The 104724-nt window shown below is 46.7% G+C and overlaps 4 protein-coding genes and 1 long non-coding RNA gene across 12 annotated transcripts; 4 read left to right on the top strand and 1 right to left on the bottom strand.

The window, feature by feature from the left end:
* Window positions 1–7536: 7536 nt before the first annotated feature.
* On the top strand, window positions 7537–37269 carry SEC11A (SEC11 homolog A, signal peptidase complex subunit). Of its 2 annotated transcripts, XM_059678043.1 has the most exons (6): window positions 7554–7917; window positions 18444–18553; window positions 23673–23822; window positions 29232–29351; window positions 36221–36278; window positions 36749–37269. In XM_059678043.1, the coding sequence occupies exons 1-6, from the start codon at window positions 7867–7869 to the stop codon at window positions 36797–36799; spliced, it is 540 nt and encodes a 179-aa protein (XP_059534026.1). In that variant the 5' UTR covers window positions 7554–7866; the 3' UTR covers window positions 36800–37269. The 2 variants fall into 2 exon arrangements, with proteins under 2 accessions (XP_059534027.1, XP_059534026.1); XM_059678044.1 differs by lacking the exons at window positions 29232–29351; window positions 36221–36278; window positions 36749–37269 and adding exons at window positions 26086–26120; window positions 27581–27735 and having other exon boundaries at window positions 7537–7917.
* A 1550-nt stretch (window positions 37270–38819) lies between these two features.
* On the top strand, window positions 38820–41591 carry LOC132222815 (uncharacterized). Its single transcript, XR_009450306.1, has 2 exons — window positions 38820–39727; window positions 39966–41591. It is a non-coding gene; the product is annotated as an uncharacterized LOC132222815 (long non-coding RNA).
* An 8324-nt stretch (window positions 41592–49915) lies between these two features.
* Window positions 49916–53516, top strand: NMB (neuromedin B). Of its 2 annotated transcripts, none has more exons than XM_059678045.1 (3): window positions 49916–50160; window positions 50743–50915; window positions 53251–53516. In XM_059678045.1, the coding sequence occupies exons 1-3, from the start codon at window positions 50004–50006 to the stop codon at window positions 53410–53412; spliced, it is 492 nt and encodes a 163-aa protein (XP_059534028.1). In that variant the 5' UTR covers window positions 49916–50003; the 3' UTR covers window positions 53413–53516. The 2 variants fall into 2 exon arrangements, with proteins under 2 accessions (XP_059534028.1, XP_059534029.1); XM_059678046.1 differs by having other exon boundaries at window positions 49920–50160; window positions 53246–53516.
* An 859-nt stretch (window positions 53517–54375) lies between these two features.
* Window positions 54376–78473, top strand: WDR73 (WD repeat domain 73). Of its 3 annotated transcripts, none has more exons than XM_059678037.1 (10): window positions 54376–54474; window positions 55646–55713; window positions 55955–56043; window positions 58914–59002; window positions 59617–59681; window positions 65052–65216; window positions 65761–66120; window positions 67869–71383; window positions 74201–74286; window positions 77302–78473. In XM_059678037.1, exons 1-8 carry the CDS (start codon window positions 54434–54436, stop codon window positions 68102–68104), a joined length of 1113 nt encoding a protein of 370 aa, XP_059534020.1. In that variant the 5' UTR covers window positions 54376–54433; the 3' UTR covers window positions 68105–71383; window positions 74201–74286; window positions 77302–78473. The 3 variants fall into 3 exon arrangements, with proteins under 3 accessions (XP_059534020.1, XP_059534018.1, XP_059534019.1); XM_059678035.1 differs by having other exon boundaries at window positions 54419–54507; XM_059678036.1 differs by having other exon boundaries at window positions 54419–54507; window positions 77789–78473.
* On the bottom strand, window positions 77120–93768 carry ZSCAN2 (zinc finger and SCAN domain containing 2). 4 transcript variants are annotated; one of them, XM_059678017.1, is made up of 3 exons: window positions 93616–93767; window positions 90896–91409; window positions 77120–79890 (listed from the first exon to the last, which is right to left on the bottom strand). In XM_059678017.1, the coding sequence occupies exons 2-3, from the start codon at window positions 91296–91298 to the stop codon at window positions 78449–78451; spliced, it is 1845 nt and encodes a 614-aa protein (XP_059534000.1). In that variant the 5' UTR covers window positions 91299–91409; window positions 93616–93767; the 3' UTR covers window positions 77120–78448. The 4 variants fall into 4 exon arrangements, with proteins under 4 accessions (XP_059534000.1, XP_059534001.1, XP_059534004.1 ...); XM_059678021.1 differs by having other exon boundaries at window positions 79776–79890; window positions 90868–91409; window positions 93616–93768; XM_059678020.1 differs by lacking the exon at window positions 77120–79890 and adding an exon at window positions 86546–86661 and having other exon boundaries at window positions 93616–93768.
* Between the last annotated feature and the right edge of the window lie 10956 nt (window positions 93769–104724).

Consider the following 104724-nt stretch of genomic DNA (forward strand, 5'->3'; position numbering starts at 1 on the left):
ATTACAATGAAATGTAGTAAGTGTGATTGGGGCAGAATGAGGGGCTAAGTGGCTACCTAGGAGAATAATACCACCATTTTGGGAGATGAGAAAAGGCTTGGGGGGAGGAGGGGAAGGGAGAAGAGAATGAAGATTGAATTAAAAATGGCTAAGAGCCAGAACTGGTTTGGCTCAGTGGATAGAGTGTCGGCCTGTGGACTCAAGGGTCCCGGGTTCGACTCCGGTCAAGGGCATGTACCTTGGTTACGGGCACATCCCCAGTGGGGGGCATGCAGGAGGTAGCTGATCGATGTTTCTCTCTCATCGATGTTTCTGGCTCTCTATCCCTCTCCCTTCCTGTCTGTAAAAAAATCAATAAAATATATATTTTTTTAAATGGCTAAGAAAGGAGGAATCATCATAGTGGAATGAACAGTGTTGGCCACACTGATGAAAATGCAGATATGACTGCCAATTAAATCTGGAATTGTGGAGATCCCAGCACAGGAACCATGACCCCTGTGAGCACCACTGTCTGGGAGAAAGCAGGAACCCTGATGCCAAACAGTGCAGTTCCTCCCTGTATGTCCCTGGATTCTCCCAAAGCTGCTGCTGGGCACTGGAGTTCCGAGGAAGTAGTCCTGTATTTCTGAAATGGACCCCCAGCTGCTCTTCCTGTCTTCATGCTGGCCTCCCCAATCTGTTCCTGTTGTAGCCAGAGCGGTCTTCTAAAACGCAAATCCAGTTGCCAGACTGCTCCTCCTCAATCCTCCAGTGGCTTCTCTTTGTCCCCAGGATCATTTCAAAACTCATTGATGGCGGTGATGGTGGGTGGGTGGACGCGGAAGAGGGCATCGAGAGGATAAATGGTGATGGGAATAAAATCCTATATAATAATAATTTTTTTAAAATATATTTTATTGATTTTTTACAGAGAGGAAGGGAGAGAGAGAGAGAGAGTTAGAAACATCGATGAGAGAGAAACATCGATCAGCTGCCTCCTGCACATCTCCTAGTGGGGATGTGCCCACAACCCAGGTACATGCCCTTGACCGGAATCGAACCTGGGACCTTTCAGTCCGCAGGCCGAGGCTCTATCCACTGAGCCAAACCGGTTTCGGCTAATAATAATTTTTTAAAAATGGCTAAGAAAGGGAGAAGGGAGGACTGGAACAATGCTCTAGAGGCAGAGAGAGCAGCTTAGGGGAGGCCCAGACGCCTTTGGGGCCCCCAGGGTGAGAGGCAAGGCTGACCTGCGTTATTCTCTGGCAGCCTACTTAACAGTGGGAGCTGGAAGGCAGGATGTTGACAAATCTGGAATAGGCAGGCGCAGCACAGGAAGTGCTCCACCCCAAAAATAGTCCCTCACCAGTTCAGTGCAAGTTTACCAGGTGACTAGTTACAGACTCACACCGGTTAGTGAGCTGCTCTTCATCCAAGCGAGCATCTCGCAGAGTGAGAATTCTCTTTTCGGATCATGTCAAGCCTTGATGTCTTAGTATTGGATTCAGAAAATGGGGCATGATTGAAATCCCATGTAATAAAGGACTTACAGGAGTAGAACAAATGGAAGGGTAATAACTCTGCCCAGGGGAGGTCTGGGTGGGCGTCACACAGAAGACGGCACCCAAGCAGGGTCTGAAAGAAGAGGTTAGAGTTGCCAGGCCTCCAGGCGGAAGCGTTAGCAGCGATGTGGGCTCTCCGATCTGGACTTCAGGCAGAAAAGATTTCAGAACACGAGTCCAGGTGACTTTGAGAGCACGTCTATTAACGCTGGAGACGCTGGGGACGGGGAGACCAAGGAAGGACTTCAGATAGAAGAGGCAAGATCACAGCCACAGGAGTGAGCCTAGGCATGGATGGCTGCCTTGGCCCCTTAGAAAGGAAGTCACAGCGGCAGAAGAAGTGAGCCAGCTGGGCTGCGTGGGCTCAGGACACAAGTTACAGAGGCAAAAGAAAGGCCCTTGGAGAAAGGAAGCAAAGATATGCAACTAAGGAAAGACGGAGGGGAAAGGGGCTGGCCTGCCCTAGAGCAGTGATGGCGAACCTATGACACGTGTGTCAGAGGTGACGCGCGCGCTCATTTTTTTGGTTGATTTTTCTTTGCTAAATGGCATTTAAATATATAAAATAAATATCAAAAAGATAAGTCTTTGTTTTACTATGGTTGCAAATATCAAAAAAAATTCTATATGTGACACGGCACCAGAGTTAAGTTAGGGTTTTTCAAAATGCTGACAGGCCGAGCTCAAAAGGTTCGCCATCACTGCTTTAGAGAGAGCACAGGGTGAGCGCACTGGGTCCTTCGCCTTAAGGATTTTTTATCTGTTTTCTTTCTTTTTTTTTTTTTTAATACATATTTTATTGATTTTTTACAGAGTGGAAGGGAGAGGGATAGAGAGTTAGAAACATCGATCAGCTGCCTCCTGCACACCTCCCACTGGGGATGTGGCCGCAACGAAGGTACATGCCCTTGACGGGAATCGAACCTGGGACCTTTCAGTCCGCAGGCCGACGCGCTATCCACCGAGCCAAACCAGTCACGGCTTTATCTGTTTTCCAAAGGCAGGAATTTTAGGGGAGGTCTCCGAGGAGGTTCTCCATAGAATACTCGTCAGCTTTCCTGGTGTGTCCTTTCAGGGCTGTGGTCTCTACCGATTGTTCACGCTCGGGGAGGGAGTCATTGGTCATTGCATCTGGTCCTGCTGTCAGCCCGCAGTGCACTTGCTTCATCTGGTTTTGTTGCTTTTCTGGGCCTGGAGCTGAAACACAACTGGGGCCTAGATTTTATCTCTAGTGTGACCAAAACTGTGTCTGTGTGGTCAATATACCCAAGGCTTTGCTCCTAAGATTATTTGATCCTGATCAAAACCTCATTGTCCTGAGGGCTTAGTGCTTAAGGGAGTGACTGTGCAAGGGAGGAGGAGGAAGGTGAGTCAGGATGCCTGATGGGGCCAGTTTGAATCACTCCGTCTCAATTTCACCATTCCCTTGATTCAGAAGGACATTCTGATAATAATAACCATTATTTAGTACTAGAAGCTGATGCACAAAATTCGTGCAAGGTGGCTCAGCCCTTGTGGCCCCGGCTGCCTCCCGGGCCCACCCCCTGCCCACTGGTCATTCCAGAAGGTCGTTCTGGAAGGTCGTTCCACCATCCAGTCTAATTAGCATATTAGCTCTTTATTATATAGGAAGTGTCAGGCTTTATTCTAGTGGTTTACAGTCTTACCTCACTTGATCTCCATAAAAACCCCTAGATACCACAATCCCTGTGTTTACAGATAAAGAAACTGAGGTACAGAAAGGAGATGTAACTTGTCTAGTGTCACAGTCTGTAAGGGGTAGAGCATTTTGGCTTCAGAGCTCACTTCATTAACCCCTCTGTCTTATCTTGGGACTGTGTTTGCCCAGGATTGGAGGGTGAGGGGTTGGCTAAGAATTTCAGGATCGCCCTAGCCGGCTTGGCTCAGTGGATAGAGCGTCAGCCTGTGGACTGAAGGGTCCCAGGTTCGATTCCAGCCAAGGGCACATGCCTGGGTTTCAGGCTCGATCCCCAGTAGGGGGTGTGCAGGAGGCAGCCGATCCATGATTCTCTCATCATTGATGTTTCTATCTCTCTCTCCTTCTCCCTTCCTCTCTGAAATCAATAAAGAAATATAAAGAAGAAGAAAAAAAGAATTTCAGGATCAAAGTCAGTGGCCAAATCATGCATGTCAACGCAAGCACCAGCATCCTGTAGGTAAATGTTTTTTATTCCTTGACTGCATATATAAATGATTGCTAATGATATCTTTGAATGTGGTTTCGTTAAGAGAACATTATATTCAAATCCAGATTTATACAAGCCACATTTCCTGCAGGGATTCACTTCCTCAACAAATTCCCATAGGATCCCTTAAGCCAGCGGTTCTCAACCTGTGGGCCGCGACCCCTTTGGCGGTCGAACGACCCTTTCACAGGGGTCGCCTAAGACCATCCTGCATATCAGATATTTACATGACGATTCATCACAGTAGCAACATGACAGTTATGAAGCAGCCACGAAAATAATGTTATGGTTGGGTCACAACATGAGCAACTGTATTTAAAGGGCCAGAAGGTTGAGAACCACTGCCTTAAGCTATCAAGAAGAGCCAATCCCCTGTCATTAAACTCTAAGAGGCAAAATCCCAAAAGGCAAGTAACCAGTGACAGGAGGTGGAAGCCCAGGTTACAGGGAGAGGCTAAGGTTGCCTCCACTCTTGGCCCTTCACCCACAGGACCCCCAGATTCACAGCGCAGCCCTCTCCTCTGTAAGAGCTTATACAACAAACAGCAAGGCCCCTGTTAGCCAAGTCAGAATGGCCAAGCAGGAAACTGGCAGCTCCCACCCCCCACCACAGTAGACACACATACCAACCCAGAAGGCTGGTGCTTCCTTCCCCAGCTGTCTCTGCAGCTGTCCAGGCCTTTTTAAAGAGAGCGCTCCAAAAATCTTCCAGAGAGGCTTGAGTGACTCTAGTAATCTCTGTGCGCAGAAGGCGCTTTTGATTGGAGGAATGAGATTTTTTTCCCTGACACCCCATGTTATACAGAGCTGCTGCATAAAAAAACTAAAAAACAAACAAACAAAAAGGTCTCTGATGGGTTGGCAGGCAGACAGAAAGCCCCATTTCTTTAGTCCCTGGCCTGTTGATGGGGAGGCTGGGTGGGTGGGTCCTCCCTTTGGGGAGATGGTGCCAGGAGGAGCTAAGTTCCCGATATGGCTTGCCCTAATATACCCGGGCCACTTCCTTTCCCAGAAGGGTCAGAGCGGACCTTCTCCTTCCATCCACTACTTCCTTCATGCAGAAGGACAAGGAGAAACTGGTGAGGTCATGGTTATTTTGAGTAACCTTTTAAAAAATCGAGTCTAGCCCTGACCAGTTTGGCTCAGTGGATAGAGCATCAGCCTGCAGACTGAAGGGTCCCAAGGTTCGATTCCAGTCAAGGGCATGTACCTTGGTTGCGGGCACATCCCCAGTAGGGAGTGTGCAGGAGGCAGCTAATTGATGTTTCTCTCATCAATATTTCTAAGTCTCTATCTCTCTCCATTCCTCTCTGTAAAAAATCAATAAAATATATTTTTAAAATAAATAAAAATAAAAAATAAAAAGTGGAGTCTACTTTGCTTCTGCTGGTAGACACCCTTAATTTGTACAGAAATGATTAGCCCGGGCTCAACTCTAATTGACAGACTTCCTTAGCCCTGAGCATTTGGACATCAGGTGGAAGCCACTTCTTGTTTTAATAATAACTACTAACATTTATCATACACTCACCATTTGTCATCCATTGTGTCAACAGCTGTATTCACGTGTACTATCTTGTTTAATCTTCCAACGATATAAATGATTTTTTTATTCCCACTTTACACACCAGAAAACGGAGGATAAAAAAGAGTTAACTGATAGGCCCAAGATCACACAGCTAGTGAGTGGTTGATCTGTGATTCAAAGTCAAGTGGGTCTGACTTAATCTCTATAATAAGGTGCCTCCTTTAGGCAGGCCAGCAGTCTATATATGAAGGAAAATACCAGACATGCCATTGTGATTGATGGAGTCCAAAAGACTTATGTGTTGGGAAAATTGGCAGCACAGTGGGCAGAGAAAATAGCATGTCAGAGTCCCACATTTGGAAAATTTAATTCCTTTGGCTTATGACTTTATCTAGTCTGGGATCACCTGTCCTAAATATCTGAATTATTTTCATAAGAGACAGTGTTTTCTCCCCAGCACTACAGGGAAACTTCATTAAGCCTCACCAGATCTACCCAGTTTATATTAATCCCGTCCAGTCCTATTCCTTCCTAATGCATTCTTTTTAAAAAATATATATATATTATTGATTTTTTACAGAGAGGAAGGGAGAGGGACAGAGTTAGAAACATCGATGAGAGAGAAGCATCGATCAGCTGCTTCCTGCACACCACCCACTGGGGATGTGCCCGCAACCCAGGTACATGCCCTTTGACCGGAATCGAACCTGGGACCCTTCAGTCCGCAGGCCGACGCTCTATCCACTGAGCCAAACTGGCTAGGGCCCTAATGCACTCTTTTCACTCCAATTATTTCTCACTCAGTCTGTCCTCGAGACTATAAGCGCCCAGAAAGGAAGCCTGAGTGTTAGCCACCTCCCCACACCTAACCCCATTTCTAATCTGTGCTTGACAGACTAGGCTTCCTCTTTTATAATGCAAAGCTGGCCCAACCATACCCAGCTTCCCTCAGAAGTCTGCTTTGACCAAGGCCATGCCAGGAATATTCCTTTTCTTCTCTGTGTTTCTAGAGAATGTAGAGGCTAGCAGTTATACCTTAACTTGTCTCTTTTCGTGACACTTTTTTTTTTTCTTCTTGCTGCAAATGATACTGAAAGCTCTCTGAGGACTAGGGCTATGACTTCCGATTTTTAATTTGATAAATCCTCTTTCAGCCCGGAGCAAGCACTGCCAGGCCACCCTCCTCATTGAGTTGAGTGAGGATAATCCCATCCTTAGAGTTTTGCTGGATGCATCTGTCGGGGAGGGTTGGGCCTGCTGGGTTTTAAGACCTCCCGTTCATTCATTTGACTATACAATTTTTTGAGTGTTTATTTCATGTAAGATGCTGGGGGTGAAAAGGTAAGAAGGGCCGTGTCCCCCAAGGTGAGGCAAACAGTATCTTCTTTCTTTTCTTTTCTTTTATTCTACAAACAGTATTTTCAAAAAGATAGAAATAATAGCAAGAGACCAGCTCTGGTCCTTTTTGCCCTAGATCAGCGGTTCTCAACCTGTGGATCGCGACCCCTTTGGGGGTTGAACGACCCTCTCACAGGGGGTCACCTAAGACCATCGGAAAACACATATATAATTACATATTGTTTTTGTGATGAATCACTATGCTTTAATTATGTTCAATTTGTAACAATGAAATTGGGGGTCACCACAACAACATAAGGAACTGTATTAAAGGGTCGCGGCATTAGGAAGGTTGAGAACCACTGCCCTAGATGCATATTAGGAGCTTCAGCTACTCAAAGCAAAGGCTGTTTATAGTGCAGCGTGACAGAAGGCAGCGAGGGAAGGGTCACATCAAGGTGCAGGAGGTAGAGGTCAAGGAGGTAGTCAGATTCCATTATCGAAGTCAAGTTCAGGGAGAAAGAGGCTCCCTGATTACCCGTACCCCTCGTTTTCTCATCACGCTCTTACACGGTTTGGTTACTTTCTAATCGACAGGGTTGTTTTCTCGCCAACCAAGGGTTTCTAAAATTTGAGAGATCCAGGTGTGCTTTCAAAGTCTCTCGCATCCTCCACCTTTACGGGAAAAGCACTTACTGAAACCATCTCAGCTGTCAGTTTCCCGGAGGACCTCCCCCCACACCCCGCCCCCACTGGAGACCGCACGGCGGGGCCACACGTCTAGTGCCACACCCGGACCCGGGGCGGGCTTAACCGCGCCAGCCACTCAGGGGCCGCTTCTGGCCTCAGACGCCGGAGACGCGGCTTCCCATTGGCCAGACATGCACGAGCGCCCGCCCCCCGGAAGTTGCAAGGCGGCTTCCCTTCTAACCCCGGGTGAGGGGGCCTCCGCGACGGGCCGCGGGGCCGAGCGCGGAAGTGGGCCCCGGTCGGTTCTCAGCCGGCGACGTCCGGAGGGGGAGAGCCCTCCTACAGCGAGGCCAGGCCGGAAGGCCGGATCAGGCAGGTCGCGAGCCCCTTTGTCCACTCCGGGCAGCGAAGGGGCGGGCCGCGCCGGTTGCCGCCCCGGAAGCGGAAGTGAGGGCGCCGCGGGTCCTGTCCAGTGTGAGCTCAGCCCGGCGTCGGTCGTTCCGCCCGCCGGTCACATCGCGCCCTCTCTTCTGCCGGTGTCCTCCTCACCGGCCCCACCATGCTGTCTCTAGATTTTCTGGACGATGTGCGGCGGATGAACAAGCGGCAGGTGAGGTTGGCCGCCCGCTGTTTCCCCGGGCTCCTCTTGTCCCTTGGGCGCTGCCACTGCGGGTCCTGCGGGCCTCTGGGCCCCTGAGCCCCTGAGCCCCTGAGCCGGGCTGACGCCTAGACCATCTCTTTGTGGAGTCTGAGGCCAGAGGTCGCTTGGTCCGCCCCCCATACTATTATTATTAATTATTATTATTATTATTAGCCCCTAGTTAATCTGGGGCCTGCTGGGGGTGGCGCGGGAAGCCGGTCTTCACCTTCCCTTCCTCCCAACGAGGCTGAGGAGCAAATGGAAACCCAAGCGCGCTTTGCGAGTGGGAGTTAGGGTTGCTCATCGTTTCAGACTTCGCCAGGCGGCAAACTCGGGGTTCCTCCCATCGCAGCGACTCCCATGCAACCCGGAGGCTAGATTGAGCAGCCCCCTGCACCCGGGGTGCTCGGGGAGGCGGTTGTAGGCCCCACAAACGCCGCTTTGCTGCTTTCAGCAGGTCACCAGCCCTCCTCGGTCTGTTGGCCCCAGGGGCCTGCACTGCCTTTTCCTTGGACCACGTCTGACTTGGAGTCGGAACGGTTACTATACTTGCCCTCGAGAGTCCGTTTAGCATGAAGGTGGCAGCCCTCCGATTCCTCGGGTATACCAAAACGCCCAGTGTTAGTGGCACAGGGATCTGGGATATTTAGATCTCCTCATTTTGTCCTTAAATCTTACTCCGTCTTGAGCTTCTATCTAGAATTTATCTAGATCGGATGTCAGATGGTATTGGGAATGCTGTTGGGATTGTGCAGTCGTTAGGAAAAGTTGCTCCTTTTCATCTTCTGCATCGAGTGCCTGTCTCTAGAGCCTCGTTTGCTTGCCTTTTTTTACAGTATTTGACTATTAAGACTTATCCTGGTGTCACTATTAAAGATTTTCCTGGTGGACTTGCATTTTGCAGTGTTTACAAATACCGGTTAGGGAAGTAGATGTGCAACCTCCCCTTAGTCCCCTTCAGATTTTAGCGACCTCAGTGTGTCACCTTCTCTTAGAGATGCTTCTTAATTCCTTCAGTCATCGCTGATCATTCTTTTCAAATTGCACAGAACATTTATGTCTTGAAGGTAACTCTTCAGATTCTCCCTGATGTTGCGTGGTGTTGTCTTTTCCATCCATATCTGAATTTCTGGGTACTACAGACATTTCTCTGAAGAAGTACTTATTTGGGGGGCTATATTGTACCTTCTGCTAAATACAGTGAGAGAAATGCAGAGATACATAAGACAGACTCTGCTTTCCATGAGCATAAATGTGTAGAAAATAGTTAAGGCTAATTTGCTATGTGTCAAGTGTTATATGTGCAGATGAGGTAGGTAACGTTCTTCCCATTACTGAGATGAAGAAAATGAACACCCTCCCAGTGGTGGTGAGGAGGAAATGGGAGGAGTTGGATAGTGTGGGAATGGGGTGAGGGAAAATAATGAAATGAGGTTTGGCCTGTACATAACTTCTGGGGGAAGGAATTGATAGTGTTCATAGATACTGAGCTCATCACATGAAAAGAGGAAACTATGAGTTTGGTTTTTGCTTCTCTAAAACTGCTGTCATTGCATAACTTCTTCATTCACACCTAAATACATATCAAATGTCTGGTTAATATATTTAAGCTGTAACTGTGTTTTTCCCCTTAGGTTCATAGAGGAATGCTTGAGTACAATGAACCCCATCCATTTAAGTGTTTTATTTGATCAGTTCCTACAGCTACATACACCCATCACAATCAAGATAATAGAGCATTTCTATCACATACAAGATCCCTGTGCCCCTTTGTAGTTCGTCTCTCCCCTAGCACTTGGCAACCACGGATTTGCTTTTGGTCGGTATAGATGGGTTTGCACTTTATATAAATGGAATCACAGAGTATGTATTCTTTGGAGCTTTGAGTTATAATGGATTTTTAATGCCTTACTCAAGACTTATTATATGTAATATAATTTTTTAGGGTCTGCTTCACAGTTTTCAAAAATAAAGTGTTTCATTACCTTCCCTGCATCCTATACACCAGGGGTCCTCAAACTACGGCCCGCGGGCCACATGCAAATACAAATGTTGTATTTGTTCCCATTTTGTTTTTTTACTTCAAAATAAGATATGTGCAGTGTGCATAGGAATTTGTTCATAGTTTTTTTTTAAACTATAGTCCGGCCCTCCAACGGTCTGAGGCTCAGTGAACTGGCCCCCTGTTTAAAAAGTTTGAGGACCCCTGCTATACACTATTGCCTCACCTTCAGTAGCTCCCCATTGTCTTAGAAAGGCCTTTGCTGTAAGTCCCAGTCATTTTACAGCCTGCCGTTTCTCACTGTTTCAGTCTTGTTCCAGTCTACCTTTCCTACCTGTTTCGTATCAATGTCTCTATGAACATTGTTCTATTCAAACCTTGTGTATTTAACTATCTTTAGAACCCCCCTGGCATTCTTTCTGATCACCATTTTCCTGAAACTTTCCTTAATCTATGAAATCCAGATTTGTAGAGTTTGCCTATTTCTGTGGTGTAAATACTATTAATGGCTAATTTCAAGCTACTAACGTGACATCATTGAATGTAGAATTAGGAAGAAATGTGGTAGCATGCAACTGTAATTTCCACCTATGGATACAATAGAGGAAAAAATATGACCTCAAGAACATAGGTTAATAATAAAATGCAGTGAAATAATTAGGAACTCGTGACTTGAGAGTATTTATTACCTTTATTTTTAATGTAAAAATATATATATATATAAATAAATTTTGAGTTTAGAGAGGGAGGAAGAGAGAGAACCATCGATCAGTTGCCTCCTGTATATGCCTGACCGAGAATTGAACCTGCCACCTTTGTGGTGTATGGAACAGCACTCCAGCCAACTGAACTACCCGGCCAGGGCCAACATGTCATTTTTTAGTTAGTATATTTTTTTCTTCATCATATCCTCTCCATGGTCATAGAGACAAGCATGATCACTCATTTCCATGGCTAGATGGCACAGACCTACAACAACAAAAATGAGCTCCTCATAAGCAGAAATTGTGATTATAACTTCTCTCCCAAAAGTTCTCTTTTCTGACTTGAAGGAAGGAGGTGAGCTATAGTATCCAAACAGAAGATGTCCACAGGGGCAGAAAGTGTTGTCTGGAAAACATGGTTTATTGGTCAGGGTTTAGTCTGGGAAACAGAACCACTATAAATATTATTGGGGAATTAAGGGATTTATTATAGGACTAAGATCTTAACACAATTGTGGGAGAAGCTGGATGAGTAAGAGTCTAAAACTGAGAGGTGGAGAATCAGAAAAATATCACCAGCTACCTCTTCCGAAGCACTGTTAGGGGTAGACATATCCATGCTTGCTGTGGAGTTGGTCAGAATTTCAAATCTTCCTGATGGAGTGGGACCACACCAAAGGGCAGTAGATGAAGCATAAGGCTGTTGTCTCTACACTGGTCTCTATTAGTCGGATGCGCTGGCCATGGGGCAGGGGAGAGAGAGGACAAGCCAGGCCCTTAATGATGTCTCTTACCATCTCTAACCACAGTTAACTTCAACAAAATAGCAGTTGGTTCCCTTTTCACTTTCCAGATCTTGGGCAGATTTCTCCTTTTGGCCAACCAACCCAGACCAGGGAAGGGGTTAGGGGAAACCTAGTTCAAGCTTTGTTAGCCAAGTTGGCAAAGTACAAAACCACTATAGTCAATCCTTTATCTTCTCAGCATCTATGCACCTCTTTTTTTAAAAAATATAATTTTATTGATTCCAGAGAGGAAAGGAGAGGGAGAGAAAGATAAAAATATCAATGATAGAGAGTCATTGATCAGCTGCCTCCTGCAGGCCCCAAACTGGGGGTCAAGCCCATAACCTGGGCATGTGCCCTGACCGGGAATCAAACCATGACCTCCTGGTTCATTGGGCGATGCTCAACCACTGAGCCACGCCGGCCGGGCTATGCACACCTCTTAATCATGTTTCACTTTTTAAATAAAGAGAAAAGCAGAATTATGCTTCTGTCTAATATGCAGCCATTCCTTGTTTTTATATTTGGCCACATGGTCATAGCTGTATTTTTTTGTTCCGTTAATCATTCCATATTTCTTTAGCCCTCAGCAAGAACCTAAGTTGGTCATAATATCTTGCCCAGTGGAGTGACCCCAACCTCTGTAACCCCATTACTAAAGGGTTAATGTCATGCGTAGTCCTGCTTGAATGGGATTGTTGTTTTCTCAGGATTCTCTGTATTCCAGTTATACGTCCCTCATTACTTGTCTGATGGTCAGGACAATTACCTGGCCAGTAAGTAACCCCCTGGCCTCTGCATTTTGGTTCACTGGCATGAGGAGCCCAACGTGGTCAGGTGGCAATCTCAGCATCCAGTCTGATGGAATCAGCGTGTCCCCTGGCGGAAGGGCACCTCCTTTGGGAATGAAAACTTGTAAACCCATACAACCCAGAGTGGCCAAGATGGGCGACAGCAGCCACTCTTATTCTCACCCTTTAATTCCAGACGAGTGAGTCCTGCTGTAGAAGAAATGGCCCATAGATTGGTTGCTGATTCGGAGCATTTACCGCATACTGGAGGGCGTTACACATCCCAGCCCCACCAAGTGCTGTTGGTGCCTCGCTGGTGCCATACTGTCCTCAAAGACCATTTGTGTCACTCAGAAGAAAGAAAGCATAGAATGAATTGGGAAGTATTTCTTCTGCATTTTTCTGGAAGAGTTGGTGTAGAATTGTTAGGATTTTTTTTTTTCTTTTTTCATTAAATGCTTGATAGAATTCACCAGTGAATGCCATCTGAGCCTGGTGTTTTTCCTTGTGGGGAGGCTTTTAAACTATAGATCCCATTTCTTTAATAGATATAGGTCTATTATCCATTTTTTCTTCAGTGAGCTTTGTTAGCTTGTCCCAAGGAATTGGTAATATATCGGTATAATATTCATAATACTTATCCTTTTAATAATTGTATTTCAATACAAATCAATACGTAGTTACTCTAGTGATGTCACCTCTCTCATTCCTTCCTGATATTAGTATTTTCTTTAAACAGTTACATTCTTCTTTTTTTAAATTTATTTTAGAGAGGAAGAGAGAGAAACATTGATTTGTTGTTCCACTTATTTATGCACTCATTGGTTGATTCTTGTATGTGCCCTGACAAGGAATTGAACCTGCAACCTTGGTGGATTGGAATGACGCTCTAAACAACTGAGCTAGCTGACCAGGGCCTGATATTAGTAATTTATATCTTCTCTCTTTTTTTCCTGATTAGTCTGGCTAATTGAACTCAGAGTGCTCATTTTTTATTCAATTGTTTTTCTTTTTGTTTTCTGTCTTTTTTTTTTTTAATATATTTTATTGATTTTTTACAGAGAGGAAGGGAGAGGGATAGAAAGTTAGAAACATCGATGAGAGAGAAACATCGATCAGCTGCCTCCTGCACACCCCCCACTGGGGATGTGCCCGCAGCCAAGGCACATGCCCTTGACCGGAATCGAACCTGGGACCCCTCAGTCCGCAGGCTGATGCTCCATCCACTGAGCCAAACCGGTTATGGCTGTTTTCTGTCTTTTGATTCATTATTTTTCCTCTTTTTTCCCCCTCACTCAAGGATATTTTTTACATTGATTTTTAGAGAGAGTGGAAGGAAGAGGGAAAGATAGAGAAACACCTATGTGAGAGAGAGAGATCGATTGGTTGCCTCCCACACACCCTTGGTCAGGGCTGGGAGCCTGCAACCGAGGTGTGTGCCCTTGACTGGAATCGAACCCAGGACCCTTTGGTCCACAGGCCAATGCTCTATCCACTGAGCCAAACTGGGTAGGGCTCTCCTCTTTCTTTAATAGTATTTCCTTTCTGTGAGTTACTTTGGGTTTCATTTGCTTTTCCTAGTGTTTTAAGGTAGAAGTTTACTTTGGGAAAGCTACAAATATTTGTAAATTAAACAGTGTATTTCTAAATAACCCATAGGTCAAAGGAGAATCACAAGGGAAATTACAAAATATTTGAACTGAGTGTAAACAAAAGCACAACATATGATTTGAGGCCTTTATGGCTATAAAATTCCCTCTGTGTACTACTTTAGGTATCTCCCACACACTTTTTTTTTTACCCCCACAAATTTTAAATAAGAAAAAAATATGTGCCGAAACCGGTTTGGCTCAGTGGATAGAGCGTCGGCCTGCGGACTGAAGGGTCCCAGGTTCGATTCCGGTCAAGGGCATGTACCTGGGTTGCGGGCATGTCCCCAGTGGGAGATGTGCAGGAGGCAGCTGATCGATGTTTCTCTCTCATCGATGTTTCTAACTCTCTATCTCTCTCCCTTCCTCTCTGTAAAAAATCAATAAAATATATTTAAAAAAAAATATATGTTTACCATCATATACTATATCTAGTGTGCTTCATTTCTGTGTGTAAATCCAGATTTCATTTGGTATGTTCTTTTTGCTTGGAGGACTTTTAAAAACTTCTTTTTCGTAATGTAGGTCTGCTTGTGGTGAATTATATTTGAGTTTTTGTGCCTTTGAAAAGGTTTAATTTTGTCTCCATTCTTTTTTTTTTTTTTTAATATACTTTTATTGATTTAAGAGAGGGAGAGAGAGTACCATCAATGATGAGACAGAATCATTGATTGGCTGCCTCCTGCACACCCCCCACTGGAGATCGACCCCACAACTCAGTCATGGGCCCTGACCTGGAATCAAACCGTGACCTCCTGGTTCATAGGTCAATGCTCAACCACTGAACCATGCCGGCTAGGCATGTCTCCATTCTTTAAAAAGGTATTTTTTATTGATTTTTAGAGAGAGAGGAAGGAGAGGGGGGGAGGGAGGGAGGGAAGGAGAGAGAGAGAAAGAGAGAGGAACATTGATGTGAGAGGGAACCATCGATCCGCTGCCTCCTTCATGCCTTGTACCTGGGATCAAGCCTGAAACCTGGGTTTGTGCCCTGACTGGGAATTGAACCCACAACCTTTCGATGCATAGGGCAACACCCAACTAACTGAGCCATACAGGTGAGGGCTTGCCTTCATGTGTTTTCTTTTTAATCTTTATTGTTGAAAATATTACAGATGCCTTCCCCCCCATTGACCCCTTCTATCCCACACTCGTCCCCCCCCTTGCCTTTCTTTTTGTTTGTTAATCTTCACCTGAGGATATTTTTCCATTAATTTTTAGAGAGAGTGGAAGGGTTGGGGGGGAGAGAGAGACATCGGTTGGTTGCCTCCCACATGCACCTGAGCAGGGCTGGGAATTGATCAAGCCTGCCACCAAGGTACGTGCCCTTGACCAGAATTGAATCTGGAATCCTTCAGTCCACAGGCCAATGTTCTATCCACTGAGCAAAACTGGCCAGGGCATTTCCTTCCTTTTTGGAAGAAATTTCTCCAGGTATAGAATTTTAGGTTGATAGGTTTTGTTTGTTTGTTTGTTTGCTTTGGGTTTGGGGGGGGGGGTGTATTTTTTTTATATATCTTATTGATTTTTTACAGGGAGGAAGGGAGAGGGATAGAGTTAGAAACATCAAAGAGAGAGAACCATCGATCAGCTGCCTCCTGCACACCCCCCACTGGGAATGTGCCGCAACCAAGGTACATGCCCCTGATTGGATTCGAACCTGGGACCCTTCAGTCCGCAGGCCGACGCTCTATCCACTGAGCCAAACCGGTTAGGGCAGGTTGCTAGCTCTTTTCTGAGTACTTTCAGGAAGTCTGCTGTTATTTCAAGAGTTCAAGCTATCCCTGCCCCATTTAGATGGTTCTTTTGCATCCTTGTTAATTCCTTCAGAGCATTTGCTGATCATCGCTGGTCGTCTTTCTGCTGAGGACTTGAGCAGAGACCCTCTGCAGACCTTCGTGTCGCTCTCATTTCCATCCTGCCCCGGGTCTCTAGCTACCTTTGCCTCCTCAAGCTCCCGGTTCTTTCTCCTCAGGTCAAGGAGCCTTCCGGGCTCTGTCTGCATTCCCCTTCGCCCTGTTCTAGACACTCCAGTCGGTGAGCTGGGGCAAGTTTCTCCTTTCTTTTTTTTTTTTTTTTAATATATTTTATTGACTTTTTACAGAGAGGAAGGAAGAGGGATAGAGAGTTAGAAACATCGATGAGAGAGAAACATCGATCAGTTGCCTCTTGCACACCCCCCACTGGGGATGTGCCCGCAACCCAGGTACATGCCCTTGACTGGAATCGAACCTGGGACCTTTCAGTCCGCAGGCCGACGCTCTATCCACTGAGCCAAACTGGTTTCGGCAGAAATTCATTCTTTCTCTTCCTGAACAGTAGTATCCTAGTGTGTGGAAATATTGCAGTATATTCGTCTATTGATGGACTTTTTTTTTTTTTTTTTACCAATTTGAGGCCATTATGAATGAAGCTACTGTACCTGTGTATTAAATAGATATGTTTTCATTTGTCAGATTGTAAAACATAACAAATTTTTTAAAATGAGACTTGTGTTACTGTTATTGATATTATGCCTGTTTTGACTATTCAGGATTTTTGTTGTCATTATCATTAAAGATTCTCGCTCGGACAAGCAGTGACTTTACTGGGCCATGGTAACAGTGTCTGATCTGAACATGTTTCAGTTTTGCCAGTGCCATCGGTTTTACATTTTGCTGCTGTCAGTGTGCCTGCCTCCAATACCCTAGCTTCTGATCACTTCTGTGAGTTAGAAAGCAGGGAAATTGTGGTTATGGGTTATGAGTCTGTTAGTTTGAGGTCCTAAGATAAGACTTCAGGCCAACTGCTATTTTATTTTTTTTATCCTCACCGTAGGAGTGAGGATATTTTTTTCCAATGGTTTTTAGACTGGAAGGGAGGTGGCAAGCCAGGGAGGGGAGAGAAACATATATTTATGTGACAGAGACACTTCAATTGATTTGCCTCCCGCACGCACTCCAACCCGGGCCAGGGATCGGGCCTGCAACTCAGGTAGTACATGCTCTTGAGTGCCCTTGAGTGGAATTGAACCCACAGCTCTTGGGTGCACAGACCGGTGCTCTAACCACTGAGCAACGCCACCCAGGGCAGGTCAGCTATTTTGTAGCTCTGACAAATTTTGCTTCCATGGTCACTTCTGTCTTTGCTTAAAATTGCAGGAAGTCTGAGTCCTATGAAAATATCCTATATGTTGAACTTCAGATATCTCTTACAAGAATAGAAATATAATTGATATGTTTGATAACTATAATAGATAAATGAACAGTACATAACTTTCAGGTTATGACCTGTTAAATGATAGTATTTAAAGTTACCATCACTTTTATTTTGCTGAATTTTCTGTCCTCGGTTATATCTCTTTAGTTATTTTAAATCTAGAACAGTCTCCCATGTTTATTTCCACGATACTGAATTTTCGGACTAGAACAGTTGTCTTATGGATTGTTCACATGCCATATATATTTTTAAAATAACAAAAGCAAACTTACATTGTGCATATTTTTGAAATTTTTGTTTCTTTCACTTTAAAGCATCTTATGAATGTCTTTTCAGGTTCACATTTTCAATGGTACATTCAAGGTTGTGTATAATCTGAGCTTAATAATATGCTTTTTCAGATTCTCCCAGGACTCTTCAACACCATCTTTTCTTTCTTTTTTAAAAATATTTTCTTGATTTTTACAGAGAGGAAGGGAGAGGGATAGAGAGTCAGAAACATCGATGAGAGAGAAACATCGATCAACTGCTTCCTGCACACCTCCTACTGGGGATGTGCCCGCAACTGGTACATGCCCTTGACTGGAATCGAACTTTGGATCCTTGAGTTATCAAGCCGGCGCTCTATCCACTGAGCCAAATCGGTTAGGGCAACACCATCTTTTCATTTCTTGAACCATCTACCATGGTGTCCAGTCATCCTCTCTACTTTTACCCGTTATGCAGCCTTACACCAACACAATTAGGTCCAATTATTTCCCTTATTTACAATGCCTCTCTAGTATTGCGTTTGCTTATTCAAGTCATAGAATTTTACAATTTGTCAAGTAGTTACGCAGATGTGTTAAGAAAGAAAGAAGGCTGGCCTTCAAGTCCTGACTATATGACTGACAAGTTGTCTGACTTTGGCGAAGTCACTTCCTCTCTCTCAGACTAAATTTCCTCAACTGTAAGATGAGGGGTGGGATTAAACGTCATTGAACAGCCATGATTATTAGGGATAAATATTGTAGACAAGTGAGTACGAGAGGAGTTCTAAAGCACAGGTTTGTCACTGTTGGCTGGTATGTATCATGAACGTGATTGGATTTAAGCTGAATGGTTGTGAACGTACAAATGAAATAACAAGTGAAAGGTTCTGAAAATAATAAGTTATATAAATGTAACGTATTTTAGTAAACAAAATGGAGCAGGGCACCTGGGGTGAGAGAGAGAAGGCTGACTGTGTAATTATTAGAGTTTTAAAGACTGTTTTGGAACTTCAGCTGCTGTACTAGTGCTACTTAAAACCTTTAAATTGATTCTACCCTCAGTTCTTGCCTGGTGGGGGGATAATCGTAGGTCTAATCTCTTCTCCTTTGTTCTTACAGCTGTATTATCAAGTCCTAAATTTTGGAATGATTGTCTCCTCAGCACTAATGATCTGGAAGGGGCTAATGGTCGTAACTGGAAGTGAAAGTCCAATTGTAGTGGTGCTCAGGTAATTTTCTTTTCAAGGCATGGCGTTGCATGGCATTGCTTGGGAGAAGCATTGAGACATTGAATCACTGTTGTATCATTCCTCTAGAAACCACTCCTTCCCAGAAGAGAGCCTGGAAGAAAATGAGTTACTGTTTCTCAATTGTGAGAAAGTCTCAACATGTTAGACACTGCACATTCAGACCCCAGAGGGCTTCTGACCTCTCTCCAAAACATTTACTACTGAGCTTTGTTTTCAGCACATCTCTTAAGAAGGTGTTTCAATGTACTTCATTTTCCTGAAGCTCTTCTGTCTTCTTGCTCTTCCCTTTGATACATTACGCTGGTATTTAGTTGTTTGTTTGCTAGATTATATCATCTGCAAAGAAATTGTTTTTCTGCAGCATGTTCTCAGTGCCGGTGCAGGCATCACTAATTATTTCCCTATTTCCTGCTGACCTTTAAATATCACTTCAAAATAGACTTCAGGAATCTTGAATATACTAATGCCATCTCTTTTTTTAAAAAAAGTATATTTTAATTGATTTCAGAGAGGAAGGGAGAGGGAGAGAGAGAGAGAAACAGCAATGATGAGAGAGAATCATTGATTGGCTGCCTCCTGCATGCCCCACACTGGGGATTGAGCCCACAACCCGGGCATGTGCCCTGACCGGCAATCGAACCCTCCTGATTCATAGGTCAGTGTTCAACCACTGAGCCACGCTGGCCAGGCTACTAATGCCTCTCTTAACGTGACAAGTAGTACTGAATTTTTTCTCCACTGTACTTCTTCCCCCTCCTTATATTCCTAATGTTAGTGCTTTAAAAACTTAATTTACTCATTTTTTGGAAATTACCACTTGGTTACTTAATTGAGTCATTATGGTTCTATCCTATTTTGGGCTTAATTATAAAAGCCCTCCCAAGTCTTTTCTGGAGATAATGGAGTATAAACATAAAATAAACTGAATCATTAACATTATCTAGAGTCTAATTAATAGTACATTACTCTCAACAAGATGAATTTGACTCCTTCATTGTTGTATAGGACAGTGGTCGCCAACCTTTCTGACCTCACGGACCACCAGTGGTCCGAGGACCATCAGTTGGTGACCACAGTATAGGATATACTTCCAGCCACAAGTGGTTGGAAGGACTGGGTCTCCAGTGTCTTACTTTACCTTAGTTCTGTTTTTATTAATAATCAAATGCAACTATAGCTTTAGAGATCCCCAGAAATGTATGGGTTTTATTAGCTGGGAAAGTATAGAGAATTGGATCTCTGTCGCTTTCATTGTCTGACCTACACCATTGGGCAAGTCACTTATTCACTAAACTAAAGTTTCATCAATGAACTGAAGGCTGGACCTAGATGAGGTCAGAAGACCTTTCCAATTCTAAAATCATGTGGCCTGAAGTTCCCAGACAGTCCTGGATTCAGGGAGAGCTTCGGTTGGTGAAGTGTCCAAACACCGACAGAAGGGGAAGCCACACGAATTGGCTCTGTGGGGAACAGGTGTGGAGAGAGGGTCCAGGGAGGCACGTGTGGATACTCTTCTGGGATAACTTCAGATTGAGTTTCCTTCAGTGGAGATGTTTAAAGACAATCGAATGACTAAGGACTTGCTCATTGATGGTTCTGAAAGTAGCCCAGTTTTGCTATAGCTGGAAAATTTGTAATCAGTAGGGACTTGTGGTTAGATAAGTTATTTGGTAGGTAGGTTATGTATATACTAAACTTTTCTGATTGCTAATGTGGATTTAAGAAATTAGCCTGGCCAGTGTTGCTCACCGGTTGAGTGTCGACCCATGAACCTAGAGGTTACCGGTTTGATTCCCGGTCGGCACATGCCCAGGTTGCAGGCTCAATACCCAGTAGGCGCACCCAGGAGGCAGCTGATCACTGATTCTCTTTCTTTGATGTTTCTCTCTCTCTCTCCCTCTCCCTTTCTCTCCCTCTAAAATCAATAAAAACATATTTTAAAAAAAGAAATTAGCCCTAACCGGTTTGGCTCAGTGGATAGAGCGTTGGCCTACAGACTAAAGGGTCCCAGGTTCGATTCCGGTCAAGGGCATGTACCTTGGTTGCGGGCACATCCCCAGTGGGAGGTGTGCAGGAGGCAGCTGATCGATGTTTCTCTCTCATCGATGTTTCTAACTCTCTATCCCTCTCCCTTCCTCTCTGTAAAAAATCAATAAAATATATTTTTTTAAAAAAGGAAAGAAAAAAGAGACCAAGTCATTTTAGAAGAGACTCTAGTCAGGGCTGGAAGGAGCAGTCATTAGAGAAAGACAATCCATGTGATTGGGTGGCCTGGCCAGGGTTTCATGTTACTGTAAGGAATATAATTTTTATCTGAATCAAATATGCCTCAGAAGGCTCAGGCCAACTGAGAATCCACTTTTAGGACCTTTGTGAAGCCATTAGAGATAAAGACAAATACTTCTTATTTATTTTATTAACTAAAGTTTCAGGGAACATTGAAAACTTTTCACAGAGCTGAAGCCAATTTTAAAATATTTCAATAATTTATACATAACATCTTATAAAATTGTTCATGATTGATGTTTAAATTTAAAAGTATAGTTTAATCAAAAAATATAAGAAGGTTACTAATAATTTATTTAATGTTTAAAAAGTTTTCCCTGGTCCTGGCCGGATAGCTCAGTTGGTTAGAGCATCATCCCAATATGTCAAGGTTGTGAGTTCTATTCCTGATCAGGGCACATACGAGAATCATCCAATGGATAAATGAATAAATGGAACTACAAATCAATTTTGCTTTCTCTCTCTCTCTCTGTCTCTTTCTCTCCCCTCTCTGTCTCTAAAATTAATAAAAATATAATAAAAATAAATAACTTTCTCCTGGTTTCTTTCTTTTTTAAATCCTCACCTGAGAATATATTTTTACTGATTTTAGACAGCAAGGAAGAGGGAATCATTGATGTGAGAAACATTGATCAGTTGCCTCTGACACACACACACACACACACACCCGAATGGGGATCAGACCAGCAGCCTAGATATGTACCCTGACTGGGAACTGAATGCACACCTTACGGTGTACAGGTTGATGCTCCAACCAACTGAGCCACCCAGCCAGGGCTCCCCTGGTTTATTTATTTAATGGTCCTCTCACTGCACACTTTCATCTGTGTGGTGTTTTTTTTAATATATTGATTTCAGAGAGGCAGGGAGAGAGAGATAGAAACATCAACGATGAGAGAATCATTGACTGGCTGCCTCCTGCACGCTCCCTACTGGGGATCGAGCCCGCAAACCAGGCATGTGCCCTTGACCAGAATCAAACCTGGAACCTTTCAGTCCGCAGGCTGACGTTCTATCCACTGAGCCAAACCAGCTAGGGCTTATCTGTTCAATTGTCATCTGTAGCTGAACTTTTAAATCTGTTTATCTCTCACCTACCTTTCTTCCCTGGTTTCTAGACTGTTTTCACCCCACACTGGACCCTTGCACCTGCACGTTAACCAGGCACCTGGAACCCCGTGTAATGAAAAGTGAAGTTCATCTTTTCTCACAACCCTGTTCTTTTTCCTCATTTTTCTGTGGCTATCACTGTCATCTACTCAGTTGCCAGTGTTAAAACCTAGGAGTCGTTCTGTCATATCTAGTTGGCCATCAAGTTTGTTCTTTTCCTGATCTCTGTTCTACCCTTTATAAGTGTCCCCCTGCTGTTGTTCTATTTCAGGCCCTCATCATTTCCTCCTCAGCAGCCTGGGCTGTTGCAGTGACCTTTAAAAAACTGCTTTTACAATCAGGAAAAAAGTTAGTATGTTTTCATTATATGAAATGTTGAAAAAACACACACAGTAATCTAGATGAAACTAAGTCACCCATAGCTCTGGGATATAATTGTTAACACTCTGGTCTCTTTTTTCACATAGTATTTCTAATATAATTGAGGTAATTCTGTATATACATCCTTTTCTCTGTATTTTTACCCTTATTCTCCTGTGTCTATTTTTTAAATAAAACTTTTAATATTTGTAAAATGTGAATTCTAAGTAATAGCCTGCACAACTGGTCTCCAAATCTACCTTCTCATCCATTCTACTTATTAGTTCAATAAATATTTGAATGACTTCTGTATATCCAAAGCTTCTGAAGTGATGGTTCTTAAATGCAAATATTATTGTGATACTTTGTGCTTAAAATTCTAGAGTGGCTCGAAGGCAGTTTGGCACAGTGAGAGGGGATTTCATTGGACTCCCTTGGTTCAGATCTCTCCTTTATCATTGCCTTGATGTGTAACTTCAGGCCTCCCTAAGTCTCAGTCAGCCTCCTTATGTAGAGAGTCCAGAGTCTTCAAACAGAGAACACTGTCTTGATTTTTATCCCCTGTCTATCCATTTTCTTCTTACTAAACCTATTATTATTGCAAACTGGAGCTTGAGTTTCTGAAAATATTACTGATTGCCTTCTTCCTCATGGAAAGAAAAGGTTCCTTATCAATGCACCTATCTTAGGACCTTTGAAGCACTTGGTGAGAGATGAGTTTTTCCTCTATGGAAATCAATGCTTTGCTCATTTCTGAAATTCTGAGGCAAAAATCTCTTCTCTCGTCCTTGGTTTTCTCTCTCTCTCTCTCTCTTTTTTTTAAATAAATAAATTGATAACACAAGCATTATCTCTGGAGCTGACTGTTCTTTGACTTGAGCTCTTACTTCTTTGTGGTTTGAAATCATAAGGTCATCTTGGTCTGTGACTTTATAAATGGCAGGAGACGTTCTCATTTGAATATTTGAATGTGTTTATTGTTTTCAGAAGAAGTGAGGATAAGAGCAGTGATTATAAAGTTCATTCTGTTTGTCACTTGAAATTTTAAAAGGTTAAAGGATCAGTAGCATTGCCCTTTTCAAAGATTTAAGCTCCTCTGAATAGTACTGCTTGAAATGGAAGTAGTTAATAAATGCTAACAACTAAAGAGACCTTTAGTATAACTCCTTAGTCTGAGGAAACCATATTTTCAGAACAATATACATTTATGTCGTCAATATATTTGTTAAGGTATTGGGTATATTTCAAAGGTGATACTTGAGATTATTTTGTTGAATATCTAATTTTGAAAGTAAATTTAATCTCTGACTTTCTCTTTGCTGTATTCTTCTGTCCCTCCCAGTGGCAGCATGGAACCTGCATTTCATAGAGGAGATCTTCTCTTCCTAACAAATCGAGTGGAAGATCCCATACGAGTGGGAGAAATTGTTGTTTTTAGAATAGAAGGAAGAGAGATCCCTATAGTCCATCGAGTCTTGAAGATTCATGAAAAGTATGTGCAAACTATATATTTTTTGTTTTAAAATATTTTTATCTTTTGGTGTTTACAGTATTTAATTTTGATAGCCTTAAGGTTAAAACAGGGTGGAAACTCCTAGGTCCTTCTTTCAATTCATTTTTATGAATGTCTGCAGGCTTGGTGAATATTTGAAAACGAAATTATTTATTAATTCATTTCTTTCCCTGGAGGTTTTTCTTGGTTCCCAACCAGATCAGTAGCCCTGTATATTTCAGAGCAGTAAACAGCTTAATGGGCCTATTTGTCTACATAAGAACATTCCTTTCAGATGATACAGGCCTGGCGGTCACTGTGAGCAACTCGCTTAAAATGGCATGAGCCTCATCAAGCACCAGAAATCGTTTTGCCTAACACTCCACCCCTCATGATCAGCTCTTATAATCTCACATGCCCCTGTCTTCCGGAATGGTCCCTAAGCCTCGGAGGGGATAGAGGAACACAGCTGTCACTTTTTGTGACATCAGTTGTCCACATGGTAGACAAAGGCCACAAGAACAGTGTACTGTTATTCTGTGTGTGTGTGTGTGTGTGTGTGTGTGTGTGTGATGTACATAACCCCCTACCCCATATGACATAAAGGTTAACCCCAAATAGGATCTTCTGATATAATCAATGAGGAAGCCCCAATCTTTTAAAAAAAATTTTAAGGCAGTCTAACAGACATTTCAAATAAGAGTAAATATACCAACTTTTCCAAATTCCATAGAAAATTTCTAAAATCTAAGTTGCTCTTTGAAATGTAGATACTTGCATTTTTGAATTAAAAAGGACGTATGTAAAACCTTTAGAGTCACGTGGGGTTGAGGGGGAGCATAAGAATGAGCAAATATTTCACCTCTAGGTCTCAGTCCCCTGATCTGTAATATAGAGAGTTTTAGGAAAGTGCTTTATGAGATCTCTGAGTTCTAAGCCTTCAAATCTGTGGTATTTCTAGTTAAGGAAAACTTTTTGAGAAGGGTAGGAAAGTAAGGAATGAAGGAAAAAGCGGGTGTCCTGGAGGATGCACAGAGGGGATGTGAAATGGTGGGGGTCATGTAGTTTCTTGAGTATGAGGGAGCCCTAAATAAATATTCCTGTTCGACCACCTCCAGCATAGTTTATCTTCTCCACCTAAAGACGAGGCAACTGTCAGTTGTTGATTTTTGCAAATCCCCATAAACATTTCAGTTTAGAAGAGTTTTCTTCACTGTAGAATAAAGATCTGACTGCTCTTTTTTCAGAATCGAGTATATATTTTGAAAGAGATCATTTTTAAATGGCATTCTATTGTTAACAAGGAAAGGCTAACTACATTTTTTTGAAATTTATTTTGGAATTGCAAAGGTTTATTCAGTATGGGTAGCATTTTCCAGATTCTTCAGTTGAGTTTGGGGTGTTTGTTCTCAGCACTGCCTATTGTGGACAAAGCTGAACCAACTTTCCCCAGAGTTTGTCAGAGAAAATCAGTTTAAACCATGGCCCTGCTTTGGGTAGAACAAATACTGTCCATTTTTATATGTGATCCTTTGAAATCCAGTGAGTTTTTTGTTTGTTTTTCATTCTTTGTTGTTTAAAGTATTACATATAGTATTACATACGTCTCCTTTTTCCAGTGAGTTATTAAATTTTAAAACAGTTCATCTTGTTTCAGGGCAAGTTCATTGACAGAGGTTATATCAACTACAGATTCCTTAAATTTTAAAAGTAATTAAAAAAACACACTATTTTTTCATTGATTTCAGAAAGGAAGGGAGAGGGAGAGAGAAACATCAATGATGAGAGAGAATCATGGATCAGCTGCTTCCTGCACGCCCCCTACTGGGGATGGAGCCCACAATCCAGGCATGTGTCCTGACTGGGAATCCAACTGTGACCTCCTAGTTCATAGGTTGACACTGAACCGCTGAGCCACACTTGCCGGCCTTAAAAGTAATTTTTTATCAGATTTTTTAATATTTTATGATGTGTTGTACTGTGTAATCTGGGCGGTTTGGTGATTTCTTTCCGACTCTTGAGATGCCTTCAACTTGCACGACTGTTTAAAAAGCAGATGCTATTAATAGTCTCAAGTTTCCCATTTCCTTCTTTGTTTCACAGAGACTAAAATACCTGGTTGTAATAATCACCTGATTTAATAGTATTGGCATTGTTCTTAAATATAGGACCCAATGACAAACACAGTGGATTAAGCTTTGTGTAGTCAGTCTGTCCTGGGTGTTTTCAGGCTGGTTTTTGCACTGTTGTTCATTTCTTTCAGAAGCAATAACATCCTGAGCTTTAAGAAGACTAGAGGTAGGAATTGTTCCACTGACCTCTCCTGTCTATTCCTCCCTTCCTCCCCCACCAGCTTCTTCTGTAAGGTGCCTTTGCAAATCTGTAAATAGCATATAAAGCTCTTTTTTCATGTATCTCCATCTTATGAACATTCTTATTACATGTGTATTGTTATACATGATGCTGTGTAAATTGAAAAAATACAGAAAACAAAATTACATGTAATCCTAGCACCCAGAGATAATGTTAAATTCGGGGTAAACCTCTTTTTGTTTTATAAACACGCTGCATAGTTTTTTGTTTTGTTTTTTAATATATTTTTATTGATTTCAGAGATCAGTGATGAGAGATCAGCTGCCTCCTGCACGCCCCGCACTAGGGATTGAGCCTACAGCTTGGGCATGTGCCCTTGACCAGAATCGAACCTGAGACCCCTCAGTCCACAGGCCGACGCGGGCCCGCGGGCCACATGCAAATACAAATATTGTATTTGTTCCCGTTTTGGTTTTTTACTTCAAAATAAGATATGTGCAGTGTGCATAGGAATTTGTTCATAGTTTTTTTTAAACTATAGTCCGGCCCTCCAACGGTCTGAGGGACAGTGAACTGGCCCCCTGTTTAAAAAGTTTGAGGACCCCTGCTCTATCCACTGAGCCAAACCAGCTAGGGCCACACTGTATAGTTTATCTTTAACTTTCTATGAAGCGATTATTTCCTCCTTCCTACCATCGCAGTATTATGATGGTTAAATTGTAAGTGTGTTGCACTCCTTAGAGGTGGATAATGTTAATATTTGGTCCCTGTTTTAGCAAGGGGAGAGTTTGATATTAATGTATCAAACTTTTTTTAAAAATTTTTTTTTATATATTTTATTGATTTTTTACAGAGAGGAAGGGAGAGAGATAGAGAGTTAGAAACATCGATGAGAGAGAAACATCCATCAGCTGCCTCCTGCACATCTCCCACTGGGGATATGCCCGCAACCCAGGTACATGCCCCTGACCGGAATCAAACCTGGGACCCTTCAGTCCGCAGGCCGACGCTCTATCCACTGAGCCAACCGGTTTCGGCTAATGTATCAAACTTTGATATTAATGTATCGGCCAGTATTTTGGGCCTGTGAGTTGTGAGGTATTGGAGTCGGTCTAAAAGGAGCTGGTTGCCACCAGAGAACATTTGTTACACCGTTAAGTACATGAAGGAGACCTTCCTTTCGCGAGCAGCTATAGTGGCCTCTCCTGACTGTGTCGGGGCAGGGGCAGCGGCAGAGGAGATTGGATGTGCTTGGTGGGTTGCTTGGCAAATCAACTATTTGGAAATAACCCACCTCTCTCATAGCATCCCTTTCCTTTCCTGAGAAGTCTCCCGTGTCCCAATCATCCTCTCCTATTTGGTTTTACTTTTCTGCCTCGGTGTTGTTGCTATCTTCATGGTTGAACTGACTCGCTTCCTGCGGCTCCTGGCGTCCACGCTTGCAGCTCGCCCCTCTTGGCACCTGTCCTCTTTCACCCGCCAGCATTTTTCAGACGTTCTTTCCTTTACGGAGTTGTCAGCTGCACGTTGTTTTTCTCTGCATACATTTGCATTTTTTCTTGTTGGAACCTCATTGTTCATGTGACTGTTTGCACCTCGTTGTTTTTGGTGTTTGCAACGCCTCCCAATTTAGTTCCATGTGCAGATTTAGTGTCTAGTGAGCCAGTTTCTGGCTTAGCATCTCAGTGAATACTAGTCAGTAGGCGTCTGGAGCTAATTTTCTTCTTTCTACTATGATGGCTAACTCAGACTCACTTGAACTAATTTTAAGATGGTTTTTATCAACTGTAAAATGTACTTTGCTTTCAGTTAAAATGTAAAGTTACTAGAAACCTCATGGTTTATTTTATTTTAATATATTTTTATTGATTTTGGAGAGGGAGAGAGAGAGAGAAACATAAATGATAAGAGAGAATCATTGATTGGCTGCCTCCTGCAGGCCTCCTACTGGGGATTGAACTATGACCTCTTGGTTCATAGGTCAATGCTCAACAATTGAGCCACACCAGCCAGGTCCGCATGGTTCTTTAGAAGAATTAAACTAGTAAGTTTCTGATTAAGTAAGATACTGTTATTTTTGCCTTTTTTTTTTAATATGGATAATTTCTAACATGCATAAAAGTAGACAAAGCAGTACAGTGAACTCCCAAAAGCCTGTTACCCAGTCCCAATAATTATTTTTTTTTAAATACAGTTTTATTGATTTCAGAGAGGAAGAGGGAGAGATAGAAACATCGATGATGAGAATCATTGATTGGCTGCCTCCTGCACGCTACCTAGTGTGGATCAAGCAACCTGGGCATGTGCCTTTGACTGGAATCGAACCCAGAACTCTATCCACTGAGCCAAACCAGCTAGGGCCCAATAATTATTAATCTATGGCTAATTCTGTCCCATGCACACTAACACTTTTCCCCCTATCCTGCATGTATTATTTTGAATCAAATCACGTCATGTCATAGGTAAATATTTTAGTAAACACTTATGAAATATAATCAGTGAGCTTTTTTAACAGTTTGAATCCAGATTCAGATAAAGGTCCTCCGTTGAAATTGGTTGATATGGCTTTATAGTGTCTTTTATTTAATATGTAAATTCCTTTTCCAACATTTTGTTCTTTGCAAGTTATTGGTTAAAGAAACTGGGTCATTCTGTTTCATATAACCTTCATTTTGCCTGTAGGGTAGTTTAATGTGTTCCTTTGCTCTGTGTATTTCAAAAATATTAGTGGTTTGTCTTTGTTTTAATATAAAAATGAGATTATTCTGCATATACTATTTTATAATCTTTTCTTCACTTAATACAGTTTGTATGATCTTCAGTGCATTAAATAGTCTTCTGTAACATTGTCCTTAATGCTTGTTTAGTATTTCAACTCCTGAATGTTAAACTTTTAGCTTGTTTCCAGTTTTTCCCTATTATAAACTACACGGCTATAAACATCCTTTTAGCTAAATAAGTAATTCTTTTTGATCTTGGGAATGGTGATTAAAACACCACAGTTCCACAGGAATTTTGGGTTAACAAGAGCAAATTTTATGCTTTGAAATGACATCGAGGTATTTGATGAGTTGGGTTTTCTCTTATTCTTTTAAGGCAAAATGGACATATCAAGTTTTTGACCAAAGGAGACAATAACGCGGTTGATGACCGAGGCCTCTATAAACAAGGACAACATTGGCTAGAGAAAAAAGATGTTGTGGGGAGAGCGAGGGGGTAAGTATAGAGGGAGCACTTGCTAAGTTTTTCACGTTGCTTGAAACCTGGCCCCCTCGATCTTATTGCTGATCCTATACAATTGATATAATGGTCGGTCCTGGTTCTGTCAAATCACCTTGTATCCTCTGAAAAGGTGGGCTAATTAAATGCCTCAAAGCTTCAGGTAGCCCTGGCCAGTTTTTCTCAGTGGATAGAGCATCGGCCTGCAGACTGAAGGGTCTCAGGTTCGATTCTGGCCAAGGGCACATGCCTGGGTTGCAGGCTCAATCCCCAGTAGGGGGCGTGCAGGAGGCAGCCGATCCATGATCCTCTCATCATTGATGTTTCTATCTCTCCCTCTTCCTTTCTCTCTGAAATCAATAAAGAAATATATTTTTAAAAAATAAATAAAATAAAAAATAAAGCTTCTGGTATACTGCACCGGAAGGGCGGAAAGGGAGACAGTAAAAGAATAGAATATTAGTGATGAGATGACGAATTGGAGTGTCGGCGTTAAAAATTCATTTGTTTAATCCACTGAAGAAATGTTATTGGGCACCACCCATGGACTCTGATGTTTGTACTCTGCTGGGCTCTGGGGATCCCCAGCAGTTTTAATCCCGCTTCATGAAACTTACATTTCTTAAGTATTTACTCAATCAGCATCTTAAAGCGTTCATCTAAATTAACTTGTTCATATTAATTTACACCATACTGTTTTATTTCCGGTCTTGAAATTATTGAGGTCACATGAAATTTACAAGTTATATTAAGCCTGTTTATTTCAGATTTTAACAGGAGAACAAATCAGTGGAAGACAGGAATTGTAAGTGATTGGTATGAGGAAGTATGGGATTGTAACTACCTTCATGTTTTTAATAATATTAACAATAACTGACATTTATTAGGGCTTCCTATACGCCAGCGATTCATTCTAAGTGCTTTGCAAGTATTACCTTTTTTTAACCTCAGAACAACCCTAACATTTCCATTCTGTAGATGAGGAAACACAGGCCAGTTGGTTGCTTGTCTGAGGTCACACTGGTGGTAAGTGGCCGATGACCTCAGAGCCCGCTTTAACCATCGCACCCGAATCACAGGCATCACAGCTCTGAAACGGGTAGCTGCTGGCTCGCAGTGTCCAGAGACCATGTGACACTCTGACCGCTGTGAGAGCACCTGCTCCCCTCACCTGGGATGGACAGTGTGAACTCAGAGTGGTTCCTCTAGCGCAGCGATTTTCAACCTTTTCCACCTCACAGCACACACAAACTAATCAATAGAATTCTGCAGCACACCCAAAAATACATCATATTTCTTGCCAGTCTGACAAAAAATAGGTTTAATTTTGACTCATTCGCAAGGAATGAATTGTTGCCTGTTGTCATTTTTTTATTTGACAATCTAAGGGCAGAGAGTTCAGTGCCTCTGACTAAATAATCAGGTATTGCATGTTTTTAAAATTCTTGCAGCACACCAGTTAAAAGTCGCTGCTCTATCGAATAGGCTACCACGCTGAGGAGCTGGGGTCCCATAGAGAATTAAGTGCGAGTTATTAAGTGAGAGCTGCCACAGTTGCAGCATGAGGTTGCTGGGTTTGGGGAGGAGAGATCTGATCAGAATAAGCACCATGTGCTTTGTGCCCTGCAGTGCTGGGGGCTTTCTGCGCATGCCACCAGTTCCCGGGAGCTTCATTCCCATGGAGAGCCAGACGTACCTTTACCATCCACATAGGATCATCCGTGTTCCTAAGAAATCATTGTCCCCGTCTCTCTCTGTTCCCAAGACGCTGCTATTGTGGTTATTCACACTCATCAACCTCTTAGAGTCTTTTTGTTTATAGATTCATGTAGAAACATAAGGAAAAAATAGTCATCAGAAAGCAAAGTCACTTTTCTTCTGCTCCCCCTCCATAAATATTTAACTTTTTTTTTTTTTTTTTTTTAAATATATTTTATTGATTTTTTTACAGAGAGGAAGGGAAAGAGATAGAAAGTTAGAAACATCAACCAGCTGCCTCCTGCACACCCCCCACCGGGGATGTGCCCGCAACCAAGGTACGTGCCCTTGACCAGAATCGAACCCGGGACCCTTCAGTCCGCAGGCCGACACTCTATCCACTGAGCCAAACTGGTCAGGGCAATATTTAACTTTTTGATATATATTTTTTAGCCTTTATGTATAAAGAGGTAGATCTGAGTGTGTGTATGTGTGTGTGCACGCGCGCACGCACACGCATGCACGCATACTGAAAACAGTTTGTGTACAGGCAAAGAATGGCCACAGTTTATAACCTTTTTTCATCCCCCGGAGTTATCAGTATCTTTACAAATAAAAATGTATGTCCATATCATCATTTTCAAAGCTGTACGCTTCTCCTCTGTGTGGATAGACCACATTTTCAGTTAGACAGTCTCCTGCTGTTAGACGCTTTGATCTTTTCCCCATTTTTAAAAATTATGAACGATGTTAGGATGAGCATCCTTGTTACATATGTTTCAGTGCTTCTGCCCAGTCCTTTCTTCACAGTCAGTTCTCAGAGGTGACGCCTAAGGCTTTTGATAAATTTTGCCACAGCGTTTTATTTGTACTCCTACGAGTTTGACCGTGTTCCTTTATCTGGTCTTCATCATTAGGTGCTTAATGCAGTTCTGTCTGCTCACTTGGGCCCCTGTTTGCGTAAAAGATGCATCACCCTACCTGAACTATACACTGTGTTATTTCTTAAAATTCCAACATTGAAGATATAGACCTCTCTGTGGCTTTAATTTTAAAAAAATGAAATAGCCCGGTACTCTCTGAAGTAAGTAACTTTCCGGGAGGCGTGAACAGCAGGGCACCGGATCTTAACAGCACAAATTCACTTTCCAGTGATTATGCCACCACTTACCTTGACACTTACAGGGGCATATCACCTCCTTTTGTGGAAATTGTGTTTATAAAACCCTAAACTGATATTTCAGAGTCACACTGTACCCAGACCTTGAGGCTAGAGCTTTCTCGCAGATCATTCTGTAACTGGTACAAATGTCTTTATGCATTAAAAACAATACCTTTTTCAAACAGCTGCCTGCACACTAAAAATTTTATACTTTCAAGCCCAAGGCCCAAATAAAACAAGTTTAAAAAACGTTGATATATAATCCATATATTGGGGTATAAAATTCATCATTTTAAAGTGTACAATTCATTGGGTTTCATTATATTCACAAGGTGTGCACAGCCATCGCCACTAATTCCAGAACGTTTCCACACCCAGAAGGAAAACTCTGAACTCATTTGCAGTCACTCCCCATCCCCTTTTCCCTGTAGCCCCTGGCAACCACTAATCTTTCTGTCTCTATGGTTTGCCTGTTCTGGACATTTTATATAAACAGAACCTTAATCTTACACTAAGCAGTCTTTTACATCTGGCTTCTTTCATATAGCATAATATTTTCAAGATTCATTCATGTCGTAACATGTAGTAAAAACAATTTTAGAAAATGAAACCAGCCCTAGCCAGTTTTGCCCAGGGGTTAGAAGGTCGGCCCGCCAACTGAAGGGTCCTGGGTTCAATTCCAATCAAGGGCACGTTCCTCGGTTGCAGGCTGGATCCCTGTGCAGGAGACAATCAATCAATGTGTCTTTCACATTGATGTTTCTCTCTGTCTCTCCCGCTTCCTTCCACTCTGTCTAAAAATCAGTGGAAAAAATATCGTTGGGTGAGGATTAACAAAAAAGAAAATGAAATTAATACTGAACCAACTAGGTATTTAATAGGGGTGATTCTTCCTAAATTCAGGGAGGGAGTTGAAAACCACGAGAGGACCTGTTACTCAAAGAAGAGTTGACAACAACAGAAAGAGGGAAGGCTGGTGGGCCAGGGAATAGAGAGAACTTGACATTGAAAAGAGGAATAGCCGTAGCAGGTTTGGCTCAGTGGATAGAGCGTCAGCCTGCGGACTGAAAGGTCCTGGGTTCGATTCTGGTCAAGGGCACATGCCCAGGTTGTGGTCTCAATCCCCAGTAGGGGGCGTGCAGGAAGCAGCTGATCAATTCTTTCTCATCATTGATATTTCTATCTCTCTTTCCCTCTCCCTTCCTCTCTGAAATCAGTAAAAATATAAAAGAAAAGAGGAATAAAAATATATGGAAGGAACAGAGTAATTGAGCTCTCTATTGGCTGAACTCAGTTTCAAGGATGAGCCTTTTGAAATATACTCTATACTTAACTTGAAACAGATTATTTTGGGGTAGCAACAGTGAACCTTTTTAAGTCAGCTGTGGTAGTCCAGACTTCCCAGATATAGATCCCTGTAACATCTGACAAAAGTATCTTCTGCCACAACCTCTTCCTTCTGAGGCTACTTCCTGGGATCAGCCCCCGGGGCTTCCATATCTTCACACTCTGCCTTCTAGATGGTGACTCGGCACAGGCTGGCGTTGGAGGTGGCCTCGTGGGTGGCATCTGGTTTACTTATGTTAAACCTTCTGCTTTTTACCAACTCGCTTTAGCAGACTTTTTCTGTGCAGGGAGGGAAAAAGCGCATCTGATTTGACTTGAAGGTGACTGCTGATAGCATTGTGCACTCTGTGCTGTCTCTGTCCCCGGAGGGAAACGGTGATACGGATCATTAAGTCCTTTGTTTGACTTGGGACTGCCTGTCATAGGCTATCTTGCATTTGGTTATGTGACTCCCAAAGATCAGGGTGCTTCCATTTCACTCAGGCTGGCAAAGAGAAACCAACCTTAGGGGAAAGAATGTGTCCATGGAAAACTCCCAGGCAAGACTATGTGATTACTGGAAGCCACAGGTTGTGGTGGTTTGAGCATCAGTATTGGAAGGAGGTAACAGCGGAAGTCTCTATCCATGAGAATGGTTGCTGACTGATCATCGGATCAGACTTAGCAGCCTGATACTGTCTTCATAGAAATCACAGATGCTTTTATTGCTTTTAATCTGCATTTTACCGTCAGGCATTTGCCTTTACATTCTTAAATTAGGTGATTTACCTTTACGGAGAGCTGTTGCTTTCATGAAGGTGTTGTAAATGAGACACAAGAGATTACATTAAAGAGCTGTTACATTAAAAAGAAAATAATATGCATTAAAAAATACAGAGAACTGCCCTAGCCGGTTTGGCTCAGTGGATAGAGCATCGGCCTGTGAACTGAAAGGTCCCAGGTTCAGTTCCAGTCAGGGGCACATGCCCGGGTTGTGGGCTTGATCCCCAGTGAGAGACTTGCAGGAGGCACCCGATCCATGATTCTCTCTCATCATGGATGTTTCTATCTCTCTCCCTCTTCCTACCTCTCTGAAATCAATAAAAAAGTATATCAAAAAATAAAATACAGAGACCCTCTCTCTGCCCTCGTAGCTTAGCTGTGCCATTCTGTACTGACTGTTATTTTCAGCTCTTAGAGGTTGTCCCAGGCTGGAAACTAAAGTGTGAACCCTCCAAGGGATAATATTTGCCACCACATGTCTGTTCCATGCGTGTCATGTGCCAGAACATGCCTGTTGAACTTCGGTGTGCAGAGGCATCATTAGGGCCCGCCTTCCAGATATGCTCCAACTCAGTACATCTGGAAAAGATACAAAGATCTGCATTTTTTAATGTTTTCATTGATTTCAGAGAGAGGAAGTGAGAGAGTTAGAAACGTCAATGATTGGCTGCCTCCTTCCTGCGCACCCCCTACTGGCATCGAGCCTGCCACCCAGGCATGTGCCCTGACCCAGAATTGAACCATGACCCTCCTGGTTCATCATAGGTTGACGCTCAACCACTGGGCCACACCGACTGGGCATGATCTGCATTTTTAACAAGCTATTCCAGTGATTCCGACAGAGGAAGGCTAGATTTTAAGAAACATCAACTTGTCCTAGCTGGTTTGGCTCAATGGATAGAGCGTTGGCCTGTGGACTGAAGGGTCCCAGGTTTGATTCCAGCCAAGGGTACATACCTGGGTTACAGGCTTGATCCCCAGTAGGGGGCGTGCAGGAGGCAGCCAATCAATGATTCTCTCTCATCATTGATGTTTCTCCCTCTCCCTTCCTCTCTAAAAAAATCAATAAAATATATTTAAATATATATATATTTTATTGATTTTAGAGAGAAAGGGAGAGGGATAGAGAGTTAGAAACATTGATGAGAGAGAAACATCCATCAGCTGCCCTCCTGCACACCTCCTGCTGGGGATGTGCCCACAACCAAGGTGCATGCCCCTGACCGGAATCGAACCTGGGACCTTTCAGTCTGCAGGCCAACGCTCTATCCACTGAGCCAAACCAGTTAGGGCAAAAATCAATAAAATATATTTTAAAAAAAGAAAAGAAACATGAGTTTGTGGGCATCAAAGTCAAATGCTGCAGAATAAAGGAAGGTTGGAGCTGAGACTGGTCTGCTGCATACAGTGATTTCAGGATTAAGAGAGCCAAAGCCAAATTACAGGTGGTTAATAAAGGGGAGGTGAGGAAATCTTAAGTACTAGACTAGGGCTCTTACATTCACTTTTCAGACACTTAGCATGAAGTACCTTGTAATGTTCTGGCTGTGTTTACCTTGTCTCCCCAACTAGTTTGACAGCCCCTAAAGGTAATGAGGACAACCCAGCCCCCAGCACTGAGTCACCAAATAGATGTCTAAGACTCGGATCCGGTACTGGTTCTGCGCAGGAGCCACGTGCCGTGGGCCTGAGCACCTGTTTCCTCATCTATAGAATGGCGATGTTCCTAACTTCCCTATCACTGGGCTGTTGAAAGGATCTATAGGACGACGGTATATACAAATGGACTCTGTGAACTGAAAATTAATTTTCTGTGGAAGATACTGAGAATGCTCAGTAAATGATAACTACATAGGAAGTTCTTGACAATCAATTTTTTGTTTGTTTCTTTGTTTAGATTTGTTCCTTATATTGGGATTGTGACAATCCTCATGAATGACTATCCTAAGTTTAAGGTAAGATCCTGTACTTTATGTCTCTGGATCTATTTTTGGTTTTGGGGGGGTTTTGTTGTTGTTCATTAGAGACATAGAAGCATCGAACAGACTGTCAAACCTCAGAGGGAGGGCAGATGGGAAGAGATCAACCAATGAACTTGTGTGCATATATGCATAACCCATGGACACAGACAATTGGGGGGTGAAGGCCTGGGGTGGGGGCCAGGGGCGGGCTGGGAGAGGCCAACGGGGGAGAGGGGTCTGTAATACTTTCAGCAATAAAGACTTTAAAAAAAAAGATCATGTACTTTATGTTTCATTAAAACTGTGATCTTTTGCTCAATTTTGGGAACTATTAAATGGACCCTTCAAAGAGAAGACTAATTGGGTAGTTGAATGTTGTATCCTGGTCACAAAGGCCAGTTTATTTGTTAGGCCTGAGGACTCGAGAGCCTGTAGGCTCCCCTGACTGGCTGTTTCTCTTCCAGTATGCAGTACTCTTTCTGCTGGGCCTATTTGTGCTGGTTCATCGTGAGTAAGAAGCTGCCTCGCTGCTCCTGGGAGGTGCCGTACTTTGTGTTACTGATGTTTCCAGTAGATGTTGGTCTGTGGCTGGCGGAGTGGCGCGCACACACGCTGGCCCCTCCTGGTAGCACTGGTTTGCATTCGTTTATGTTCCCACCCAGAGTCTGTATGGGCAGATGTGCGTGCCCCACTGGGCGCTCTCCAGGGGACTCTCAATCACAGGATTTCATATGTTGTCATTGTCCCACTTTCGCATTTTTGTACATCAGTGGATTTTTTATATTAAAAGGTTGAGCCAAAGCCCCCAGTGTTTGTATTTTGAAGCCAAGCTTCACTTCTAAAGTGCCTACAGAGTCTGTAAGGAACACACAGCTCTGCCCGAGTTTGAAGCCACCGTTCCTCCTTCTAATGGGGATGGCGCATACGGAGGTGGTCGGAAGTTTTAACGTTTTAAAATGTTAAATAAAAGACTTTGCATATTGAACCCTTTATCCCTGACTTGTGTTTGTCGGGAAAGCTTTCTGCAGTTTGCCTTTCAGTTCTGGTTCCCAGCGCCCCCTGGGGAGATAAAGGCTGCCATGTGACCAGTCCTTGGGCTATGAAGATTGTCCTCACACTACCAACTGTTTCTTTGTTGTGTTTCTTTTTTTTTTTTTTTTGTGATGTCAGAGTGGCCACTGACGTTCATAGGAAGTCTCTTAGTCACAAAATTCTTCACCCGGGTGTGACTCAGTTGGGTGTAAACCCAGGTAGTGCTGCTTAAAGGTCCAGAAAGTCTCACTCTGCTGTAGACTCCTAACCTTTCCCACACTTGACACATTTGCAGCCCTGTCTGCCTGGAGGCGGGAGGCCGGAGGAGGGAGGTGCTGGAGGGCAAGCACGTCTCCTTTAAACCAGGATTTGCCTGGACCTTAAGTTCCTGGCTTTGCTCTGCAAACCTCAGGAGGCAGGGTTTCCAGTATTGAAAGCAAAGCCAGATGTTTCTTCTTTTACTATCGAGGCAGTTAGGGAGAGTACGGTAAGCCATTGTGTTTGAATCACAAAATACTCTTAATTCCTTGTTCTCTTCTTTTTTTTAATATTCTTTTTTTAATATATATATACAAGAGGTTGGCCAGCCAGGGAGGGACCACAGGAGGGCTCCAGGGTGTGTCCGGCCTGTCTCACTCAGCCCCCGATTGGCCGGACCCCAGCAGCAAGCTAACCTACAGGTCAGAGCATCTACTCCCTGTTGGTCAGTGCATGTCATAGCAAGCAATTGAGTGGCCTTTGCATATCATTAGCATATTACGCTTTGATTGGTTGAACGGCCAACCAGATGACAGGCCACTTAGCATATTAGGCTTTTATTATATAGGACTAGGGGCCCGGTGCACGAAATTCGTGCACTGGGTGTGGGGGTGGGGGGGGGAGTGTCCCTCAGCCCAGCCTGCCCCCTCTCACATACTGGGAGCCCTCAGGCATTGACCCCCATCACCCTCCAGTCGCAGGATCGGCCCCTTGCCTAGGCCTGACGCCTCTGGCCTAGGCGTCTGGCCCGGGCAGCGGGGACCCACAGCTGCAGCGGCCCCGGGATCGTGGGCTTCGCTTTAGGCCCAGGCAAGGGACCCCTAACTCCTGGGACTGCCAGCTTCGACTGTGCCCAGCTCCCATCGCTGGCTCCACCCCTACTTCCTGCTATCACTGGCCAGGGCGGAAAAGGCACCTGATTCTCCGATCATGGCTGGGGGGTAGGGCAAAGGCGGCCCCAGGGCCGCCTTTGCCCTGCCCCCCAGCTCTTAGCTCCCCCCTGGGTTTCCGATCACTGTCAGTGGCAGGGGGCTTCTTCCTGCTTTCCCTTTCACCTCCCTGCATTGTGCCTACATATGCAAATTAACCGCCATCTTGTTGGCAGTTAACTGCCATCTTAGTTGGCAGTTAATTTGCATATAGCCCTGATTAGCCAATGAAAAAGGTAGCTCGTACGCCAATTACCATTTTTCTCTTTTATTAGTGTTGATATTTACTGATTTCAGAAAGGAAGGTAGAGAGACAGAGAGAGAGAAACATCAATGATGAGAATCATTGAGTGGCTGCCTTCTGCACGCCCCCTACTGAGTGGGAATCGAGCTCGCAACACAGGCATGTGCCCTTGGCTGGAATCGAACCTGGGACCTTTTAGTCCGCGGGCCGAAGCTCTGTCCACTGAGCCAAACCAGCTAAGGGCTCCTTGTTTTCTTCTTATATTAATGTGAAATCTCAAAGTAAGCAAGTTTTCTGTGTTGAGCTAAATGCACTCTTTCTCTATTTGTTCAACTAAAGGGGGAATCAGTTCATACTTGAATGCTAATGGAGTGGGAATAGGGACAATTGATCTTCTGAAGGCCTCCCCTGTGGAGAACAGTGCCATCCTGAAGCCATTAACAAGGCTTTAGCCCTCAAGCTTTGGATATGGGCTCTTAATGAGCCCAACAGAGGGAGAAACTTGGCAAATCGCAGCTAACAAGTGCTTCCTTGGACCTGTCTGGGAGGCTTCTGTTTTCTCAGGAGCCAAGCAGAGCAGAGGCCATAAAATAGCCCCGTGTGGATGGCTACTTCCCTCACTTTCCCCTCCTCATGGCCTGCAGAGGCTGGGGAGCTGCTCCCAGCATTCGTGCCCTGGCTGTTTACAAACCAGCCCTCTGAGGACTCCTCTGGGATCCCAGCTGCCCGAGGGTAAACTTCCTTGTCCTCTCACCCTCAGCCGTCCAGCTTTCTCCTCCTCATGTACTCATGGGGAAGAAAACGTTAATATTTTTTCTCACTTGCATACTTTCACACCCAGTTTTGTGAAATTACTGTTTTTCCTCCTTTGCTGGATGCTGTAGTTGGAAGCAACAACTACATTTCCCTGAAAAGTAATCAAATCATGTATTAATACTGAATTGCTCTACTAGCCAATAATAAAAAATATATGGCAATAGGTATTCTTTTTTTTTTTTTAATATATTTTATTGATTTTTTACAGAGAGGAAGGGAGAGAGATAGAGAGCTAGAAACATCGATGAGAGAGAAACATCGATCAGCTGCCTCCTGCACATCTCCTACTGGGGATATGCCCGCAACCCAGGCACATGCCCTTGACCGGAATCGAACCTGGGACCCCTCAGTCCGCAGGCCGACGCTCTATCCACTGAGCCAAACCGGTTTCAGCGGCAATAGGTATTCTTTCCCAGTTTTTATATTCTCTAGTTTAGTGCTAAAGTTTAGGACTTAAAACTGGGAGGTTGTATTTGTAAGTATAATGAAAAGCTCTTTGAAAATGTAAGAACTACCAGAGATGTTTAATTTAGTGTTTTAATGGAATTATAAGCTCTCTGAAATCTGGGAAGGCTTACTAGTATCCATTACGAGTGAACGGAATCAAAAAGAATAAGAATCAATAAAACTTCAAATGAGAATTTGACAATGGGATCATCTCTTGGCTGTTACTAATCCACTTCATTACCCCAACTATTGGGTCTAGATGGTATTTTATTTTTTAAATATATTTTTATTGATTTCAAAGAGGAAGGGAGAGGGAGATGGAAACATGAAGATGAGAGAGAATCATTGATTGGCTGCCTCCTGCACACCCCCTACTGGGGATCGAGCTCACAACCCCGGGCATGTGCCCTTGACCAGAATCGAACCCGGGACCTTTCAGTCCTCAGGCCGGCGCTCTATCCATTGTGCCAAACCAGCCAGGGCTCAAAACGGTATTTTCAATGCCTGTCCTCAGTTCTGGTCCCAGGTCTCTGTCCCACTGGACACTTGTACTTGACTGGCCCATCTTTCAACTTACACTCATAGCAGTTCCTACAAGCTTCCCTCTCTGCCCCCCCAATTTCACCTTTTCTTTGAAGGCACATTCACATAGAGTTTTCATTTCCCCACTGCATTTGGTCACTTATTCGTTCTGCATTTGCCACCATCCTTCTATTGCCACTGCCATCACCTAATCCAGAAGCTCATCCAGTGGCTCCCTGTTGCTAGGGTGACTGTTGCCCTGCAGCGCACCAGTCTGTGCCTCCTTTAGGCCTTTGCCACCTGTTACTTTATTTCAGCACCCCCATTACTCTGACAGTATCTGTTTTGGACTATACTTTTTTGTTGTTAATCCTCGTTCAATATTTTTCCATAGATTTTTAGGGAGAGTGGAAGAGCGAGGAAAAGACAGAGAAACATCAATGTGAAAGAAACACATCGATTGGTTGCCTTCTGCACGAGCCCGACCAGGGCCCGAGCCTGGGAGGAGCCTGCATCGTAGGTACATGCCCTTGACTGGAATCAAACCCAGGACCGCAGGCCGGTACTCTATCCACTGAGCCAAACTTGGACTATAAATTTTGTTTACCCCACACATTACCTACGTGTGAAGTTCAGACTTGGAATTTAGCTAACAGGAAGCACCCTTGGGCTGTACCGCTGTTTTCCCACTTACCTCATACTCACATTTCTGCTTGTCTGCGTCTCGCTTTCTTCACAGTTGTTCTTCCTCTCTCGCTCAGCATTGGCAGCCTTGTGTTACTGGTGTAAGGTTTTGGATATGGCCTCAAGTTCCACCCTCACATCGTGAGCTCCTCCAGTGCAGGAATTCCATTTTATAGATACTGCTCTTGCCCGGCTGGCTCAGTGGTTGAGCATCAACCTATGATGAGGTCACAGGTTCAATTCCCAGTCAGGGCACATGCCCAGGTTGTGGGCTCGATCCCCAGTGTGGGGCGTGCAGGAGGCAGCCAATCAATGACTCTCTCTCACAATTGATGTTTCTCCTTCCCTCTCTTTCTCTTCCTCTCTGAAATCAATTTTAAAAAATTATATACATTATATATATATATTAAAATACTGCTCTCTTTTTCCCTGTAGCATCTAGCAGCATAGAACAGTCCCGACTGTTCAGCATAACAATGAGTTGGAACCAGAGGCAGTAACTTAGGGTAGCATTATTACTGAGCTGTTATTCTGGGGCAGAGCATATGAATCATTAAAGCAATTTGTACTTCTCTGTTATTTACTAAGTACATTATCTTGGTCTTGCCAAATTTGAATCTGAAAATTTTCCCTGTCTATGGTTCCGTTTAAACAGCATGTTCCCTCCTCATAATTGTTCGTGTTAATCCTGTTTTCTTCCGTGTGGTGCCCTTGGACTCTTCTGTGTGCTCTTTCTCCATGGGAGAAGTACTGGTTTGATTTCTTAGGGAATCTCAGGCTTCTGAGAGAACCTAGTCTTGGAATAAAGGCTCTGTTATCCTTGAGTGCATTTGTTGGTCGTTTGCACAAGTTGTTTGCAAGTCCAAGTGACCCCTTAGAACTTGGGGTATCTCAGCATCTGAGGCAGCCTTCTTATGACACCTGTCACTCTGTTGAGCTTCAGAAATGATCCAGCTGATTCTAGCAGCTGAATGGATTGTCCACATCCCTCAAGGCGCTCCTCCAGTCGGGCCAGCCTGCGTAGGCTGTTTTTTTTCCGGCTGAGTTTATCTTTGTCACTATCCTCTCTAGTTTACTAGGATTGTTAGTACCAGACCAGGAAGTGTGAGAGACTAGAATATGCAGGTGCTATCAAAAAATAGTGAAGCCCTAGCCAGTTTGGCTCAGTGGATACAGCGTCAGCCTGTGGACTGAAGGGCCCCAGGTTCGATTCCAGTCGGGTACATGCCTGGGTTGCAGGCTCGATCCCCCGTGAGGGGGCGTGCGGGAGGCAGCCAATCAATGATTCTCCCTCATCATTGATGTTTCTATCTCTCTCTCCCATTCCCTTCCTCTCTGAAATCAGTAGAAATGTATTTTTAAAATATAGTGAAGAGCCCTAACCGGTTTGGCTCAGTGGATAGAGCATCAGCCTGCGGACTCAAGGGTCCCAGGTTCGATTCTGGTCAAGGGCATGTACCTTGGTTGCGGGCACATCCCCAGTGGGGAGTGTGCAGGAGGCAGCTGATCGATGTTTCTCTGTCATTGATGTTTCTAACTCTCTATCCCTCTCCCTTCTTCTCTATAAAAAAAACAATAAAATATATATTTTAAAAAAATATATAGTGAAGACATTGCCTTAAAGTGTTCAAAGTGTCATTCTTAAGCCCTCAGCTCTCAGCATATTCCACATTCTTGTACCCTTGACATTGGTCTCTGTACAGACCCTCCAGTCTTTGCTTCTGCTGGTCGCTTTCCCTGGAGTGTCAGCTCACTGCTCTACCTGCTAAAAGCTTTCTCATCCAGCAGACATTTATTGAGCATCTACTCTGTGCCAGATTTTGGGCTAGGCCCTGGGGATGCAAAATGAGTAAGACCAGATCCCTCCTCTGCCAGGAACCCAGAGGCAACTTGAAACAGACTTTTTCCACATAGGATCCTAGGTGCAGTGGTAGAGAGGTGCACAGGGAGCTCAAAAGAGGAGTGCTTTTCTTCTCAACTGAGCTCTCAAGTGCACAGTGCTTCCTGCTCGGCACTGCCAGACTTTGTTCATGCTCCTCTGTGATACCGTGTGATGTGTGTCCCCCTCCCAACCAGCTCCCTGCAGGTGTTAAGGCAAGGCCAGCCTCTGACTTACCCTGGGGTGTCCCCTGGTCCTTGTCATAGTGCTTTGCACAGTTTAGATTTATTTATACCCTGCGTTGTTCCAAAAGGGATTTGGGCTGGCTCCCAAAGATGCTATATGTATAAGGCATATGATGAGATATATAAAATAATTGAAGAATTTGGGATTGAAATAGTGTGAGAAGAGAAAAGAATGAGAACATAGATGGTAAGACACGTTGAAAGATTCTGTTGTCTGGGTGGTTCTCAGCTCCTTCGGGGTTGATGTAAAGAGGGAAATAATCATGTCTGTTCTTTATGGAATAGGCACAATGAATAAACATCAACGACTTGTAGTGATATCGGGGACCAAGAAATTCTCTTCTGGGACCTCCTTGCAGGGGCACTGTGTGCTGCTGTTCTGTAATCCCTGTGTCCATTAGCCTGATGTTTGTTTGTTTTTGTTCTGTTGTGTTTTTTTAAAATTATTTTTTATTGATTTCAGAGAGGAAAGGAGAGGGAGAGAGAGATAGAAACATCAATGATGATAGAGTCATTAATTGGCTGCCTCCTGCATGTTCCCTACTGGGGATTGAACCCGCAACCTGGACATACGCCCTTGACCAGAATCGAACCTGGGATTCTTCAGTCCTCAGGCCGATGCTCTAACCACTGAGCCTAATGTTTGTATGAGCTGTTTCAGAGGATGCTCCTTCAGTGTAGGTACAGTTTGCAGCCTCTGCCAAGAGCCACCTGACAGAAGACCGGCTCCACGCTTAGTCAGGAGCCTTCTAGCTTTCCAGTGAAGCAGTGCTCCTAATCTTCTCAAACTCATAGCCTCTTTTAAGAAACATAAAAATTTCATACCTCTTCTCCATTCTGATAAAATTCCCCTCAGGTCTATTATAGCCAACCTTTTTTTTTTTTTTAATATATTTTATTGATATTTTTACAGAGAGGAAGGTAGAGGGATAGAGAATTAGAAACATCGATCAGCTGCCTCCTGCACACCCCCCGGTGCAGATGTGCCCGCAACCAAGGTACATGCCCTTGACCGGAATCGAACCTGGGACCCTTGAGTCCGCAGGCTGATGCTCTATCCACTGAGCCAAACCGGTCAGGACTATAGCCAACCTCTTATCCTCACCAGCTGAGAATATTTTATCCTGCTTTTTCTTAAGTTCATGTTATATATAAAACAACAGTTATTCCTCTTCCATACAGTTAGGTTACTGTATTGAATATGACTTAAACTGTAGATTGTTGTTCTACGAACCTTGGAAGTTTCTGGAACGCCTCGATGAAGAATCATTTCTCTTGAGCCCTTCCTGCAGTTGGTCAGTTTGTTTACATGGGTTAGCTGGGTTCCAGGTTTAATTCCAGGAGTCTAGTTAAAGGATTTTTTCTCAGGACTTACCTCAGGCAAGTAATTAAATCAACTAGCATGAAGTTTGATCAAAGCTGTCAGCCTGGCAACTCAGTTAAGTGAAAAAGAACTTTGTATAGATCTTGTTTCTTGGAATTGGTCAAAAGAGAGGTAGATATGCTAGCATTTTAGTTTATCAGGAAGCTCATGGTGAATAGGCATTTGCCAAGCATTTTGTGGACTTTGTGTCAACACCAGGGCCTTCGCTGCTGTCCAGGGAACCTTGTCCAGGGAACCTTGCCCCGTAACGGGCTTCAGGCTTACAGCAGGCTTTGCTTTCCCCGGGGTCCAGCTAATAATACTGAGGACGTAGAATTCGCCCTGTGCTCTGCTAAGTGCTTTTGAGCTTGTAATAGATTTTTATTTTCTTTCACTTAGTCCTCAAAATAAACTCCATTTTACAAAAGAGAAACCGGAAGTTGAGCTTTGCCCAGCATCTTCTGGTTTGTGGAAGATGGAGCCAGGAGCTTGAAGTCGGTCTCTTTATCATGTCACAGTGCTGGGTGTTGTAACCCATTTTCTACTGTTATAGCGTCTATTGAGACTCTTATTTGGAATAAACCCCACTATTGCAAAGCCCCTGGGAGTTGTTCTGTAGAGGCTCTGCGTTTTTTTCTGGATTTGCTCACAATAGCCAATCTAGATATAGTGAGATTCTCAGGCAGATTTCCAAGCCTTTAAACCTCTGTGAGGTTTAAAGACTATTTACTTCAGCTACTGAAATGCCTCCTGAAACACGCGACAATTGTACCCAAACCCAAATAATTACAAAGGCTGGACCTAGGCTTCTCGCTTCCTTAGATATCCATACCTTCCCTAACCATCTGTGCCGTTTCCCTGAGAGCAGCTGCTTAGCTTTTTTAGCCACTATGAGGATTGTCATCGCTTTCTCATTAAAGAGAAAGGGAGGGAAATAGGGAGAGAGAGAAACAGGCTCCCTACTGAGGATTGAGCCTGGCATGTGCCCTGACTGGGAATTGAACGGGCCACCTCTCGGAGCATGGGGCGACAGTCATCTAAGCCTCACCAATCATATTTTCTCCTTTTGTGAATATTACCTGTTTTAAAAAAATAAGTATTTTGGCCCTGGCTGGTTTGGCTCAGTGGATAGAGCATCAGCCTGCAGACTGAAGGGTCCTGGGTTTGATTCCGTCAGGGGCACATGCCCGGGTTGCGGGCTTGATCCCTAGTAGGAGTGTGCAGGAGGCAGCCGATCAATGATTCTCTCTTATCATTATTGATGTTTCTATCTCTTTCTCCCTTTCTCTTCCTCTCTGAAATCAATAAAAACATGTAAAAAAATAAAATAAATTTTTAAAAAGTATTTTGACAGTTTCAGTTTCTGAAATATTGCCTTATTAATGACTAATGTTCTGATTTTCTAGCTAATCTCTCTGACTCTGGGAAACTATGAACTATTCCTGATTCTCCCTTTAGCCTTCCTTAAAGATTCTGCTGTTTTCCTGACTCTACAGCGGCTTTCTTATTCTGAAACTAAAGAGAAGGACCTGAGATATCTCAGGATGTCTCTCGCCAGCTCTCCAGCCCACACAGGTGGAGATCTGTGCTCAGAAATTTGCCAGGAGAGTTATTTTACACTGCCCTACTCTGAGCAGCTCTGTGCTTGTCATCATTTCTTTTATTAGAAATGTCTAATTTAAAATTTCTGCTTTCACTTTCTCTGTACCTCTGTTGTCCTCTGTACCTTTCATGTGTTTGAAAACCACCACACTTTGGTTTTCTCCATATGTTTAGTTTCTCTGCAATTAATGCCTTGTGCATGAGTTAACTCATCTGTAAAATGGGCATAATAGTGGTCTTTTCTTTATAAAGATATTACATATGTGTCCTTAACCCCCCAATGCCCCCCCACCCCAATAGTAGTCTTTACTACATCAAAATCATGTTGGTGACCAAGGAGCATGCGTGTAAGTGCGTTTAGAAAGCAACAAAGGCTCAGTTATGAAAGGTGCTACTTGTAATGGGTTCCAATGTAATGAAAATACAGCAAAAAATGTCCTTTATTTCAAGCAGTCTTTGATTAAAACCCATGGTGCAACCCTGGCCGGGCGGCTCATTTGGTGGAGCCTCATGCCGTACACTGAAATGTTTGGGGCTTAATTCCCAGTCAGAGCACATACTAGGTCGTGGGTTCAGTCCCTGGTCGGGGCACTTACAAGAGGCAACCAATTGATGCCCCCCCCCACCCCCCGCCTCAAAAATCAGTAAGAACCTACCCTCAGGTGAAGATTAAACAAAACAAAACAAAAAATAGCCATGGTGCAGTTGAAATGTTTTATCGGTTATAATGGGATTTGCCATGTATCTTTTCCTCCTTTTTTGAAGCTTGGATTATCCTGTGAATCTTCTTTGCGTTGTCCATGGATGTCCTTGAATGTTGTGGAAACCTGGGAAGGGTCCAGAGTGCTCAGAGCTTCCCCCTGAACCTCCATGTGACTCACTGTCAGTCTTCCCCGTAGGATGGATGGAGGCCTTTGGACTTCCCTTGTCATCATCGTAGACTTGGGGGACAGGCTGTGGGCAGTTGACGTCCTTGTTCTAGACCCAGAGCCTCGCCCTAGCTCAGGGGTGGGCAAACTTTTTGACTTGAGGGCCACAATGGGTTCTTAAACTGGACTGGAGGGCTGGAACAAAAGCATGGATGGAGTGTTTGTGTGAACTAATATAAATTCAAAGTAAACATCATTACATAAAAGGGTACGGTCTTTTTTTTTTTTTTTTTTTTAGTTTTTTTTTTTTTTTTAGTTTTATTCATTTCAAACGGGCCGTAGTTTGCCCACGGCTGCCCTAGCCAGTTTGGCTCAGTGGATAGAACCTCAGCCTGCGGACTGAAGGGTCCCAGGTTCGAGTCCCATCAAGGGCACATGCCTGGGTTGTGGGCTTGATCCCCAGTAGGGGACATGCAGGAGGCAGCCGATCAACGATTCTCTCTCATTGGTGTCTCTCTCTCTCTCTCTCTCTCTCTCTCTCTCTCTCTCTCTCTCTCTCTCTCTCTCCCTTCCTCTCTGAAATCAATAAAAATATATATTTTTTAAAGTTTTTAAAAAATGAAAATAAATAAAAAATAAACCCAGAGCCTTGGACTCCCGGGAGATTCCACTTAGAAGTGCTATCTTGGCCAAGCCGCCCTCTGCTGTGCCTGATGCTTCTCATTCCTGTGTTTGTAGCTGGCTGTGCAGCTGCCACCCTGCTTTCTCCAGGGTCCTCAGAGCCCTTCTTTCCTGTTCTAGGCAGACAGATAAAAGGATCCCAAGGGCATCAGCGGTCAGTCTCAGGGCTGTGGTTGGAGCCGTGAGCCGGCTGTCAGAGGAGGCTTGGCTTAAGTGTACATGAACCTGTCAGAGCAGAATCCCAGGGTCACCTGCAGAAGAGAGGTGACACTGGAAATTCAGTGCCTGCTCCCTCTCCCCTTGGGAAGTCTAAAGGAACGTGATGTTTAAACTTGGGATGGTAAAACAGAGTGGGTGTGGTTTAGGCAAGGCTACATCTGCCCTGGGTGAGAGGTCCAGACAGACCCGAAGTCTGATTCCAGGGTGATGTCTGGGTGAGTGGCTCAACCCCTGAGCTGTTGCCAGCTATACAGTGAGAAATAAACCCACCAAATAAGATTCCCTCAAGCACTCTGCCAGCTCCTGTGTGTGCCCACCAATTACTGAGGACCAGAGAAGATAGGGTGGGCATGTGGCTGGTGAGAGGAGAGGGTGGGGGCCGCAAGGGGATGACTATTACGGGAGGTGACAAGAGCTGTATCTGTACACCATGGCGAAGCAGTGACAATGCCGAGAGGTGTAAATGCCAGGGTGGGCGATGAGAAGCAAGGAGATTGGGAGGAAAGCCAGGGTTAGAAGTGGAGTGTCCCTGCCCTGTGTGTCATGCTCCTGGGGGCTCAGCGTGACAAGCAGGTCCTCATATACGCTTCCCCTTTGGGGGGCAGGGGGTTCACAGAGCCAGCAGGCAGCAGTGCCATCATTGAGCAGGTTCTGTCACAGCCAGTGTGCAGTGTTTCAGGGAAGCATCCAGGGTCCAGGGGTTGGTCTGCACCCCCCTCCTCCTGTGTACTCGTCTCTCCCATGAGATGGTTGACTCCCTTTGGAGAAGGGAATTATCTTTTTAAAATTATTATTATTGATTTCAGAGGAAGGAAGAGGGAGAGAGAGAGAAACATCAGTGATGAGAGAGAATCATGGATCGGCTGCCTCCTGCGCCCCACACTGGGGATCGAGCCCACATCCCGGGCATGTGCCCTGACTGGGAATAGAACCGTGACTTCCTGGTGCATAGGTCGATGCTCAACCACTGAGCCACCGTGGCTGGGCCAGGTAATTATCTTTTGTTCCCCCCCCTAGTGCCCAGCACAGTGCTCTGAACATTATTGTGTTGTAAACATTTAAGCCAAAGCAAGTGCCTTTTCCTGGAGCGCAGCTTCTTTGCTCATAAAGCGATGCCAGGGACCCAGAAGTTCCTTCCTAGACGACTGGCCCTCTCTCTCCTTGGGAGGGGGCGGGGCTGAGTGGGAGCGGGCGGTGCTATAGGCCTGCGGCCACAGGAAAACCGCTAAAAACTGTAAAAGGATCAAACACTGGGCAGTGTAGTTATTCCCACCTTGTAGTTGAAGACAGTGAAGTTCCAGGACGTCACCGGCTGGTATATGGACTCCTAGTCCAGTGCTCACTCCCCTGACCCCGAGATCTGCCGCCTCCTGCCCAGCTGATGGCCAGGCTCTCCGCAGCAGGGGAGGTGGGGGGGCGGGAGGGGAGGTGGGGGGGGGGGCAGGGGGGCGTCCCCTTATCCCACCGCCGTTCGACTTCCCCATCCCAGGCGCCTGCCCTGGTTTCTGGCGATGAGCGGACAGAGCTGGCCAGAGCCCCGGGGGAGGGAGCTCCTCTAGTACCTGGCACTTGGCGGGGCGCTAACGCCTTTGCGACAAGGGAGGCGGCATCCTCGCCCCCAGTTTTGCCCTCATGAAGGGAGGCTTAGAGGTGAAATCATCCCTCGTTGGGCGAAAGCGGGTGGGAGTGGAGAGGGAGGGCCAGGTCCTTCGCATGAGGAAGCGGAGGCCACTGGGGCGGGAGTGCGGGTGTGCAGGTTGTGGCGGCCCCTGACCTGGACCTGGGAGCAGGGCTGATGGGGCGGGGCGGGCACTGGGGGGCGGGCTCAGGCAGGCCCCGCCCCCAGGGGCGCTGGTTTAAAAGCTGGGAAGGCGCCGGGAGGCTGGAGCCGCGGTGGAAGCTTCAGCTCCGCGGTGCGGCCAGGCCACGATGGCCCTGCGGGCGGGGGGCGCGCGGCGGCTCGGCGGCGTCCTGCTCTTCGCCCTGCTCGCTGCCAGCGCCGCCTCACTCAGCTGGGACCTCCGGGAGCCCCGCAGCCGGGCCGGCAAAATCCGCGTGCACCCGCGGGGCAACCTCTGGGCCACCGGTGAGTCTCTGGGACCCGGGCAAGCGCCCCTCACCAGCACGCTCTCATCCCCTTTTCCTTCTCTGGCCGCCCCTCAGCCACAGACATAAGTGCCTGGGCTGGTGGGGACCCTGGAACTCCTCTAATTAAATGGGGAACTTGAGACCCAGGCAGGTGAGAGAGTGGCTGAGATCACTCAGCGAGTGTCCAACAAGGCTGAGCTGGGTGCTCCATCTGCCTCAGAGCTCTGCCCCTTCTTGTTTAAACAAGACTTCTCCCTGCACCTCCTCCGTCCAGAAACCTCCTCATTGTCCACTTCCAAGCAGGCAGCACAACTGGCAGGGTTGGCCCTGGCCCTGGCCCATCCCGCCTTCCAGCTGCGCCATCCTCTCCACCCGCTCCACCTGTTCAGGAAAAGCTGAGACACAGGCTTTGCCACCACAAGGGTCTTTACGGCTCCTTGGTGAGGAGTGTATTCCTTCCATGAGAACTAAAAGGTGGGAGAGATGGGAGCTTCCCCACTGTGATAGGATCCTTGCTCCTTCACTTCCTTGTGTCGAGGCACCTCTTTTTTTTTTTTTTTTATCGGAACCTCTTTTCTAGGTCACTTCATGGGCAAGAAGAGCCTGGCGCCCCCCGGCTCATCCCTACTGGAGACAGGTCCCCACGCCTCCCTGGGGGACCAGAGACTGCAGCTGAGTCATGATCTGCTCAGGATCCTCCTGCTGAAGAAAGCTCTGGGCATGAGCCCCGGCAGCCCAGCACCTCACACCCAGGTGAGCCAGCCCCCACCACTGGCCCAGGAGAGGCTTAGCCGGGGCTGCCCCTGGGTCCAGCCTTGGGATTAGGGTGTGCCTGCCCAACCAGGTGTGATGGGCCCCAGAAATCCAGGGATTCCAGGCTCTCTTGGTGATCCAGAGCTCAAAGGGAGAGGACTCCAAAGAAAGGAAGGTGACGCCCTAGCTGGTTTGGCTCAGTGGATAGAGTGTCAGCCTGCGGACTGAAGGGTCCCGGGTTCGATTCCAGTCAAGAGAACATGTCTGGGTTGTGGGCTCCATCCCCAGTAGGGGGCGTGCAGGAGGCAGCCTATCAATGATTCTCTCTCATCATGGATGTTTCTATCTCTCTCTCTCCCTTCCTCTCTGAAGTCAATAAAAATGTTTTTTAGAAGAAAAATAAAAGAAGGTGAAGAAATCAAAAGAAAGGAAAAAATTTTTTAAATAAGAAAGGAAGCTAAATAATTAAGGAAAAGAGAGGGGGGGTGGGGGAGGAAGTGACCTTCCCAGCAAACCCTAGGGAATAAGAAGTAGGGGGAGAAGTTTCCCCTCCGATTGCCCAGTCTGAGGTCACAGCCTAGGATTATCCAGCCTCTTGCAGCTGGACCTTCCGCCCACAGCCCAGACAGACTTATCCCCACCCCACCTGTCCACCCTTGCTGTGTCCTGAATATGCTTGTGGTTAGAGTTGGGACACTGAGGCCCACACAGGGGGAGATAAGACTCAGTTAGCAGCCAAGACAGAGTCCCACCTTGTTCACCTTGACCAGTGCTCTTCCCAGACTGTCTCCTGCCTCAGTGGCCTATGGTAGGGTTTCTCAGCCTTAGCACACTTTTTTTAAAAAAATATATTTTATTGAATTTTTACAGAGAGGAAGGGAGAGGGATAGAGAGTTAGAAACATCGATCAGCTGCCTCCTGCACACTCCCTACTGGGGATATGCCCACAACCAACATACATGCCCTTGACCGTAATCGAACCTGGGACCCTTGAGTCCACAGGCCGATGCTCTATCCACTGAGCCAAACCGGTTAGGGCGCCTCAGCATACTCTTGACAGAATGTCTGGACTGTGGGGGCTGTCCTGTGCATCACAGGAAGTTTAGCAGCATCCCTGGTCTCTGTCCACCAGAGCATCCCCCACCTCCCTAACTGTGATAACCAAAAATGCCTTCAGATATTGCCACAGGTGCTCTAGCAAAGGGAAATGAGGGGGGGTTAAAATCGCCCTTGGTTGACCAAGCCAGCCTTAGTCTGTAGCCATTCCCTGCCCCTGGGGTGGTCCCTGTCCCACACCACCTTCCCGGGTACGGTGTGCTGTGTGTGGAAGGCAGAGTGAGTGGGAGTGTGCTAGATTCAAAACCTAGCTCTTAGTAGCTGTGTGACCTTAGAAATATCACTTTACCTTTCTAAGCCTCATCTTTCTCACCCATAAAATGGGGATAATAGTGCCATTTCCTGTTAAATGAGACCGTATCATTTGCTCAGCATGACGCCAGGCACATAGAAAGTGCTTAGTAAATGGGAGCTAGATGGTCTGAGAACCCTGGCAGCACCTGTTGCTGACTCACCTTTGTTTTTAATATATTTCTATTGATTTCAGAGAGGAAGGGAGAGGGAGAGGTAGAAACATCAATGATAAGAGAGAACCATTGATCGGCTGCCTCCTACACAACCCACACTGAGGATTGAGTCTGCAACCCGGGCATGTGCCCTGACAAGGAATCGAACTGTGACCTCCTGGTTCATAGGTCGACACTCAACCATTGAGCCACACTGGCTGGGCCTGGCTCACCTTTGAATCCCCCACTGCCGAGCGTATAAAGTGTACATTTTGAAAGAAGGGAGGGGCATGCCCTAGAGAAGGTGCAGCTGTGATTCTGCTGATGTGCAGAACCACCTGCCGCTGGGGGCCTCGGGCTGGCTACTCTGAAGGGAGACGATGTTACCTCTGGGGCCATTGGTCTAGGCGGCCTGAAACGGGCAGACCCACTAGAGAACCTCAGAGGAAGCAGTACCTAGCCCTGGGGACGAGCTTCAGAAGTGAGGTGTCAGGGAGTGAAAACGCTAACCCTGGCAGAGGGCCAGCCACCCTACTTGGAATTTACTTCCATGGTCTCCCTTGAATGTCATGACCACTCTGAGGTTTGGGCTGTTAATGTGAGAAAATCACCCTTCTTCTGGTGCTGGGGGCAGAGGAGAGGTGGGGGCTGCCTGCCTCAGACGAGAGTCTGTCCCTGTCTGACTGTGGATGCCTAGCACTTAGGAATGGCAGAATGCCCTATTATTGGCCCCCGTGCCCAGGTCAGCTCTTCTGTGTTCCCCTTCAGTATAGGAGGCTGCTGGTGCAAACGCTGCAGAAGTGATGCCATTAATGAGGAAGACACAGCGTGGCTTAGACTGTGCCCACCCCGGGAAGGTGCTGAAGGGGACCCTGGTAGTGGCCCCATCTGGATGTAAATTCTGGGCTCAAATCTCTGTTACTCCATTACTGTAATTTCTGGTCGGGTCACCAGGAATATCACCCGTGCAGACACAACTTACGTTCCTGCTGTATTTCTTGCTTCCCTGTTTAAGTTGTGAATAAAACCCTGCTCTTTACATAGAATGTCTGGTCCTCTCCTTCCAGTGTGTTTGAGGAGATGGGGGTCAGGGGGAAGGGGGCTGGAGATGGGGTTGGTTCCAAAATGCCCAGAACACTCCATGGTACCAGCCTGGCACTGACTCGGGACACCTCACTAGCTCATTCAGCAAACAGGTGCTCCACACCTGCTGTACACCAGGTCCTGTGCCAGGCAATTGGTTCTACTGTCCTCTCTGCCACCTACTGGCACAAGCAAGTCTCTCGAGTTTCCTCACCCATAAAAGGCAGCTGCCTACACTACACCTACATTACCCAGGGCTTTGCTTACCCCGTTCATTTCATGCTCACGCCAATCTTTGAGGGGAGCCCCCAGCGCCCACAAGGGTGCGGGCCAGCTGGGATCCAGACCCTGCTGTCCTCTCTCACTCTTCTCTGGCTTTCCGTAGGATTGCCAAAGTTAGCAAAACATAAAGGACACCCAGTTAAATTCGAATTTCAGATAAGCAATCCTTTTTTTCGTATAAGATGGCCTAATATTGCGTGGACATACTTACAAGAAAAAGTGTTCCGTTATTTAACCTAAAATTCGAATTTAACCGGCCGTCCTGTATCTTATCTAGCCTTGGCCCGCTGATCTGCAAATACCCGGTCGTAAAACGAACGATATTTAGTCCCTCAGGCCCCAGCCGGAGCTGATAACCCGGGAATTCCTGCTTCTACATACTTTTGCCGGGAGAAGCCCTAACCTAGCAGAGCAAGGGTACCGCTGGCCATTGGCGGCGCTCGGGCAACTCTAGCCCCGCCCCTGGCGTGAGGCCACGCCCCCTGCGTCGGAGCAGGACGCGCCCTCTCCTCGCGAGAAGGCCCCTCCCGCCCGGAAGGTTCTGAAGCGGAAGTGGGGTGGCGGAAGTGAGCTACCTGAGCGACAGTTGCCATGGAGTCCGCGGAAGACTGGCTGGTGGAATCCTTGCGCTTGTACGTCGTGTGGACCTGGGACCGGGCTTTCGGGTCTGAGCTGGCGGGGCGGGCGGGCGCGAGGCGCAGCGCGTGGGGAATCCAGGTCTGGGCCGGGCGGGTGATGCCCGCGGGCGGGGCGGGCGGGACCGCCCGAGGACTCCGCCTGGGCCTCGGATCCCGCTTCCCTGCGGGCGCAGTTGTGTGAGGCACTAGTCAGAGCAGAGTTGTGCAGGGTAATAAGTGACCAGTTATTTTGCACCAGCCTCTGAATTGAACCCCAGATTAATTGTCTCATGGATTCTTTTTAAATATTCTTTTATTGATTTCAGAGAGGAAGGCAGAGGGAGAGGGAGAGATGGAAACACCAATGATGAGAGAGAATCATGGATCGGCTGCCTTCTGCACGCCCCCTACTGGGGATCGAGCCCACAACCTGGGCATGTGCCCTTGACCAGAATGGAACCCAGGACCCTTCAGTCCGCAGGCCTCCGTTCTGTCCACAGAGCCAAACCGGCTCCAGTGGTCGGCAAACTCAATAGTCAACAGAGCCTGAGCCGGTTTGGCTCAGTGGATAGAGCGTCAGCCTGCGGACTGAGAGGTCCCGGGTTCGATTCCGGTCAAGGGCAGGTGCCTGGGTTGCGGACACATCCCCGGTGGGGGATGTGCGGGAGGCAGCTGGTCGATGTTTCTCTCTCATCGATCTTTCTAGCTCTCTCTATCTCTCTCCCTTCCTCTCTGTGAAAAATTAATAAAATATATTTTTTAAAAAAATAGTCAACAGAGCCAAATATCAACAGTACTTCTTCAAAATAGACTCGCCCAGGCCGAAAACCCACTTCTGCGCAGGGGCCACCAACTTTCAATCGCACTGTACGTGGGCGCCCACATGTGGTATTTTGTGGAAGAGCCACAGTCAAGGGGCCAAAAAGTCTCATGGATTCTTCACATCAACCCGACGAAGGCTGGGCTCTCTGGGAGGTCCGTGTTACAGATGAGGACCGAGGCTCAGGGTTATTGTGACTGGCCTGGTTCCGGTCACACAGGGAGCAGAATGTGTAACAAGACTTGATTCCAGGTTTGCCTGACTCCAGAGCCTGGGCCTCTAGCCACCAAACCGTGATGCCTCTCGGAGTTCTTGAACAGATGCCAAGTGCCAGGCACCGTGTGACATTGTGTCCCTCTCCTGCAGGTACCAGGATTTCCATGCATTCGACCTCCCAGGAGCCACTCGAGTCCTTGAATGGATTGGTGACAAAGGTGAGGAGATGGAATCCCACTCAGGCTGGGACTCCAGCGCTCAGCCCAGAGGGACCCAGCCCACATAGCTGAGGGCCCCTTGAGCAATTTTGTGCTCCATCAGCGCTTACTAAGTTCTAGATCTCTTCCATCCCCCAGTACAAGTCTGAGCATCAATGGGTTTGGCGGAGTTTCTAGAGCCAGCCGTGGTCCACAGTCTTTCTAGCAGTTTGTCACAGCTACTTCTGCTTCTTTTTTCCAGGAGTTTTTGTTGCTGGCTATGAAAAGTTGAAAAAAAATGAAGTTCTTCACCTGACGTTACCCTCCCGACTTTCTGTAAAAGAAAACCAGGTAATTTGAAATATAAATGCTGAGTATATGTGTCTGCTTTTAGTCATTTATTAAACCTTTATGGAGCTCCTGTTGTCTACCAGCTATTGTCCTGGATACTAGAAAGAGAGAGAGAGAGAGAGAGAGAGAGAGAGAGAGAGAGAGAGAGAGAGAGAGAGAGAGAAACCCTGGGCCTGCCCTTCTAGTCTAATAGAGGGAGGCAAATATTCACATGGATAAGCACTAAGGAACCTCCTGTGATTACAGAGGGTTACTAGAGGAAGAAGTCCATTTTAGTTTATCAAAATTAGATACCTGGGGCCATTAGGATATAGAGGGTGAATGAAACCCTTAGAATGGTTAAGAATGAATGTGTGTAATGTATCCTATACAATCAAAGGCTAATATGCAAATCGACCGAACAGCTGGTCACTATGACACACACTGACCACCAGAGGGCAGACGCTCAATGCAGGAGCTGCCCCAGGTGGTCAGTGTGCTCCCACAGGGAGCCCACTGCTCAGCCAGAAGCTGGGCTCATGGCTGGTGAGCGCAGTTGTGGCGGGAGCCTCTCCACCTCCAGCAGCGCTAAGGATATGAGACATCCCTCGAAGGCTCCCAGACTGCGAGAGGGCACAGGCCAGTCTGAGGGACCCCCACCCTGAGTGCACGAATTTTATGCACCAGGCCTTTAGTAAGAAATAAGAGGGGAAGGTGGCTAAAGACAGAACTTCAGAGGATACATTTAAGGAATGGGCAGAGGAAAATGAACTCACAAGGAATACAGTGGGGCCTTGACTTACGAGTGTTCCGACTAACGAGTTTTTTGAGATACCAGCTGTCTCTTGGCCGATTTTTTGCATTGAGTTGATAGAGTAATTTGAGTTAACGAGCTCGGTCTCGGAACGAATTAAACTCGTAAGTCAAGGCCCCACTGTACTAGGAAGGAATAATCTGTAAAGTAGGAGGAGTCTCAGAAAAGGTCAGTGTTTCAAGCCAAGAGAAGAGAATATGACAAAAGAAAAGAGTTGGTAGCCACCTGGTGTTTCCCTGGGGGAGATTTCCCACCTAGCGCTCTTGATCACCCTACCCCAACACTCAGGTTTGAGCCAGGAGCTCCCCAGACTGGGCCTTTATGAGACCTGATTTACCTCCCACCTCACCCCTGGGTTTTCCTCTTGTGCCACTTCCTTTTTCCCTGCCTCCAGTTCCTCACGTGGAGATAGTAGTCCAGTGGCTAAGAGCATGGACTGGTAGACAGACTTAGGTTCAAATTCACAACATAATCCCCTCTGTGATCTTCAAAAATTGTTTAAATTCCCCAGGCCTTACTTTTGACATTTTATTTTTTTTTTAAGAATAGTGTTTGTTGTTGTTTTATTTTATTTTATTTATTTATTTATTTTAATATATTTTATTGATTTTTTACAGAGAGGAAGGGAGAGAGATAGAGAGTTAGAAACATCGATGAGAAAGAAACATCGATCAGGTACATGCCCTTGACCGGAATCAAACCTGGGACCTTTCAGTCCGCAGGCCGACGCTCTATCCACCGAGCCAAACCGGTTTCGGCAATTTTATTTATTTTTTATTGATTTCAGAAAGAGGAAGAGAGAGGGAGAGAGAGGTAGAATCCTCAATGATGAGAGAGAATCGTTGATTGGCTACCTGGGAATTGAACCCAGAACCCAGGCATGCGCCCTGAACCAGAATTGAATCCGGGACCCTTCAGCCCTCAGGCCGATGCTCTAGCCACTGAGCCACACCGGCTAGGGCTATTTTTGACATTTTAGAGTAGGGTTAATTATAGAACCTACTTCTAGAATTCAATGTGATAAAGTATGTAAAGCACTAAACACAATGCCTGGTATGATAAATGCTGGATAATTGGTAGTTGTTATATTTTTATTACTAGAAGAACCCACTTGATTTCCAATGGAAGGTGGCATGGGAAATGGAGATATGTTAGTTGGCTGATACCTTCCACCTTTTTCAAAAATTAATTTTAGCCCAGCTAGCATACGGTCAGGGCATATGCCCAGTTGCAGACTCGATCCCCAGTGTGGGGTGTATATGAGGCAGCTAATCAATGATTCTCTCTCATCATTGATGTTTCTATCTTTCTCTCCCTCTCCCTTCTTCTCTGAAATCGATAAAAATATATTTTTTAAAAATTAATTTTAGAGAGGAAGGGAGAGAGAGAAACATCGATTTGTTGTTTCACTTATTGATACACTCATTGGTTGACTTTTTTTTAATGTATTTTTATTGATTTCAGAGAGGAAGGGAAAGGGGGAGAGAGAGAAACATCAATGATGAGAGAGAATCATGGATCGGCTGCCTCCTGCCCCACACTGGGGACCGAGCCCACAACCCAGGCATGTGCCCTTGACCGGAATCGAACCCGGGACCCTTCCATTCACAGGCCAACGCTCTATCCACTGAGCCAAACCAGCTAGGGCTGATTGATTCTTATATGTGCTCTGACCAGGGATTGAACTCACAACCTCGGCATATTGGGATGATGCTCTAACCAACTGAGCTACCCAGCCAGGGCTCTAGCTTTTTTTGATGAAGCTGTTAAACCTTATGACTCCCCTAAGAAGGCCGGGAATGTAACACTTGTGTTAGAACGAAAGGGGCTGGGGAAAGGGTAGCAGAAGGGTTTTGGACGTGCAGGAAAGAAAGGAAGCTGCCCATGTAGGCAGCTGAGACCAACGGACACACCAAATAGCAGCACACAAGGCCCTGCAGGGAGGAGCATCTGTTGCCAGCAGAGCTGCCTCCGTGGCCTCCTGCCAGGCTGGTATCGGGCTTCTCACATAGAGCGAGTCTGAAAGGTCCCTTTGGAGAGCAGGCTCTATCTGATTGGCCACCCTTCCGTATTTCAGGGCTTATTCCCAGAAAGAGATTTCAAGGTCTGCCACGGAGGATTTTCAGACAGGTCTATCTTTGATCTGAAGCACGTGCCAGACACCAGGTATGGTCAGCTCGGTTACTCAGACCCTCCATTCAGGATGGAGTGGCTGGAAATGTCAAGGGTATTCTGCCTCTTTGTCACCGCACCGCCCCTATCCCCAGAGCACCTGGATACATGTGAGCGCGTGCACACAGAAATCTGGAATAAAAGAACCTTTTGTTTGGCGGCTTCGTGGTCCCTCTGCAGACCTTTCAATGACTATAACCCACAGATCTCCAGAGCTACTCCAAATAGATAGAGAGTAGAAAGATGCTCTTGGTTTCTCAGAGAGCTGATGGTGGGTGGCGGGGGCGAATGGCTCCATTGGCAGATGCTGAGAGTCTGGGTCGGCTGTGTGTTCAGGCTCCATGCTGGTGTCCTGTCTGGGACACTTCATGCCACATGGAAGCCTGGGCTCAGTCCCGTGACTCTCATGACCATGGGCCTGTCCCTAAAGTGGAGTGAGCCTGCTCTTCCTCTGTTAAGTGAGGGTAACAGGACAGTCCTTCCTCCAGTGAGCTTTCCTGAGGTGGGCGTGTAGGAATCAAGCTGAGTGGGCTGGAGAGCGGAAAGGCTAGGAGGGGATGTGGGTGAGCTCACTGTCTGAACGGAGATCTCCTATCCCTCCTAAATAGGTTGCTGGTGACCAGTGGCCTTCCAGGTTGTTACCTGCAGGTGTGGCAGATCGCAGAGGACAGTGGTGAGTGAATTTGACCTGGTGGGGGTTGACACCTCCATCCCCTAATCCGAGTCAGTTAAGCAATAGACTCAGGCCTGCCAGCATGGCTCAGTGATTGAGCATCGACCTATGAGCCAGGAGGTCACGGTTCAATTCCTGATGAGGGCACATGCCCGGGTTGTGGGCTCAAATCCCCATAGGGGGCATGCAGGAGGCAGCCGATCAATGATTCTCTCTCATCATTGATGTTTCTCTCTCTCTCTCTCTCTCTCTCTCCCTCTCCCTTCCTCTCTGAAATCAATAAAAAAAAATTTTTTTTTTTTTAAAAAGAAGTAGACTCCAAGCCAGGTGGGAATTAAAATTCAGTGTCGCCATAACCAGTTTGGCTCAGTGGATAGAGCATCGGCCTGCGGACTGAAGGGTCCCAGGTTCGATTCCGGCCAAGGGCATGTACCTGGGTTGCGGGCACATCCCCAGTAGGGGGTATGCAGGAGGCAGCTGATCGATGTTTCTCTCTCATCGATGTTTCTAACTCTATCCCTCTCCCTTCATCTCTGTAAAAAATCAATAAAATATATTTAAATAAATAAATAAAATAAAATTCAGTGTCTACTTTAATGCAGGCATAGACAAGTTAGCAACTACAGCACGGCACACAGCCCCAAATGGAGCTTCCTGTAACTTGCTTCAGGAACTGAGGTTACCAACCCAGTCATAGGCGGAGCATGGAGTGAGCTTCCCCTCCCCCAGGCAGGTGCAGTGGCAGAGGCTAGGACAGAGCTATGGCCACTCAGGTGAGCTCACCTCTTGGAGGAGGAGGAGGTGGCAGCAGGAGGTCACCTCTCTCTGCCCAGCCTGGTAGCCGCAGGGAAGGAAAACAGAGTGGGCCAGAAGCTGGGCTGACCCATCTCCCTCAGAGGAGTCACTCTACCCCCGCTCCTTCTGGGAGTGGAGGGCAGTTCTGTGCATTCTGGTCAGGCAGGTGTCAGAGCCTGCAGCCCTGATGCAGCCCTTCCCTCCCCCTTCAGTTAGAGCATCCTTGGCCAGCGTGCAAGTGTGCCTCCGACGCACAGGCTGTCGCTCTTGGAACTGCCCCTTTGCCTGTGTGATTCTGTGCCTGCCAGCGGGTCCCCACGCTCACGTGGATGCTTCCCGGAAACTGGCCGCAGGGGTTGTAGAGAGGCGGTGGTTGTGCTCCTTTGCTTTGTGGTCACTGACCCTATGCACCTTCCTTTATTGTTTATTTTTTGTCATTTCTTGTTGCTTCCAGGTGTTTGTGTCACTTACTTATAGTTATGATTGCTGTTGTTTTTTGTTTTGTTTTGTTTATATTTTTATTGATTTCAGAGAGGAAGGGAGAGGGAGAGAGAAACATCAATGATGAGAGAGAATCATTGATTGGTTGCCTCCTGCATGCCCCCTACTGGGGATCGAGCCTGAAACCCAGGCATGTGCCCTTGGCCGGAATTGAACCTGGGACCCTTCAGTCCGCAGGCCAACGCTCTATCCACTGAGCCAAAATGGCTAGGGCTACTGTTGTTGTTTTTTTAATAAATATTTTTATTAATGTCAGAGAGAAAGGGAGAGGGAGAGAGAGGTAGAAACATCAATGAGAGAGAATCGTTGGTCAGCTGCCTTTGCTGGGGATAAGAACCTGCAACCCGGGCATTGGCCCTGGACCAGAATTTAACCTGGGACCCTTCCATCTGTAGGCCGACTCTATCCACTGAGCCAAATCGGTTAGGGCCATATTTGTTTTCTTTTTTTTCTTTTTTTTTTTATATTTTATTGATTTTTTACAGAGAGGAAGGGAGAGAGATAGAGAGTTAGAAACATCGATGAGAGAGAAACATCGATCAGCTGCCTCTTGCACATCTCCCACTGGGGATGTGCCCGCAACCCAGGTACATGCCCTTGACCGGAATCGAACCTGGGACCCTTGAGTCCGCAGGCCGACGCTCCATCCACCGAGCCAAACCGGTTTCGGCCATATTTGTTTTCTTAATAGTGTCCTTTGAAACATAACAGTGTTAGATTTTGATGAGGTGTAATTTATCACTGTTTTATGTTAGGGACTATGCTTTTCATGTCATATCTAAGAAATCTTTATTTAACTCATAAATTGTCCCATGTTTTATTTTTCCCAAAAGGAAGTTCTGTTTTTTTCTCTTTAATATTTAAATCTATGATCTCTTTCGAGTTAACTTTTGTGTATGGTGTGAGGTAAGGATCTCAGTTGATCTTTTTGCATGTGGCTATCCCATTGTTCCATCACCATTTGTCAAAATTCCTAACCTTTCTCCATTGATTTGCCTTAGTGCCTTCGTTGAAAATCAATTGACCATAATCTAAGCATTTACTTCTGGACTCTCAGTTCTGTTCCATTGATCTTTATATCTGCCCTTATGCCAATAACTTGTAGTTTGCCCAAAAGTAGACTGTGAGGGGCCGCAGTGGTTTAAAGATGAGAGATACCGGAGTATTACCAACCATTAGGAGGCGCCTTTTGTCCTGCCAGTGCCTGGGGTACCAGGTACCTTGTAGAACCTGTAGCCCAGGCCCAGGGGAGCTGATGAGCCCAGGCTGCTCTGATACTCGTGTGGGATTAGGAAATCAGATAAGAGTTATCTTCCCTAGATATTAGTGCAGAATATTCTGGAGCCTGGGGAAGATTGGCCAGCTTTTACCTGGAAACTTAAAAGCATAGTGTTTTTTGGGTGAATTTTCCAGGATCCAGTCTTGACCCACAGCTTTGGTGTCTCAAACCTGATTTTGTCGGCACGTCTAAAACAATTCCAATCTGTTTATAGGAGCAGAAGCACTCATCAGACTCACGTGACTGCCATATAAACCAGAATGCAATTTTATTAGTTTACTAGAGGCCCGATGCACGAAATCTGTGCAAGAGTAGGCCTTCCTTCTCCCGGCTGCAGGCACCAGCTTCCCTCTGGCACCCGGGACTCGGGCTTCCCTCCGACCACCAGCAGGCACCCAAGACCCAGGCTTCCCTCTGGCTGCCGACAGGCACCTGGGACCCGGCCTTCCCTTGTAGCCCCGGCTTCCTCCCGAAGGACGTTCGGTCTAATTAGCATATTATGCTTTTATTATCATAGATAATGAAAAAACAAGTATCCCTTAAATATGGAATATTTCAGTCCCTTCTTCTTGCTTGTGGAAGACCTAACCCGGTCAGAGGTGTCATGATAAAGGTGACCGTCACCAGAGGAGTCAGCTCAGAGGCTTCCTGAGTGTGTGTTCGTGGCTCTCAGGCAGAAAGTATGAAACTTGTGAAGGCAGCTGCCCAGGCTCCTGCTGTCCATGCTCCTGGACAGTGCCCGAGGCCCCCTCTCAGTTCTGGGGCTGTGGGAACCACTGAGCTGCATAAATAAATATCCAAAGGTCTCAGCTGAGTGTCACCTGCTGCTTCCCCTTTGAAGTTAGATATTCAGTCTGGTGTGGCGCCCTCTGCCCCGGACAGGCCTCAGCATTTTCTTTGACCCCTTGGCTGGGCAGCCCTTCCCGTGGATTCCACTTCAGAGCTGTTCATGCATGTGCTCAGTCATGCGGTCTGGGCACCGTTCTGACTCCTGAAGGATGTGTCTGCCTCTGCTCTGACCTGCTCTGTGTTGGTTTAATCTTCAGACACAACTGTCTTTCGTCGCCAAGTTCTTGGAGATGCCTGCCTGTGTCTTTTGCTTTGATTTGTAGCAGTTTCTCTTTGCAGTTCGGGGCTGGTTTGGTCCGTGTGGTGTGGATTCCCTAGAGGAGGGCATTTTACTAGAGAGAGAGGAGGAGGAAGCCTGCATATTCACTGTGACTGTAGAGCAGCTCTCTCATCAGGAGGCTCCAAAGCCTTTGTTTTCCACTGCCTCTTTGAAATACGTCTTTGAAGTCTTCCCCTCGGCCTCCTCCTTCCCCGCCCCCCCCGTCAGGAGACAAATCACTTGTGAGAGCCATCCCCTGGCGCAGAGCAGCAGGTCCTGGGAGCCTGGTACAGGCTCCTCGGAGTCTGTGGAGAGGGAAGAGGGAGCTGCTCAGGGTGGCCTGGGAGCGTCGGGAGGCTCTGCTGGGCCGGTTTGGATCACAGCCTCATTGGCTCTGCCCCGGCACAGACTCTGGTCCTGAGGCTCTGGAGTTGTCTGCGTAACCTCCGCCAGGTGAGGTGAGCAAGTCTGGATTCAGGGCTCTGAGGGCCCCGGGCTTGGGGAGCAGTAGGCACTCAGGTCCTGGCATTCTCGTCAGCCCACCCCGGTCCTTCTGTGCGCTCCTGGCTTGTGAACCGTCCGGAGGGGCCTTGCTCACGTGCTTGCTGCTGCATAAGTCATGTTAGTTCGTGTTCCTCATCCATTCTGTTCACAGGCTGACTTTTACCTCCTTCAGAATTTAAACAATACATACGTCTCCCTTTTCTTCAGGGATTGTGGGAACCAAATAACGAGTCCCCTCTTGGAACAGGAAAGTAATTGGTGCAGTAGACAGCTTGTTCTGAACCACGTCATAAATGGCTCCTGTTAAGAGAAGCCTCAGTTGTAGATGCAGAAACAAGAGCCTGCCTGTCCACTAAGCAGGCTGAGACAAACAAAACTAAAATTTGATTCAACTGGAGGTCAGGTGTCTTTCTTGTTCAGTGTCAAAAGGACATGGACTTTTTTGTCTACTTTGTGTTTGAAGACAATGACATTTGCCTTGTGACCTTTACCTGCAAGGTTTCAGCAAAGTGCCGAGGTTGTATAATAAGTTTTTTAAGAAATAATGGTAGTTCATGAATTCTGTTCCTGTTATTTTCTTCACTTAAAGTGTAAATGACACCATCAGTGGATTCTTTCCTTTCATTTGTACTCCACAAAAGTATAAAAAGCCAGAACTGCTTTGGGGGCTTTTGAGATGGCGTCTGAGATTCATTATCTCCCATTTGCAAAACAGTTCATAAGACAATTTATAAAGAAATTAAAGTGCGCCCTAGCCGGTTTGGCTCAGTGAATAGAGTGTCAGCCTGTGGATTGAAGGGTCCCGGGTTCAATTCCGGTCAAGGGCACCTGCCTGGGTTGCTTGTTCGATCCTCAGTAGGGGGCGTGCAGGAGGCAGCCGATCAATGATTCTCTCTTATCATTGATGTTTCTATCTCTCTTTCCTTCTCCCTTCCTCTCTGAAACCAATAAAAATATATTTAATAAATAAATAAAAAAAGAAATTAAAGTGCTTCTGACAGTTTCAAAATGTAAATATAACACAGAGTGTTTATGATGCCACATCCTCTCTAGCCAGCTGTCAGTTCCCTTTCTTCCTTGGCCTTCTAGCTGTACAGGGGAAGACTGCTAGCCGGCTTGCACCAGGTTATGTTTCAAACCTTCACTAACATTCTGGACTTTCACCTCTTCCACTTGCCCCTAGATGTCATTGAAGCTGTCCGCACCATTGCTGTGCATGAGAAAGAGGGCAGTCTCTGGCCGAGGATCGCCATCTTCTCGTCAGTGGCACCTGGAGTCCTCCACGGGGCGCGGCTCAGCGGCCTGAAGGTTGTGGATCTGGAATCCCAGAAGGTCACATACACCTCAGGTACGGACAGCGCAGTTTGCCCCTACGCTGCCGCATTAGAACTGAATCCAACCCTGTGTGCCAAATGTTGGGGACACAAGATGAATGAAAGGCAAGCCCCGACCTCTAGGGGCTCCCGTTCTAGGATTGGAGGAGGCAGTCCTGGGACCAGCACCCACCAGTGGATAGAATGGCAAAATGAACAGGAGAGCTCCAGCCAGTTTGGCTCAGTGAATAGAGCGTTGGCCTGCGGACCGGAGGGTCCTGGGTTCAATTAAGGTCGGGGGCACATGCCTGGGTTGCGGGCTCGATCCCCAGTGGGGGACATGCAGGAGGCAGCCAATTAATGATTCTCATCATTGATGTTTCTCTCTCCTTCTCCCTTCCTCTCTGAAATCAGTAAAAATATATTTTTTAAAAAATGAACAGGAGAGGGGAGACGTGGTTTATTCTGCTGGTATTAGGGATGCTTCCCAGAGGAAGGGACTTGTGACCAGCCAGCCCTGCCAGATTGCCAGACCCATGTGACTCCGGCAGCTTTTCTCTTTCGCCCTCTGTCTCCCAGGTGTCAGTGACAGTGAGGAGCTGAGTAGCCTGCAGGTCCTGGATGCGGACACCTTTGCCTTCTGCTGCACCTCGGGCCGGCTGGGGCTCGTTGACACCCGCCAGAAGTGGGCGCCGGCAGAGAATGTCAGCCCCAGCCCCGGGGCTGGTGGAGGGAGGTGGTGTGCAGAAGTCAGGGGCCAGGGCCCTGGGCCCAGCATTGCCAGCCTGTGCTCAGATGGGCTGCTCTGTCTTCTTGACCCTCGGGACCTCGGCCATCCTGTGCGCTCAGTGCGGTGCCCAGTGTCCACACCCAGCCCTGACCCAGAGCTGCTGCGAGTGACCTGGGCTCCAGGCCTGGACAGCTGCTTGGCCATCTCAGGTACCGCTGAGCAGGCTTCTGCATCTGTTGTTTGAGCTTTCTCTTCCAAGGGACTATCGCATGCTCAGGAAGGAGCCTCTGGCCCCAAAAGTTAAAGTCTCTCACCGAGAGTCTCCAGATTAACTCTCCAGGTTCCTCAGGGGCAGGCTCTTCCCCAACTGGCTACTCAACTTTCATACAGTGGGAGCAGGCCTTTCCCATCGTAGCAGGAATTCAGTTCTGAGGTTGGTCGAGAGCCTGCAGTTAGTAAGACACTAGGACAGCCATGGGGCTCGACCAGAAAGAGGCCATAGGATCCCAAGTCTGTTTGCTTTTTGAATTATAGCAAGCCCCTAGGTCAGTGATGGTGAACCTTTTGAGCTCGGCGTGTCAGCATTTTGAAAAACCCCAACTTAACTCTGGTGCCGTGTCACATATAGAAATTTTTTGATCTTTGCAACCATAGTAAAACAAAGACTTATATTTTTGATATTTAGTTTATATATTTAAATGCCATTTAACAAAGAAAAATCAACCAAAAAAATGAGTTCGCGTGTCAGGTTCGCCATCACTGCCCTAGGTCAACAGGCTCCTGGCCTGGCAGTATCTAGTTGAAAGACGACATTTAGTGAGAGTATCTAAAGGTCAATGGGAAGGCCCTAGCCAGTTTGGCCCAGTGGATAGAGCATCAGCCTGTGGACTGAAGGGTTTCGGGCTTGATTCCGATCAAGGGTATATGCCTGGGTTGTGAGCTCAATCCCCAGTAGGGGGCATGCAGGAGGCGGTTGCTCATTGATTCTCATCATTGATGTTTCTGTCTCTCCCTTCCTCTCTGCAATCAATAAAAATATTAAAAATAATAATAATAAAGGCCGATGGGAAGGATCCATTAAGAGGGGGAGAGGTTGAGAGAACAAGAAAAGATCATTGATAATGGCAGGATCCAGAAAGAGTGCAAGAACCAAGTGTGGGGGAAAGGACTGGCTTTTAACAAGAAGACAGCAGATGGAGCTAGGTCGTGGGAGGAACATGAGAATGTTCCTCTAGCGCAGCGGTTCTCAACCTGTGGGTCGCGACCTCTTTGGGGGTCGAATGACCCTTTCACAGGGGTCGCCTAAGACCATCGGAAAACACATATATAATTACGTATTGTTTTTGTGATTAATCACTATGCTTTAATTATGTTCAATTTGTAACAATGAAAATACATCCTGCATATTAGATATTTACAGAACAATTCATAACAGTAGCAAAATTACAGTTATGAAGTAGCAACGAAAATAATGTTATGGTTGGGGGTTGCCAAAACATGAGGAACTATATTAAAGGGTCGTGGCATTAGGAAGGTTGAGAACCACTGCTCTAGCGGCTTCTATTTTCTCCATCAGTGTGGAGATGAGGCCATCTATTGAGACCCAGATGGATTAGAATTTGGGGCAAGTGGAAAGGTTTAAAAAAGTCTTAAGCCTCAGTTTCCTGGGGTAAGTATTAGTACCTACTTCATGCAGTTGTGAGAATTAAAAGAGGGAATGTAGATCCAGGATTAGCCTCAGGCCTGGCACATGATATACTATAGATTCTCGTCATCACATGCCCCATGGAGTTGGCAGCTGCCGGCATGTGGTCAGATATTCCACGCCCTCGGTTGGCCATTAAGTATCTAGTTTACTATTAGGTTCCTCGTCCTATAGTTTTGGTGCCATAGAGCAAGTTATAAAAATTATTTTAGAGATTCATTGTTGCTCTTCTCATTTCTCGTTCTCCCTCAGGTTTTGATGGGACAGTCCAGGTCTATGATGTCACCTCTTGGGATGGAACGGAGGGCCACGTAGAACCTCTCTTCACTCACAGAGGTCACGTCTTCCTAGATGACCACGGGACAGGCGCTGCTCCGCTGGTCACCACCCACACCTGGCACCCCCGCAAGCCAAGGACTTTGTTGTCGGCAGCAAGTGATGCCTCTGTGCACGTGTGGGACTGGGTGGACCGCCGTGCCTCCCGCTGACACCAGCGTCTTCCTGCCGGGCCCCTGGAAGAGGAGCTGCTGTACACACAAGGGCACTGATTTAGGACTCAAGTGACCACAGTCCCTGTTACCAGCGGGGTCGCCTTGGGCCAGTGAAGCAGCCTCTCTCAGCCTCAGTGTCTTTATTGGTAACTACCTCGCAGGGTTGTTGGGGAAGTTAGAAGAAATATATGGGGAAATACCAGGTAGGATGCAGGATAGAGAATTGGTGGCTACTCTTAGGTCAGACAGTTGTGGGCGACAGGATCAATCCCACAGGTTTTTGGCACGAGAGATGCCTTCCTGACCTAATGGACGGTGGGGGGCCTTCTCAAGAGCAGTGCTGACCATGCACAGTCATTCCCGGTCTCTTGACTTTACAGCCCACCCCCATGTAAGCTCTGGCTCCCGGCACTTTGTACAGTTGGGAGGCTGATATAACATAGTGATTAAGACACTTGTGTTGGAGTCAGATCAGAGTGTGCATGTGTGGAAGGCTTCAGAGACATAAGTCTGGGGCCCAGGCCCACTGCAACCTGCCCACCAGCTCTCTTGGGGCTGCTCCTGTCAACCCCTAATCAAAACTCAGAGATCCATCCAACAATACAGCTACTTTGCAATAGGACCCAAAGGTTCAATCATGTCAATAAAGACCAGTGAAGCCCTGTGATTCAGGCTCGCTGCTGCTGGATGACAGCTCCTCCTTGATCAGCGTAGTGCTCAGCATTTTAAGAAGTTTTCATTTAGCCCTCGCCGGTTTGGCTCAATGGATAGAGCATCGGCCTGCGGACTGAAGGGTCCCAGGTTTGATTCCAGCCAAGGGCACATGCCTGGGTTGTGGGCTCGATCCCCACTCATTTAACAGGGACCGCTCAGAGCAACCAAGGCTATGCATTCTCTGAAGAGTCCGTATGAACTTGGGAGGAAAACTGTAGTTCCAAGAAACAGGCAAATTCCACTTTGACCCAAACAGCGAAGTACTGCACATCCCCCTCACTGCTGGCAACCCGGGTGGCTCTGTCTCTCACATTCCTCTATTTTGACTAGTCAGAACTAGGTTCCATATCTCACCTGCAGCCCCCATCTTCCGGGTTCTGCAAGTCCTCCAGACACTGCCTCCTCTCCACTTTCTGGGTGTTTTGTCTCACCCAGATCTGGGGCCCCAGGGGCAGGACAGTCAGGTACTCTTCCAGGACTAGCAACTCCAGATCTGCTCTTTCGTACACTTCTCTGGTCTCGGCCCCTGGCGACAGAGCTCCCGGAGATGGATGAGGGTCTCCTGGGGTGCTGACGCTTCTTGAGAGTGGAAATGCCAAAAGCATTGGTCTGGGGCCACTCCCTTGAAGGGAAATTTCCTGCTCCCAGTGAAAATCTTCCAGCTTCACTATTCGAAGCTCTCCTTGTACTTGAGGAGCCCGGATTTGTTGGTCCCCAGCTACAGCCATTGTTCAGCTCCGAGAAGAACCTTACAACCGTGCTCTGAAGTTGAAACCTCTTCCTTTACCTCGTTGGGAAGCCACCGTCAGAGGGGAGCCACTCAGTAGAACTAGAACCAGAGACATGCATTACAGAGTGAGCCCTAGTGAAAGCCACCAGTGTCAGTCATCCCAGCAGGACTGAGGTGAAGAAAGAGCCTTCCTGTTCTTCCCTCCCCGTGTCTTGGTGCCCGTGGGTCTGGCCCTCTCACTGGGGAGGCAGCTCCAGAAGTTTGATAGGAGGGGGCAAAGACAGGTGATCTGGTTGGAAAGTAAAGGCGTATGGAGCTGTGTTTGCATAGCAATTTGAGAAAATGCCAGTTATCCATGCTGAAGAATGAGGGTGGGCTGCAGAGATAATAGGGACAATAAGCTCACCCTCCCCAGCCACTGGTCCCCAGTGCTGCAAAGTGAATGTGCAGGGCCGGCACAGAGGGCGCCCAACGTAGCAGCACCTTGGAGAGCAGCACCGGGTGGAGGCGGCTGGCCCTTCAGATTCAAATGCTCCGACTGCTGAGCTGCCTCGCATCTGGCTGAGCTCTCGGCTTTGGGCGCCCCGTTCAGGATTCCTCAGTCCTGGCACCGTAACTCTCCCAAACAGGAAGGCTTACCGTGGTTAAGGTTACAGGCTTTAAGAGCAAAGATGATAAAAACAGGTTCACAGGGTGTTAAGAGTTGGAAGGAAAGTTAAGATATTCCGGCTTCCACTCAAAGCTGAGGCAGTCGGGGCTTCAACTCGCCCCAGGTCTCACAGCTGGTTTACGGCAAGAACTGGGACAGTGGCTCTGCCCTTGGACCGTGGGCTGGGTGACAGGCCTGGAGAGCCTGACTTACGCCGCTCCAAGGGCTACCCTGGCGGGGGGCGAGGTCGTCCCCGGGGGGCGGTGGGGAAAGGGTGCCGCCGGCGTGACAACGTGACCTGCCCCTGGTCCGCTCGCGGGCCGTGGACCCACATCTGGACCCAGGATCTCGGCCCGGCCACGCCCACCCGGCAAGGGCGACCCAAGCCGCTCCGTCCGCCAAGGCCCCTGCGACTGCGGGAGGTCTGGCCCTACCCTGCACTCGGACCCCGATTCAGACCCCAAATCTGGGCCCTCGGTCGCCCACCAAACACCAGGAGCGAAAACGCCAGCCCCAGGAGGGTTCGAGCTTCGCCGGACTTCATTTCCCATAGGTCTCCGCTGGTGCCCACAGACTGACGGCAGCGGTAGCCAATAAGGTTCGGAGATGGTTTAGGCGCGTATTTGTTCCGGACGAATCATTGCCGAGGGGTGGGGCTTTCCCACAAAGTGAAGTCGGGGTTCGGAACCGCAGCTGGAAGCGACTGAGCGGGAATTCGGGGAGCCGGCAGCCTCTCACCCTACCGGCCGGCGGCACGGAGAGGGGGTCCTTTCCAAAGTGTCCCTGGCCGCCGAAGGCGGGCGTGTATCCCCGCGAGCCCCCGCTGACCCGCGTCACACCGGCGGTCACCCAGCCGGCGGCTCGGCCGAGGCCGCTCGTGTGGGGCTGAGACCAAGTTATTTTGCCACAAGAGAAAGTACTTCTCCGTCCTGGGTGTCCTCTGTGGTGACGCGTCACCCCCTCAGTCCTCGCCCGACACCCCGCACCCCCACTCCCTCACGTCTGTGAGCACAGCCCTGGGAGAGGCAGGGGGACCCCGCCGGCGCTAGCGCGCAGCCATCAGCTGTGGAGCGACCTTGGAGCCCAGCAAGCACCGTTCCCTTAGGGACTGGACTGCGGTGCAGCAGGATGGACGCATTTCCTCAGACCTGCAGTGAGCAGCGCAAATACCCCAGGGAGTGTGGTAGGTGCTCAGTGAGGTGTGTGCGCTGCAAGTGTGAGGGGAGAAACAGTGGAGGGGCTGGGAGAGCCTGGAGGGAAGACGGTTAGTTTTTCGGGGGGCAGGAAACTACACTCATTGAGCGCCTATTTTACCTATTTTATACTAGTGGCCCCAGCACAAAATTCATACACTGGGGGAGGCCCCCCCCTCAGCCCAGCCTGCCCCTCTGGCATTGCGGGAGCCCTCGGAGAATGTCCGACTGATGGCCGTGCTGCCACCTATGTGCTCGCCAGCCATGAGCCCCGCTTATGGCTGAGTGTTGCTCCCCCTGTGGGAGCACACTGACCACCAGGGGGCAACTCCTGCATTGAGCGTCTGCCCCCTGGTGGTCAGTGCGCATCATAGCGACCGGTGGTTCCACTGTTTGGTCAATTTGCATATTAGCCTTTTATTATACAGGATGGTTTAGATATTAACAATGAGTCCTGCAGTGTAGGGCTCACTCCGTTTAACAGATGAAAGGTTCAAAATTCAGTTGAAAGTGGATGAAGTGGTGAACCTCCCCGCAGGAGGGGAAGCCTGAGGTGGGACATGGTAACGGGGGGCTCTCCAGAGAGTCCCCAGTCCAGCATTGAGCTGGGCCAGGGAGACTTCTGACCTTAAGAGCAGTGGTTCTGCCGAAACTGGTTTGGCTCAGTGGATAGAGCATCGGCCTGCGGACTGAAGGGTCCCAGGTTCGATTCCGGTCAAGGGCATGTACCTGGGTTGCGGGCACATCCCCAGTGGGAGATGTGCAGGAGGCGGCTGATCGATGTTTCTCTCTCATCGATGTTTCTAACTCTCTATCTCTCTCCCTTCCTCTCTGTAAAAAATCAATAAAATATATTTTTAAAATATATATATATAAAAAAAAAAAGATAGAAACATCAATGATGATAGAGAATCATTGATTGGCTGCCTCCTGCACGCCCCCTACTGGGGATCAAGCCCACAACCCGGGTATGTGCCTTTGACTGGAATCGAACCTGGGACCTTTCAGTCCGCAGGCCAACGCTCTATCCACTGAGCCAAATTGGTTAGGCCTGGATCATCTATTTAACTCCAACCTAACCAGTGACACTAACCTAGCTGCAAAAGGGGTGTGTTCAGCAGGGAAACCTGGAAGGGTTAAGGAGGGAACCTTGGACACTGAGCAGACAGCAGTGGGGGCAGGGAAGAGAAGTAGGACTTTGAAGTGAGGGGGTTCATGGCTGGTGTCTACCTGTCCCTCACTTGACCCCTTTCTTTCATTAAATGTTGAATCAACCACTATCTGATCACAAAGCCACCATTTCAGTCACCGGAGACCAGGAGCAAGGGGTCCTCTGCAGGTGGCTTAGTATTGGAGATTCCTCCACTGTCGATAATAATTAGGGTTCCAGAATCTATCAGGCTCTTCGAAATTGTTAACAGAAGCTTAGCACCCGAGTTCTAGTCACCTTTGAGTGCACTGCATCAGAAAGGCTGGGACCACCGTAACCGGTTTGGCTCAGTGGATAGAGCGTCAGCCTGCGGACTGAAAGGTCCCAGGTTCGATTCCGGTAGGGGGCATGTACCTTGGTTGCGGGCACGTCCCCAGTGGGGGGTGTGCAGGAGGCAGCTGATCGATGTTTCTCTCTCATTGATGTTTCTAGCTCTCTGTCCCTCTCCCTCTCTGTAAAAAATCAATAAAATATATTTTTAAAAAAAGAAAGGCTGGGACCAGAACTCAGCTGTGGTGCATTTGCCAAGATGTGCCACCCCCTGAGGCATCCTGGCAAGGCATCCCTCCCTCAGACACCAGCAGAGATGCTGTGGCTGCCAGGCCTGTGAGCCAGGAGGGGCCCAGGCAAATGTTTCCTTGGAGCCAGACCCTTCTTCGTGTAGTTCTCCAGCTGCCTTGGGCCTGTGAACAGATGGAAAATTCCCAGTTGGTACTAAGGAAGAGGGAGGAGGAGGGAGCCAGGGGCAGGTGGGCCCTGGAGCCACAGTCCCTGCTGATGCCAGAGGCATGAGCTCATTGGTACCAGTGACTGGGTGGAAAGCCAAAGGGGATGAACCACCAGCCCTGCTCTCCACCAGGTTCTGAAATCTTGTCTCAAAGTCTGACCATCCATACAATTCTACTTCTACTTCCTTTATAGCAGCGGTTCTCAACCTGTGGGTCGCGACCCCTTTGGCGGTGGAACGACCCTTTCACAGGGGTCGCCTAAGACCATCTTGCATATCAGATATTTACATGACGATTCATCACAGTAGCAACATGACAGTTATGAAGTAGCCACGAAAATAATTTTATGGTTGGGTCACAACATGAGGAACTGTATTTAAAGGGCCAGAAGGTTGAGAACCACTGCTCTCGAGCCTTTGGCTATTTTATCAACTAAAGAGGATGAAAAAAGGAAAGACTTTAATATCCTGTCCAAAGATTTGAAATAGTTCCCAGGCAGCAGGGTTTGAATTTGAATGTGAGGAACTCCAGGGCCGGGCAACGCGCTTGGGTCTCCTCCCTGCGGCAGGAAGCCTTTCTGTAATAAACCTTTACCTTTACTTTCGCTCAAGAAACAGAAAGAAAAACTCCAGAGGCTTGTGGGACACAGTGGGTGCAGCAAACCCAGTATACTGGGCCCAGCTAAACACCTTGGTTATGAGACAGGAACCCCAACCGTGGATAAAGGGCTGGAAAGAGCAGCCACTAGTCACATGCAAGGAAGGACCAATTACAGTTCTGGATCATTTTGATACTAGCCAGGGAAAAGACTCAAACCATGTAACCAATACATTGTTTTTAACGTTTTGTTTTCTCAATCTGTTCCATAGATATTGCTCCTGCCTTTGATAATGCAATGGAGTTAACCATTAACCGTCTTCAGGACTAGAGTGGTTGACTGAGTAGCAGGTGCTAGGTAAGTCACTTATTAACCTTTCCCGAGTCCAGTCCCACTTCCTCAGCTGGGGAGTGGGGATAGAGACCTGTCATAGGGTTGTTGTCATTGCCCTAGCTCAGTGGTTCTCAACCTCCCTAAGGGTTCTCAACCCTTTAATACAGTTCCTCATGTTGTGGTGACCCCCAACCATAAAATTATTTTCATTGCTACTTCATAACTGTCATTTTGCTACTGTTATGAATCGGAATGTAAATATCTGATATGCAGGATGTATTTTCATTGTTACAAATTGAACATAATTAAAGCATAGTGATTCATCACAAAAACAATATGTAATTATATATGTGTTTTCCAATGGTCTTAGGCGACCCCTGTGAAAGGGTCGTTCGACCCCCAAAGGGGTCGCGACCCACAGGTTGAGAACCGCTTCCCTAGCTGGTATGGTGGATAGTGTCGGCCTGCAGACTGAATGGTCCTGGGTTCGATTCCAGTCAAGGGCACATGCCTGGGTTGTGGGTTACATCCCCAGTAGGGGGCTGCAGGAGGCAGTCAATCAATGATTTTCTCTCTCATCATTGATGTTTCTCTCTCTCCCTCTCCCTTCTGCTCTGAAATCAACATATATATATATATATATATATATATAGAGAGAGAGAGAGAGAGAGAGAGAGACATGCATGTCAAGAGCTTAGCACAGAGCCTGTGCAGAGTAACCACTCCATAAATTGTGTTACTATATAACCTGTTGTGGCTATGTAAACTATAAATACAACCCAAAAGGAGGTAAAATTCCATGGGGGTGAAGAAAGGGAAGTCTCATTATGACTTGCCTGGAGTGGTAAAATCCCTGTTGAGAATGTGTGGTTAGTGGCACCGGTGTAGAACCAGGTCTATCCAGCTCCCTCAATTCTATCCACCACGCCACTGGTTTTTCAATGGCTTTTAAGGCTCAGTGACATTTCAAAAATATAACGTTTTCATTAGGATACAGGCTGGTTGGTTTTTATAAATGTCTTCAGATTTGTCTCACCAATAGCAATAGATCGCAACTTTTGTGAGCACTGAAGTTAAAACTTACATTTATTGTCTTAGTAAAGTGTAGAAAATCTAATCATTTTTCAGGCCAGAATTTTGAACTCCACCTGCCTCTTGCATTTTATATACAGGGTGTCCCCAAAAAATATATACATATTTTGAATGATTATAAAGTCAGTGTCTGTTAAACCTGAAAAGGAGTAAAAATTGAGTCATCAGCTGTTAAAGTGTGTATAGTTTTTTGGGACACCCCATATATCTCCATGAAGAGAACTCAGTTGGCAAAAATTTACTGAGTTCTTATCGTATTCCAGGCCCTGAGCTGGGTGCTGGAGACAGAGTTTGGGACCTCAGTATGGGTGTGAACACAAAAAATAGAAGAGGGCCCTAACTGGTTTGGCTCAGCGGATAGAGCATCGGCCTGCGGACTCAAGGGTCCCAGGTTCGATTCCGGTCAAGGGCATGTTCCTTGGTTGCGGGCACATCCCCATAGGGGGCATGCAAGAGGCAGCTGATCGATGTTTCTCTCTCATTGATGTTTCTAACTCTCTATCCCTCTCCCCTTCCTCTGTGTAAAAAATCAATAAAATATATATTAAAAAAAATAGAAGAGGGAAGGGGGCAAAATTATGTAAGAGAGAGATGTAGCCGGGTAGCTCAGTTGGCTAGAGTGTCGTCCTGATACGCCAAGGTTGTGGGTTTGATCCCTGGTCAGGCACATACAAAAATCAACCAATAAATGCATGACTAAGTGAAACAGCAAATCAATGTTTTTCTGTCTCTCTCTAAAATCAGTTTTAAAAAACTGGGAAGAAAGAGAGATGGAATAGGTCACAGGCACTGAAGTTGGAGAGGGTAGGGGTATGGTAGGCAGGGTCAGGCCTGCCAGAAAGTGCAGGGAAGGCCTGACGGAGCAGGTGGTGGGAATTTCTCTTCCAGTAAAACTTGAAGCCAGGTCATGGGACTTCCTGTTCGCAACCTTCCCCAGTACCTAGCAGGGGTGGAACTAATGATGCGGATTTTAACACCAATGGGGTTGGTTTAACAATCACTACCTAGGTTAGAAACTCCTCCTTGTGTCTAATTTAGGTGATTCTGGATAGAGATGATTCGGGAGGCCATCTGGCTCCTTAGCCAAAGCTGCGGCTCCAAGTCTTGGTTGACAGATTGGGTACAGAGTGGCAAAGGACTCTGGGAAGGTGTGCGCCCTGGTCAGGCACACAGATCTAGGTTCACCCAAAGGTGTGCTCTTTGAAGCAACTGATTTTTTTTTTAATAATTTTATTGATTTTTTACAGAGAGGAAGGGAGAGGGATAGAGAGTTAGAAACATCGGTGAGAGAGAAGCATCAATCAGCTGCCTCCTGCACACCCCCTACTGGGGATGTGCCCGCAACCAAGGTACATGCCCTTGACCGGAATCGAACCTGGGACCCTTCAGTCCCCAGGCCGATGCTCTATCCAGTGAGCCAAACCAGCTAGAGCTGAAGCAACTGATTTTTAAAAAATATATATTTTATTGATTTTTTTAGAGAGAGGGAGAGGGATAGAGAGTTAGAAACACTGATTGGGGATGTGCCCGAAACCAAGGTACATGCCCTTGACCGCAATCGAACCTGGGACCCTTCAGTCCGCAGGCCAACGCTCTATCCACTGAGCCAAACCAGTTAGGGCAAAGCAACTGGTTTTTACTTCCTGAAGGTCTTGGACCATTTTCAGCTTGGGGCAGGAGGTGGGATGGTGGGCAGTGAGGTGTGGGTTTCTTAATGACAGTCAAGTTCAGGTTTTTGACACACATGACAAGTCAGAGTCAGGAAGAGAATGGGACTCTGCTTTATTAGGCAACATTGAGCATCCATCCTATGAGGACCAAGGCCCATTTCGAGAGCAGGCCCCATGCACAGGAGACGGAGTCACATTTCCCAGAAACGTCCTCTCTACTCTCCTTTTCTCGTAACAAACCCCTTCACCTGCTATCACCCATCTTTGCTGTTTCAAGGCTCAAGGACCCAAGAACAAAGCCCTGGTGGCACCCTAAAAGCAAAGGCAACCTCTGTAGATCAACTCCTGACTCAAGCCCAGATCTCTCCAGGGGACAGATGACGTGTCCTCAAAACCAACGCTTCCTTCAAAATAACATTCTTAGCGTACAAAAGCTGCTGGACAGAATTCTAGCTCTGCAGGTAGAAAAAAAAACAAAACACGTAAGAATGAGGAACTGACAGGCGCACAGAGTAATGATTGCGGAGCTTTGTGTCTGTGGGGTAGACACAGGCCCACCCGGCGGAGTGCAGGGCTGCCTCACTGAACCTGGTGAGAGAGAAACTGCCACCCACCAGGGTGGACAGCTGGGAGTCGCCGCCTTCACACTCCAAAAACGAAGCGCTCCACAAAAACTAGAGCGCTCCCCCTGGCAGCTGACTCACCACCGGACAATAGCGGAGACCAAGCAAAGATGTAAATCTCATTTTATACCTCCCTGGCAGGCCCCGTTCCACTCTTACAATAGAAAGGCTACTGGGACGCTGGTTCCAGGACATACACAGTGTCTCAGTGCTCCTGACACTTTCAAGAGAGGACGTTTCCTTCATGTGATGACTCAGAATTACAGGAGCCGCTCCACCTTGACCTGAAATCAAAGCCAAGGACAGAGCCAGGAAGAAATGGTGCTGACGTGGGCAAGGGGCCTGAAACGCTAGCAGCTGGGGCTGAGGGCGCCTCAGCCTCACAAAGGGGCAGTACAACAACCAGGCTGCGCCAACAGATTCCCAGCATTTCTCTGAGGACTCCGCGGGATGAGGGCCATGCCGTCTTCCGTTCCACGTGGAGGAACACTCCCCCGTCTACCGAAGAGGAAACTGGGGCACAGAGGGATCAGGAGAGAGAAAGTCAATCAAGCCATGAAACGAAACAGAAAAAGACCCAACTTCCCGACCTCCCAGTCCTACACTGTTCTTGGGGTTTGGCTCCGACCACTAAGATGATGGGATCCTAGGAATGAGGACGAGCAGTGGTGAGATTCTGGCACAAATCCCCAAAGACCATTCAGGAAGAATGGCTCTTCTAATGAGATAGCCTGGCTTGGGCGCAGTGGGACAGTTCCCTCTCCTGGGCTGGCCCCTTTTCCACCTTTCCTTTTCGCCACGTCAATAAAGTTTCTCTTTCGTGTGAGTTCTCTGATGGGTAATGAAATTGGAGCTATTGCTGAAGCCTTTGCCACACTCAGGGCATTTGTAGGGCTTCTCCCCTGTGTGGATTCGTTGGTGTATAATGAGAACTGAATTCCAGCTGAAGCCCTTCCCACATTCGGGGCACCTGTAGGGCTTGTCCCCCAAGTGGGCTCTCTGGTGCATGACCAGGATGGAGCCCCGGCTGAAGCTCTTGCCACACATGAGACATTCGTAGGGCTTCTCGCCCGTGTGGGTCCGCTGGTGCACCACCAGCTGGGAGCGCTGGCTGAAGCACTTCCCACACTCGCCGCATTTGTAGGGTTTCTCGCCCGTGTGGATCCTCTGGTGCTTGATGAGGTTGGAGCTCCAGCTGAAGCTCTCCCCGCAGGTCAGGCACTCGTAGGGCTTCTCGCCCGTGTGCATCCCCTGGTGCGCGATCAGGCTCGAGCTCTGGCTGAAGCTCTTCCCACACTCCCCGCATTTGTAGGGCTTCTCCACCAGGTGGGTTCTGCGGTGTGTGGCCAGGTTGGAGCTGCGGCTGAAGCTTTTCCCACACTCGCCACACTGATAGGGCTTCTCTCCTGTGTGAGTTCTCCGGTGGGTGATGAGGGCTGAGCTCTGACTGAACCTCTGCCCACAGTCGGGGCATTTGTATGGTTTCTCCCCGGTGTGGATCCTCTGGTGTCTGATCAGGTTGGAGTTGTAACTAAAGCTCTCGCCACATTCTTTACACTCGTAGGGCTTTTCTCCAGTGTGGATTCCCTGATGTGTATTAAGGCTGGACCGGTTGCCGAAGCTCTTGCCACACTCAGGGCATGAGTATGGTTTCTCTCCCGTGTGGGTTCGCTGGTGAGCGATGAGGTTGGGGCTCCTGCTGAAACTCTTGCCACACTCGGCACACTGGAAGGGTTTCTCACCCGTGTGGATCCTCTGGTGGGTTATGAGGTTTGCGCTCCGGCTAAAGCTTTTCCCACAATCCCTGCATTTATAAGGCTTCTCCCCGGTGTGAGTCGTTTGGTGTCTACTAAAGTTGGAACCATCACTAAAGCTTTTTCCACATTCGTCGCATTTGTAGTATTTCTCTCCCGTGTGGGTCCGCTCATGCGTGATGAGGTGGGATTTCCGACTGAAGGTTTTCCCACACTGGGGACATTCGTAGGGCTTCTCCCCCAGGTAGGTGCCCTGAAGGCCGATGAGCTGTCCAGCTTCCCTGCCCTGTGATGGCACTTCCCTGTGGTCTTCACTTGAGGCCTTTCCCTGGAGACCCCTAGAGCCACAGTCTCTCTCAAGGTCACTTTCCCAATCAGACTGCTGAACACCTTCCCCTTCAGGTGTTTCTGAGAAGAGCCCATGTGATTCCATGTCCTCAAATATGTCTTGATTAGAGTTCTCCCCATTTTCACTCGGGATCTCAAAATCTGAAATGATGAAGAAAAAACACACAATTTATACTCAATTCCCTGTGATGAGAAAAGGAAACCAAGGGGGAAATTTTTAAAATTTCAACTTCTAATGAAAATAAAGAGGCTAAAGAATCCTGAAGACTTTTAAAAACCAGGTTAATTTTCTTCTAACTGGTTATCTAGTTACCAGGCCTCAAACTTCCTGGTAATCACCCAGAATTTCTAAGTCTTAAAGCTGTGGGTTCTGTCTCTACTCGTTTCTCCGCTGGGAAATGAGGGCAAGTAGAACTCTGAAGATCCTAATCAAGGGAAAGTAACGGGGTACATGACCCCCAATGCACACCATGGTGCCTGATGCTTAGTAGGGGCTCAATTAAATTTGATGAATTATTTTTATTGGCACCACAGAAATTTCCCTAAAGCTGACTCTCCTTTCAAAAGGAGCTTATATAATAATCTCATGCATTAAAATATGTCTCATGTTTATAATCTTAGTTGGCATGTAAGACTCAGACAAGATGACAGGAGCCCTGCAACAAGGGGTCTTGTAATCCTCCAGATGACTGGAAACTCGTAAGGGGGCAGTTTACAAAGCCCTTAACTTTATCTACAGAGTGTGCCTATACATGTATATCCCATCTGCAATACAAAATACCTACCTTCCAGAACCTTGTCAAACCCTCTACTACCCAGGACTTACCAAGCATTTGGGTGAGAGAAATCACCAGGGAGGATTTCTGGAAGAAAATGCAAGCCCTTCCTGAGACTAGAGACTCTAATGAATCTATCCCAGGATTAAGCCAGAGCAGCAGAAAGCTGTGAGCCCAGGCCACACTGTTCTGACTCCCCGGGAACCCGCTCAGTGAACTGTGTGTTGGTGTAATGGCTCTGGCTGATTGGGACAAACATGATAAGAAGTGTCATTAGTACTTAAGGACTGTCAGAAACATGAACGCTGCCAGGAAGTTGCCGATGACATTGTTTGTAACACACGATGTCCTCTTGATGAGCCCAAGGAGGAAATCTCCCTTGGAACAAACTACCAAAACGCTGCTCTTCTGAGCAACCAATTCGTGTCGGCCTCATTCCCCAGGCTGTGGCTTCGTCTTTGCGTTGCCTGCTTGGAAACTTGGAGCCAAAAACTCAGAGCAGGAACATGGATGGCTTTACAGCACGCAGTGTGTGTTCTTTCATTTTCCCCTCCCATGATGTTCTTTTTTTACTATAATTTCCCTGTGCACGATTTCTATAAGGTGTCTTCAATTCTTTTTCTTTTTTTAATTCTGTAGCACATTCAGAAATAAATCAATGGGTTATTGATAAAGACCATTGCCTGAGTATTTCTAAGACCTAACCTCAGACCCCACTTAGAAAAGCAAATCTAGCTCAGCTGGTATGGGTCAGTGGTTGAGCATCAACCTATGAACCAGGAGGTCACTGTTTGATTCCCGGTCAGGGCACATGTCCGGGTTGCGGGCTCCATCCCTAGTAGTGGGTGTGCAGGAAGCAGCTGATCAATGATGCTCTCTCATCATTGATGTTTCTCTCTCTCTCTCTCCCTTCCTCTCTGAAATCAATAAAAAAAAAAATTTTAAAAAGAAAAGAAAATCTATCCATAGCAGGGAAGACAATTAGCAAAATAATCACAAAGTCCTAGTGACATTTCCATTATTAAAGCTAATAAACGACATGTACAATAATGCTCAATTCAGTGATTAGTTTCTATGACTTAATGTAAATCTCCATTTATGCACATGATTAAATTTGACATGTATCCTTTAGGTAGACCCTGGGTTCCACTCACGCCTTTAGTCAATATAAAATTATATTTAAACCTGCAAATAGGCACATAATTACAATTCGTGCTCACACTGACACACACTGCTGGTAATCTGTGAGTACGTGTAATTGCCCTCTGTCCCACGTCTCCTAGATCTCCAGGGTATGGGTGTAGGCATGACGGGCACAATGCTGGTTCCCACCTGGCCAGGGCCAGTAGGTCTCTGGTTCCTCAACTTCCTGCAACAGTGTTTTGCAAGTTTCTAGCCCAGAGATTTGCCATAAAACAGGGCCTCCAGGTGGAGGCCCCGGTTTATTTTCTCCAAGCTCACACAACCAAAAACATTTTTTTATGACTTTACAAACTGTTCTCTTCTGAGTGGGAACATTCGCTGTTAAAGGCTTCGCTGCCTTAACATCCGAAGCCCTGGTATGTTCTAGGCCAGTGATGGCGAACCTTTTGAGCTCGGCGTGTCAGCATTTTGAAAACCCTAACTTAACTCTGGTGCCGTGTCACATATAGAAATTTTTTGATATTTGCAACCATAGTAAAACAAAGACTTATATTTTTGATATTTATTTTATATATTTAAATGCCATTTAACAAAGAAAAATCAACCAAAAAAGTGAGTTCGCATGTCACCTCTGACACGCGTGTCATAGGTTCGCCATCACTGTCCTAGGATGATCTCAGAAGCAACAGGGAAAACAAACACTCAAGCTTCATTTTAGTGAGATCGGGAAGAGGGTTAATTTGCAGACACTAATACATGTAATATGTCAGGAACGCCATGCATATTCTTCCAAAAACAGCGGAGACTGTGCAGAAGCCAGTGAGGGAGGCAGAGGGAGGACAAGCATGGAGAGTAGTGTGAGGAGAGGGCCAGCACCCAGGTGAAGGAGATCCCCAACAGCTCGGGCAGAAAAGCTCTTTCTGAAGGTAAGGACTTGCCTTCGAGGCAACACTGCCTCTGGGGCTGGGATAGGCAGGGCTGGCCTCTTGGGCTCAGACAAGAAAAGGAAGTGAGGCTGCAACCAGGATCACACAGAAGGGCCATCTGAGGACAGCGCCTCTGACTCTCGGGCGGTAGTCATAGGAGTTGTTATTATGAAAAAAAGTGGCAATTTTTCATCCATAAAAAAAGTTAAAGTCGGCCTGCGGACTGAAGGGTCACGGGTTCGATTCTGGTCAAGGGCACATACCTGGGTTGTGGCTCGATCCCCAGTAGGGGATGTGCAGGAGGCAGCCAATCAATGATTCTCTCTCATCATTGATGTTTCTATCTCTCCCTCTCTTTCCTCTCTGAGATCAATAAAAATATATATTAAAAAAAAAAAGTTAAAGGAAGCAACCAGCTCTGTGCAGAAAGATCCTAAAGGAGAACTTGAGGAAAAGATGGTGAAACAATGAAATGTGAGCTGGCAAAACGCAGGAAAGGAGCCCTAACCGGTTTGGCTCAGTGGATAGAGCATCGGCCTACGGACTGAAGGGTCCCGGGTTCGATTCCGGTCAAGGGCATGTACCTGGGTTGCGGGCACATCCCCAGTAGGGAGTGTGCAGGAGGCAGCTGATCGGTGTTTCTCTCTCATCGATGTTGCTAACTCTCTATCCCTCTCCCTTCCTCTCTGTATTAAAAAAAAAAAAACGCAGGAAAGGAGGGGAAAGTCCCGAGAAATGAACACAAATGGGAAGAAACACAAAAGAATACAGGCACCAGGGAAAGCAGAGATGGAGGAGGAGTGAAACGAGAAGAGCAGTGAAATAAAATGGAAACAAAGGAAGAGCTGAGAAGGATCAAAGAGAGAGAAAGAGACAGAAGTTAGACAAAGGAGAATCAATAAACATAACTGGAATTCTCAAAAAACGAAACGAAACCACAGGAACAGAACAGACAGCTCCACCTATGAAGATATAAGAACTCTTGAAAGGCATCGTGTGTGCCAAGGAAAACTAACCCGGGGTGGTTAATAATGAGACAAAGGGTAACAAGGACAAAGATGAAACCACTTATGTGGGGGAGGGAAACCAACGGGTCTCAGATTTCTCTGCAGTAACGCTCAACGCCGGCAGGCAGTGCAGCAGCAGCTGCCAGCTATGTTAGAAAAGAAATGCATGCCAAGGATTTCATGTTCAACAGGGCTGTCCTTCAAGTACAAAGCTGACAGGCGAGCGGCTTTGAGTAGACACAACTTCATGGACTACAGGTCCCATGAGCCCTTCCAGAGGAAACTATTAGGAGATGACTTTCACTCAACCAAGAGATAAAGGGAACTGGAGCACAAAGATTGGGGATGAACATCTGATACATATAACTTTAGAACAGAAGTCTACAAGAGCCATGGCAATGAGGGTGTTAAAACAGAATATAATTGTTATACAGAGATGTAGAAATGATACTCTAATCAAAATTGGGATTGAGGGGAAAGAAGGAGGAATACAGGGTATGTTCTTTGGTTGCCTTATCCTATATAATATAAGCCAAATATGCTAAGTGTCCAGTCCAATGGTTGGCTGTTCAACCAATCAAAGTATAATATGCTAATGATATGTTAAGGCCGCTCAACCGCTTGCTATGACATGCACTGACCACCAGGGGGACCGGTTGACCAGTCACTATGACATGCACTGACCACCAGGGGGCAGACACTCCAACTGGTAGGTTAGCTTGTTGCTGGGGCCCAGCTGAACGGGACTGAGCGAGATGGGCCCGACACACCCTGGAGCCCTCCCGGGGTCCCTCCCCGGCTGGCCAACCTCCCGCATCTCTCCCTGGCCCCGATCTTGCACCGGTGGGGTCCCTTGGCCTGGCCTGCTCCCTCTTGGCCTGGCCTGCTCCACCTCAGGGGATGTCGGAGAGCCGGTTTCAGCCCTATTCCACAGGCCAGGCCAAGAGACCCCCCACTACTGGTGCACCGGGCCTCTAGTCTGTAATAAATACCTGGGAGCTCAAAGGGTAGCATTTATTTATTATTTTTTTAATATGTGTTTTTATTGATTTCAGAGGAAAGGAGAGGGAGAGAGAGAAACATCAATGATGGGAGAGAATCATGGATTGGCTGCCTCCTGCACGCCCCGTACTGGGAATCAAGCCTGCAACCCCAGCACATGCCCTTGACTGGAATCGAACCCAGGACCCTTCAGTCTGCGGGCCAATGCTCTATCCACTGAGCCATACCAGCTAGGGCTGAATGGTTCTTGAACTGCCATAGGACCTCTTCCCTATGGGTCAGTAGACACAAGCTGCAGTTGTAGCTCAATCTAAGACAGTGGTTCTTGTATTTTCCAATCTACGACCCACACTCTCGACTCCCATGCACATTACACTGCTGTGGCTGTTCATAGGGCCATGTGTGACCTCTGCCTGGCCAGAGGCCTCCTCTTTCCCTCCCATGCTAGAAAGCATATCAGAATGAGTGTGAGGAAAACTGATGTCAATATGGGGATAAACCTGAATTCACTGTCATCCTATATAATAAAAGCCTAATATGCAAATCGACCAAACGGCAGAACGACTGGTCGCTATGACACGCACTGACCACCAGGGGGCAGACACTCAAAGCAGGAGCTGCCCCCAGCTCGCAGGCCCCAGGTCAGCCAAGGCAGGTGCCAGAGGGGGCCCCCCCTGATCACCCTGCCTGTTGCCTGCAAAGCAAGGTGACTGGTGGCAGCAGTGGGGGGCAGGGCTGGCATGTGGGTGGTGTCAGGCCAGCCAAGGTGGGTGCCCGTGGGAGCCCCCCGATCACCCCACAGATTGGTTCTGATCACCAGCCAGGCCTAGGGACCTTATCTGTGCATGAACTTCACACACTGGGCCTCTAATTTATTTATAACAATGGAATTGGTCACTAACTGTGGTGCTTTAGTGTGGGTCAGACTCAAAACACTCAAAACCTGATTGTGACGGTGGTCAGAGGCATTGGTCTAAAATACAGAAGTGTGCCCAGCCGCTGTGGCTCAGTGGTTGAGCATTAACCCATCAATCAGGAGGTCATGGTTCGATTTCTGGTCAGGGCTCATGCCCGGGTTGCAGACTCGATCCCCAATGTGGGGCGTGCGGGAGGCAGCCAATCAATGATTCTCTTTCATCATTGGTGTTTCTATCTCTCTCTCCCTCTCCCTTCCTCTCTGAAATCAATAAAAATATATAAAATTAAATTAAATTAAATTAATTAATTAAATAAAATAAAAAATAAAATAAAATACAGAAGAGGTTCAGTACAGCTTGTGTCCACCTCAGCTTCTCCCACTCTGACTTGGGCGCTGCCCTGAAAAGCCTGGTGCGAACCTGATCAAAGCCTGGCAGGAGCCTGATCGCACCTGAGTGACTGGGAACATTGTTCTACCTGAACTCTGGCTGCTTGAAAGACTAACCACTGATAAAAACAGCAATGAGCTCTCTTATCAGCGTAAACGAATGACTGCTGAACATTTTACATTATAACATTGCATCTAGGAGTTCTGTATGGTATACATTTCAAATACTTAAGTGAATTCAAAGTGATTTTGTTTTGAAGCTGAGAATCATAGCTTTAAAAACACATACACCTTTCCAACCCTCCAACCCTCTCCACTCCCCTTCTTGTTAAGTAAAATGAATATTTTTTGTTCATTTGTTGTCCTGAAGGGAGCACTTTGCTGGGGCTGCAGGCTCAAAGTAGTGCCCACAGAGCCGGGACCAGTTTGGCTCAGTGGATGGAGTGTCGGCCTGCGGACTGAGGAGTCCCAGGTTCGATTCTGGTCGGGGGCGTGTACCTTGGTTGCGGGCACATCCCCAGTGGGGGGTGTGCAGGAGGCAGCTGATCGATGTTTCTGACTCTCTGTCTCTCTCCTTTCCTCTCTGTAAAAAATCAATAAAATATATTTAAAACAAACAAACAAACAAACAAAAACCAAAGTAGTGCCCACAGAAAGCCGGGTGATGCGGGGGATGGCTGGAGAGGTCAGCCGTCACTCTTTGGATCACTTGTTGGAAAAGAGTAGGTTTGAGGTTGACAATCTCCGTTTCTCTATAGATAGAAGAAGAAAAGAAAGACAGGCTCCTTGCCTTCTGGGATTTTATAGGTTCCTAGAAAAAAATGAGACACGTATTCACAGAAATAGAAAATAAGATGGAATGTGATAAAACACCAAAAGAGAAGAAGAATCAGAAGAATCAAAATGCACTAGAGAGAAAACTTCAGTTTTCTCTGATCCGAGCAGAGGTGATCCGAGAGGCCCCCCAGGTGGGTGGAGCCGGGGACAGGGAAGAGAGACCGGAAGTAAGGACAGCTTTGATGGAGCGGGTCTCCACGGGTGCACACTCCAACGACAACCGGGATGTTAACTCGCAGGGACAGGACCAAAGCATTCCAAGTCAGAATTCAGGAGCACAGGCGAACGCTAGAAAGCACAGGCCTGTTCAAGAAACAGCAAGACCAGGTCTGGATGGGGCAGGAGCTGCGGCAGGGGGACCTGGGAAAACTGGCTGCAGGGCCAGGTCTCAGAGGCCCCGGGCTCCAAGCAGAGCAAGGTGACACTTGATTTGGAGACACTGGGAAACTCACGAAGACTTTTAAGCAGGAGCCCAAGCCAGTGTGACTCAGTGTTTAGGGCATCGGCCTGCGGACTGAAGGGTCCTGGGTTCGATTCCGGTCCAGGGCACATGCCCAGGTTGCAGGCTCAATCCCCAGTAAGGGGTGTGGAGGAGGCAGCTGATCAATGATTCTTTCTCATCGTTAATGTTTCTATCTCTCTTCCTCTATATTAAAAAAAAAAAAAGACTTTTAAGTAGAAGAATGACTGATCACTCAGGTAGGAGTGGAGCGGCTGTAATGAAGGGGAGAGAAGCAGGTTCCCTTTGGAGGCTCCTGCAAGAGTTCGGAGAAATACAAAGAGCCTGACTCAGGGCTCAGGACTAACATGTGGGAAACACCCACTGAGAGAGAGGAGCTTTTAGTACAGGTCCAATCTCAACTACGATAGTAGGATGCATGCCTGCGAGTCAATATTAAACCACCATCCTGGGTAAGTGTGTCCAAAGGTCCCGAGCCCGGCAGAGTGGAGGTCTCACGTTGAGTAAATGTTCCAGAAGGGATGCAGATAATTGCAGAGGTTCCTCTGCATAATCATGAGAAAGGCCAGGGGCATTTGTTAAAAGCGAACAAAGATGATCTCAAAGGCAGAAGGCAGAGGACTGACAAACACATCTGGGAGTCCCAGGAGAGATGATGGCAGGAAGCCAGGTGGGGAGGGCTGGCGCAGTGGGTGCCTATCATCGCCTGGGACCTAACCTCCTGCTCTGTGACTTCCCCAACCAAACCACAACCCCAGAGGCCTCTCCTCAGCCCCCAGCCCCTCTGGCCTCCCTGCAGTATCTGCCTAACGATCCTAAAGTTCATTCCAAACCGTCCCATCTGTCAGGAGGCAGGTAAACCAAGGATGAGCTGGCCAACATGGCTCACTGGTTGAGCACTGACCTAGGAACCAGGAGGTCACGGTTCGATTCCCGGTCAGGGCACGTGCCCGGGTTGCAGGCTCGATCCCCAGTGTGGGGCGTGGAGGAGGCAGCCGATTCATGATTCTCTCTCATCATTGATGTTTCTCTCTCTTGCTGCCTTTCCCTTCCTCTCTCAAATCAGTAAAAATATATTAAATAAATAGGATGAGAGGTCTTTGTCTTTTTCTTTTTTAATAGGAATAAAATTAAAAGCTACTTTTTTTATATTTTATTGATTTTTTATAGAGAGGAAGGGAGAGAGTTAGAAACATCGATGAGAGAGAAACATCGATCAGCTGCCTCCTGCCCACCCCCCACTGGGGATGTGCCTGCAACCAAGGTACATGCCCTTGACCGGAATCGAACCTGGCACCCTTCAGTCCGCAGGCCGATGCTCCATCCACTGAGCCAAACCGGTTAGGGCAAAAGCTACTTGTCAAGACCAAAGGAAATCAGGTATTTTGCTTTAGATGCAACCTAGGATCTACCTAACACATGTGGAAGCGAACAGACTGGAGTTTCCGTCCTGGCTCCTCCACTTAGCCGCTGTGTGACCTCGAGTAAGGGCTGACCTTGCTGGACTCCCATGACCTCGCCTGTAGAATGTTAGTGAGAGGGACATGTAAGGTGCCCGCTGCAGGACCAGGCTCACCGTAGCAGTCCCTTTCTCCAAAAGATGGCTTTCCTCCTATCTCCCCAGTCCCTGAAGGTTGTCACCTCTGTCCTTTCTCCTCTTCCCAGTCCTCTGCATCCTCCAGACCACACACCCCTGGTCGGTCACCTTTGGCTCAGTGCGCCTGCATCCCCTCTGCCAACACCCCCACTGGGAACTATCACTGCATCACAGATGAGATGGACAGGAGCTCAATGCTCAGACCCATGAGCTCCAATCTTGGCCTCTCACTAGCTGCACGGCATCATAGGAGTCAGTGAACTTCTCTCACTTAACTCACAGGCCGTGCAGTGGTAATGACCTTGCTTCCCCCCAAGGTGGTCAAGTTCCCGTTGAGTTTTGCGTAGTAGATGCCACGCACACTGCCTGGCCCACAAAAAGGGATGGATAAATGCCAGCTATGGTCACCGGGTTCTTTCTCACACGTGTCCAGTCTCCTCCCCTCCCCGCCGTTGTCCCCATCCTGGCCTGACCCCTGTACACCTGATGTCCAAGTGGCTTCCTGGCCGCTCTCCTGCCTCCAGCCTCTCCCTACTCTAATCAAACCCACATCCTGTTGCCAAACTTGGCTTCCTCCCCTCCCCGTTAGGCCCCACGTCAAGAACCTGCTCCACCCACCCTTCCCCCACACCCCACTTCCTACCCCTTCCAAAACACACCCTTTCCACTCTCATCAGCCAGGCCTTTCTCGCCGTCACCCGAACTATGCCACGCGGGCCCACCCTTCCGAGCCTCTGCTTCGCTCAGCTCCTCTCGGATGCCACCCTCCGCCTGCCCTGCGCCTCTCCAAACTCGACCCCAGCCTGCAACCCCTGCTCAGTTCCACACCCTCCAGAAAGCCTCGCGGGCCTCGCCTCTCCTCCTGCAGTCCTCATCACACTCTGCCGTTTCCCGTGGGCCCCGAAGCAGTGCTGGGGGCACCCGTGGATGGGAAGTAAGTATCTGGAGATCAAGGGAGTCCAGCTGACAAGTGAGGAGCAGGACGGCGGAGGCAGAGTCAGGAGACAAATATATTAACGGTTGCAATGAACTCACGTTTGTAATTCCTCTTGTGAGAGCCCAGCGTGACTCTGTGCCACAGAAAAGCCCCTGGTTTGCTCGCCATTCATCGTGGATTCATAAAAAATAATCACTTTTTAAAACTAGGATTTGTTTTTTCTAGCTGCTGGAACGTCACACATTCGGATGTTCATTGCACAACCAAGTGAAGGTGCCAAGGAGTGAGTTATAGGCTCATCAGCCCCTCCCCCAAGCCTCCTCCAGCTTCCCAACCACTCAGAATAAACACAGAAGTAAAAACCAGGCTTGCTACGCACATACAGTTCCAAGAATACTCAGTTCCGCGCTGAAATTCTGGAACTTTCACTGCACCCAAGGACTTTAAAAAAAGTGACAATGTCCGGGTGCTATAGGCTAAAAAAAAAAAAAAAAAAAAAAAAAAAAAATGACAATGTGCCCTGGCTGGTTTGGCTCAGTAGACGGAGCGTCGGCCTGCTGACTGAAGGGTCACAGGTTCAATTCCAGTCAAGGGCACATGCCCAGGTTGTGAGCTTGATCCCCAGTGGGGGGCTTGCAGGAGGCAGCCGATCAATGATTCTCTCTCATCGTTGATGTTGCTATTTTTCTCCCTCTCCCTGACTATCTGAAATCAATAAAGATATATTTAAAACAATTAAAAAGTAACAATGTGCCCTGGCTGGTTTGGCTCAGTGGATAGAGCGTCGGCCCGCGGACTGAAGGGTCCCAGGTTCGATTCTGGTCAAGGGCACGTATGTACCTTGGTTGTAGGTTCCCCAGCCCTGGTCAGGATGCGTGCAGGAGGCAACCAATCAATGTGTCTCTCTCACATCGATGTTTCTCTCTGTCTCTCCCTCTCCCTTCCACTCTCTCTAAAAATCAATGGAAAAAATATCCTCGGATGAGAAGATTAACAAAAACCAAAATAAATAAAACAAACAAGTGACAACGTGCCGATTTTCCACAGACAGCACAGAGACATGGGGTTGTCCCCAACTTTGTCCTGGATCCCACCTTGACCTCCTCGACCTCAGAGGGGGCCCCCACCTTCTCCCTATGAGTTTCAGCCTCTCACCACTGTCCCGAAGGGTCTGGGTCAAGTCTTCCATCAGCGCCACCGTTTCCTCGCTGCTTTCGGGCCTGTGTTCTTGCAGCCAGGCCTGGATTTCCCTGGGTATCACGGTCAGCATCTGCTCCTTGGTGTGCACCTCTGGCCTCAGCCAGCGCCGGCAGAGCTCTCGGAGGCGGCCCAGGGCCCCCTGCGGCCCTCCAGCCACTTCCTCTCGGGGGCTGCCCTTGCCGGCGTTCTGGGGAAAGGGCTCGGACTCCGGGCCATCCTCCTGCAGCACAGCTTCCTGTACCCAAGAGTCGTCCTCCAGGGTCATGGTGGTGACCTCCGCCTCCTGTTCGTCTTCCTCTTGAGGTACCTGGGCCAAGGGGCTCAGGGGAGTGGCCACTCTGGGCACCTCCGCGGCCATCACCCACGTTCCCGGGACAATCGCGCAGGCTTCTAGCCTTAAACTTCAGTCTCATCCAGCCAAGCTCTCTGAGACGACACGTCCCTCCTCGAATTTCAACAAGTAGCCCAGCTGAGAAATGAGAAAGAGAACCGGGATCAGTAAGTAAACAGTCCTGAAACGATCTACCTCACAGCAGCCCAGGTCAGGCCACCAAGTAATTCTTACGTCCGCAAATCAACAAGTTTCCTGTCCCTCTTAAAGGCAAAATGGCTTATTCCTGAAAACCTCTCTCTTTCTCTCTATGGCGAGAGAAGTTAAGAAGAAGCATAAACACAAAATATAGAGCATTTTTCTTTCCAAAAGACCGAAGCATGAGTGTCAGAAGTCCAAAGCCCTGGCAAGAATCCAGGACTGAGTAATCCTGCCCGAAGTCAGTTCAGACTGGCTGCAGAGTGAGTGACCCTGACCTCGCACACTCAAATCAACCTCACTGACCACCACTAAACAGAGATAATAACATCATCCTTCTTATTTTACGGGGATATCTTAAGGATTAGCAATGGCTCAGATGTCAAGAGACTGAGCCTCACTAGAAGGAAGACAATATCTCAACCGCATGATTACCATATTTAAAAGTATGAAGTTTTGCCCTAGCCAGTTTGGCTCAGCGGATAGAGCATTGGCCTACGGACCGAAGGGTCCCCGGGTTTGATTCCAGTCAAGGGCATGTACCTCAGTTGCAGGCTCCTCCCTGGCCCGGGCCCTGGTCCCGGCGTATGCAGGAGGCAACCAATCGATGTTTCTCTCTGTCTTTCCTTCTCTCTTCCACTCTCTCTAAAAATCAATGGAAAAATATCCTCGGGAGGATTAAAAAAAAATTTTTTTCATGAAATTCTAAATGTTCAGACTCTTCCATCTAGTCTTGGCCCCTCAGGAATTTTTCTTTTAGAGTAACTATCTTTGCAAAGAGAATTTTATTTGCAAGGACATCCAACCATAGCATTCTAATTGCAAAAAAATAAAAATTAAAAAATGGACACATTAAAAATCCAGCAGTCAGGGTATGGTTAATAAATTATGGCACATCCATACAGTAAAATGTATTAAAAATGATGCTGATGTAATAATGGCTACCTTTGGGGGGTACTGACTGAGAAGGAGCTCAAAGGAGCCTCTTTTGGGGTGCTGGGAATGTTCTGTTATCTTGATTTGATGATGGTTGCACAAAAGCATAAATATGACATTTGTGCACCCTGCTGTATGTATTTTAAAGTATTTTTAAAAGTATGCTGACAAAGATTATTAATCATTAAAGATTTAAGATCTCCGCAATATGAAAATTAGGGATAAAGACAAAACCAGCAAGGCTTTTCTTTTTTTTTTAATTTTTGTGAGTTTGTTATTTTTTTAGCAAGGCATTAAAACTAGTTATAGTATGACCCCAATTCCCTTTAAAAATGAACACACACACAAGACTAAAAAAAAAAGAGCTGGACGGAAATTCTACAAGATGTTGAGAGCAGTGAAATTACAAAATAAAGACTATAAAAGCAATGAAAAATTATTTTTAAAAATCAATATATCGCCGAAACCGGTTTGGCTCAGTGGATAGAGCGTCGGCCTGCGGACTGAAAGGTCCCAGGTTCGATTCCGGTCAAGGGCATGTACCTGGGTCGCGGGCATATCCCCAGTGGGAGATGTGCAGGAGGCGGCTGATCGATGTTTCTCTCTCATCGATGTTTCTAACTCTCTATCTCTCTCCCTTCCTCTCTGTAAAAAATCAATAAAATATATTTTAAAAAAATAAAGTTCTTTTAAAAAAAAAATCAATATATCATACTCAGATAACACCACCACCCCCGAAAAGGAAAAGCTTCTAAAAAAAAAATAAAATCGGAATGCTAGTGGGAAAACCGAAGTTCCCAATGTGTATTTACAAGGACTAGAAGAAATAGGGTAACAGGACTCTTACTCAGAAACCCGGGGAAACTGTTCCTAATAAGCCAAGTCTCCGTGTGACCCGGGCCAAGACACGCCCCCTCTGGGCTCAGTTTCCCCACGTGCAAACCGAGGCGCTGCGCGGGACGGCGGCCAGTGCGCATCCAGGCCAAACCCTGCGCCCCGGTTGGATATGCGGGGCGCTCAGTGCAGCGAGAAGAGCCCGCGTGGTTCGCCGGGCGGACCAACGCGTAAACCGAGACCCCCGGGTCCGCGGAGAGCGCCCCCCACGCCCCTCCCCCAGCAGGCTGCCAGCACTGGCTCCAGGCCCGTTATTCCCACGCCTCGCGCTACCCTCCTGGGCCGCGAGGCTCCAGGCCTGTCTCTCCGGGCTCACCTCCCCGGGGACCAGATCCTGCTCCGGCGGCGGCTTTGTGTGCACAAGCGCCCGGGGCACGGCCCGGCCCCGGGAGTCCCGACGGCTCCGGCCCAAGGGGCACCGAGAACAATGGACGGTAGAGGCCCGCCCCCAACCGCTCTCATTGGCTACCTAGAACGGCCCCTGAAACTCTGCTTTCCTATTGGTAGATACGGTGTCCAGCCGGCGGCGGGCAGGAGGCTAGGCCGAAGGCATTGTGGGAGACGTAGTCCATCCACCCAGACCACCCAGGCTGCAGGTTGGGAGAGGCGTTTGGGGTTGAGAGTCTGGGCGGCGCCCGAGAGGCAGAGGCAGAAAATCCGCGGGCTGGCCCTCAGGACTGCAGTGTTGGCCAGAGCTGTAACCTGGAACAGGTCATTACACCTCTTTGAAGCTTTCCTATATTTGTCTATAAAAAGTGAAAGTTAGATGAAGGGACTTGAAGGTCCTTTCCAGCTGTGGTTAAGCCCCTGGACGGTCAAAAGCAGCCCTGGAGGAGGAAAGACATCTACATAGTAATAGCCCCCCATCGCCCCAGCCCAGCACCCCTCCCCCAACTTGAAGGTGCACCTGGCTGGTGCATACACCTTTTGTTTTTTTGTTTGTTTGTTTGTTTTTTTACATATATTTTTATTGATTTCAGAGAGGAAGAGAGAGGGAGAGAAAGATAAGAACATCAATGATGAGAATTATTGATCGGCTGCCTCCTGCACGCCCCCCACTGGGGATTGAGCCCGCAACCCTGGGCATGTGCCCTTGACTGGAATCGAACCTGCGACCCTTTGGTCTGCAGGCGGACACTCTATCCACTGAGCCAAACAAGCTAGGGCTACACCTTTGTTTTTTGCAAGTGGCATTCCTGTGTCTAGAATGCCCTGTCCTGTCTCTTCGGCCAGGAACTCCCATTCTTTCGTCTGTTTCCATCAGCAAACCCCCAGAGACACCGCCCTCAGCACACCTTTCCAGGTCTCCCTGCTGTCAATGGGAGGTGGACCTCTATCCCACGCTTGGCGTGCTTGAAGATAAGGCTTGAGGATAAGTGGAGTCTGTATGGCAAGTAAGAAACTGCCTGGAAGTCCAAGGGGAAATATAAAGACGGAGAGAAAGACACTCTTAAAGATCTGTGATAGATGGAACAATCGTGCGTGTTCTTACAGAGCAATTACTGGAGGCACACACAAATGACTTCATTTGTTGTGTTAGTTGTCATTTAAATTTCATTTCATGGAAATTTAATTTTCATTTTGTCAATGTTTGATAAAGGTTTTATGTTTATTGGCGTTTTTAATCTCATTTTCTATGAACAGATTGTTCCTATAGTCTCCCCGCTTTTTAAATTGTATTTATCCATAAGAGCTCTTTGTATGTTAAGAAAATGATTCCTTTGGCCCCGCTGGTGTGGCTCAGTGGCTGAGTGTAGACCCATAAACCAGGAGGTCAGGGTTGGATTCCCCATCAGGGCACATGCCTGGGTTGCAGGCTCCATCCCCAGTAAGGGTTGTGCAGAAGGCAGCCCATCCATATTTCTCTCTTACCATTGATGTTTCTATCTTTCTCTGTCCCTTCCTCTCTCTGAAACCAATAAAACCATAAAATATTTTTTAAATATAGTGATTCCTTTATTTGTCACAAAAATTGCTGCTGTTTTTCTCAATATTTTGTTTGCTTTTTGCTATTTTTTAAAATATAGAACTTTGACATTTTTATGATGTCAATTTTGTCAGACTAGTCTTTTTATAGCTTCTGAGTTTTCTGTCATTCTTAGAAAGTTCTCTGCCCCACTCCAAAGATTATTTGAGTTTCACTCATTTTTCACTAATTATAAGCCCTTTAATCCAAGTATAAACATGCAAAGCAAGGTTCCACTGTTAAATCTTACTGTCCCTCTTGGTGTCTTGATTTATTAGCCCCAAGTGACCACGTGCAAACAGCGCCACCTGCAGTCTAGCCTGAGAACTGCACTAAGTGCTTGAAGGCAGAATTGCCCAACCCCACCTCCCCCAGCACCTCCCTGGTAGTCAGCATTCCTAGAGTGCAAGATGTCCAAACTGTTTGAGGATGATAATTCCAGGAGATAATCATGTAAGTGGAGATTAGTTTCTCCACTTTTCCATCCTCACTAGAGATGTAAATTTACACAAAAGACAAGATATGTTTGGTTAGGGTTTGGGGTGGGGAGATAGCTGACCCTTTTCAGCAGCCTAGGAGTTCACTTACCTTTGCTTGTATCTATCTATCCCAAGCCAACCTTAGACCACGAGACACTGACACTATCTTGTTACAGGAAAATTCTGAAGTCAGCCATCTGCCCTGTGCCTGATTCTCCAGGAAGTTGGTCCTGGCCAATGTCAACTGTCCCAGATTTAGATAGACAGTAAGACACAGTTAAGACCAATTTCTGGCATAACCTTGTCCCCAAACTGCCGGGACTGATCAGCAGACCCTGAGCGACAGATGAATGGATTACTCTGACACACATTTCTGTGAAAGAGAGGGCTAAGGGACTGCCTGGCTAGAGGAACTGGACAGCCCCATTCGCCTGCCTCCTTAGGCTTTTATTGTGACAACAGCTTGAACTCAAATTAACCTCTAGACACAACCAGCAGGGTAAGTATCCTTGAGAAAGCACATGCTTCTACATGGTCGGGCCTAAAGACTAAACACAGAGATTCCAGTAAGACACCCAGGGGCTCAGACTTGTTTGGAAAAGTCAAAGCAGGAACTGCCGCCTTCGGCAAGGTCCCCCTAAAGGCCCCTGACCTTTCAGAGAATCCTCCTTCCAGACTTTCCAACCAAGTCCTGTGCTTCCCCACACCAAGCCAGAGCCCTACGACCAGCCTAAGACAGTGAGCAAGCCTAGGACCACAGCCCCACTCCCCGAGTGGGACTCCTCCTGTAATTGATTCCTTTCACCAAACCACAGGGTGACAGAGCTCTGTTCTGCCAGGGAGTAGTCATGCTTAAAAGCTTCAGAGAATTGCCCTAGCCAGTTTGGCTCAGTGGATAGAGCTTCAGCCTGCGGACTGAAAGGTCCCAGGTTCGATTCCGGTCAAGGGCATATGCCTGGATTATGGGCTTGATCCCCAGTGGGGGACTTGCAGGAGGCAGCTGAGCTGATCAATGATTCTCTCTCATCATGGATGTTTCTATCTCTCTCTCCCTCTTCCTTCCTCTCTGAAATCAATAAAAATATTAAAAAAAAAAAAAGCTTCAGAGAACTACTCTGGCTAACTTAAGTAAAAGAATATCAGGGAGCCGAAACCGGTTTGGCTCAGTGGATGGAGCGTCGGCCTGCGGACTGAGAGGTCCTGGGTTTGGTTTGGGTCAAGGGCATGTGCCTGGGTTGCGGGCACATTCCCGGTGGGAGATGTGCAGGAGGCAGCTGATCGATGTTTCTCTCTCATCGATGTTTCTGACTCTCTCTATCTCTTTCCCTTCCTCTCTGTGAAAAATCAATAAAATATATTTAAAAAAAAAAAAAGAATATCAGGGAACTCACAAAGTACATGGGAGCTGAAGGATCAGGCTTGAGAAGTTGGGAACCGGGAGACAGAGTAAGGCCCCAAGAACCACAGCAAAAATCTTGCAGCAGCCCCGGACAGTTTGGGTCAGTGGATAGAGCATTGGCCTGTGGACTGAAGGGTCCCAGATTCGATTCCAGTCAAGGGCACATGCCTGGGTTATGCGCTCGATTCCCCCCCTGGGGGCGTGCAGGAGGCAGCCGATCCATGATTCTCTTTCATCATTGCTGTTTCTATCTCTCTCTCCCTCTCCCTTCCTCTCTGCAATTAATAAAAATATACATTTTTTAAAATCTCGTAGCAGAAACAGTCCAGCCTGCCCTCCCGTGGGCCCTGGTGCAAACAGCCATCTCTGTCTGCCTGCCTTCCTCTCAGAGCTCAATTCCGGGAAAGAGCATTTGGTAGGCCCACCCCATGTAAAAAGAAGCTAAAACAGGATTTTATTTTATTTATATATTTTATTGACTTTTTACAGAGAGGAAGGGAGAGGGATAGAGAGTCAGAAACATCGATGAGAGAGAAACATCGATCAGCTGCCTCCTGCACACCCCCTACTGGGGATGTGCCTGCAACCCAGGTACATGCCCTTGACTGGAATCGAACCTGGGACCCTTGAATCTGCAGGCCGACGCTCTATCCACTGAGCCAAACCGGTCAGGGCAGGATTGTATTTTTTAAAATGGAATTTTTCCCTCCTAAGACCAACCAGTATCTTTTCCTTTTAAAAAATAAAATATTTTTATTGATTTTAGAGAGGAAGGGAGAGGGAGCTAGAGAGAGAAACATCAATGATGAGAGAGAATCATGGATCGGCTGCCTCCTGCACGCCCCCTACTGGGGATCAAGCCCGCAACCCGGGCATGTACCTTTGACTGGAATGGAATCCAGGACCCTCCAGTCCGCAGGCCGATGCTTTATCCACTGAGGCAAACTAACTAGGGCTTTTTTTAAAAAATATATTTTATTGATTTTTTACAGAGAGGAAGGGAGAGGGATAGAGAGTTAGAAACATCAATGAGAGACAAACATTGATCAGCCGCCTCCTGCACACCCCCCACTGGGGATGTGCCTGCAACCAAGGTACATGCCCTTGACCGGAATCGAACCTGGGACCCTTGAGTCCACAGGCCGACGCTCTATCCACTGAGCCACACCGGTCAGGGCGCTCTTTTTTTTTTTTTTTTTTAATGAACAGTGTGTATTTAGTGTGGCAGAGGGAGGCTCTTGGACCTTGTGTTGCTCCTCCAGAGATGCTGGCTTTTCCCTCTCTCCCGTGTCTTGTGCTGGCCTGGGCTTCTCTAGCCCCATCGTGCCAAGAAGAGGATGGATTTACAGCCTCCGGCCAGTTCCCATGGCCTATTCTGAACAGCTCCATTCACGGATATTTCTGGGAAGACGCAGGGGTGCTCTGGGATGGAAGGAATGACTCGGGAGGCAGCCCCAGTGTGAGGGTGTGCTGCCAAGACACAGAGGCACCAGCAGCACGGGGTGGCTTGAGACACAGGGTGTGTTTCAGAGGGGATTTTGCTCTAGAAAGAAATATCCCCCAAGCTATCACAAATGAAAACTAATTATAGAGATAGGAAGAAAAAGAAGGAAGAAATTTAAATGCATGCATACACACACAATATCACACACACACTCCCTAGGCTGCTTAGTTCATAGGAAGAAAGTTGTCACTAGAGTAGTTAGTTGACTATTGGAAAGAGAAAAAAATCATCTTGCAACCTCCAGTAAAAGCTTGCAATACACTTGGCATGCAAAAGAGGCTTCGAGTTCCCTAACAAAGGATAAGAATAAGCAGGTCAAAGAGAGAGGTGGAGAGAGACAGAGAGAGAGAGGGGAAAAAAGTTCAACCACACAAATAATTGTAAAAATGCAAATCAAAGCAAATATACTAGTAGATAATGTTTGGAACCCCTACCCTTGGAATTCTATGAGCTTTTTAAAAGTGAGGTTGATCTCTATATGCTAACATAGAAAGGTCTTCAAAAGGGTAAAAACAGCAAGGTCCAAAATAGTGTGCGAGGCCCTCCTATGATCCAGGAGGTCATGGTTCGATTCCCAGTCAGGGCACATGCCCAGGTTGTGGGTTTGATCCCCAGTGTGGGGCGTGCAGGAGGCAGCTGATCCATGATTCTCTCTCATTGTTGATGTTTCTATTTCTCTCTCTCTCCCTCTCCCTTCCTCTCTAAAATCAATAAAAAATATATATTTTTAAAATGTGCACACAAAGCTGTTAGGGTCCCCAAAGGAGGAACATATGAGGCCAAAAGGGGTAAAGAATTATGCACTTATTAGGTCATCTGGAAAGCCAGATGGATAAGCCTCCAAATGGTGCCATCACCCAGGGGTGGGGAGTCAGTGATTTTAAAGGACTCTAGGCAGGCTTTTTCTGGGCGGAAAATTCTCTGGGCGGGTCCTGAGGGGAAAGATAAGGGTCTTAGCAAGTGGAATGTGATCTTAGCGAGTGGAATGTGGTCTAAGCAAAAGGAAATGTCAGTTGTGATATGGTCTAAAGGTCAGTCCCCAGGGAAGGGGGTGTCGATTCAATTATTCGTTCAGACCTAACAAAAACAAAAAGCAAGTGATAATGTATGCTTATTGTTGAAATTATGGAAAATACAGAAACCTTTAAAAAGATAACAAAAATCTATGTATAATCTCAATACCCAAATATAACCTCTAATACCGTTGTGGTGAAATTCCTTTTATTCTTTTTTCTATGCATGAGTGTGGCCAATCTGAACTGTACCACAACATCAGGATGCCTTTAAATTATTTTCTTTTTTTAAAAAATATATTTTTATTGCCCTAACCTGTTTTTGGCTCAGTGGATAGAGCGTCAGTCTGCAGACTCAAGGGTCCCAGGTTCGAGTCCAGTCAAGGGCATGTACCTTGGTTGCGGGTACATCCCCAGTGGGGAGTGTGCAGGAGGCAGCTGATGGATGTTTCTCTCTCATCGATGTTTCTAACTCTCTACCCCTCTCCCTTCCTCTCTGTAAAAAAATCAATAAAATATATTTTAAATATATATATTTTATTGATTTCAGAGAGGAAGGAAGAGGGAGAGAGAGACAAAAACATCAATGATGAGAGAGAATAATTGATTGGCTGCCTCCTGCATGCCCCCTACAGGGGATAGAGACCACAACCCAGGTATGTGCCCTTGACCAGAATCGAACCTGGGACCCCTTTAGTCTGCAGGCTGATGCTCTCGCCACTGAGCCAAACTGGCTAGGGCTAAATTATTTTCCAAAATAAAGGAAACTAAAACTACCTCTAGCCTCTACTGGATTAGCCATTAACCTCCTTTGTGTACCTCCCCCTTCTCCTGGACTGCCCAGGACCCTGGAGTTTATGTAACACACACAGCAGCCCTGTGGACACTCACACCTGTCGGGGAAAAGCCCAAAGCAGCGTCTTAAACTCTGGACAGTGGCTGTCTCTGCAATTGCTCTTCGTGGCCACAAGGTGTCACTCGATGCACATTCAAATCAATGTGACGCTGTAGGGCGGCTGTTAGACGCCTGGGAGGAAAGATTTCATCCCCACAGTGATCATCAGCCTTGGTACCTGGCCTATGGTTCCTACGCTGCTCTTGCCTGTCCATCTGCCTACTATATCACGACCAGCAGCAAGCAGGATACAGAAGCTTAACTTACTGCATCCTTATGAAAAGTAATTAAAACAATTTGTAAAAATCTCTGATCATTGAATAAGTGAAAAAAAAATTGGGGGGGGGCAGGTTATAAATGCTTTATTGTTGTTCTCAAAAAAATTTTTTTAAATATATTTTATTGATTTTTTACAGAGAGGAAAGGAGAGGGATAGTTAGAAACATTGATGAAAGAGAAACATCGATCAGCTGCCTCCTGCACGACTCCTACTGGGGATGTGCCCGCAACCAAGTTACATGCCCTTGACCGGAATTGAACCTGGGACCCTTGAGTCCGCAGGCTGACGCTTTATCCACTGAGCCAAACCAGTTAGGGCCTCAAAATTTTTTTTTTAACGGTATGTAAGAAACATTTTAATAAAAATTTGTAACTTAATTTTTACAATATCCTGTTACACATAATTAATAAGAAACTGCTGAGGTTGCAGGTCCAGGGGTCCCCAAAGGTGTGGATGGAGTCGGCGAAGAAGGAATGACACGGAGACAGCGTTCAGTTGATCAGCAGCCTAGCCAGGATCTCTAGCTGAGTTCTGGTAAGGATCTCCAGCGAAGTTCTGGTTAGGATCTCCAGCCAGGTTCTGTGTCCATGTTCTCTTGCTAGGTTCTCCAGCCAGGTTCTGTGTCTAGGTTCTCCAGCCAAGTTCTGTCACCAGGTTCTCTAGCCAGGTTCTCCAGCCAGGTTCTACCCAGGTTCTCCTGCCAAGTTCTGTTGCCAGGTTCTGTCCAGGTTCTGTTGCCATGTTCTCTCGCTAGGTTTTCCAGCCAGGTTCTGTTGCCAGGTTCTGTCCAGGTTCTCCTGCCAGGTTCTGTAGCCAGGTTCTGTCTCTAGGTTCTTCAGCCAGGTTCTCTCGCTAGGTTCTGTCTCTAGGTTCTGTTGCCAGTTTCTGTCCAGGATCTTTTGCCATGTTCTGTCTCTAGGTTCTGTCTCTAGGTTCTGTGTAGGTTCTGTGTCTGTTCTCAAAATTTTTTAATCCTCACCTGAGGGTATTTTTTCCATTGATTTTTTTTTTTTAAAAGAGAGAGAGAGAGTGGAATGGAAGGAGGAGGAGGGGAGAGAGAGAAGCATTGATGTGAGAGAGACATATTGATTGGTTTCCTCCCCACACGATACCAGTTGGGGCACAGGGGATGGAACCTGCAACCAAGGTACACCATTAGGAATCGAACCTGCGACCCTTAGGTCCAAAAGCCCTTAGGTCTCTAACTATTGAGAAAACCGATCGGGGCTAGTATTATTATTTTAACACAGAGGAAGGTTGGTGGTGGATATTTGGCCATTTGATGCTTTATTTTTAAATTTTCATTAATTTCAGAGAGAAAGGGAGAGGGAGAGAGATAGAAACATCAATGGTGAGAGCGATTCATTGATCGGCTGCCCCACACTGGGGACTGAGCCCACGACCCAGACATGTGCCCTGACTGGGAATTGAACCTTCTGGTTCATAGATCGATGCTCAACCACTGAGCCACGCCAACTGGCTGGGCTGATGCTTTTATTGACTACGAGTTCAAGTTCAGGCTCTCTTTCTGATAGAACGTAAAAGCACGCGTACACATGCCTATATGTGATTGTTATCAAAACTAAGCTTAGACACTAAAAGAAGATTCACTATCTGAACTTCCTTCTGTATTTTTTTCACCTTCGCCATCAGGCACTGGAGCATCTGGCATCTCACAAAGATCTGAGTCTAGTCCTTCTGATATAATTTTATTTTCTTTTTTTAAAATATTTTTTATATATTTTATTGATTTTTTACAGAGAGGAGGGGAAAGGGATAGAGAGTTAGAAACATCAATGAGAAAGAAACATTGATCAGCTGCCTCCTGCACACTCCTACTGGGGATATGCCTCAACCAATAGACCCTTGACTGGAATCGAACCCAGGACTCTTTACTCCGCAGGCTGACGCTCTATCCGCTGAGCCAAACCAGTCAGGGCTCATTTTGTCTCTTATTGCCATCACTGGATCACCCTTAGTATGTGGGGATGAAAAAGAAATTTTTTAAAATTTGCAATTTATTACTAGTATGAATAGTTTTAAATTATGTTTCTGCTTCTATAAATTTTCTGTTAGTATCTTTTGTTTACTTATTGGGGTATTAATTTTTGTATTTATTTATTGATTGGTTTTGAAAGAGAGAGAGAAAAGCATCGATTCATTGTTCCACTTATTTTTGCATTCATTAGTTGCCTTCTGTATATGCCCTGACCAGAGATGGGTTCCACAACTTTGGCATGTTGGGACGCTGCTCTAACCAACTGAGCTATTTGGCCAGGGCCTTGTACCCTAGCCCGTTTGGCTCTGCGGCAGAGCTTCGGCCTGCAAACTGAAAGGTCCTGCATTCGATTCCGGTGAAAGGCACATGTCCGGGTTGCAGGCTCCATCCCCAGTGGGGGGCGTGCAAGAGGCAGCCAATCAATGATTCTCTCTCATCATTGATGTTTCTATCTCTCCCTCTCCCTTCCTCTCTAAAATCAATAAAAAATACATTTAAAAAATTGGCCGAAACCGGTTTGGCTCAGTGGATAGAGCGTCAGCCTGCGGACTGAAGGGTCCCGGGTTCGATTCCGGTCAAGGGCATGTACCTTGGTTGCGGGCATATCCCCAGTGGGAGATGTGCAGGAGGCAGCTGATCGATGTTTCTCTCTCATCGATGTTTCTAACTCTCTATCTCTCTCCCTTCCTCTCTGTGAAAAGTCAATAAAATATATTTTAAAAAAATACATTTAAAAAATTGATTCTTGTGAGCCCTTTATTTATTGAAGAGACTGATCTATTGTCTTTTGTGTTTGTTACCAATATTTTCTCAGTGTAATGCTTATTTTAATGTCTACAAGTTTTCAATTTGTAATTTTTAAAGATTAAGTTATTTAAATTGAGGTACAATTATACACAATGAAATGCACAGATCTTAAGAGCACACATTAAAGAGTTTTAACATACATACACAATCATGCACATTTTTTTAATTTTTATATATTCAAATTTCTTGGTCTTTTCCTCCAGTGGTCACTGTTAGGAAAAAGTGAAAGACTTTGAAATGAACAACAACAATAAAAACTTTATGGGTGTCGTAGTATCTAGAGCACCCTTTCATGTTATCTTTTGTTGTCTGTGACCTATTTCACAACTCTGTAAATTGTAGAAAACCAATATTAATGCAAATTATTCTTGTCCATAGAAATGCAAATTAGTTGTGGAATACAATTGATTATTGCCCTGGAATTGATACATTTGCCTCTATTTATAAATACATTTTAGCATTTCTTATCTGACTACGTAGTGTGTGTACTTCTTTGAATTCTCCTGTGAATTAGTAAGTAACATCTTACTGGTTCCATGATGATAATCAATTAATGAGTTAAATAAAATCTTTGACATATGTTCATTTTATATCTGCACGAGAGTCATGATTATGTCCTTTTAAAAACATTATCTTCAAGCATTGCCCATATTCAAGGCATGAGTAATAGGTCATGGTATGCATTCATTCTGTAAACAGTTTATTTTCAAGGTTAAACTGGATTTTTTTGGAAGGGTTAGGACAGGACTGACAGTTCATAATTATGAATCATCAAGAAAAGCTAGATTTGGGACATATTGTCTTTACTTCCTAGCCATGCTGCTGATGGTTTTTGACTCTGTACCCCAATACAGTCTCCTCTTTCTTTGCCAGCAATGGCCTAATAAACTCTTTCTTTGCTTTAAAAAAAATATTGTCATTGATTTCAGGGAGGAAGGGAGAGGGAGAGAGAGATAGAAACATCAATGATGAGAGAGACTCATTGATCGGCTGCGGCCTGCACGCCCCCTACTGGGGATCGAGCCCACAACCTGGGCATGGAACCGGTGACCTCCTAGTTCGCGGGTGGACGCTCAATCGCTG

Source organism: Myotis daubentonii, chromosome 21 (genome assembly GCF_963259705.1).
Source record: "Myotis daubentonii chromosome 21, mMyoDau2.1, whole genome shotgun sequence".
NCBI classification, from domain to species: Eukaryota; Metazoa; Chordata; class Mammalia; order Chiroptera; family Vespertilionidae; genus Myotis; species Myotis daubentonii.

Excerpts from the sequence above, each read along its gene's own strand:
- SEC11A (XM_059678043.1), top strand. The coding sequence starts at position 7,867 with ATGCTGTCTCTAGATTTTCTGGACGATGTGCGGCGGATGAACAAGCGG. Across the intron at positions 7,918-18,443 it reads GGCGGATGAACAAGCGGCAG|CTGTATTATCAAGTCCTAAA; the intron begins GTGAGGTTGGCC and ends TTGTTCTTACAG. Across the intron at positions 36,279-36,748 it reads ATGACTATCCTAAGTTTAAG|TATGCAGTACTCTTTCTGCT; the intron begins GTAAGATCCTGT and ends TTTCTCTTCCAG.
- NMB (XM_059678045.1), top strand. The coding sequence starts at position 50,004 with ATGGCCCTGCGGGCGGGGGGCGCGCGGCGGCTCGGCGGCGTCCTGCTC. Across the intron at positions 50,161-50,742 it reads GGGCAACCTCTGGGCCACCG|GTCACTTCATGGGCAAGAAG; the intron begins GTGAGTCTCTGG and ends CCTCTTTTCTAG. Across the intron at positions 50,916-53,250 it reads GCCCAGCACCTCACACCCAG|GAGGCTGCTGGTGCAAACGC; the intron begins GTGAGCCAGCCC and ends CCTTCAGTATAG.
- WDR73 (XM_059678035.1), top strand. The coding sequence starts at position 54,434 with ATGGAGTCCGCGGAAGACTGGCTGGTGGAATCCTTGCGCTTGTACGTC. Across the intron at positions 59,003-59,616 it reads AAGCACGTGCCAGACACCAG|GTTGCTGGTGACCAGTGGCC; the intron begins GTATGGTCAGCT and ends CCTCCTAAATAG. Across the intron at positions 66,121-67,868 it reads CAGCTGCTTGGCCATCTCAG|GTTTTGATGGGACAGTCCAG; the intron begins GTACCGCTGAGC and ends GTTCTCCCTCAG.
- ZSCAN2 (XM_059678017.1), bottom strand. The coding sequence starts at position 91,298 with ATGGCCGCGGAGGTGCCCAGAGTGGCCACTCCCCTGAGCCCCTTGGCC. Across the intron at positions 79,891-90,895 it reads CCAGACCCTTCGGGACAGTG|ATTTTGAGATCCCGAGTGAA; the intron begins GTGAGAGGCTGA and ends TCATCATTTCAG.